Raw genomic sequence first — 144179 nt, 5'->3', positions numbered from 1 at the left:
ACCTCATCCATCATACACCAATAGAGTCATCACTGTAACATCATGACACATATTAGTTATGTGCTATGCATGCTAAATTTAAAATCTATTTTAGGCCTCATCTCCATTATCATCAAATGGGGTGATGTTGGTGTGGATTCCCCTTGTATCTTCACCATCTTTGAGAAGATTGGGGTTTACTTGAAGGTGAAGCCACAGAAGTCCTCATCTTTGCCTCTTCTTCTGATCCCCCATGTGTGCGCAATGCCGTGGACCATGAGAAACATAAGAACTCTCTCAAGGTCATCAGGAATGCCATCTGAACCACCAACCATTTGACCCTCCTGACTAAGATCATCCATAAAACTTTCACATCACAGAGGAACTCACAGTCACAGTCCATGTCATCAAAGCTACCCAGAGACAATGGTGGCCCCAATGGCAAACCACACTGTGAGGGTCATGGTGCTGTCCAGAGCATACTCCTTGCAACCTCTGATACCACCAAGAGTCTGTTCTGGATCTGACCTGCCCTTTAGAGAAAAACCTGCTAAATTTGACAACATCAAGGATGTGGTGTAGCAGGACTCCTAAAGAGCATCTTGGGTGCCACTGAGGACTAGACTGTCTCCTGTGATTTTAACAGAGTCGCCCACTTCTCCACCTTGATGCAGGGCTTGGCACTGCCCTCATGACCCTTTTGTTAAGCTTATTTGTGGGTATGAATTTGGCTACAGCAATCATGTGGTAGACCTCAAGGTCCATGTGCTTTCAAGGAGAAAGAAATCCTTGGAAAACAAGCATAACAGCCTTGAGGTAGAGAGAAATTCTCAATTGCTAAGAAGGCAAGGACTCTCTACCCCCAGCATGCTGAGAAACTAACATCCGCAACACATTGCCCATCCCAAGCCCCTGAAGAACCCTACTTTTTCATGTTCCATCAGCACAATCAGTACCATACACTGCACTCAGAGGAAAGAAATCTACATGAGTTCCCCGCTTAGAACCAGATCCAAGCTCTTTAGTATGTTAATTCTCTTTCTAAATTGAGCACTCAGATTACTTCTCTGTGCTCACCTCCATCATTCATCCAACCCAATAACCTATACTTCAGTCATACTGGCCTATTTGCTGCATTTTATCAACTGTTTTAGTGAATACTATTTCCTTGTCTTGAGTGTTCTTTCTATGATCTCTGTCCACCTGATAGATGATAGATAATCTTGAGCTAATTGATGTAACAGTGTGTCAAAAAGGAAGTCAAAAAGAGCTGTGTGGGAATGCCTTGACAATGATGAGCTAGCAGTATATTATTGCTCAGATCAGATCAGATCAGTCGCTCAGTCGTGTCCGACTCTTTGAGACCCCATGAATCGCAGCACGCCAGGCCTCCCTGTCCATCACCAACTCCCGGAGTTCACCCAGACTCACGTCCATCCAGTCAGTGATGCCATCCAGCCATCTCATCCCCTGTCGTCCCCTTCTCCTCTTGCCCCCAATCCCTCCCAGCATCAGAGTCTTTTCCAATGAGTCAATTCTTCCCATGAGGTGGCCAAAGTACTGGAGTTTCAGCTTTAGCATCATTCCTTCCAAAGAAATCCCAGGGCTGATCTCCTTCAGAATGGACTGGTTGGATCTCCTTGCAGTCCAAGGGACTCTCAAGAGTCTTCTCCAGCACCACAGTTCAAAAGCATCAATTCTTTGGTGCTCAGCCTTCTTCACAGTCCAACTCTCACATCCATACATGACCACAGGAAAACCCATAGCCTTGACTAGACAGACCTTTGTTGGCAAAGTAATGTCTCTGCTTTTGAATATGCTATCTAGGTTGGACATAACTTTCCTTCCAAGGATTAAGTGTCTTTTGATTTCATGGCTGCAGTCACCATCTTCAATGATTTTGGAGCCCAGAAAAACAAAGTCTGACAGTTTCCACTGTTTCCCCATCCATTTCTCATGAAGTGATGGGACCAGATGCCATGATCTTCGTTTTCTGAATGCTGAACTTTAAGCCAACTTTTCCACTCTTCACTTTCACCTTCATCAAGAGGCTTTTTAGTTCCTCTTCACTTTCTGCCATAAGGGTGCTGTCATCTCCATATCTGAGGTTATTGATATTTCTCCCAGCAATCTTGATTCCAGCTTGTGTTTCTTTCAGTCCAGCGTTTCTCATGATGTACTCTGCATATAAGTTAAATAAACAGGGTGACAATATACAGCCTTGAAGAACTCCTTTTCCTCTTTGGAACCAGTCTGTTGTTCCATGTCCAGTTCTAACTGTTGCTTCCTGACCTGCATACAAATTTCTCAAGAGGCAGATCAGGTGGTCCGGTATTCCCATCTCTTGAAGAACTTTCCACAGTTTATTGTGATCCACACAGTCAAAGGCTTTGGCATAGTCAATAAAGCAGAAATAGATGTTTTTCTGGAACTCTCTTGCTTTTTCCATGATCTAGCGGATGTTGGCAATTTGATCTCTGGTCCCTCAACCTTTTCTAAAACCACCTTGAACATTAGGAAGTTCACAGTTCACATATTGCTGAAGCCTGGCTTGGAGAATTTTGAGCATTACTTTACTAGCGTGTGAGATGAGTACAACTGTGCGGTAGTTTGAGCATTCTTTGGCATTGCCTTTCTTTGGGACTGGAATGAAAACTGACCTTTTCCAGTCCTGTGGCCACTGCTGAGTTTTCCAAATTTGCTGGCATATTGAGTGCAGCACTTTCACAGCATCATCTTTCAGGATTTGAAATAGCTCAACTGGAATTCCATCACCTCCACTAGCTTTGTTCGTAGTGATGCTTTCTAAGGCCCACTTGACTTCACATTCCAGGATGTCTGTCTCTAGGTCAGTGATCACACCATCGTGATTATCTGGGTCATGAAGATCTTTTTTGTACAGTTCTTCTGTGTATTCGTGTCATCTCTTCTTAATATCTTCTGCTTCTGTTAGGTCCATACCATTACTGTCCTTTATCGAGCCCATCTTTGCATGAAATATTCCTTTGGTATCTCTGATTTTCTTGAAGAGATCTCTAGTCTTTCCCATTCTGTTGTTTTCCTCTATTTCTTTACATTGATCGCTGAAGAAGGCTTTCTTATCTCTTCTTGCTATTCTTTGGAACTCTGCATTCAGATGTTTATATCTTTCCTTTACTCCTTTGCTTTTCACTTCTCTTCTTTTCACAGCTATTTGTAAGGCCTCCCCAGATAGCCATTTTGCTTTTTTGCATTTCTTTTCCATGGGGATGGTCTTGATCCCTGTCATTCATGATTGTTGGTTGTGAAATAGCTATACATATGATGTTACTGAAGAGGCATAACCCAAATATCACCTCTTCTTCATTTCCCCTATCCCCATTCCCTACCTCCTAATAAAATATCTCCCTGCTAGAATTATTTCCTCCTCTATTTAAATGATAAACCTAAGCCATCACTTGGAGTTCCTTCATTCCTAAGGTTCTAAAAAAGAAATGAAGTTTCTTCACTTCTAAGGTTTACTGAGGATTCCATTCCATCCAGCTGCTTCTCTTAGTCCTTATAAGATATTAATCCTTCCCTCTTTATTGGAGTCTTCCAGTCTAGCTACTGGATTGACCAAAAGGTTCCTTTGAGTAACATCTCATGGAAAAACCCAAAGGAACCTTTTGGCCAATCCAATACAAATGTGCACAGATGCCCCCACCCTGAATCACTTGACCTTAGTGCCCTTTTAGCTAACATCATTATTTCTAAACTTTCTCACTCAGCAATTCTGGCAGGGAATACACTGGCTGGTATGTCATCTGTTTTGTTATTAAGGTATTTCTCCACAGCCCCTTTCAGAATCCTCTATCACCCCTTCCACTCTTATCCTAGTTCCTTCAAGTTTATCTAAGCAAAAATAAATTGAAATTCCAACTGCAATTACTTTAATTTCTATTTGGCATAGGTGATCATCCAGCTCTTGAGATGCTCTCCTCCCCATCTTCATCTTTCAGGACACCAGAACACCCTTGTGTTCTCCTAGTTTTCCAAGCACATCCTTCAGACTCTCACCTGGATTTCTCCCTCTTCCTCCTGCTTCACCCTACATACATTCTTGACTCTCATCTCTTTAATAGATATTTTATTTTCACAAGTTTAACCATCATTCTTGTATGGAACAGTCTCATATGTAAGTCTTGATCTTTCTACCAAGTTCTGCTTCTGACTTCTATCTGCCTGTGGGATTCTTCCACTTATGAAGTGAAGTGAAGTGAAAGTCACTCAGCCCTGTCCAACTCTTTGAGACCCCATGGACTATACATTCCATGGAATTCTCCAGGCCAGAATACTGGAGTGGGTAGCCTTTTCCTTCTACAGGGGATCTCCCCAACCCAGGGATCAAACCCAGGTCTCCTGCCTTGCTGGCGGATTCTTTACCAGCTGAGCCACAAGGGAAGCCCAAGAATACTGGAGTGGGTAGCCTATCCCTTCTCTAGTGGATCTTCCTGACCCAGGAATCAAACTGGGGTCTCCTGCATTGCAGGTGGATTCTTTACCAACTGATCTATCTACTTATGGATACCACCAACACCTGGGATGACATCTCTACAGCTATTTTTCATTATTTCTTTTCCAAAGACACCTTTGTGTCTATGTCTTACATTTCCCTTCCAGAAGAACCACAATAGAATCATGACCAAGAGACAAAGATCTCTGCCACTTTAAAAGGCTTCCAAGAGACTCCCCTGGTGGTCCAGCAGTTAAGACTCTGTTTCCACTGCAGGGGGCATGGATTTGTTCCCTGGTCAGGGAACTAAGATCCCAAGTGCCACATGGCATGGCACCCCAAAAAATGAAATTACAGGTTTTCAAAAATGATAATTTTCTAAGTTTCTCTGGTAAACAAACTTTATAAACCAGGCTACAGAGAACTGAAGAAAAATGATGATCCATTTACATCTTAAGGTAGATAGAGTTCTATATATTAAGGCTATAGATCAAAAAAGGCTTATTTTACAAAGGAAATCCCTTCTAAGGAAGCATATAAAGAGGCTTAGATAGACTCTTTAAAAGACAAGACAGGCTTAAGAGTATTTATCTCAGAGGGATCATTTATGTAAGATATAATGCAAAAAGAGATCTTGGAAAAATAAGATGCTGTATGAATGCAAAGACTGTTTCATTCTAACTATATTAATTTAATCCATTTACTCCATGGGGATCATGCCCTAAATATTTCAAAAGATTTAGTCACCTTTCTCTGTTACAGATTTGCTTTAAATCTTTATCTCTTCAGCTGTCTACCTTTTCGTCTAGAGGCTTTTGGTACAAAATGTTTCCATTAGAAGAAATATTTGACCAACCCTTTAAACTCTTAACAAAATAACATCTATTCTGGATTGAAGGCTGATCTTTGAATAATAAATCTTCCTGCAGTTAAAAATGGATAATTAAGGTCTGTTTCAGACACTTGATTTTAGAGAAAGGAAGCTCAGTAATTAAAGTGAGAATGAAAAAAGTGAAAATGAAAACTGATCAGGAGTGAATAACAATTTTCCATTTCCATTTAAAGGAATCTCTCAGGCACTAAGTGTTATTCATGTTGACCTAGAGGCTACTCAAACTATCTGCTTTCCAAATAGTCTCAGATTTTGAATAAAGGAAATGTAAGCTATGTTATTTTGGTTCTATAAGATGATGAAAGTGAAAGTGGAGAGTGAAAAAGTTGGCTTAAAGCTCAATATTCAGAAAACGAAGATCATGGCATCCAGTCCCATCACTTCATGGGAGATAGATGGGGAAACAGTGGAAACAGTGTCAGACTTTATTTTTCTGGGCTCCAAAATCAATGCAGATGGTGATTGGAGCCATGAAATTAAAAGACGCCTACTCCTTGGAAGGAAGGTTATGACCAACCTAGATAGGATATTGAAAAGAAGAGACATTACTTTGCCAACAAAGGTCCATCTAGTCAAGGCTATGGTTTTTCCTGTGGTCACGTACGGATGTGAGAGTTGGACTGTGAAGAAGGCTGAGCACCGAGGAATTGATGCTTTTGAACTGTGGTGCTGGAGAAGGCTCTTGAGAGTCCCTTGGACTGCAAGGAGATCCAACCAGTCCATTCTGAAGGAGATCAGCCCTGGGATTTCTTTGGAAGGAATGATGCTAAAGCTGAAACTCCAGTACTTTGGCCACCTCATGGGAAGAGTTGACTCATTGGAAAAGACTCTGATGCTGGGAGGGATTGAGGGCAAGAGGAAAAGGGGACGACAGGGGATGAGATGGCTGGATGGCATCACTGACTCGATGGACGTGAGTCTGGGTGAACTCCGGGAGTTGGTGATGGACAGGGAGGCCTGGCGTGCTGCGATTCATGGGGTCGCAAAGAGTCGGACACGACTGAGTGACTGATCTGATCTGATAAGATAAACAGGAATGAAAGGCAATTCTAAAGTTTATGTCGCAGTGGAGGTTGAGAAAGAAGGAAAGAAGCAAAGACGTGTTGACCAGGAGTAACTGGACAATCCCCTCTGCCCTGTCCCTCCCCACAATGGCCTCTTTCTGGGACAATCCCAGCCGGACAAGGTCATAAACCAGTTTTAAGGCTGCTATGTCTTCAAAGCCCATCTGCCTTTCAACAGCTTCCTGCTGTAGGTCTCCAGGACAGACTGTTCTACCAGAGGACCAATGACCTCACTAACCTCAAACAAGGATTCCTTTCATCCACTCTAGGGCACAGCAGTCAAGTATGTTCAACACCATCGTGGCTTTCAGGTCAGCCCTAACAACAGGAAAGAAGAACCAAACTCCTGGGAGAGAACCCCAAAACATCTGAATCATCCTCTCCAAGAAAATCAAAATCTCACAGAAACTATCAGGAGAGAACCACAAGAGGAAAATAAGGCTCATTTCTCTTTTCAAGACTAATAACACTGACATTTCCAATGATAATCCACAGCATTCACACCAAACTAAAGTGATTAATTATCTCACTTGTCACCTTTATAAAAGTTTAAGTTCTCCTTGATATGACTGGAGAACAGCTTAGCACAAATCAAACAAACTAAAACAAAACCAGTAATTGCTCATTATCAGTTGGAGGAGTTTAATTTTTAACATAACCTCTATTCCTCAAATTCTGTTTAATGAAGAAACTAAAGTATTAAAGACATCAATCCACACAGGTAAGGCTTCAGACCTTACAAAAGATCTAAGATAATTTTAAAAAGCCTATTATTAAAGGTTCCATGTGGGACAGTAGGGGAGTCTCATGCTGCTGCTGTCGGCCCTAGGTGGGCTGGCTCTACCCAAAGCAATTTATAGATTCAACGCAATCCCTATCAAGCTACCAACAGTATTCTTCACAGAGCTAGAACAAATAATTTCACAATTTGTATGGAAATACAAAAAACCTCGAATAGCCAAAGCGATCTTGAGAAAGAAGAATGGAACTGGAGGAATCAACCTACCTGACTTCAGGCTCTACTACAAAGCCACAGTTATCAAGACAGTATGGTACTGGCACAAAGACAGAAATATAGATCAATGGAACAAAATAGAAAGCCCAGAGATAAATCCACGCACATATGGACACCTTATCTTTGACAAAGGAGGCAAGAATATACAATGGATTAAAGACAATCTCTTTAACAAGTGGTGCTGGGAAATCTGGTCAACCACTTGTAAAAGAATGAAACTAGAACACTTTCTAACACCATACACAAAAATAAACTCAAAATGGATTAAAGATCTCAACGTAAGACCAGAAACTATAAAACTCCTAGAGGAGAACATAGGCAAAACACTCTCTGACATACATCACAGCAGGATCCTCTATGACCCACCTCCCAGAATATTGGAAATAAAAGCAAAAATAAACAAATGGGACCTAATTAACCTTAAAAGCTTCTGCACATCAAAGGAAACTATTAGCAAGGTGAAAAGACAGCCTTCAGAATGGGAGAAAATAATAGCAAATGAAGCAACTGACAAACAACTAATCTCAAAAATATACAAGCAATTCCTACAGCTCAACTCCAGAAAAATAAATGACCCAATCAAAAAATGGGCCAAAGAACTAAATAGACATTTCTCCAAAGAAGACATACAGATGGCTAACAAACACATGAAAAGATGCTCAACATCACTCATTATCAGAGAAATACAAATCAAAACCACTATGAGGTACCATTTCACACCAATCAGAATGGCTGCAATCCAAAAGTCTACAAATAATAAATGCTGGAGAGGGTGTGGAGAAAAGGGAACCCTCTTACACTGTTGGTGGGAATGAAAACTAGTACAGCCACTATGGAGAATAGTGTGGAGATTCCTTAAAAAACTGGAAATAGAACTGCCTTATGATCCAGCAATCCCACTGCTGGGCATACACACTGAGGAAACCAGAAGGGAAAGAGACATGTGTACCCCAGTGTTCATTGCAGCACTGTTTATAATAGCCAGGACATGGAAGCAACCTAGATGTCCATCAGCAGATGAATGGATAAGAAAGCTGTGGTACATATACACAATGGAGTATTACTCAGCCATTAAAAAGAATACATTTGAATCAGTTCTAATGAGGTGGATGAAACTGGAGCCTATTATACACAGTGAAGTAAGCCAGAAGGAAAAACACCAATACAGTATACTAACGCATATATATCAAATTTAGAAAGATGGTAACAATAACCCGGTGTACGAGACAGCAAAAGAGACACTGATGTATAGAACAGTCTTATGGACTCTGTGGGAGAGGGAGAGGGTGGGAAGATTTGGGAGAATGATATTGAAACATGTAAAATATCATGTAAGAAACGAATGGCCAATCCAGGTTCGATGCACAATACTGGATGCTTGGGGCTGGTGCACTGGGACGACCCAGAGGGATGGTATGGGGAGGGAGGAGGGAGGAGGGTTCAGGATGGGGAACACATGTATACCTGTGGCGGATTCATTTTGATATTTGGCAAAACTAATACAATTATGTAAAGTTTAAAACTAAAATAAAATTAAAAAAAAAAAAAAACAGCATTCAGTTACATGTCTGTGTGTTCAATCTGTCTGCTTATCTTGAATACTCTTTGTTAACTGCTGTATTTATATCAGGGCTTTCCATGTGGCACCAGTGGTAAAGAACCCACCAACCAATGCAGGAGACATACAGACGTGGTTTCAATCCCTGGTTCGGGAAGATTCCCTGGAGGACGGCATGGCAACCCACTCCAGTATTCTTGCCTGGCAATCTCATGGACAGAGGAGCTTGGCAGGCTACAGTCCATAGGGTCACAAAGATCAGATATGACTGAGTGACTTAGCTCACTCATACATATTTATATTTAATTTTTTTCAGATAGTTTTGAGTGATGTACAGAGCTATAGCCGTCTTTCCAAATGACTTTTGTATAATAGAAAGATTGTGTCCAAAGCATTGGATAGTTTGTTCCACTCTTTTTCACCATGCACGCACAAACTTAATTGGATTAATATACTTGAAGTTTCTCATACATTTTTTAAACATCTGAGCATTATAAATTACTGACCAGAATAGTGTGACAAAGTATAAGGCACAATTCTTGATGTCACAGAGGGCAGGAAGGTGAGCTCAAGTTTCTGTGGGTCAGCACCAGCTGGGACCCTGGCAAGGTGACACATGGTTCTGAATGGTAGCTGCACCACTCCAGCAACTAGAGGCTGCAGGTCCTGAGAGCTGCATTGATCTTCACGCAAGCATGAGCCTTGTACATACAGACCTGGGGCACCTCCTTGTTGTGAGCAAAGTGGCAGCTTGGACACGCAGGGAGAAGCACCTTGGGGAAGTTCCTGCATAGCCACTGGGAGTGGGGACAGCTCCCCACCATGGCTGCTTACACCCAGCCCTATGAGGTCCATCACAGCTGCTGCCCCAATTGGGAATCCTGATTTATTTTCTAATCTGAACTCTCTTTTTAACTGGCAAGTTTGGTCCAAATGGAAATGCACACTTTTACTGCAGTAAAGTTCAAAATATTTCTATTGTCCTATTTTGTGTCTTCTATTTGTCCTGCTATTTTGATGCTTTTTCTCTTTCTAACTTTTTACCTTTTGATTGATTCAATTTTTAAAATGTATCTCATTTCCGTCTGAAATTTTGAAAGCTATTCACTATATTTTTATTGTATCTAACCCTTAATAAGCTCATCTTCATATGTAACTTTAAAGTTAATATTTTCACCTTCATTTAACAAGCAAAGATCTAAGGAAGTTTTATGTAAAACCACTTATTTGCCAGATATTCTTACCCCATTTACATTTTGATCTTAATATATTTTTACCTGCAAAATTAAATATTTTTGTCAGGGACTTAGCATTTTAGATTTATCCATGTTAATCTTTGCTCATCATTCCTTCCTGCATCTCAGACACACCTTTAGTTTATTTTTTATTCTTCCTAAAGTTATTTTTGAAGCTTTAATGAGGATCTGTTGGTAATAAAGCCTCCAAATTTGTTTGTTGAAAATGTCTTTATTTTGCTCTCATTCTTGAATGCAATTTTAACTAGACATATATTACCAGATGGATAAATCTTTTTTCTTTTCTTTCAGTGTTTTGAAAATATTGTTCTCCATCTTAGGACCTCAGTTGTTGATGTTGTTGATGTTCAAAAAAATCAGCTCTCTCACTAATCAGCACAGCCACCTACAGGGTGGTCTAGAGAGCTTGTTGGAAATGTAGCTCTCAGCCCCTACACTAGACCAAGTGAATCAGAATGATCAAGACCCTCCAGAGTATATTAAGTAAAATCTCTTAGAAAATGTTCAAGACAATTTATATTATTAATACTTAGATTTTTTTATTGTAATGTGTTTCTTTGACAAAAAAGATCCCCATGTTATCATATCTTTTGTTAATATGCAATAATTTATTTTAATTGTTTTTCAGTGAAGAAACAGCCAAGCTGAAAAAAAAAATCCAAGATCTTTGACTTTTAAATTAATAGTTGTATTCATAGACTCCACAGAACATCTCTTTTATGAAATTTCATCAAGTTCGGTGATTTAGTTATCTTCATAGGAAAGAATGTCAGCAGTTTGGGAATACTGGAACCAAATATCCTTGTCTGAGCCCCTTTGTGCTTCCCCTCCACTGGCAGACATGAGGACAGAAAGTTTGAGCAGAAATAAAACCAGACACAGAACCTAATGGGAGAGGAGACATATTTTTGTTTAAAATGCTGATGGATGAATGGGAAACTTAAGACTTGGGTGTTTTAAAAGCTGGTGCTTTTAAGACTAATTATCTGTAATGACAATATGTCTGTGTGCTATGTAAATAGGAACCCAGAATGAGACATCTGTCATGATGAAATGTGACACCGGGAGAAGATAAACTCTGCCTCTAATTAATAAAATGTCCAATTGAGATGCTTACACTGGGACTGGGATGGCAATAGGATCAGATTGCTGCAGGAATTTTTTATGGATGAGTTATGCAGATTCAACCTGACTAATTCATGAAAGCTCAGCGGAGGCTGTGAAAACCCATCCATCAGCCATCGCTATTATCTGCAGAGGGGCTCAGCAACCTCAGGGAGCTGAGGCCTAGACATTGATATTATTGCATTGGTTTATTTACATCAAGTAGCTCCTCCAAAAGAAAGTCCTTTATTCTCACTCTCTTCATCTAGAAACCCTTATAAAACAGGCAGAAACATTGTGACTGAGCCTTCCCCCGCCTCACTCACCTCTCTCTCCTGTAACATCTATCTCTCCCTTTCAGCTAGCTCCCTCTCACGAGCCTAAATCTGCACACATGTATCTCCCATCTCAAAACAAACAAACAAACAAAAAAGGAATTAGCCAAAAACAAAACAAAGGAAGTCCACTTTGAATTCTGCCTATCCACTTGGAGATAAGTTTCTCACTCTGTCCCTCCACACTCAGCTCACTAAAAGAGTTATACATTTCCACATCTTCCCTTTCACATTCCCCTTTCATTCTCAAACCCACTGCAGTCTGGCTTCTGTCTGGAATCAGCTGGGATACTCCTCTTGCCAAGATCACCAACAGCAACAGGCTGGCGATGTCTCAGTCCTTACCTGGCTGACTATCTCCAGGGCACCCAGCTCCATTGATGACTCACTTCCTTTCTTCTGGAGGTTCTTTAGTTCCTTGCCCTCAAGGACCCCACTTCTCTTGCTGCATCTCACTCACTCTCTGTCCCACTCACTGTTCCTCTTCATCAATACTCCCTTTAAACAGTAGTGAGCCCCAGATTTCCATTACAAGGTCCTTTCTCCTCCCTGTTAAGGCTGTGAATTCCAAAATCTGTTATGCACTATTCAAACTCTCTCCTCATCCATCCTCACATAGATGTTCTATAGACACCTCAAACTCAATGTGACCAGAAAGGCTTTATTTATTTATTGACCATGCATGTGGGATCTTAAGGAGATTCCCTAGTGGCTCAGATGATAAAGAATCCACCTGCAATGCAGGAAATGTGGGTTCAATTCCTGGGTGGGAAAGAACCCCAGGAGAAGGGAATGGCAACCTACTCCAGTATTCTTGTCTGGAGAACCCCATGAAGAGAAGAGCCTGGGGGACTACAGTCCATGGGGTTACAACTGAGAGGCTAGGCACTTAGCACTAGTGGGACCTTTGTACCCTGAACTGGGATTGAACGTGGTTCCCTGGCAGTGAGAGGGCAGAGTTCTAACCACTGAATTGTTAGGGAATCCCCAGAAAGGCTTTATTTAAAAACAAACAAACAAACAAACATCTTCCCAGTTACTCTAAACAGTAACCACACTGAGTGGGAGACTTGGGGAAGCAGGAAGACAGCAGTGGAAGCCCTGTCGCGGATTTAGGAGCCACACGCAATGGACGACCACAAGCAGCTCTGAGAGCACACGAGCTCACCTATAATGGGCAGAGCCTCAGATTCTCTCAGCCTCACCTGTCAACCAACCCTGGGCCGTTTGTTCTGCCACAATGACCAGTTCCATGTGGGCCCATGCAGTCCCGCTGTTGAGGCTGACCCCTGGAGTCTCTGGCCCCTCTTTCTATTCCTAGACCCAGATGAAGCACTACAAATACGATGCATGGAGTCTGGCTCTCTGGAAGGTGCCTGGTGACGCAAGCCAGAAGGGCAGGGCGTTAACACTCTGTGGGTGAACTCTGTTCAGTGAGAGACAACAGAAGGGAAGGTGCCAGCAGGTGAATTCCCTCTCTATACACCCTCTTATGGAAGACTCTGAAGTGTGGGTTTTTGGGTCAGCCCATCTGGGGGTGTTTCATGTGGCTAAGAAACTGGCCATCTCTTCATGAAGCAACAGTCAGCACCATGATGTCAGACCTTGTGCGACCTCCCATCTGCCTGTGACTCATTTCACTGTCTCTGTGTCTCACTCCCTGAGATTACCCTTCCCAGGATCGCATCAGCACTTAATCCTTGCCTTGGGTTCTGTATGGAAAAGAACCTGGACTAAGTCTCATTGAACAGCTTTACTCTACCTAAAGAAAACCTCAGGTCTGGCTCCTGCTGACACTTTCAGTCTCATTACCTGATGTTCCCCTACTCCCATCCCTTGGTAAACCAGGCAGAATAACTGAGGGTTTCTGAGCTGCTCCTTTTTTCACAGCATCATCTGACTGCATCTGCTCTTTCCTCTGCCTGAATAGTGCTCCCCTAGCCACTCCCTCTGTGAACTTCCAATCATGCCATGAGTCGAGTCAGATAACAGTCAGTCCAGTACTTCACATAACATCGTTAAAATGAATGAGAATATTTAGAAGCCTCTTTTGAGTACACTTGCTTTATACTGAAAGATGAAAAAGACAACAAACCACATATGACTGGATAAACACTTCTCCTATCATGGTAAAAATACTTGAAAAACAAGGAAACAAATGTGGAGAGAATCCAAAACACATTTATCTATCAGCAAATATCACTGAAAGATTCTCAACAAACATTGAAAATGTAAAGAAATAAAAAATTAAATTGTACACTACAAGAGGTTTTTTGTATAGATAAAAAACAGTAAAGATATTCCTGACATGTCAATGTATGAGACTTCTAGTCTGGTTCAAAAAAAAAAAAATACACAAATAACTCATTTTCTTATGAACAACTAAAGAAAAACATGTACTAAAGAAGATATATTCTCAACAGTAATTTCTTTAATAAAAACAATGATTTATGGAAAAATATGCTTAATGGAATAGCTACTTTAAAGGAATAAAATATATTCTGGGATAAAGTCACAGAGACATTTCCACATATGAAATTCTGCACTGCTTCATTCATAGTCAAAATGTTACAGCAAAGAAGCTGAAGCCAGAAGTGCATCAAGTGCTAGATGTCAAAAATGTAGCTACTTTCTATGAAGACAAGACCTCTAAAATAGAGTAGACTCACAGTACTTTGCAGTGATGTGGGGAATAACCATGGTCATCTTTTAAATGACAGAGTTTTAGGGAGCTATTTGCAGCAAAAGACATAAAAGACCTGTTGACTATAAAGGTATTATATTATACATCTCTACAAAACACCATGCTACAGATCTGCTGTCTTTCTCTGGGATGATGAATGGCTATCAGGATATATGCTGTTTGGAAGATATTTTCAAAGACATAAACACCCTTAATCACTCCCTTCAAGGCAGAGCTGCCATTTTGATAATTTCTATTTCAGTGATGAGTGAGAAAATAACTGGTTCTTGAAAGACACATACTCAGCAGAGGATATTTTGAAAAACAGATGTTTGAAATGATTTCACATCATTCATTACATGATGAGACAACTAAAAACAATATGTGCCACCTGTAACAATTCTCTTATGTGCTCACTTTTAAAAAGTTGAAATAAATATTTCAAACCTACTTTTGAAATCATCCACATGTGAGATTTCAGTGAACCAACATCTGTTTATAAAAATACAAAATTCAGAAACTTTTGATGACTTTGAACAAAAACCTGACTAATATCAGGGAAGATGGACACCTGGTGGGGGATTTTCAACTAAAATCTTTGCATAATCTGTGAATGGAATTGAAAAACCAGCATAACGACCTAGAAGGCACAACCAACAATGAACATCTCCAATTTGGACACATATATCTTTGTAAGGTAACTTTTTCACTAGGACCACCACTAGAAGCAACTATGGAAAGAAAATGAATTTAGAACCAGAAGTTAAAACCACGTTTTTCAAAAACAATGTAGCATATTCAATCACAGGGATATGCAGTGAAAATCGTCTAACATAACTGCTTTTTTCATCTTTGTCTTATCCTTCCAAAATTTCAATTTTTTCTTGTTTGGTAGATAAGTCATGTATATAATAAATAAATATACATGACTATTAGGCAACAATTTCTTGGATGTGACACCAAAAGCACAGGAAACAAAAGGAAAAAAAGAGATTAAACTGGACTTCACCAAACAACAAACTTTTGTGTATCAGTAGACAATATCGACGGGGTGCCCTGGTGGTTCAGTGGTTAGGGCTCAGTGCTTTCACTGTCATGGGTCCAGGTTCAATCCCTGGTAAATTTCCCAGGGTAGGCAGCACGGCCAAAAAAAGAGACTATATCAAAAGAGTGAAAAGGCAACCTATGGAATGAGAAAGAATATTTGCAAATCATATATAAGGAATGAAGAGCCAGAATAATTTTTTTAACTTCTGTAACCCAACAACAATGACAAAAACCCCCCAAAGAATGCAATTTAAAAATGGGTAAAATATGTGGATAAATATTTCTCCAAAGAAAACACACAAATGGCCAATAAACACATGAAAAGATGCTCAACAGCCCTAGTCATTAGGGAAATGTAAATCACAACCACAATGAGATGTCACTTCATATCCATTAAGATGATTATTATTAGAAAAAAACAAATAAATGGAAAATAACAGGTGTTTTTGAGAATATAGAGAAATTGGAACCCTCATACATTGCTGATGGGAATGTAAAATGGTACAACCACTGTGAAAAACAGTATGGAAGCTCCTCAGAAATTTAAATATAGAATGATCATATGACCCAGCAATCCCATTCCTAGATATATACCCAGAGAAGTTGAAAACAGGGACTTGAGCAATACCTGTACACCAATATCCATGGAAGCATTATTCACAATAGCCAAAAGGGAGAAAGAACCCAAATGTCCACTGATGGATGAATAGATAAATATGATATATACAAACAATGCAATACTATTCAGGCTTCAATTAGATATTCTGAGACATGCTACGATATGAATGAACCTTGAGTACATTATGCAAAGTGAAATAAGTCAGACACAGAAGGACAAATACTGTATGATTCCACTTATCTCAGGTACCTAGAGCAGTCAGATTTATACAGACAGAAAGAAGACGGTGGTTGTCCAGAGCTGAGGTAGGAGAGAAGGGGAAGTTACTGTTTAAGTTCAGCTTGGGAAGAGTTGGCTGAACAATAGAAATGCTCTTAAAGTCACTGAACTGTACACTTAAAATGATACCTTTTGTGCTATATGAAAATAAAAAAAGAGTCCAGGACAAAAATGTATGTATATCTGAAAAACAGATAGACATTAAGGGAAAACAATGGAGATGACTTCATCCTCAGCACAACACCTGTTCAATTAGTTCTTTTGGAAGGAAGACAGGAGAGAGAAAGAAGTCTGGCTTGGAAATAAGACATGGAGGCTTATTTCCTGTGTGTGTCTTTGAAAGAAACGACTGCTGGGCACCCTGGGCGATACCAGTCACATATTCTCCTAGTACACAGAGACTCTTCTCCATCTATCCTGCCCTTCTCCTTGCCAAATGCTGTCCCCACAGTGTTTTCAACTTCACAGCAGCTGTCAAACTTGCAAATGCTAAGTGGAACTTCTGATAACTGACAAGCACGCAGCAGTGAGTGTGGTAGGAGAAACCTGTGCCATCTTTCCTAAGCACGCAAAAGGAGCTACATTCAGGTAAAAGTCTCCCATGGAACTCATATGTAAAAGAAAATTCTATCCGTGTGCCTAACACCGCGTCACAATGACCATCAGGCTCAATGAAGTAAGTCTGCTAAACCAAGACCCAGAGCCTGGTTATGATGAAATACCACGAGCAAATTTTGCTTGCTCAGTTTTCGTCCCCCAAAGCCTATTTTTGGTACTTTCAGTTCAGTTTAGTCGTTCAGTCGTGTCTAACTCTTTGTGACTCCATGGACTACAGCATGCCAGGCTTCCTTGTCCATCACCAACTCCCGGAATTTACTCAAACTCATGTCCATTGAGTCGGTGATGCCATCCAACCATCTCATCCTCTGTCATCCCCTTCTCCCACCTTCAATTTTTCCCAGAATCAGGGTCTTTTCAAATCAGTCAGTTCTTTGCATCAGGTGGCCAAAGTATTGGAGTTTCAGTTTCAACATCAGTCCTTCCAGTGAACACTCAGGACTGATTTCCTTTAGGATGGACTGGTTGGATCTCCTTGCTGTCCAAGGGACTCTCAAGAGTCTTCTCCAACACCACAGTTCAAAAGCATCAATTCTTCGGTGCTCAGCTTTTTTTATAGTCCAACTCTCACATTCATACATGACCAATGGAAAAACCATAGCTTTGACTAGACAGACCTTTGTTTGCAAAGTAATGTCTCTGCTTTTTAACATGCTGTCTAGTTTGGTCATAACTTTTCTTTCAAGGAGCAGGTGTCTTTTAATTTCATGGCTGCAGTCACCATCTGCAGTGATTTTTGGAGCCCAAAAAAATACAGTCTGTCACTATTTCCCCATCTATTTGCTATGAAGTGATGAGACCAGATGCCATGATCTTAGTTTTCTGAATGTTGAGTTTTAAGCCATTTTTTTCACTCTCCTCTTTCACTTTCATCAAGAGGTTCTTTAGTTCTTATTCACTTTTTGCCATAAGCATGGTGTCATCTGCATATCTGAGGTTATTGGTATTTCTCCTGGAAATCTTGATTCCAGCTTGTGCTTCATCCAGTCCAGCATTTCTCATGATGTACTCTGCATATAAGTTAAATAAGCAGGGTGACAGTATACAGCCTTGATGTACTCTTTTCATGATTTGGAACCAGTCTGTTGTTTCATGTCCAGTTCTAACTGTTGCTTCTTGACCTGCATATAGATTTCTCAGGAGGCAGGTCAGGTGGTCTGGTATTCCCATCTCTTTAAGAACTTTCCACAGTTTGTTGTGATCCACATAGCCATGGTGCTGGAGCGAATCTGAGGAGATACCCCATATCTAAGGGCAGAGAAACCCCAGCAAGGAAGTAGGAGGGGAAAAATCACATTTAGAAGCACAGCCCATACTCGCCAGAGATGCTCAGAAGGTTCAAACATACCTTGTGCGCTCCAGGACCCAGAGACTCCACAGAGACTGAGACAGAACTCTGTTTGGGTGTCTCCTAGGGAGGTACGAGTCAGCAGTGGACTGTTGCAGGGGCAGGGGCTCTGGGTGCAGCAGACCTGGGCATGGCACAAGCCCTCTTGGAGGAGGTTGCCATTAACTCTACCATCGAGCTGCCAGAACTTACACAGGACTGGGAAACAGACTAAGGGAGGGCACAAAGAGACCCTTGTGGACACCAGGACCAGGAGAAAGGAGCAATGACCCCATAAGAGACTGACCCAGACTTGCCCGAGAGTGTCCAGGAGTCTCTGGCGGAGGTGTGAGTTGGCGGTGGCCTGTTGCAGGGCTGGGGGCACTAAGTGTAGCAGTGTGTGCATGGAACCTTTTGAAGGAAGTCGCTATTATCTTCATTACCTCCATCATAGTTCGGCCTCAGGTCAAATAACAGGGAGGGAACACAGCCCCCTGACCATCAACAGAAAATTGGATTAAAGATTTACTGAGCATGGCTCTGCCCATCAGAACAAGACCCAGTTTTCCCCCTCAGTCAGTCTCTCCCATCAGGAAGCTTCCATAAGCCTCTTATCCTTCTCCATCAGAGGGAAGACAGACTGAAAACCACAATCACGGGAAACTAACCAGTCTGATCACATGGACCACAGCCTTGTCTAACTCGATGAAACTATGAGCCATGCCATGTAGGGCCACCCAAGATGGACGAGTCATGGTGGAGAGTTCTGACAAAATGCGGTCCACTGGAAAAGGGAATGGCAAACCACTTCAGTACTCTTGCCTAATCCCATGAACAGTTTGGGAACTTACTTTAATGGAAATCTTTGGACCTAAATGTTACTAACAGTGTCATATACAATATGGGGTAATTCTTCTAAAAGAGAATGATATTTACAACCCTGTAATGCTTTCAGCTTAAAATATCATTCTATGCCTAGGGTAAGAGTCAAAAACAACAGTCTCCTTTTGTTAAAGATCATTCAGAAGACAGATAATATTTAGTATGTGTGATGGTAAATCTACAAAGAAAAAATATCAAAAGGCTGCTGTTAGAATCTGTGGTATCTCAGTGTTTAAACACTAAAAAACCAATAAAACATCATTCATCAAAACAGCAAGCTAATCTCCAGATATAGAAGTTAGTAGAATCTTCCTTTTTAAAAAAGGATATTATGACAGTACATTCTTATATAAATATTAATGCCTTTTATTTTACAAAAAATAAAAACTGATGTCAAGCAGCTCTCCTAGCTAGGATACAAAATTTAATTGCACAGGGAGAAAATAAAATGTCACGGGAATATGGGGTTGAAGAATCCTTGTTTTACCATTATTTTAAATTTCTCTCATTAGAAAGTAATTCCATAGGGCAGGGATTCTATCATTTTTGCTCATTTCCATATCCTCAGAACCTTTCAACAATGCCTGGCACATGGTAGGTATTTCATCATTATTGTTAAGTGGATAAATAAAAGAACAAAGTTAGGCATCCATTAATTGCATTTCAAAGGAAAATTCCCAAAATAGGCTGAAAAGTTGTTTAGTTGCAGAACTGAAACTCCATCTCACTAGAAGGACATGCTTGGACCATGACTAGTTAGTGGCAGAGTCTAAACTTAGACTAGTCTCTGCATTCCTCTCCCCTGAAATTGGTGCTAAAGTCACTTAAACTTAACGAGGGCCAAGTGCAGCCTGATCCTTTATACTGTGGTATCAAGCTCTTCGGTAGCAATTGCCCAACAGCTGAGATAGAAAATTGGAAAGTGGAGGATGGAGCCCCCAGATCTCCTCTCCCACTAGGAAGAATGGAAAAGGGAAAACTTCAACAGAAGAGGTAGCAGATCCTGAAACAGCAAGGAAGAAGAAGAGGCGGGTACAGGGAGACATCCTTATCTGATCTGGGGATTCACCACCGATTTCACAATTTGTTTCATCCACTCTGATTTAACATTCTACGGGGTCCCTCTTAGTACTAACTTTCAATATCAAAGAACTGAATACAATCCTAAGTATTTTTTTCTGTATCAAATGCATACCATATTATTGAGCCTTAAGCACATGCACTGCTATACACCAAGCCAAAAATAATGCTTCATAAAATTAGGATTTGTCTTCCAACTACAGTTTTTTTAGGAAACAGTCTAAGGCTTTCTAAAAAGACTAAGCAACTTTTACTTTGTTGCAAAAGAATCAGACACAACTGACCACACACACACACACACACACACACACACAAAAGTTTAACTTTACTGAACAGAAAAAAATAAGTTTCCAAAGTTGCTCAAAAACATGGAAGAGGGGGAAAAAACAATTCTAAAACACAATAATACTTAGATCCAGAAAAGAGGAAGAATGTGTTTTTAAATGAATTATAAAAAGCGATGATCTAGTTAGAAAGCTCTGGTAGGTGTGCATGGCAGAAAAACTATCTCCGTTCTTCTGCCATCTCTTCAGTGTTTATAGAGCTAATGTTGAGATTTATCAGCAGCAGATGGCATGCTCAGTCACTTAGTCGTGTCCAACTCTTTGTGACCCCATGGACTGTAACCCGCCAGGCTCCTCTGTCCATGGAATTTTCCAGGCAAGAATACTAGAGTGGGTTGCTATTTCCTTCTGCAGGGGATCTTCCAGACCCAGGGACTGAACCCATGTCTCCTGCAGCTCCTGGACTGTAGGCAGATTCTTTATCACTGAGTCATCTGGGATGCAAGATTTGCTAATTCAGTCATGAAAATAAGCACAGAGTTCAGGCATGAGGGAAGAATACAATGGTACTTTTCTTTTATATTGCAAGTATTTAGTCTTCACAGTAATCTTTATGGGGGTAGGGAGGGTTGTTAGTGAAAATGAGAACTGTTCCCAAGGAAACAAGGGCCTTGCAGCCTATTCGATACAAAGATGGGGTGCCATCCTCCCAACATACACTCAACAAGTGCGTTTTGTTATTTTCCTCACCAGGGGTATTTGGTTCAGATTCTCTTTCTATACAGCAGAGGCTGTGGTGCTGGCTGATCCTTCTCAAAGTCTATCTAACAAAGAATGTTAATAGGTGCTATAAGCAAAACAAAATCTGTAATTATAAAGTGTGAAAGACCCTGGCTGAAAGAAAATTAGAATGGTTTCTTTGACACCAGTTTTTCAGACTCCTTTAATGTGCTAATGTAAATAGAGAATCTCCAAGAAGGTGATCTAAAAAGAAATGTTTTCCAAAATTTGGGGCATTTTTTCACTTCAAAGTACCATGGGAAGGGGATGTACTTCCCTCTCCACCTGTGTCAGAAAAGGCAACTCAAGCCCTTCTTAGCTCTAACTCCTTAGTGGAAGGGCTTCCCTGATGGCTCAGTGGTAAAGAATCCACCTGCCAAAGCAGATAGATGCAGGTTCAATCCCTGGGTGGGGAAGATCCCCTGAAGGAAATGGCTCCACTCCATTATTCTTGCCTGGAGAATCCCATAGACAGAGAAGCCTGGAGGGCTACAGTCCATGGGGTTGCACGAGAGTCGGATGGGACTTAGCAACTAAACAAGAATCACCTTAGTGGAAATCAATTTATCATATTACTTCCCTAATCAAAATCTGTCAGCAGTTTTAAAATATTTTAGGGTATTTTAAGAGACATTACTTTGCCAACAAAGGTCTGTCTAGTCAAGGCTATGGTTTTTCCTGTGGTAATGTATGGATGTGAGAGTTGGACTGTGAAGAAGGCTGAGCGCCGCAGAATTGATGCTTTTGAACTGTGGTGTTGGAGAAGACTCTTGAGAGTCCCTTGGACTGCAAGGAGATCCAACCAATCCATTCTAAAGGAGATCAGCCCTGGGTGTTCTTTGGAAGGAATGATGCTAAAGCTGAAACTCCAGTACTTTGGCCACTTCATGTGAAGAGTTGACTCATTGGAAAAGACTCTGGTGCTGGGAGGGATTGGGGGCAGGAGGAGAAGGGGACAACAGAGGATGAAATGGCTGGATGGCATCACCGACTTGATGGACCTGAGTTTGAGTGAACTCTGGGAGTTGGTGATGGACAGGGAGGCCTGGTGTGCTGCAATTAATGGGGTCGCAAAGAGTCAGACACGACTGAGCAACTGAACTGAACTGAACTGAACTGAAGGACACAATACCAAATTCTGACTTGGGCTTGTAAAAATGGTTCCTGTCTAAATCTGCAGTTTCTTCCCTTACTTCCCTGGAATTAAGCCCCTAAAGAGTGCCTAGCTCGCTCTCTGCGCCTTCGCAGTCAAGCCTCTGAGGCAGAGCCACTGGCCCGCCTGGGAAAGGCCCCTCTGGGCTCCCTGGCCTGGGTGACGTCACTGCCTGCCCTGGGGTCTAGGTTCTTGGTGCTTGGACTTTGGTGCTTCAGCTCTCCCCACACTTCACTTGTGTCTTTCACAAGGCTTTCTGCATAGGAGGTACCCTATAAATACTTGTTGAAGAAACTGATGGATGAATGAAGAGTTTTCACGTAACAGAAGTGATACAGAGTGGGAAGGGAGGAGTTTAATGTCAACAAGATGTTACAGAATACTGGTAATCAACACCTGGTTTTCCATATGATATTTGAATCACCCAGGAACTGGCCAAACACCCAATTAAGGTATAGAGAAAATTTCACTTTTATTTTTAACTCTATTAGATATATAAACATCACACAGTATGAAATCTACACACATATTCTTCCACCCACTGGTGAGTCACTGTTTTACGATTCTACTTCTCTATTACTAGATTCTCTTTCTTGACCCTTGAAGACTAATTAGCAAGAAGCTGATTTTTTTTTTCCAGTATTATTTTTTTAGGGAAAGAAAAAAAAATATTGATTTTTAAATAAGTATCAGACCATTGTAGAGTGGTACATTTTATGAAGTCAGACATACAGATCTAAATGAGTATTCAGGGTTAAGGACTTAGGAGCTGTGATATTGCTCTATGTAAACGAGCTAATATCACCGATGATCAGTGACTCCTCACTTGGCTCAGCTCTCTCATTGCCCTCCGGCAGCCTTAGAGTGGCGGTCTCACCACGCTGCTGATACCACTGCAGAACTGCCAATGGCTTTGCCCGCTTCTCTGCTCAAGTACAAAGGACAGACCAGGCACTAAAACTTCCAATTAGTTAGAGGGAAGGAAAAAATAAAATGCACGTTAATTTTCTGAAATAATAAACTAAGACATTTTCTTCTTTCTCATCCTGTTTTGGTTTCCTTCTTCAGTTTAATATAGTCTCAGAGTCAAATTTAAGACATGTCTTTCTATTTATATGAATTGTGGTCATCAGAAGCAGGGCTGTATTCATGCCTAAAGTAATCATCTATTTATTCAGACCACCTATGGGGTATGCTTCCCTTCTCAAAACTAATACCACTACTACCTCTTTTGAAAGCCTGAAAAATTGAGAGCTAGAGTCTAAGATAAAGTTTTTCTTTCTGAAGAAGTCTGTCAGTGTGGCCTTATGTAATACAGTGCTTTATATTAAAATAATATTTGACTCATATATATTTGCCCACTCTGAAAGAACTAAATACCTAAAGGGTCAAACTGTTTTGGAAAAATAAATCTACACCCACAAATACTTTACTTCATACTTTTGTTTAACATACATAATTCATTTTTGCCTGCCTATTTAATCTTTCACAAATCTAAGCACTCCATAAGTGTTTGGCAAATTGAATAAATCAATATCCTTGACAGTGATAAGAATTAAATATTTTAAAAACAAAATAAAGCAAAATCAGAAGTTTTCCGCAAAAGATAGAATTAATGGGTAATAAACATGTCAGAAATTTTGATTCACTGTGGCTTAGAAAGATGGTTCCAGAATAATGAGGTGAATGTGTCCTGATCCTGCAATGATGCAGACAAACTGCAGGAAAAGCAGCAGGCTGGGTTTGAGTCTGCTCTGAACATACAGACAGTCCTCGAATTCGTTTGTCTGACATCATGTGAAAAGTGAAAGTGTTAGTTGTTTAGTCGTGTCCAATTCTTTGGGAACCCACAGACTGTAGCCTGCCAGGCTCCTCTGTCCACAGAAGTCTCCAGGCAAGAATGCTGGAGCGCATGGCCATTCCCTTCTCTAAGGGATCTTCCCAACCCAGGGATCAAACCCAGGTCTCCTGCATTACAGGTAGATTCTTTACCATCTGAGCCACCAGGGAAGCCCTGTCTGACATCATATCTCTAAATTGTAATAGTTACTGAACAGATCATTGATTAGGTATGGCTTTTGCTTTGTATATGTTGACTTAACACTAGTTCTCTCTATATTACCAATCCTGAGGCAAACCAAAGTATTTCTTTTTTTTTTTTTCATGTTTCAAACATTTTATTTTTTTTAAATTTTATTTTATTTTTAAACTTGACAATATTGTATTAGTTTTGCCAAATATCGAAATGAATCCACCACAGGTATACCTGTGTTCCCCATCCTGAACCCTCCTCCCTCCTCCCTCCCCATACCCTCCCTCTGGGTCGTCCCAGTGCACCAGCCCCAAGCATCCAGTATCGTGCATCGAACCTGGACTGGCGACTCGTTTCTTGAAAACACCCCTTGTGGCTCTTAAGATGATTTCCTCAAAGATGTTATGGTAGGTTGAAAAATGACTTCTTAAGAGATGTTCAAGTCCCCATGCCTAGAATTTATGAATGTTATCTTATTTAGGAACAAAAGGTCTTTGCAGATGTGATTAAGTTAAGAACTTGGAGATGGGGAGGTTATCCTGGATTATGTAGTTGGGCACTAACTGATATCACATCCCAGTAAGACTTAAATGTATCCTTAAGAGAGAGAGATTAGAGACAGACACTTGGAGAGAAAAGTAATGTAAAGATGGAGCAGAGACTGGAGTGATGCAGCCATGAGCCAAGGAATGCTGGCTCCTGCTAGAAAAGGCGAGAGAGGGTTCTTCTCTAGTCTCCAGAGGGAGCATGGCCTTGCCAACACTATGATTTCAGACCTCTAGCCTCCAGAACTTTGAGAGAATAGTAAATTTCTATTGTTTTAAGTCACCAAGTTTGCGGTCATTTGTTACAGCAGCCACAGAAACCCAGGATGTAGTTTTCTCTCGAAGAAATTCCAGACTTCTAAGAAAGGCGATAAAACAGGTTCTTAAAAGATAGTCCTTGGGGACTATCACAGAATTAGTCAGAAGGATTTTTCAAAGATATGGCTTTGTGATTCATCATGTCACTGCTGCAACCCTTGGGTGTGTGGAAGAGAAACAAGGCAGAGAGGAAATGGTATAGATTCAGCTTTCCAACCAGCATCCCCACAGCACTGTGCCTTCAATGGGCTGCAGGTCTGTTGTGAGAAACTGATCCTGCAAGGCTCTTGAGTGGTCAGAGTTCCTAAGTCACCTCCAGGCATGGGCAGCTTCAGTCTGAACTCTAAAGTGAAGTGAGATCTCATGAAGTTCCCTGTAGAACCTGCACTGTTCCATGGTGGCCACCAAGAATTTGAAGAGACTGCCATTTTAAAGTCTTGACTAGGAACTGAATGCAAGCCACTCAAGCATTAAACATGTTCTAAAGAAGTTATATTCACAGAAGCAAACTCCAGTTTCTCAAAAAAAAGTTTCTTAAAAATATTTTTGGAGGTTTTCATTCTATTTTTCTTATCAGACTTATATAATAAAAAGAAACGGTTACGTTTTTTTCCACCAAACCTCCCATGTGCTTGTCAATGAAAAACTTACCTGCCATGGTATGAAATATAAAGATGCAATAAGAGGCAGTGATTGGGTCCTTAAAGGTGTCATTGCCTCCAAAAGCAAATTATTACTAGTAAAAAGTCATCCTTCCAGGGTCAAGGTCAGCTGTCAGGTGAAAAGCTTTGAAAGTTATATTTGAAGGGAAAATATGGGACCAATTTCTCATATGATTATTCAAACTCTTTAGTGTCAAACTTGGACTGAAAACATCAAGACCTTTGACCAACTAACAGCTATTTCCCACTTTGAAAAATCTGAGGAAAGAATGAACCATAAATTTAGGGGTCTTACTAAGCAGAAAGAACTGTTATTGCTTTGAATACTGTGGGTACATTTTGAGTCTGTCTTGTGGGATGTTTAGCACAACATATGAGATGGAAAGTTGTGACTGCACATGTCATATTTTTTGAGACAAAATAGAACTGCCAAGTCCTGAGATAAAAGAACGGAAAATATAAGTACACATAATGAAGACTGTAGAAATTTGACATAATAAAGTATTATGTTGTCTGATACATTGTCTCATCAACATGTTCATTATAATGCATTCTATGTTCTATTCTATTCAGAATTTCTAGCTGTCTGTTTGTGCATTGATTTTACACCTCCCACCACAAAGCTTGGAAACACTGATGAGCATCTTCCCATACTTTAAAACCTTGCAGTATGTGGAGGAGGACATTTCTATTGCTGTAATCTCTATAGATATGCTCACATGGTTCATTTGTTCAGTTCCAAGTCTTTGGTATCTTGTCACTCCTTTTAAATATACTGAATACACTTGTCACTCCTTTTGAATATATGTCCAGCCTGAGTTCCCTTTCCCAAAAGGGATCCTTAGTATAGCTTGGATTAGATTGCAAGTTGTACCAGAAAGTTTTGAAGAAGAGGTATGTGTGAAGGAGTATGGACCATGAATCTAGAGGTGTGTCTGTATCATTCCAATACACCATTATCAAGACCAAATTACCTACCATCAGTAACTAATTCTCCATGGTGGTAAATTAGTTTGTGGTCACTTACCTCCTCCCCTCATCCCAAAGTCTCTGCTTCTATGTTTAGCATCTCCAAGTTTCTAAATAAAAGCCCAGATTAAAAGCGAGACCCCTTGCTTCGTATGATTCCTAAGCTTCACAGGAATAGACAGGATGAAGTGAAACAAATGGAAGGAGTTAGGACTGGTTCTGGTCTCTGAGGAAGTTGGTGCTGAAGTAATGCAGTAGATGATGGGTGAGAGCTCAGCTGCTGAACAGAGCAGATGAAGCAGACAGAAGGCAGCTATGGACCAAAAACTACGCAGTGGGTTAAGGGAAAGATGGCAAGCGCAGGGAACATGTAGGCTGGAGTTCGGGCAATAGAGGTAAAGTGGAGACAGTGCAGAGAATTAATGAAAAGGAAGAGAATTAAAGAAAAGAATAGAGAAATATATGAAGAAGTAATACAGTATGGCTTTCCGATTTATTGTTTATGGGAGTGAGAAGGAAAGAAAACGGAACAGAGTAATGATTTCCAGGTTTTTAGTTCCATGGATGAGGTATCTGCCAATAGCTGAGGTAGAGAATAAAGAGCAGAAGTGAGTTTGCAGGAGAAGATGAAGAATTTAGTTTGGAATATGATTGAGTGGCTGTGGGATATTCATGGAAGGATGTAGATCTGACAGTAGGGTGTATGAGTTTGATATGTGAAGGAAAGGTCTTCCCCAGTGTTCACTGAAGCATTATTTACCATAGCCAGGACATGGAAGCAACCTAAATGTTCATCAACAGATGAATGGATAAAGAAGATGTGGTACATACATACCATGGAATACTGCTGCTGCTGCTGCTGCTAAGTCGCTTCAGTCATGTCCGACTCTGTGCGACCCCAGAGACGGCCTCCTACCAGGCTCCTCTGTCCCTGGCATTCTCCAGGCAAGAACACCAGAGTGGGCTGCCATTTCCTTCTCCAATGCATGAACGTGAAAAGTGAAAGTGAAGTCACTCAGTCGTGTCCGACTCTTAGCGACCTCATGGACTGCAGCCTACCAGGCTCCTCCGTCCATGGGATCTTCCAGGCAAGAGTACTGGAGTGGGGTGCCATTGCCTTCTCTGCCATGGAATACTACTCATCCATAAAAAAGAATGAAATAATGCCATTAGCAGCAACCTGGATGGACCTAGAGATTGTCATACTGAGTGAAATAACTCGACAGAGAAAGACAAATATCATATGATATCACTTATATGTGGAATCTAAAAAACTGGTACAAATGAACTTATTTACAAAGCAGAAATGGAGTCACAGATGTAGAAAACAAACTTATAGTTACCAAGGGGAAAGGGAGGAGAGGGATAAGTTGGGATATTGAGACTGGCATACATACACACTACTAAACATAAAATAGATAACTAATAAGGACATGCTGTATAGAACAGGGAACTCGACTCAATACTCTGTAATGGCCTACACGAGAGAAGAATCTAAAACAGAGTAGATATACATATATGTTATAACTGATACACTTTAGGAGAAACAAATGCAACACTGTAAATAAAATATACTCCAATAAAAATTAATTTTAAAAAAGGCCTAGCTGAGTTGAAGGTATTTGGAGTCACCAGTCTCCGAGTGTATATTAGATCTATGAGAGCAGAAGACAGCAACCAGAGAGTATGGACATGAGACAAGAAGAAGGTCATGGGTAGAATTCTGGGGAATACCATGGAAAGGCCCACAACACAAATGATAAAGGAGGCCAGAGACATTAGAAAACCAACTAAGTGGTATGAGGGAAAACAGAATTTCAAGAAGAAGAAATTCACATTCCACAGAGAGGACTGATAAGCAGAGGACTTAAAAGAATCCTTTGAACTTAGCAACTAAGAAGTCCTTGGGAAACCAACCCAGGGCAGATTGATAGACTGTGTGGAAAGTTAGAATTTAAGATATTTGAAATAGAAAACTCCAATGATAATAAAATCCAGTGGAGAGAGGGTCATGCCTAAGGAGTAGGGTGCTAAAACAGAAAGTCGAGATCAATAGAGTTAAGGTCACAGAACATAAAACTAAATGTGTGGTTGAAATATTCCAGGATGGGTACTTCCCTGGTGGTCAAGTGGCTAAGACTCTGAGCTCCCAATGCTGGGGTCCTGGGTTCCATCCCTGGGAACTAGATAGTGCATGCCGCAAGTAAATATTCCATGTACTGCAACTGAAAAACAAAACAAAACAAAAACCCATATGCTGCACCTAAGACCTAGCACAGCCAAATAAATAAACCTATAAATAAACATAAAAAAAGAAATATACCCAGATGGCTGTTTATGTCAGTGGGAATCACTGAATGAAGTATCAAAATCTCCAGGGGATGTTGCAGATGCCTGGCCCACCTACTAATATTTAGGAGGGAGGGGGACTCCCCTGTGATCCAGTGGTTAGGACTCTGAGATTCCACTGCAGGGGCAGGGGTCCACCCCTGGTCAGCAAACTAAGATCCCACATGCCCTGCAGAATGGCCAAAAAAAAAAAAAAGAGTTGGGAGGGAGGCATAGAAGGTGGTGTGGTAACACTTTCTAAGCCTTAAAAGAGGAGAGCCACTGACTTGAGGGGATGGGTAAGATAATGGACATCAGCAAGTGGGGAGCCTGGTTGATGCTGAACAATCCCACTCCCCACCACCAGCAGCAGACCTGAAATACTGGGTGTGGGAGAACAAGTTCCCCCAGTTGGAAAGGGCTGAAAGAGATATGGTATCTTGTAGGAACGAAGGGTGAAGTGAATGCTCTATGAAGGTGTTAAAGCAAAAGAGGGGGTTCCTTAAAATTTATTATGATTCTCTAGTACTGAGTCACAAAGACTGTGGGTCAAAAAAGTGTAAAAGTCAGAGGGAAGACACTGAGCTGAAGAGTAGAGGGTACCCATGGAGGAGATGGTAGGTGGTGGGGATGAGAGGTGGAGAGCACAGAGATGGAACTGACTGACCTCAATACCCAGACTCAGGCACAGGCTGTTTGGGTGTCTGAATGGACCTGGCATTCTGGGACCTGGATGCAGTGGGAGGGATGGGCCATACTCATAGCTTCCTGGCTGGGTGTCTTTGTTTGCTCAGAGAAAATGGTTAGAAGTGAGATTTGATAATTAAGAGAATTTTGTCCTTAGGACATGATAACTAAAACTCTGCTTGCCATCTTGCTCTATAGGGACTGAGTTATAAGACACTGCAGCCACTGACCTTCAGTACATCCTGAAAGGAGTTCATGGTGAAGATCAGAATGAGATACTCCGTCCTCTGGGAAAACTGGCAGAACAGAGCTTCAGATAGCTGGATATTTTCAGGAGAATTTTTTTTTTTATGAACCTATATGCTTGCATCTCTCCATTTTTAGAAAAGCATTAAAATCATTAACAAAGATCATTGTTCCTCAGTAACTAGTAGCAACCTTCTATTGAGATCTGTATTTGGTTGCATGTACCTCCTTCACCAAAATCATATATATATATATATATATATATATATATACATATATATATACACACACACACACACACACACACACACACACACTGACCTCCTCCCTTACCCGCTGAAACAGTTCCTCAGAGTTCTCTCAGAGGCTGTCTCTCAGGCTACAGTCCTTAATCTGACATTGAGTAAACTGGACACATGGCTTTTACATTGCACATGTTTTTAAGTCAACAGATGGTTAGGTGAAGAATGCTACAGACACTAGGAGTCCATTTCAGCATTTGCACATCCTTTCTGTCCCCTCAGGGTTCCTTTTTCCCTTTGAATCACTATCACAGCTCCTGTTTTATAAAACCAACTTGCCTTTGCCAACTTGGCTTCTTTGAAGATAGATCAAGAATCCCATCTTGATGCCCCAGAAGCCAAGGAATGGTAATTGATAGGGGTGGAGAGAAGGGGAGGTCAGTGGATGCCTAAGAGGGTGGCTTACATGGGGAGGTGCCATCATTAGAGGAGGTGCTTGGTTTTTTCCTTCATTCCAATTTTTCAAAAATTTGCAACAGTACAACAAGGGTCAAGAAAGAGATCTAACTACTCTTGGTGTCCCATTTGCTCTTTCTTACCAGCCACCTTCTTCTAGAACCATCAAAAGTCTCCTCCACTATCTCCCTTCCTTCATGCACCACTTTCATATTCAGAGTATATGTGCTTGAGCAAAGCCCTGAGTTCAATGCCAAGGGAGCATATCAAAATGTTCTTCATGTAAAGGGACAATGACAGCTGAGGGCAAAGGGGAAAGAGAGCCCTGGAGATGGAGTAAGAAGGCCTGGGTGCGAGCCCTAGCTATGCCATTCAGCAAATTTTGTGAAGTTGGACAATATACCTAACCTGATCACCTATCTAATGGAGATAATAATACTTTCTTCAAAAACATTTTATGAAAATTAGACAAGATATGTCAAAGTGCCTTTGAAATGATAAGACTCCATATGATGGAATATGGTAATTAGAGCGAGAAAGGTCCCAATAGAGTGGTTTGGATATTCACAGGAGAGAGTACACCCCCACCTCATGTTACAGCTGATACTTTCCTTATGCTTTTACTATTTATAACAGACATAAATCACAGTTCCACGTAAACAGTCCCAGAATTTCTTCTCAGGTAAAGTAGGCCAACAGTCTGCTTGGTGGTATTTTGTAAGCTAAAATTGTAAGTCACAAATGTTGTTGTTGTTCAGTTGCCAAGTTGTGTCCAACTCTTTGTGACCCATGGACTGTGGCATGCCAGGAATCTCTGACCCTCACCATCTTCTGGAGTTTGCCCAAGTTCATGTCCATGGAATTGGTGATGCCATCCAGCCATCTTATCCTCTGTTGCCCTCTTCTCCTACTGTCTTCAATCCTTCCCAGCACCAGGGTATTTTCCAATGAGTTGGCTTTTTGCATCAGATGGCCAAAGTATTGGAGCTTCAGTCACAGATATTTATTTTTTATTTTTAGTAAACAGTTTAAACAGGCAAGATTCAAATAAGTAATTTTATGTATGGAATCATGGGCTAGATAAACAGAAACTTCCCATAGAGATAGGAGAATCTTGTCTATCTTTATCCTCCAAGAACTTTTGATGGTGACCATATAAATGTCATTGTGAGAGCTGAACTTTTTTTCATGTATTGCTATCTTAAAACCCTCTATACCATTCCTTCCAACCCCCAAATCTGAATACATGAATAATTTTTATTTTTGAATTGCAGCAAGTTTTCACACTTGCCAGTAAAAGCCAACTCCATTACTGTTTTATAAGCTGAACTTTTGTTTCAGTTTTTTTTATAAAGGAATGCTGATTCCAGTCCAAGAAAGGCATTTTCTCTGAATTGCTTAAGCACTCCTTATTCATACTTGTGAATCATGGGTGCAAAAATGCAGGCACAAATCTGTCAGAAAACGTGAACGTCTTTAAAAACACCTTCATGTGAGAAACCATTAACATAAGACGGTGAGGTATGAAGTAAAATGAATTGCATCGATAACAGCATAAGCAGACACTACTCTTAAAGTAACTTATGAAGGATCTGCATTTACTTAAATAAGAGAAATGACTGCTAACAGGCATTGAATATTAGCTTTATAGTATGAACAGTGGTTGCCATTATACGTATATTAATTCATTTAATCCTCACAACAACCCTATGGGTTTGAGGAACCACCATACTGTTTTCCACAGCAACTGCACCATTAAATAAAAAACAAAAAACTTCCTTTTAATGTGTTCAATTTGAATTGTTTACACAATGCAATGGTATTTTGATATTACAGCATTAACATAGTAGTGCTTGATTAAAGATCAGCACATCTTTGTCATAACACATTAAGTTAAAAAATTACCTCAGAAGATAAATATGAAATTGCCTAACTTCTAGAAGCAGACAGTAGAATGGTGGTAGCCAGAGGCTGGAGAAGGAGGAAGGTACTGGAAGATATTAGTCGTTCAAGTTAGAAAAGTTCAAGTTAGAAAAAATCAGTAAGTCCTAGACATCCACTGTATAGCCCAGTGCCTATAGTTAACCTTAGTGTACTGTATACTGAAAAATGGGCTGACAGGGTAGATTTTATGTTGCTTTCTTATCATGCATATATTAAAACAGTAATAATAAACAAAAGGAGACAGGAGGAAGTATCTGGAGGAGATTGATGTGTTTATGGCATAGGTTATGGTGCTGGTTTCACGGATGTATACTTATCTCCAAGCTCCTCAAGCTGTATATATCAAATATGTACAGCTTTTTGTGTGTCAGTCATACCTCATTATTTTTTTTAAGCAGTTTGTGGGATGATGTTTTGAGACTATGAATATCTTGTTTTCCCACAACTTTTCTCCTGATAGTTTTAGCCTCAAATGATGATTCTTGTCTGTATCAATTACAACAATAGTGATTGGAGTAAGGTGATTTTTCAGTTCTGTAATTCTCAATACGTTTCAATTTTTAATGTTCAGCAATATATCTGGCTTTCAAAAGGAAGAACTCCCTAAGGGCAAGTGGAGGCTTCTCAGTGTGCTGAAAGTATAAATCTCCTAAATCTGATGTCATTCACAGACATATCTGAATGCTCCACAAGAGAAGGAAGAACCACCTTGTGGTATTCTAGAATAAACATATATGGACAGAAGTTGTTGAGAGACTGTGGCCTTAGTCTGCTATTATAAAAGTGCAAAAGTCTGATGATCTGGCCATTAATATGGATGCTTCTGCCTCTGGAGAAGGTGATCAGAAAACATAATTTTTAAAAAAGGGATATTCATGCTGCTGCAGTTAAAAATCATACATTCGCAATCAGGCAGTTCTCTTCTAGACATCTTAATTTTGCTTTAGCCTTTTCTTCTCTGCCACATGTGGATCATATTCTAGATGAATTAAAATCTGCTGCAAATGGGTGTGGCATACACGAAGTGATTCTTGGGGGATGAACCCCTGGTATGATGTGGGAGCCCACATCATCCTCCACTTACATTGTTTTTGTTTTGATGTGTATCATCAAACAGAGCTGACTGTTTAATGTTCTTGGGCTTTCTGGTGTTGTACCTCTTGGAGAAAGATTATCACTACAGCGAACAACCTGAATTTTCAAGCCAGCTCTCTCCCCAACAATAGGTCGCTGCTCTGGAACTTCAGCACCTGAGATGATAGGAACTGCGCTCAGCACATTTCAGCTCTCCCACCTGCACTTGCCTTGCTCGGTTCTGGAATTTCTATCACAGCCCCCACAGCAGCCGTGCACACCTGACTCAGGTTATAAAAAGGCCCTCACACTCTTGAAAAGTCTAATCTTATTTCTCCTCTAACAGATGTTCTCCTGGAAGGACCAATCAAGCTGTGAAATAAAATGAATTGTCAGGAAACTAGAAGCATCTCTACCCTTCAAAAAAATAAAGCTTGCATAGTGCAACTTCCTGATTTTTTTCTAGTTATTTCATATTTTGAATATTTAAATGCCTGAAATGACTGTGGTCATTTGCTTCCTGTAGTGCAAAATCATGTTTTAAATATTTTATGTTTATATATAAATAAAAATTAAGACATATACATAATATTTTGTTACTTATATTTTGATATCTTCAACATTTGACCCATTAACTTTTTTAAAAAGGGTAATTTTTTAAAAAAGATCTAGTTAAAATGGTATAAGTATTAACATGGAGAGTTAACCTAAAGAGTGAAGATGGCCATCCCCTTATAGATAGGTATTGCTGTCACATAGTGTGGGCTTAGGAAATTGATAAACCTTAGGAAATTGTCAAAGAAATGGAAAAGCCCCCACCAGCTATATTCCCAATTCCCAGCCCTTTGTGTGCACACCATGGGTCTTCACTGAAAAAGACATGATTGACATCAGGCAAGAAGTCATGCTATGCATTTGTCAGGATTCCATTGGTGTTAACCTAACATGCTAGATTTTGAAAAAATCAACCTTATTGGCTCACAAAAGTGAAAAGTCAAGAGGCACACGTGGCAGGTTGAAGTTAGAAGTTCAAACAATATTATCTAGACTATCTCTTTCCTTCCTCAGCCCTGCTTTCCTCTGCGTGTAGCTTCACCCTCAGACAGGCTTTTCTCCAGCACCAAGAATGGTCACCACCTACTCTCCACCTACCTAGTCCTCAGAGGCAGAGATTTCAAAGTAAAAAAAAAAAAAAAACAAGCTGCTTTCACCTGGCATCTATACTGTTAGTGAAAACAAGTTTTTATACATGACAAACTATAATTTAAAAGGAAACAAAAACAGTCTGCTCATCAACTATTTGCATTTATATCTGCTAACGGGAGAAGACTTTTGAGGAGGTGGCAGTTGATGGCAGAGGAGTGCAAGAAAGGCACACTTTGCTTCATTTTACTTTTTGTCATACCACGCAGCCTGCTGGATCTTGTTCTCCAACCAGAGGCTGAACATGCATGCCGGTGGAGTCTTAACCGCCGGACTGTCAGGGAAGTTCCTAAGAAAGGTACACTTTGGATGGTGCATTATTCTCTCTACAACATTTCCCTCACCTTTCGGAGAGTTTGTGATTATTTTGTACTGAATATAGCACAGAAAAATATCTTTAGTGCAAAATTATGGGTAAACTTAGTAGTGCGTCAAAATGCAAAGATGGTGCACATGTAAAGCAAGATCCTTCCACCTCAATTCTCTTACAGGGAACAGTTTTGAATTCATCAAAAGTGTGAAGTTCACACTTGTTCTTTTGATATCCTCTGACTATGAACTGTTGTGTCAATTGATGAATGTGTTTTTGCCTGAAATGGATTTAAAATTAACTGCATTTACTGTGCTATTGGGTAAAAACACATAAGTCAGGAAAAAAAAAAGGAGTAACTGTCCAAAAAGTGGTAGAATTTTTCAAGATTTATTAACTGAGCAGACAAATTATGTGGGAGTAAGTACATATTTGAAGCATTTATGACTGAGACTTTTCCAGAGTTGATGGAAGATATAAATCCTTAGGTTCTAGAAGTACAAAGATCCTTAAGCAAGACAAATCAAGGAAATGCACACTAAGAGATTTCACAGGGAAACTGCAGAACACTGAAGACAAGCAGGAAGTTTTAAAAGCAGCTGGAGAGAGAAGACAAACTATTTACAAAAGGACAACTGTTAGGCTGACAACTGACTTCTCAACAGCAATGTCAGAATCCAGAGACAGTGGAATAACACCCTCAGAGTTCTGAGAGAAAGTAACTGCCAATCTAAAACATACACCCAACTAAAGCATACTTTAAGAACAAGAATGAAACAAGAACAGTTGAAACAAACAACAACTGAGAATGTTTTCAACCTACTCTCACTAAAAAGATACTTTTTTAAAGGGTAAACTTCAAAAAGAGAGAATGTAAGATTCAAGAAGCAATTTGAGGGATACCTGCATTTTTAAATTTACTTGTGCATTTCTTGTAAATAAATTAGTACAGTATTTGCTCTCCTTGTTATGCTATTAGTAACCTATACATACCCGTCTTTTCTTCGCCTTGTTTACTTCACATTAAAGCCTGGCAGTATTTTCTCAGCAGCATAAAAAACTAGTTTACCAGCACTTTTCAGGTTTATGATTGTGTCATGTTTGCTACTGTCTCATTGGAGATAGCAAGTTGCACAGAGGTCAGAGCCCGTGTGAGAGAAGACTACCTGAGGGTGTAGACAGAGGGAATCATGAACAATTCGAGGGTCATTGTGGCAACTTTCTCCTACCTTGTGCAACACGGACCCCATGATCTTGGCTCAGGTATCTGAGGTTCTAAGACCTTGGCACACAGCTGTATCTAATGTTTTTTTATTTCTTCATTCTAGAAGGGTGGAGCCAGCCCACAATACTGAAAACATTTCAGTCTCTACACAGTAGACTCTCACATAGTAATGCCAGAGCCAGTGAGTAGAGGGACTGTGTGTTAAATCTTCTGAAGCCCTTAAAGAACTGCAAACTGGGTCAGACCTTTGGCACACAGCTTCTCAAACCACTTGTAATTGGGAGTGGAGAGGGCAGAAAGATACATCACCTAATGTGTGTATACTAAGTCGCTCTTTGCAGTCCCAAGAACTGTAGCCCACCAGGCAATACTGGAGTGGATTGCCATTTCCTCGTCCATGGGATCTTCCTGACCCAGGGATGGACCCCGGGTCTCTTGTGTCTCCTGCACTGGCAGGAAGATTCTTTACCACTACCTGGGAAAGTCCATATCACCTAGTAATGATGTTAATTAAATAAAAGTGTTGACCTTTTGAAGATAAGACTGTACAGAGGATGGGTATGCTGGAGCTTTTATTCCCTACATTCTCTTCCCTGCCTTGTTCTATGTCAGCACAGGCAATAAGGGACACTTTGCCAGAGATTCACAAGGCAGAAGTGAAGTAGGGGCCATCTTTTTATGCTCAAAAGGTTGGGGCAGAGAACTGGGCACTCAAGCACATCATCTCACCTGGCTGATGGGGGCCAGAGTGGGGCCCACAACATTCAGCGCCCATAGGATCCTTCCTCAGCTTCTCCAACTTTCAAGCCAGGTGCATGTTCTTCCTTCTTGACAAAGGACACCATCACCTCCTACAGGATGGCCTCGTCATCAGGGGTGGAGGCTTGGAGGCAGGAAGTGACCAATATGCATCCCAGCCCTTCCCTGGGGGCTTCAGTTGAGCCTTGCAGGTTCCAGTTCACATCCATCTTCCCTTTCCGGCCCCCTGCCCCCTGCATGCCAAGCCCCAGCACCAGGTACAGAAACATCAACTTAGACTTTCTAGTCAGCTGCCACAATGATATAAGGGCAATGTATTTGTTATCTATGGCTGCACGACAAACTACCTCAAAACAAGAGAAACACTTACTGTTTCACACAGTTTGGGTAGACCGGCAATCTGTTTAGTGGGTGTTTCTGTCCCATGAGGTTGCAGTTAAAATGGCAGCAGTGGTCTGCAATCTTTTCCTCTGAAGGCCAGGTAACAAATATTGTCAATTCTGTGGGCCGCACAGTTTTTGTTGCAACTACTCAACTCTGCTTTGAAGGGGCAAAAGCAGCCATGGATAATACATGTACAAATGGTTGTGGCTGTACCCCAGGACAGCTTTATTTACAAAAATAGGTAGCAGGCTGGTTGGCGTGGGGAGTCAGTTGGCCAATCCCTGATCCAAAGGTTTAACTGTGGCAGCTTTCAGATCTCATCAACTAGCAGTGACTCTCCCCTGCCATTTCTCCTGAGTTGCTCATAATCAGATTATCTACACATGAAGAATTTTTTAAGTCGGTTAGTTCCCTACTTTTCATTCTTGCTATGAGTTTAATCTTTTCCTCTTGCTTAAAAATTCCATCAGCCTTCTACCCAGTTTCTTCACATCTTCTGACTCTGTATCATTTCCATACTAAATTCTGATTAGTTTTACTTTCCTGCTGTAAAACTCTAATGATGCACCAGAGCTAATAAATTAAGCTCAAACCATTCTAGCATTAAAGATTTCCTCTCAGTATATTATACTATAAAAAAGCTATGAACATAGAATCTTCTAAATTGAGTGCACATATGAGTGGGGTGTGAGGGTCTACTTTGCTTCATATTTCTTCCCAGGTCCCAGATACCCCTGGCTTCTCACTCATGGAGTGAGGAGAGGAGTGAATAATCCAAGTGGTAGATTTGGGAGCTGGAGCTCAGCCTCTTTCCCCCCCAGCATTCTCCTTGGTCTGCCTGCCTGCTGAAAACATGCGCTCTGGGCCTCTCTTAGCCTTGGCATAAGCTTGTTTTAGAGGCCTTGTGCCTGGGGAAGGTAAGAGAAAAGTGGAGTGCTGGGGCTATTCAGGATGGGCAAGCCCAGATCTAGCCCCAGGGTTTGGTATCAGGAATTCTATTGTTGCCACACAACTGAATCAATTTGAAGACCAAAACTAAAACATGTGGAAAGTGAGGCTTCTGAAAGCTGGAGGAATTGATTGGGATAATTTCAGTTTTGAGAGGACTATACAGCTCAGGACCTGCGGGGATTTTAAATCATTGAAAAGTTTTTTCACAGCTAATATTTGGTGCTTGGTTTTTCATGAAGTTGGTTCTTAGTTGCTTCAGCCTGTGTGAGTGAGATTAAGCCTCAGCTGCATAAAGATCTTGATCTGGTGACTTTGTATACAGGCAAGGGGCTCTCTCTATATTGCCTGAACTACAGGTACGGATCACTTCAGGTGATCTTGGTGGCCTATAACGTTACCCATATAGGTCTTAACAAGCAAACCTGGGTTGAGGTAAAATTTACTCTCTGGGCAGCTACAGATGACCTTGAACAACACATGTCCAGGAAGGTCTGTGCCCAAAGATAGGGCTTATATGGGGATTAAACCATCAAGAGAGAGCCTTGAATCTTCAAGGTAAGGTGAAGTTTATGCCTTAAGAGTCAGTTTCAGCAGCATATTTTCCTGCTTCTACTGCGGTTTTCATCCAGGTCAGCAAAGATGTTAAGTTCCTCATGAGTCACTGAGAAATAGCATGTAAGATTCTAGCTTTAAATAGTTAACATTAAGCTCAGGTAGGTAGTATCAGATTTTATTGCCCAAATTCTATTCTTTAATCAGAGCCAGAGGGATTAATCTTAAATTCATGTGACATGTCAACAGTCTTGCTGCTGCTGCTGCTGCTGAGTTGCTTTAGTCGTGTCCGACTCTGTGCAACCCCATAGATGGCAGCCCACCAGGCTCCCCCGTCCCTGGGATTCTCCAGGCAAGAACACTGGAGTGGGGTGCCATTTCCTTCTCCAGTGAGTCACCTTCAATTGTGCAAACTCAAGTTGGCTTGAATTTGTTAATTCCATAAATTCAAATGAAGGCTTTAGATTTCAGACTAAAATCATAGATTCAACCATTAAAGGCTGGTAGATTTACAACAAGAATAAATGAGTATCTGCAGTGAAAAAAAATCCATCTTCTTAGTTTACACTAGTGAAATAGCTGAAATAAACTGTTGCTGACCCAAGGCAAATAAAAAGGCTGATCATTTAAAAATACTGTGTCTAGGGAACACAACTGCATTGGTCTGCATTTGTACCTATATAATTATAGTGATTCTAAAAGTAAATGTACAGATTTCCTCATTTAGCTCTTCTTTCAAAATGTCAAATATAAATTTTAAATGTCGGCAAATATTCAGTTAAATATGTGAAGCTGGGTTTTACAGGTTTTTGTACAAATGAACAGTCACCAGTGTGCTGACTCTGCCAATGCACTTTTTCTAATTAAGCCAATGAACACACCAAGATTAAGCGAACATTTTATAAAGGAACATGTTGATCAAATTGGAAATGATACATACATATATATATATTTCCGATATTTAAAGAATACTAAAAACTGCAATACTGTCACTGGACTGTTTGACAGTGTTCTACGCAGAAGGAGACGAGTCTCATTGTTTTCTACAGAACATTAATGATCATGAAATATGGCATGCCACACAGTACTCAAGAAAAATTAGTCTTAGCTATAAAAACGATAACTACAAAAAGGATGGGAAAATCAAATTAAATCATTTCCTTTATTCCACTGCAATGTTGCTTTAAAAAGGATACAAAAGACATTGAAATCAACTGCATAAAGTAAACAAGTAGATGAAAGCATCCTTTATGATAAAGAAGCTTTACTATTTGCATATAGAAAGTTTCCAAGGCCAGAAAAAAATTGTAGAAAAAATGTTATTTTTGAAATGACTGACAATGAATACAAGAGAATTTTCAATATTTGAAATCCTCACCATTGCTTATTTAACAGATGAAGCATCAGTAATGTTAGTTCAGAGCCAATTTACAAAAGAAGCACCAAATGTTTTTAAAGTCACTTCATTATTCATCAACAATACTTACAAAACCAAGAATCTCAGAGAAAGACACCATAGATCAATGAATGTTTAAAAGTAATACCTTCAGTGATAGATTACCCATAATTTACCAAATGTCAGTGAAGAGTTTGAATGTCTTGTCCAAATAAAATGGTTCAAGATTTTGTTTTGTAAAGATTTGCCTTACATTATGGACTTTTGTGGAATTTTTTATATAATCAATGAAAAAATAAATATCAAATTTGAAATACTGCAAAACAGGTTTATCTTTTAAGCAAAAGATGATATTTCTCTTTATTCAATTAATAAATATTTTATATTTTGTATATTACTATGCATATTTTTGGCTTCCCAGGTGGCTCTATGGCAAAGAATCTGTCTGCCAAGCAGGAGATGTGAGTTCAGTCCCTGGGTCAGAATGATCTCCTGGAATAGGAAAATGGCACTCCAGTATTCTTTCCTGGGAAATCCCATGGACAGAGGAGCCTGGCAGGCTACAGTCCATGCAGTTGCAAAGAGTTAGACGTGAACGAGTGACTAGACAGCAGTAGCAACATGCCTATTTTTAATTATACAGAAAGACTAGGACAATAAGCATCTTTATTTTCACTACCTAGATTCAATAATTTATTTTGCCATAATTGCTTCTTATATGTATGTACATTTTGGCTAAAACATTTCAAAATAAAATATACATATCATGCTACTTCATCCCTGTATTCTCAAGCATAAATCTCCTAAATATATATTCCCATACATAACCACAATGTCATTATCACATCCAAAAAATACTGAAATAATTAATATCATCTAATAGTCCACATTCAAATGTTTCCAGTTGTCCCCCAGACACCTTTTATTATTGATTTTTGTTGTTGTTTTCAGTGGTCATCTAATTGTTTCACACACTGCATTTGTTTTCTGTATGACTCTTTAAATGCAAAAAAATGTTCGACACTATCTTTTAAAAAAAATTTTTTTACATTGATTTTCCACCAGACCAGTCATCTTTTAGAATTTCCATTTTCTAGATGTTTCCAAGTGTCTCCTCATTGTGTACTTTAACTTATTCCTTGCTTCCTCTCCTATAAATTGAAAATTATAAGCTTCATTTGATTCACGTTAAATACTTTTGGTAAGAATACATCCTGTGTGATGTTGGCACTTTCTATTCACTCATGTAGGAGGCCTGAGAGGTCTACTCTCTCCTCATTACTAATACAGCAATGTGGTTAAGGAGGAGCAGTCAGATGTCCCCAATGTATATGTACATTTACAGTGTAAATTGTGTGTGCTTTGTGCTCAGTTGTGTCACACTTTTTGCAACCCAATGGTCTGTAGCCCACCAGGCTCCTCTTCCAGGGGATCTTCCCAACCAGGGATCAAACCCACATCTCCTGTGTCTCCTGTATTGGCAGGCAGGTTCTTTACCACTGAGCTTTTTCCAATAGTCATGTACGGATGTGAGAGCTGGACCATAAAGAAAGCTGCGCGCCAAAGAATTGATGCTTTTGAACTGTGGTGTTGGAGAAGACTCTTGAGAGTCCCCTGGACTGCAAGGAGATCAAACCAGTCAATCCTAAAGGAAATCAGTCCTGAATATTCATTGGAAGGACTGATGCTGAAGCTGAAGCTCCAATACTTTGGCCACCTGATGCAAAGAACTGACTCACTGGAAAAGACCCTGATGCTGGGAAAGATTGAAGGCGGGAGGAGAAGGGGACGGCAGAGGATGAGATGGTTGGATGGCATCACTGACTTGATGGACACAAGTTTGAGCAAACTCTGGGAGTTGGTGATGGACAGGGAGGCCTGGCATGCTGTGATTCACGGGGTCGCAGAGTTGGACACGACTGAGTGACTGAACTGACTGACAGCACTAAGTGACTTCAGTCGTGTCCAACTCTTTGTGACCCTATGGACTGTAGCCTACCAGGCTTCTCTGTTCATGGGATTCTCCAGGCAAGAATACTGAGCCACTGGGGAAGTCCCAAATTATTAGGTCCCTCTTAGAAGAAAGGGAATCAATCTTATTACAGTGCAAGGAATTATCTTGACTTTTTCAACAAATCAAATATTTTAAAATAACCGTGTTCACTAAGGATTTTAATAGTTTCCAGCTTTGCACTATAGTCAATCTAACATGAAGAGAGATGAAAGGATACTCAGAAATACATTGCTCTCATGTGGAAGCTGTGATGATTAGATTTAAAGATCAGTTAACATTTTACAACACCAGATGGGGTGGTTTTAAGCAGATGTGGAACATGTTAGCCAGAATTTTCAAGAAAAATTAATCGAGCTTCAAAAGAACTTTGAGGACAAAGCATGATTTAATCAGTCTAATTAAAGATGTTTGGGATCCAGTTAAGACTTTCACACCCACTTGTTTGAAAAGAATCAAAGTTATGGCAGCATTTCCTCCCATCTATATAGTTGAGAATGGTTTCAGCCTGTGCACTTATTGTAAAAGTCTACAGGATGTTTTAAACTAATTTAGTAGTATAAAAATGTTAAAACATAGACATAGGAAAACATGTCACTGAATTTTAATGAAAGATTTTTTTCAAATATTTCGTTTTTTATATAACAAAAAATTTCTAAGTATTTTGATATTTATGTTATGAAACTTACATTTTGAAGCTATGCATTTATTTTTTGGTTACTTGGGTTTTTTTCTATATATTTCTGATACTCAAGACTCCCAAGAGATCTAGCATAATCTCTCCATAGCCTATTCATGACTGGTTTTTTTTCCCATTTTTTATTCTTCATTACTTATTAGAGGATGTTCTTTCACATGTTTTTAAGTTCTAGAGGCTAGATGCAGCACCCAATAAATTGTAGGATTTTTAGATAGAAGAAATGTTATCTGAGATAATCTTATCTGTATCCCATGTCATAATATAAAAAAAAATTTTGCCTTTCATTTATAAATAATGTCCAACTTATTCTTCATTGCTTCCTTCCTTTGGCAGTCCATAATTTGTCTTTGAGTATTTTCCCTACTTCAATTAAATGTTTTCCCCTCTTTCTTATCACATGAAATTATCTGTTTTAACTTATCCTAAATTATTTCTATTCTGGTGTCCTCCAATGCCTCTGTTCTTTCTCTGTCCTGTACCCTTTGAACAAAAGACTTCTAATGTTCTTGTCCATTTTTAACAGATGAAGACATCTGACTAGATCATTTTATTTTCCAGCCTAACTGCCTGAAAACTAACCTGTTAGGTACACACATTATTTGATTATAAACAACTTTTTATGTTTCCTTTATATTACCTTTAGGGCAATGTTGATTTTTTCCAAAAAATGTGCTAAAATACACGTAAGAAATTTCCACCTTACACATTTAAAAATATGGCATGCCCTATCTAAATGTACAGGTTCAGTTCAGTTCAGTTCAGTCCCTCAGTCGTGTCTGACTCTTTGCGACCCCATGGACTACAGCACACCAGGTCTCCCTATCCATCACCAACTCCTAGAGTTTACTCAAACTCATGTCCATCGAGTCGGTGATGTCATCCAACCATCTCATCCTCTGTAGTCCCCTTCTCCTCCTGCTGTCAATCTTTCCCAGTATCAGGGTCTTTTCCAACGAGTCAGTTCTTCGCATCAGGTGGCCAAAATACTGGAGTTTAAGCTTCAGCATCAGTCCTGCCAATGAATATTCAGGACTTATTCCCTTTAGGATTGACTAGTTGGATCTCCTTGCAGTCCAAGGGACTCTCAAGAGTCTTCTCAACACCACAGTTAAAAGCATCAATTCTTCGGTGCTCAGGTTTCTTTATAGTCCAACTCTAACATTCATACATGACTACCAGAAAAATCATAGCCTTGACTAGACGGAACTTTGTTGACAAAATAATATCTCTGCTTTTTAATATGCTGTCTAGGTTGTTCATAACTTTCCTTCCAAGGAGGAAGTGTCTTTTAATTTCATGGTTGTAGTCACCATCTGCAGTGATTTTGGAGCCCCCAAAAATTAAGTCTGTCACTGTTTCCACTGTTTCCCCATCTACTTGCCATGTAGTGATGGGACCAAATGCCATGATCTTAGTTTTTTGAACGCTGAGTTTTAAGTCAACTTTTTCACTCGCCTCTTTCACTTTCATCAAGAGGCTCTTCTGTTCTTCACTTTCTGCCATAAGGGTGTTTTCATCTGTATATCTGAGGTTATGGATATTTCTCCTGGCAATCTTGATTCCAGCTTGTGCTTCATTCAGCCCAGCGCTTCTCATGATGTACTCTGCATATAAGTTAAATAAGCAGGTTGACAATATACAGCCTTTACGTACTCTTTTCCCGATTTGGAACCAGTCTGTTGTTCCATGTTCAGTTCTAACTGTTGCTTCCTGATCTGCATACAGATTTCTCAAGAGGCAGTTCAGGTGGTCTGGTATTCCCATCTCTTAAAGAATTTTCCAGTTTGTGGTGATCCACACAGTCAAAGGCTTTGGCACAGTCAATAATGCAGACACAGATGTTTTTCCGGAACTCTCTTGCTTTTCAATAATTCAACAGATGTTGACAATTTGATCTTTGGTTCCTCTGCCTTTTCTAAAACCAGCTTGAACATCAGGAAGTTCACGGTTCATGTATTGTTGAAGCCTGGCTTGGAGAACTTTGAGCATTACTTTACTAGAGTGTGAGATGAGTGCAATTGTGCGGTAGTTTGAGCATTCTTTGGCATTGCCTTTCTTTGGGGTTGGAATACCTTTTCCAGTCCTGTGGCCACTGCTGAGTGTTCCAGATTTGCTGGCATACTGAGTGCAGCACTTTCACAGCATCATCTTTTAGGATTTGAAATAGCTCAACTGGAATTCCATCACCTCCACTAGCTTTGTTCGTATTGATGCTTCCTAAGGCCCACTTAACTTCGCATTCCAGGATGTCTGGCTCTAGGTTAGTGATCATGCCATCACGATTATCTGGGTCATGAAGATCTTTTTTGAATAGTTCTTCTGTGTATTCTTGCCACCTCTTCTTAGTATCTACTGCTTCTGTTAGGTCCATACCATTTCTTTCCTTTATTAAGCCCATCTTTGCATGAAATGTTCCCTTGGTATCTCTGATTTTCTTGAAGAGATCTCCAGCCTTCCCCATTGTATTGTTTTCCTCTATTTCTTTGCACTGATCTTTGAGGAAGGCTTTCTTATCTCTCCTTGCTATTCTTTGGAAGTCTGCATTCAAATGGGTATTTCTTTGCTTTTCTCCTTTGCTTTTCACTTCTCTTCTTTTCACAGCTATTTGTAAGGCCTCTTCAGACAGCCATTTTGCTTTTTTGCACTTTTTTCCCTTGGGGATCGTCTTGATCCCTGCCTCCCATACAATGTCAAGAACCTCCATCCATGATTCTTCAGGCACTCTATCAGATCTAACCCCTTGAATCAATTTCTCATTTCCACTGTATAATCGTAAGGGTTTGATTTAGGTCATACCTGAATGGTCTAGTGGTTTTCCCTACTTTCTTCAATTGAAGTCTGAATTTGGCAATAAGGAGTTCATGATCTGAGCCACAGTCAGCTCCCAGTCTTGTTTTTGCTGACCGTATAGAACTTCTCCATCTTTGGCTGCAAAGAATACAATCAATCTGATTTCGGTATTGACCATCTGTTTTAGTAGTGTTAAATACATTCACATTGTTGTCCAACAAATTTCCCGAACATTTCTATCTTCCAAAACTAAAAGTCCATACTCATTAAACAACAATTCCCATTCTTCCCTGTCTCTAGCTTCTCAGGACAATGTTGATTCTTAAATTATGTGCATAAGTATATTATATTAAATGTGAACTTTATTTTTGGATAAGGGATTTTATAAAATATTTGATAAAATACGAGGGACCTTTGGATCTTATATGTGGTAATTATTTTTATGTGTTAACTGAACTAGGCTAAGAGATGCCCAGATAGCTGGAAAAACATTGTTTCTGGATGTGTCTGTGAGAACGTTTCTACACGAAATCAGCATTTAAATCAACTGAGTAAAGAAGACTGCTTTCACTGATGTGGGTGGGCATCACAACATCTATTGAGGGACTGAATAGCATAGAAAGGCTGAGGGAGGGCGAATTTGCCCTCTGCTCAAGCTGGGACATCCATCTTCTTCTGTTCTAGGTCAGCGCTCTTGGTTCTCAGGCCTCTGGGTTTGGACTGAATACACCACCTGATTTCTCGACTTTGTAGATTATCATGGGACTTCTCAGCCTCCACAACTGGGTGAGCCAATTTCTATAATAAATCTCTTTATATATATATATATATAGTTGACTTAAAGAAGAATGCACACCAGGAGAATTGTGCCTTCAAGTTTTACTCAGGGGCTTAGTGAAGACTCTAACCTGGGAGACAGTTCTGAGGAACAACTCCCCAGAGGTAGGGGAGGAGCCAGCATATATCTGAATTGTTTAGCTGGGAAATACATATAGTCAAACACACAACTTGGTAAAAATTATTGCTGATCACAAAGAACAAATATCTCAAGTTAATAATTTCAGTGCTTTTCTGTGTATGAGGAGGGGAAAGAATGAGGTCACTGAAATTCTTCCTGAGATACATATATATAATTATTCCAAGCACAGAATGCCTCATCCTTTTTATCATCCTGAATTCCCCTCAGGGTGCAGTGTTGGTGGGTAGCGACAATGGATTGTGACTTACTCTTCTAGAAATGGATAACGAGTGACACTCTTTATTCTTTTTTGTTCTCACTATATATATGTATCCTATTAGTTCTGTTTCTCTGGAGAATCCTGACTTAATAACAGTGTCAAGGACCACTACTCTAAGCTACTTGAAAGAAGAGTGTTTTATTTATTTTGCTATTTCCAGGGCCTATGTATAGCACTATGTAATAATAGAAGCTCAACAAATGTTTATTGAAAAAAAAGAATGATATGCTAAATGAAATGGATTGGAGAGGAAAAACTCAGAAAAGAATACATATTTTATGATACTATTTAATGAACTGTCAAAAATACACAAATGAATAGACATAGAAACTAGTGGTTACCAAGGGCTGGGGGAGGGAAAACAGAGAATGGGGGATGATTGTTAATAAGTGTAAGGGTTTTTTTTTGAGTTGAATATGCTCTAAAATTATATAATTGTGATGGTTGCACAACTCCATAGATATATTTTAAAACTCTGAATTGTATACTTTAAGTAGGTGAACTTTATAATATGGAACTATCTCAGTTTAGTTCAGTTCAGTCACTCAGTCGTGTCCGACTCTTTGCGACCCCATGAACCACAGCACGTCAGGCCTCCCTGTCAATCACCAATTCCCAGAGTCCACCCAAACCCATGTCCATGGAGTCGGTGATGCCATCCAGCCATCTCTTCCTCTGTCATCCCCTTCTCTTCCTGCCTTCAATCTTTTCCAGCATCAGGGTCTTTTCAAATGAGTCAGCTCTTCGCATGAGGTGGCCAAAGTATTGGAGTTTCAGCTTCAACATCAGTCCCTCCAATGAACACCCGGGACTGATCTCCTTTAGGATGGACTGGTTGGATCTCCTTGCAGTCCAAGGGACTCTAAAGAGTTTTCTCCAACACCACAGTTCAAAAGCATCAATTCTTCAGCGCTCAGCTTTCTTTATAGTCCAACTCTCATATCCATACATGAACTATCTCAATACAGTTTTTTTTTTTTTTTAAAGAATGATGGATTGATTGAATAAATCTTAAAATTCATAGTTCCCATCCTTGACAAATCATAGGCCTTTATCAAATGTTCAGCCAATTTTGATTTTATACTTTCCTTTGAAATGCTAGGTATTTTCAGAATATCAGATATACAAATGCATTTTATATCCAAAACAAAAGTTACTATTTTATTTAACCATCAGAACAATTTTTATTCAAGACACCAACTCAGCTTTGTTATTGTTTGTTTGCTAAATCGTGTCCTACTCTTTGTAACCCCATGGACTGTGGCCTACCAGGCTCCAAATCAGCAGTATAGTGTAAATTCAAAAGAAGGGAAATACTGATATTTCTTCCTATATTGGCAACTCACATTAAGCTCAATTAAACAAGCAAATGATACCTTAGAGGTAAGGGATAACTTGTCCAAGGTGGATCCCTTGCAGGCAGAGCTTCATAGAACATATGTCAGCCAACTATATAAGGAATAAACCCTGGTCAGTATCAAGGATTGGACCCTGGCACCTGATCTCACCTGGGAAATAGCTAGTGCTTCCCTAGCTGAGCTGGCAGATTAGGGCTGCAGTCAAGGTTCTGCTTTTGGATCTTAGTTCCTTACCATGCCAGGGGAGGGGCTGATGCTACCCTATGCTTGCAGTTTAAAGCTCCATAGCCCAAGGGCCTCAGTTGGATTCCTCTCCCAGAACCTAACATCTGACCCTCAGAAGGCAGTGGACAACAGGGGAATGACAGAAATACTGTTGCAACCCATGCCCAGCTCATCACTGTTCCAGAAGGCTTGCTGCCTTTCCAGCTTGGTCCTTTGCTATATTGACATACCATTAGTATACTCTTTATTTGTCCTATATGTATTACTAAGGCTGGAAGGGGAAAAGATTTTAAATACTGTTCAATTTTTTAAATCACAGTATTGTGTTAGTTTCAGGTATATAGCAAAATGATCCAGTTATATATATATATTTTTTTCAGATTATTTTCCTTTTAAGATTATTACAAGATATTATAGCTCCCTGTGCTATACAGTAAATCCTTGTTGCTTATCTATTTTATGTATATTAGTTTGTATATTCAGTTAGTTTTTAATATTTAGTCACTTTGTTAAAGAAAAGAAAAATCCAAGATAGTCCCTTACCATATTGAGTAAATACAGATGTACTGAGTGTTACGAATGCATTTAGTATGAATGTATGTAGTGTTAAACATCACCTTGGAGTTACTGCCCAGCTAGAAGTTACCTGACAATTACTTTTCCTTTTTTTGTTTCCTTTTGGAAATAATTAAATACTTCTGTTATTAATACTTGGTTAATAAGCTGGCACTTTGACTTAATTTTTCTGCTGAATTTCACTAGCACTTAAAGTTGTATTCTCAACTCAAAAGTATTTTTATTGCTCTCCCAGAGGATACAGCCTTGAATTTAGTATAGTTTTTGTCTTCTAATCTTAAAATGTTACACAGCGGTTCATTAAAAGCAGTGGTGAATATACATAATACAGATGGTGTGAAATCTAGCTCTGTTTTTTACCTTATTTGAAAAAGGCACTTCTATCAACAATTCTCCTTGTATTTTTTAACTTTATTTGCATGACTCCTGAATTGATTCAACCTGTTTTTTTTTTTTTAAGAAGTCGTGTTCCCTGGGGTTACATTACAACAGGTCTAGATGGCCCTCCTGAGACAGAAGCTGAAGTTAGCCACACAGAAGGGGATACCTATAGAATAAGTAGATTTTCACTGACCATAAATGTCAATCAAGCTCAGACTAGCAAACCTAAAATAACCTTATGCAGATAAAACCTTTTTGGCTAGGCATAGAACTAGTGTTCCATAATTTAAGAAAAAGTATATTCATAAGTTGTACACTACAGCTTTAGAAATGATTTAAGCACTGCTACTGCTACTGCTGCTAAGTCGCTTCAGTGTGTCCGACTCTGTGCGACCCCATAGACGGCAGCCCACCAGGCTCCCCCGTCCCTGGGATTCTCCAGGCAAGAACACTGGAGTGGGTTGCCATTTCCTTCTCCAGTGCATGAAAGTGAAAAGTGAAAGTGAAGTCGCTCAGTCATGTCCAACTCCTAGCGACCCCATGGACTGCAGCCCACCAGGCCCCTCCGTCCATGGGATTTTCCAGGCAAGAGTACTGGAGTGGGTTGCCATCACCTTCTCTGATTTAAGCACACTGATCTGCAAAGTGTCCATAAAGCACTGGTGATTCTATTCTAGAAGAAATGGACTACTGTTCTCTGTGTACTGCATTCTGAGCACTTTAAAGGACAAAGTCAGCCAGTAAGATGGGCTGAGGGCACAGGTAAGGAGTTGCTGGACATCAAAGAGCCTCTCACAGTCTGTCAAGGCTCCTGGGATGACCTAGATTCGCCATGTGATGAGTCATTCCCATGCGAAATAGGTGGTTCGTGGGCTCACCTGTCACAGCAGTGAGACTGAGGGGTGCCAAAACACACTTCGAGGACAAACACCAAAGACTGTAGGGCATACTTCTATGGATCATTGCCATGATCCTCAAATCACTTATATAAAGTAGGAAACTTCATTTAAATACTTGCTAACAACGAAGACATGTTGCACTCTCTCTAACCTTCATTGGAGCTGTTTGTACCCAGGTCCCTGACATATTTTTGTAATTGCTCTTCAATCACTTTATACAATATTATCCTCTCACACTCAAGTCTCCTGGGAGTCTTCTGAATACTGTATTTCAAACTTTCCTTTGGTTCATGTCTACTTCCATATGCAATCAATTATTTTTAGGCAGAAGGTCCCTGTTCCCAGTTTAACTTGTTCAAGCTATGTCTCCAATCCAGCTTCATAGGCTCAGCTTCCCTCTTGGAATCCTCATGTTCACTACCTTCTTCTATGTTTCAGCAGATCCTCCTAACAGGCAGTATATTCCCTCTCAGAGCGTGAATCCCCTTTAACAGGCAGCCAAAAAGCCCACAGATACCAAATACCATGTAAGAAAACCTTCACATCTTCATCTCCGTTTCCCATTTAAAGGAACTCTCTTGATCACAGATAAGCATTTTTTCAAAAACACAGAAGAAAGAATGTACACGGTTATGGAGAAATAGTAAAGCAATCAACAGAGGAAATGAAAAAGCCCCTCAGAATTTATACAATGCCTTGTCTTTAGTAGTAAGTTTTTCAAAGAAGATAAATGGATAGAAATATTGTTAAAATTTTACTTTGACTATAATCTGAGTTTCTACCATTTTAAAGTACTATATACGCAAAATCTTATTGGTTGGTGACAAATATACTATGTTAATGAATCTCATAGCAAGGATTATGTTTGCATACATAAATTACTAGATTACATTTTAGCTTTAGCAGATAAATCAGTGGCTCTCACTCTTGACTACTGATTAGAATTACTTAGAGAGCTTTCTAAAAGTATACATGCCCAGTCCTACACCAGACCAATAGAATCAGGATCCCAAGGAGTGGGCTTAAACACTGACTGTTACAGTATATTATAATCTAAACTCAGGACAGAGCTTACAGATCATTTAGACCAACTTGATCATTTTATAGCTGAGAAACAAAAGCCCAGAGACCCAGAGCCCAGAGAGTCCAGGTCCCCACCAGGTCAGTCGCACTAACACTTAGGGACAGAGCCAGGCCTAGAGCCCAAAAGTCTTGTGTCCATCCAGGTTTCTTCTTTCACCTTGACTCATTCACTTCTTAATATATTCATTCAGGAAATAGTTTGAGAGCCCATTCAAGGCTAAATCTTAGATAAAAAACTTGTTGCTATTATGGAACATTGCTGAAAAGAATCCAAATGTCCTCCAATGGTGAACAGACAAACAAGGCAATGAAATAACACTCTGCAATAAAAAGAAACAAACTACTGATACAATTAACAAAGTAAATGAATTTTAAAAACATTTATGCTAAGTGAAAGAAGCCAGGTACAAAAGACCATGTATTATATGATTCAGTCGCTCAGTTGTGTCCGACTCTTTGCGACCCCATGAACAGCAGCATGCCTGGCCTCCCTGTCCATCACCAACTCCCAGAGTCCACCCAAACCCATGTCCATTGTGTCAGTGACGCCATCCAACCATCTCATCCTCTGTCGTCCCCTTCTCTCACTCTCAATCTTTCCCAGCATCAGGGTCTTTTCAAATGAGTCAGCTCTCCACATCAGGTAGCCAAACTCTTGGAGTTTCAGCTTCAACGTCAGTCCCTCCAATGAACACCTGGGACTGATCTCCTGTAGGATGGACTGGTTGGATTTCCTTGCAGTCCAAGGGACTCCCAAGAGTCTTTGTTCACCACAGTTCAAAAGCATCAATTCTTCAGCACTCAGCTTTCTTTATAGTCCAACTCTCTCATCCATACATGACCACTGGAAAAACCATAGCCTTGACTAGACGGACCTTTGTTAGCAAAATAATGTCTCTGCTTTTGAATATGCTGTCTAGGTTGGTCATAACTTTCCTTCCAAGGAGTAAGCGTCTTTTAATTTCATGGCTGCAGTCACCATCTGCAGTGAGTTTGGAGCCCCCCAAAAATAAAGTCTGACACTGTTTGCACTGTTTCCCCATCTATTTCCCATGAAGTGATGGGACCAGATGCCATGATCTTCGTTTTCTGAATGTTGAGGTTTAAGCCAGCTTTTTCACTCTCCACTTTCACTTTCATCAATAGGCTTTTTAATTCCTCTTTACTTTCTGCCATAAGGGTAGTATCATAATAGGTTCTTTAATGGTGTGTAAATTATGTCTCAATAAAACTTTAAAAAAAAACCAATCTGATGTCATTTATTGAATACTATATAAAAGGAATTTGTACTAGGATTTAAATAGTACTTCCCTCAGTGATGTGCTAGTATTTTTTTAAACCAGTTAACTGATATAAAGAATGCTTAGCACACAATTTACAATCAATAATACAATACATGACTCTTAATTGTAAACTCCAAACACTTATACTTCGGTGTGACTTGCCATTTCTTGCAAAACCCACTATCAGTTTTTAAAATTATTTCACCAACAATAGCGTCACAAATTCAAACAATAAATAAATGCTTGATATCTGGCTAATACAGCAAAGAAGCTGTGCACATTATTGACCAACAGTGTAGTTCTGACAAGAATGTTGACTGATATTTTTATTTACTTTCAGGAGAAAAGTGAAACAATGAAGATGTATGCCAGAACTTCACTTGTTCTTCACTGAGGTAAGAAGCTTCTTTGCTGAAATCAATCATGACAGTTGTCAAAGAATGAAAGAATATTTTCTCAATTATGGATGGGTGGTATTGACTATATGACAGCCACAGACATGAAACATTTTAACTTTAATCTTCATTAACATTTTTGCTATCACTTTCTTAAATCTAGAGACAACCAACAATAAATTTAAGCCCTGCTTTGTAGCATTTGACAATTTCCATGGTGTTAATACTTCCACAATGGCTGGTTTCAAGCTACCACCACATCTCTTAATGCAGAGCTGAGAAGAGATAGGCAGTATCAGACCAGTAAACAGTATTTCCACATACAGATACAACCAACATAATTTATCTTATCAGCGTAGCTAAGAGTAAAACAATTATGAAGAGATGAGTTTTGAGTTTTGTGATCTTTGTTTTTAACATAAATTAATTGTAAATTTATGTAATTTAATATATTAAATATATTTATGTAATTTAATGCAACAATTAATAGTATAAAGTATAACAATGAGCTTCCATCCACTGGTTCTAACACACAACCAACTGCCCATTTTTCCAGCAAGAAAACTGAAGCTCACAGAGATTGTCACTAACTAGCCCTGGTCACACAGGACAGTGCCACCCAGGTCGGTCTATTTCAAACCTTCTTCCTCTCCTTAAAATGTAGCTGGTTTTAGCAACTACTACAGGCATCAACCAGTAGCCATCAACACTGGGGCAAGACCCTCCACCACAGCCGGCTTCCATCAACTACCTCTAGTCACATGAAAAGACTAACTTGCTGAAGGCTCAGATGATAGTTAATAATTTTTTTAGAAATAAAATGTTTTTAAAAAAATTTTTTAATGTAATTAAGACCTACCCACATAGCAACATCCAAACACTTTCCTGTGAACAGATTTATCATTTGTTGGGTAACCACTGCTTTCCTTTCCAATGGGTGGAATGGGAACTCTGACTAGAGAAGGAGGAAGAAAAAAAAGGAGAGAGCACATCTACCTGACAGTTTTGCTAAGGGCAAGGAAGGATCCGATTTGACTGAGTCCAGATTCAGTGACCAGCAATTGCATAACAACTGGTAGGAATGATAGATCATTGTCTTTCTAACGTTTGCCATTTGATAATCCTATTCACACATTCCCGTCACTATAGTTCGTGAAAACTGTACTGAAGACTTACCTTAGAGGTCTTAGCAAAGGCCACGTGCTGTGCGTCCTCAGTCACCAACGACTCTTTGCGACCCCCTGGACTAGCCCATCAGGCTCCTCTGTTTCCTGGATCTTCCAGGCAAAAATATTGGAGTGGGTTGCCATTTCCTCCTCCAGAGGATCTTCCCAACCCAAGTCTCCTTTGTCTCCTGCATTGGCAGGCGGATTCTTTACCACTGAGCCGCCTGGGAAACCCAAAGACCACGTATTTTAACCAATTTCCAAGAAAGAAAAAGGTTTCAAGAGTAAACCATTTAGTTCTCCACAGAAATACATCCCGGCCCGGGTCTGGTTCACTCCTTCTCCTCCGTGGTACCATTTTCACATCGGCCGCCTCTGCCTTCACTGACTGCTATCTAGTGGGGCCTGGTCGTGACACGGCCACTGCTCAGCCTCTCAGCTCCCATTCCTGTCAGAGTGGGGTGAAATATTATAATGCAGTCCTGATGCCGCATAAGAAGGCTCATGAACAATGTGAATTTACACTGTGGAGTTTCAGTAAAAAAAAAAAAAAAAGTGCTTCGAAACATTTAGGCAGAGTCGGTTCCAGTCAAAAAGCGCGGCCAGGCCCAGCTCCTCAAAACCTCAAGGGCAGGCAGCACCAGACGCAGGACAGAGCGCCACGCAGCAATCTCCCGCCACCGCGAATCCCACATGCGCAGTCAGCCCCTCGGGCGACTGCTCAGCCCCACCCCTCAGAGACGCAGGGTTTCCTGAAGCCACGGAGCGTAGAGACGCTCACGCGCCGGCGGCAGACGCGCAGGCGCAGTGGGGGGCTATCGCGGAGCCCTCTCGGGTGTTTCTCGCGGTCCAGGGAAGCTGGTTTGCTAGGTGCAGTTGGGCCCGTCAGGTGCTGAAAGGCCGGGCTCGTGGATCCCCAACACCTAAGTCTCAGCAGCACGGAGGTTCAGGGTGTCACCGAAGGCGCGGGGCCGGGCGCCGCCAGCGGCGCGCTCCGCCCCGGAGCCCCCGCCCCTGCACCGGGCCAGGCCCTGACTCCAGCCCCCGTCCCGGGCGCCTCGGCCTCGCAGTTCGCGCTTCTGGTGATGCACCCCTGTGGAGGGCAGGACGAAGCCGCGGCCGAGGGCGTCCTGCGGCCGGCTCCGGCCCTGGGGGGCATCGGCGGGCCCGGCAAGCCCGTTCGGTACCTGTGCGAAGTGGCGGGGGATGGCGAGGAGGAGGCGGGGGAGGACGAGGCCGACCTGCTGGACACCTCGGACCCCCCGGGAGGAGGCGAGAGCACAGCCAGTTTGGAGGATCTGGAGGACGAGGAGACCCACTCGGGGGGCGAGGGCGGCGGCGGGGGAGCCCGGAGACGGGGCAGCGGTGGTGGCGGCGGCGGCGGCGGCCTGAGCAAGACATGCACGTACGAGGGCTGCAGCGAGACCACGAGCCAGGTGGCCAAGCAGCGCAAACCGTGGATGTGCAAGAAACACCGCAACAAGATGTACAAGGACAAGTACAAGAAGAAGAAAAGCGACCAGGCCCTGAACTGCGGTGGGGCCGCCGCGGCTGGCAGCTCAGGAAACGTCAAACTGGAGGTATGGCCTGGGGTCTGGGGGAGTGGGAGGTGAAAAAAGAGACCCAACTCCTGCCGCAGACCGCAGCTTCAGCGCCTGCCCACCGGCTCCCAAAGGGGCCGGGTTTCCGTGGCTGGACTTGTGGCTGAAAGTTAGCGAGTGCTTGCCCTCAAAAAGTTTATGCAGACGTAGGCAAGCCTGAACAGTTTTGGTACACCCTTGTAGAGATGAGTAAATCTCGATGAAAATGGTGTGACATGGTAGCAAAGCTGTAATTTCAAAGATCTGGGATATGGGCTGGAAGGGCAGGTAGTAAATTGAGCTGATTCATCACTGGAGGAGTAGGCAAAGAGCATTAGGAACCCAACTGAAATCGGTCCTTTAGAGAAGGTAATCTCTTCCTTTTTTCACTACCCTATTCTCAGTATCCTTTTCTTGAGTATACCTAATCTTAGTACCCTGTTCTCAGCACCTTTCCACTAGCTAAAGTGGAAAAAAGAGTACTTTGGTTAGTATTCTTTGTGTTATATTCTTAATCTTATCTCAGTACTCTGTTCTTATTAATAGTGCTTAGTTCTGTTCTCAGTGTCTTTCTCTCAGTTAACTTTATTTTTAATACTCCAGTTCTCAGTAAATAAGCATCTCTCTTATTCAAGAATGAAAGTAAGGGTAGTCGTTTGACCCTCTGTTTGTTCCAAAGGTACTCATTCACTTCAGAATTCTTTACAGACTGAGAAGATGATACACTTCTTTTCAGGAAGGAAATGTTTTACCTGTAACCACTTTCTTTTTCTTTCTTTCTTTTTTTAATTGTCAAGCATTTACACCTACAGTTTGAGGAAAATACATAAAAGGCAAGTAGATACCTGAATTAGAATCTCTCCATCCAATCCCTACAAAAAGAAACTTAAATTTTTTCCTATTCTGAAATAACTTGCATGATTTCTTAGGAAAGAGAATTTCTATACTCAACAAATAATAGCCATTTACTTAAAGGACACTATCAGTTTGAAGAATCAGAAGCTCTAAGTCTTTGTTGAACTGAGTGGAAAGAAAAGAACTAACGGCAACAGTCAGGATACAATAAGGGCCAACTGTAAGTGCTGCTTTCTTTAGTAGTGGAGAGGATAGATCACTGTAGGCTGAGATATTCTAGAAAGGCTTTGCAGAGAAAATGCAACTCAGTATAAGCTAGAAAGGACGGCTAATAGTTTATCAGCTCAGTTTCTTATATGCCAGGCACAGTGCTCAGCTATAAATGGAGTCTCACCCCCTTCAGCAGTGAGATAGATACTTTACTTTCCATAAGTGGAAGCTGAGGCAAAGAGAGGTTAAGTAACTTGGCCCAGATCATGCAGCCAGCAAGTACTCAAACCCAAGCAGTCTGGTTCTAGAACCTTCAGTCTTATCCACATGCTATCCTGCTTCCCTAGAATTTTGGTGGTAAAAAGAAAGAGAAGCACGTCTTAGTAAAGGAAGGAGAAGTGGGAATACAGGAGCTACTTTTCGGAAGACTAAAGTGGAGTATCTGTGTGGTAAATTCACAAAAGATAAATTTGGAAAGAGTTTGAAGCCAGTTTTTGTATGATACTGAATGCCAGGCATTGGGATTTGAATTTGGAGGCTTCAAAAGAAAGTTCCTAGTTAGGCAGTAACAAGGGCTCCTATTGTAATGGTGTGGGTTAAAGTCAAGGGCCTCTAGATGTAGAGATTTTTAGGAGATAGCTATAGAAGGACTGGTAGGTGGTGACGGGGTGTGCTGCCATAGTATGAGTAGCAAGATTAGAAATTAAGGTATTTAAAAATCAGTATTCCTTAAAAAAAATAAAAATCAGTATTTCTGACACAAATCAAGGTTAAATGAACAGATGTATATAATGTTTATTTATTTATTTTTTCTTTGTGTACACATTTAGTTTTATTATAACAAAGCAACTTGTACACTTTTAATGTTTAAAACTGAGCATCATCTTTCCTTTCCAGTGAAACAAAAAGAAAAATTTAAAAATAAACAGGAACAAAATTACAATAGAGAATGTCAATTGCAAATAAGATCCTACAGGTTCTGCTGATTCTCCCATCGAGTGGCAGGGCTCAAGTCATCATTAGGAGAGAATTTTATTTTAAAAGTGTCATCTTAAACTGCAAGGATGTCCATTAAACATCACAATTAAACATGCCAAAGAAGAAGCCATGTTGTCAAAATGCCCACTTAACCCACCCAAACATCTCAAACCCACCCTTTGCTGACCTTCTATAACCCCATTTTTTTAAGGTTTTTTTTTTTCTTTTTTTAAACAAGAGAAAGTAGACAGATACATGTTGGTAAATGCTAACTGTCCATATTCACATAGAGACACAGTGTAATCTCTGAGCCCAATATACAGAGAAAGGAGGAAAAAAGCTAGAATTCTATGCACTACTACACAGGGGCCTAGCACCCTCCAGCTTCCAGCAGAGCTAAGGGAGCAGAAGGTTTTTCTTTTTTTCCCACAGAGCATGGTGGTGTTGATTCCATAGTTTTTGTTGAGACAGGAAGGGATAAAAATGAATTTGGAACAGAAAGGGGTAGAAATTCTTGTCCCACTGAATTCTGCTCAAGGTATTTCCCCCCCCAAATAAGTTGTGAACCATGGTATAAAGGAGAAAAGAGACCTCAAAAACAGGGCGACTGACCACAAGAGGAGGAAAAAAAAAAAAAGACTGCAACTTGCTCCCAGGGACTGGAGAAAATTAAAAAAGGTTGGAATCCATCAGTGTTCCATTAGTCATCTTCTCCTTCATCTTCCTCTCCTTCCTCCCCCTCATCATCTTCTTCACCTTCATCCTCATCCCCTTCTTCATCAATGTCTTCCAATCCTTCTTCCTCTTCGTCGTCGTCGTCATCCTCTTCTCCTTCCCCTTCCTCATCATCCATGTCAGGAACCAAGTAGTACTGTAATGGATTTGGCCAAATATCATCTTTGATGACCTCTCCTAACTCATCTGCACCTGCATCAGAATGATCAGTAAACCAGGTGAAGAAGCTTTCTGGTTCCTCATGCTGTCTCTTCCTGCTGGCTTTATTCTGTGTTTGACTTGATCGTTTCGTCAAATCCTTTCCAGATTTCCATTTGATTTCAGTGGACTTTGAAGATGGATCACCACTCTCATTCAGATGAAATTCTTTGGAGAGAATTTTATTTTCGAAGTAAGGGTTTTCATCAAAATAAAAATCTATTCTGTAACCTGATTTAATGTCTTCAAATTCTGTCACTTCAACTCTTGTCAAATAATGCAGTGCCTCTTCATCCTCCTCCCCAAGCAGTGCAGACACTTGTGGATGGTTAACAAATGTTATAATGTTTAGTCCATGTATCTAAAAATGGTGCTGTGTGAGTGACACAGAAAGGAACCAGGGATGAAAGCAGTGACCTGTGGGATTGATTATTATCATAAAATGTCTAAGAACACTGTCATTTGGAAGAAGCAGTAGAGTTATTTTGCATAGTTCTGAAGTAACCAGGACTCAGGTGAGTCACAAGGGTTATGTGTTTCAGCCCAACCTAAGGAAATGCCACCTAAACGTTAGTTACTCAAAACCAAATCAGTTCAGTTCAGTCGCTCAGTCGTGTCTGACTCTGCGACCCCATGGATTGCAGCACACCAGGCCTCCCTGTCCATCACCAAATTCTGGAGTTTACCCAGACTCGTTGTCCTTTGAATCGGTGATGCCATCCAACCATCTCATCCTGTGTCGTCCCCTTCTCCTCCCGCCTTCAGTCTTTCCCAGCATCAGGGTCTTTTCCAATGAGTCAGTTCTTCGCATTAGGTGGCCAAAGTATTGGAGTTTCAGCTTTAGCATCAGTCCTTCCAATGAATATTCAGGATGGGTAGCCTCAAAAATTGGTAACTCCTTAGAACAAAAAGTGTTGAAGATTTCTATAATTCCAGCACTTGCAGAAGTTAGGACTGGATGACTGAAGGTTATTTTCACTACAAGCTTCTATGATTTTGTCTTACTAACATTCTGAATGTATTAATGCACAGTGATGTGTGTGAGGTGGTGAGAATACGGGAACTCCACGTCAATTTCAACATCCCATTTCTAGTGCACATAAGAATCAATCAGTCCCATAAGTAGTTAATCTTGTGGGGAGAGAGAAAGAAATTATTTTTGTTTTCTCTGAGTATTAGAGTCTCCTTTTTACAGGTGTGTGTGTGTGTGTGTGTATTTGTGAGGCTTAAAATGTTTAGGGGTTGAATTTTTTTTAACATTAAATTGATAAACTTCTCATAGTGAAAGAGATAAGGCGAATAGTCTAATAGATAACTCAGAAACCAGTAGAAAGAAAGTCAAAGGATTTCCCTGGTGGTGCAGTCGTTAAGACTCTGCACTTCCAATGCAGGGAGCATGGATTTGATCCCTGGCTGGGGAACTAAGATCCCACATGGCATGGCCAAAAATAAATAAAATAAAATTGGAAACGTTTTAAAAAAAAGATCAAGAGAAAAAAACAGCTTAACATCTAAATAATCTTTAGATGAAGAGCAGAATAAGAGTAAATTTATACAAGGCATGGCTTATGTGACTTTATATTTGTCAGAATTTTTGTATATAGTCAGCATTTTATAAGAGTCAGAATGTTTCAGTAAACTTAACATTTTGTTGGCCAGGAAAATTGTAAGTATTTAAGATCCTACCAGGTAACTGGGGGAACATAATTGGTAGTAAGTGCTGCTGATTTTGAGTAAGGATGCCTCAGGGTATGGTGTGATTTCAGGACTACCTGTTTTGTCTATACCGGTGGCAAGAGATTACTTACACCAGTGCTTCTCAGTCTTTTCAAAGCCAGTTTGTCATTTTTCTCCTGGTGACTTCCAAATTTTGAAATCTTTGTGTATCAATTGCTTTTCTTTAAGTAATATTTTACTGCCCACCCCATTTTTTGGTTGGTGGTGGTTGTTGTTTGTTGGGCAAAAAAAGCAGTGAAGAGTGTTTCATTAGCACTATATAAATGGCCTTTGCATTCACATACTCCATCCAAAGGCAGGCAGACAATTTGACCTGGATAGCTTTATCTGAAGACAGTGTTCCGTTTCCACTTGGCATTGTTTTGTAATGTTGAAAATCGCTCACAGCTATTAAAATAGGTCCCCTTCCTCTACCCCTGCCCCTCTGTTGATTTTTGAGAACTTCTGGAGACTGAAGATCCCAGATTGGAAATTCTGGAGGGTGAGGGAGTGAGGCGTGTTTTGTAATGTCAATACTTTGCCTAGTGACTTAAAGAGGGACTTTCCCAAAGGCTCCCAGGAACTGGGCAATAAGGAAGAGAAGCAAAGCATCATTGAAATGCCTGTAATCATGGATTATTATATCAACTCTTAATCCTATTTGCATTTTGTCTTTTATCGCAGGAAAGTGCAGACAACATACTCTCCATTGTAAAACAAAAAACGGGATCCTTTGGAGATCGACCTGCAAGACCTACCCTTTTAGAACAAGTGTTAAATCAAAAAAGACTGGTAAATATCTGTTTGTACAGTAGTTCCAAACCTGACACATTTGTTTGTTATAAATGAAACTGTTCAACTTTTGAGATTTTTAAGCTGGTTATCACAGTTATAACTGTGCCTCTGCCAGTATACATTGGAATCTCATAAAGACAAAATTACGGAGAAAATATAATTTCAGTTCAATTCAGTCGCTCAGTCGTGTCCAACTCTTTGCAACCCCATGAATTGCAGCACGCCAGGCCTTCCTGTCCATCACCAACTCCCAGAGTCCACCCAAACCCGTGTCCATCGAGTTGGTGATGCCATCCAGCCATCTCATCCTTTGTCGTCCCCTTCTCCTCCTGCCCTCAGTCTTTCCCAGCATCAGGGTCTTTTCACGTGATTCAGCTCTTCGCATGAGGTGGCCAAAGTATTGGAGTTTCAGCTTCAACATCAGTCTTTTCCAATGAACACCCAGGACTGATCTGCTTTAGGGTGGACTGGTTGGATCTCCTTGGAGTCCGTGGGACTCTCAAGAGTCTTCTCCAACACCACAGTTCAAAAGCATCAATTCTTCAGCACTCAGCCGTCTTTACAGTCCAATTCTCATATCCATACATGACTTTTAGCTACATAAAAATGAATACTGTAGTAAAAAAATGGCAGCATAAAAATAAAAATGCAAACTTGAAAATAACAGGAAAAAGAGTTGCAATAAATATATAAAAGATGATGTTTGATACGGTTGACATTTTTCTCATACAGATTGATGAAGAATTTTGCCCTCAATACATTGCAAAAAAAATATAAACGGAAAAAAGCAGAAATGCTTCCCTTATATGATATGGAAATGTATTTCATATCAGTAAAAAAATCACATAATAAACAGTTCAATAAGTGAAAATTATTTAAATGATAAAACACAGTGATGTTGAGGACTCCCATGAAAGGGACTCTCATTCTGATGGCATCTTACATTAGTACAACACTAATATAATATTTATTATAATATTAATAAAAGAAAGCAGTTGGACAGTCTGTATCAAGAGTCCTTAAAATGGTCATTCCTTCACTCAGAAATCATTTTACTGTGAAGACATACGCAGGAAATGAATCCTAAGTATAGATAAAGTTAAGCGTAAGGACATTCCCAGAAATGTATTTATCACAAATAGTAAAATAGTAATTTAAACAACTTCATTGTTCAGTAGCCTCATAACAGCTAAGTAGACTGTTGTACATTTACTTAATAAAGGTTGGGCAGTCTTTACAAGAGTTGGACACGACTGAAGTGACTTAGTGGGCATGCATGCATTGGAGAAGGAAATGGCAACCCACTCCAGTATTGCCTGGAGAATCCCAGGGACAGAGGAGCCTGGTGGGCTGCCGTCTGTGGGGTCGCACAGAGTCAGACAGGACTGAAGCGACTTAGCAGCAGCAGCAGCAGTCTTTACGAATAAATTTTAAACAAAAGCATTTAATAAATAGGAAATATACTATGCCGTAATGTTAAATTTTAAAATCAGTATTTAATGATGGTACTTCCATCTTATTTGGTTTATCTTGTTCAGTATATTCGGTTCAGTTCCTGGCATGTTGTGATTCATGGGGTCGCAAAGAGTTCAGTATATTAGGCTCAAGGTTTTTCTTCCTTATCAATTTATATAAATACTTTAATAAAAACAGTCTTATATTTGTTATGTGAGTATAACTATATTTAAAAATGGTCAATGTATAAAACTTATTAGTTCTTTTAGAGCAGTTGTATTTCTTTTCTGAACTTTTAGTAGCGTGCTAATATTAGTTTTATTATACATGTATACCTATATTTAAACACACATACCTATACACACAATCATACATCATTTTTAATTTCTTCCAAAAGACTTAGTGAGCTAGTGGGAGGAACTTGAGCTCCAGTACTTGTCAAAAATGTATATGTTTCTAAACTGGAATTTTAACTGCCATGTTTACATGGGGTATCTTTTCATTTCCTTTTTTTTTTTCCCCTTGCTGTAATCTTGGGCCAGCGCTCTTTTTGGCCCTTAGGTTTCATAAAGACTATACATGCTGGCATATCATAAAAGCATTTCCTTTGTGTGCAAAGTCACCAATAAAATCAGGCTTCCCACATGAGTTTTAGATTTTAGTATTTGATGCATGATACCAGATTTTATTATTATTAGTTTGAAGTTTAACTGCAGTACATCAAATGAAGAAATGAATTCAGTTCAGGAATTTTTTTTGTAAGTATATTATATCGGGTATAAGGATATAGCAGAGTAATTTTACAGCATGAATACAATCTCATAAGAATACTGCTATTAATAAACATATTTTCTCTTTCTCCTTTTTAAGTCATTACTAAGAAGTCCAGAAGTGGTGCAGTTTTTACAGAAACAGCAGCAGCTATTAAATCAGCAAGTTTTGGAACAAAGACAACAGCAGTTTCCAGGAACATCGGTGTGAGGAAATTTATTAAGAAGATCTACACGTTTTTTATCTTACTGTAGTAGACAGACGGACATATTTTTATACTACAGATAAATGGAGTAAGACATGCCAGCAGATGGTAAACATTTTCCTGTGAATGTATGTGTGCATTTGGAGACAAATAAGCATTGCACATTGTGCGTCTAGTCCTTTCAGATCACCATGGATTTGAGGAAATCAGCTTATCTTTCCAGGGTAGTATTTAAATACAAGGTTTTTTTTTAAAAAACTAAGTTTCTCTTCAGTCATTGTTACTGAAGGTAATACAGCAGTTGCTTTCTGTGGAAGTCATGAAGTTAATAGATATTAATCTTGGATCATCTAACCAGTGGTTCTCATCAAGGGGCAATCCATGGCAGTACAAGGGCCAGCCAGCCATCCAGTTGGAAATGGATGGGTATGTTTTGTCACGGTGACCTTGAAAACTTGCTGTTTTTTAGTGAGTGGGCCAGGAATGCTAAGTGTCTGAAATGGTCCCCCACAGTTCAGAATTATCTTACACTCGGTGCCAATAACCCTCCTCTTAAGAAACACTGAGAGCTATTTGTGTTGATAAAATGTAGTTAGGGCACCTGGAGTTGGGTTCTCATAATAACCTTTTCTTTCCGGTTAAGACTGGAGCTGTCAAGGTGGTAAGCATATTTTTTATGTGTAAAGAAAGGGATCATTATTAAATATCTGAGAGAGTAGGATGTGCACCTCTTCTCAAAGACGTGCTGGTAAAACCCAGGAGGTATTAACTAAGTACCCTGGAATGAGTGCGCCTCCTAGAGTCGGCCTCTCTGCTTCTATCAGTGTTCTCTTTTAAAGCAAACAACTTTTGTGTACTGAATTTGTGAACAGTACAAACGTATGTCCTCTTACCAGTGTCAGAACAAAACTACTTTTTTATACTCATTTCTTTTTCAAAAAGAGATCCCCAAAATAACACTCCAGCATTTTTGTCAGAAGATCGTATTATTCCTAGATAATGTTCAGAGAGTGATGGGCAATCTGGATAGATACTTTTTTCTTGTATTTTCTCCTAGTAAAACTTTTAAAAGGCAAAGCTTACCAATAAGAGTGCCAAATCAAATGTCAAGAAAGTATTTCTAGTGTTAGAATAATAAGTGCATAGGCCTGAAAGTTAAAACTGTGCAGAAAGTTGTTACAGTCTCTTGAGTTTTAAGCTATGAAATATATATCAAGTTGAAATTTAGTCATGAATGTTCTAAGATAACCTTAAGGAGAGAAGGAATCTTTTTGTTGACTTTTTTTATCTGTTTTTATACCTGCATATCTGTGCAGAAACACTTTTACCAGAATTACTCATTAAAGTCATTATCGACCTTTGAGTTGTCTGATTCACTAATTCTCTTCTTCAGTTGCTCTACACCAGATGCAGAGGAATTCATTTACATTTGTTATCCACTGTTCGCTTGTTTTCTTAATTGTGGAGCTGGGAGCTTTTTTTGAATCCCTAGAGTATAAGTTAACATCTGTAGTTAAAAAGCAGCTTATCCTTCTTCAAGTGAAACAGGATGAGGAAATTAGAAAGTAATAGGTCAGTAAAAGCTGAAGGAACTTAAAATATATTAAAAGAAAGGAACTACTTAATATATAAAAAACAATCAAGTTTTTACTTATTTGGGGTAGGTTTATTGCAGTTTGCCCCCAACTTTGTTTTACCCCTCCATGTATGTGTAACTTTTGTAATGTGGCTTCACTGTTCGTCCCACTGAGGGGTTGAGTTTATTTATCCTTTAAATCTGGAGAACTGGCCTTGTGTGTGTATCCTTGGATGGCCTCAGGGAGCAGAGACACCATCCTAGCCTGGGACCCCCTGTTTTGGACTGCTGTGTGAGAGGCAGTAGATCTTGTATTTCTTGTATCTGCCATGGTTATTCAGGTGTTCTGTGACATCCAGCCAAACCAATATCCTCAATAATATTAGTATTATCCTCAGTAATACTGTATGTAAGAGGGTTGATGAGCAGCATTGAAGATTTGGTCTGGAAACCAGGAACCAATAATGGCAATCTGCAATCAGGTGACAGTTTCACAGGGCTCCAACAGACATAGAGGAAGAACGATAAATTGCAAGCCTGAGCTCAAATTCATTTAGTGGAAGAAGTGGAGGAAGTTAGGTTGCCTTTGTGAGAGTACTCAGTAATGGGAGCTAGAGTTCTTGCTGAACAGAGAAGAAATGAGGCCAACAGGAAGTGGAGTTTACTATGACATTGCAGAGCAAGTGTAGGAAGAATCCGAGAACACGGGGTACTTCATCTAGGAAACTAGCAGTACTCATTACAATGAGTTAGCAACTGCCCCAGTCTTTATAACACTCTGTAACAGTGAGTATATCAATAACTCAAGCTTCTTTATGCCTTGGTTCTAAGACCATTCCCAGACTTCCACTTGAAGAGTGGGATTTGGAGGGATTGAATAAACAAGCCTGTAGGATTTAGTGGCAAGTAAATAACTCAGGGATGGCTCTCAACTCAGGGAGAAACCCACAGGGCTTTGCTTCAGCTCATCAACCAGCAGCTCTAGTGCACCACCAAAACTTGTTGACAAGCAATCAGAAAAGGAAAGGGAAAGAAAGAAAACGATGAAACAGATGTTTTGCATCAGAAGTAGTTAATCCAAACAAGATGGTCTTCAAAAGAGGTGTCCATCAAAGATTGTATTAATCAAAAATTGTGAGGGGACTACAGTTAGTTTTGAATAGGCAAAAACAAAAGATCATAAATAATGTTACCAAAATTATATGTAAATGTATAATTAAATGCTCATGCAAGCTCATATGCAAAATTGGAAGTGGTAAAGGAAAATTGGGTCACTGGTGTCATGGGGTAGAAGAATGGGGTGTTCAGTGGTTGGGAGATCTTTTATCAAAATAATCCTTTGAACGCTTAAATTTTTACCACGCACAGATGACTCTTTCCAAAGTGTTTTTGTTATTACAAACTGAAGTCCTATTACAAAGTGAAAACAGTAGATAGGCTATGCTTTTTCCTTGGCTTTCTAGTTCAGTTTATAGAAAGAAATATGTTTTTACTGCCAAATCTGTATTTCTGAATATGTAGCACTTATTTATTGTGAGAGTCCCCTCTGAGAGTTTCTTCCCATCCATGTGAGATCTTAGTTTCCTGATCAGGGATTGAACTCTGGCCCCCTGCATTGGGAGCATGGAGGCTTACCCAGGGAAGTCCCTGGTAGAATTTCTTTTCCTCGCATTTCTACCAGCAGTAGGAATTGCTGTTCTTTTTTTTTTTTACCTCTTGCCTTTCTGATAGCTATATTACTGTTGACTGTTGCATTTACTAGCATTTCCATGAATCCTGGTAAATTTGAGAACCTTTTCCTATGCTTATTGGCTACTTAGATTTGGCTCTTCGCTGCATTAGCTAGTCCTGTCTTTTGTCTATTTTTTTCCATTAGCCTCCTTTTTTCCTAAAATGTGCAAAAAGTCTGGTGACTGTTACGAAAATGAACCCTGTCATTTTTCTTTTTTCATGTCTAACATTGGTGTATTTACCTTTTTATGGTATCTCTTGCCCATGTGGGTTTTCAAATTTTGAATATTTGGACATATCTGACACTTCTTTTATGGCTTTTGGTTTAAAAGGTCTCAATTTGGGATCTTTGACGTGATTGTTGATTTAAAACTTCCTGTTTCTTTTTCTAGAATTAGAAAATGTAATTAGTACAGCTGTGGGCAGGTAGTCCTGATTTCCTTTGTGTAACTAATTGACATGGAAATTTTAGTATTCCTATCATCATTACCCCCTCAGTTTCTAACTTTATGTAGCTATGAAAATGAGTATTATAATCATGATTACAGATGTTGTTGAATGGTGCATGCATTAAGACTGCATTCAGATAGTCTAGCTTATGATTTAGAGATGGGCTGAACTCTCATTTGTTGAGCAGACTTGTTTCACTGTAGAAAAAAATTATTATTAAAATACTAATTAAAATGCTGCTTTTACTGAGTTTAAACTGAATATTTTCAGAACTTTTTAGTGAAAATACTTGACATGTTTAATAATTGAGTTGATCTCATCTTCTAATCAGGACATGGGCTGCTTTTCCCTGTTCTCCTTATGTTATATTGCTCCACCCTCCAAATAATCATTTGTATTATTCTAATGCAGCAAAGGTAAGCTTTTATTATTATAAACTGCAGCAAATTAAATGATACTTTCTATTCATAGCTTTACCCTAGTAATACAGAAATGCATGCAGCCTTTCTTACAATGTAGTCATTGAGCACAGATACTGATTTTCATTAGCTGTTTGTAGTTTGGGCTTAAAAGGGCCCAAGAGTATATGCAGCAGGAAAGCAAAATCAGAGAGCTAAGGAAAACAAGCATAAAAGAAGTAACAACTAGTGAGATTTTCTATCTGTTTTCCTCTCTTATAATTGCAGTCTGGGTCGTTTACTGTCTTTGGTTGGAGACCACTGTCCACTGTTAAGATTTTATAGTGGTTGCCTTTGAAAATCTAATAAGGAGCAGGGTATATTAACATCAGATATTTGCACAAAATTATATTACTGTTTATTGAGGTAATATATTAAGTAAAATACACATACTTAGGTGTACTTCACCATCATGTTGATTAGGATCATCTCTGTGGGTGGCAGGTGAGGGTTAATTGTGACAGCATTATTTTCTTTCAGAAAATGAGTCTTAGAGAAAGCCATATATTTCTAAGATCACCCAAAGTTGTCTGCCAGTATGGAAGCTCCATGTCGTACTCAAGGACCCTGTTTCCAGGCTCCTGTGATGCTTGCAGAGCTGGCCTTTCCTTTCTAAAAGACCCTTCAGGGCTCTGACACCCTGCTTTTTGTGCCAGTGAGTGGACCCTCCTGGGGTCAGGGGTCTGCCAATGTGAGAAAAGCCAAGCCTCCCTCCCTTATCCAGGTACCTTTCTTTCTTCATGCCCAAATGCTCCGTGGCCATGTTTCCTGTGTCTCTTCTTTTTCCTATTCACCCCTTTAGCACCAGCAACCATCAGAATTGCCCTTTGCTCCCTAGTCGCAGACATTCACTACCTTTAAATGGTGTATAAAGTCCATCTAAGACCTTGAACATTTCCTGCTTTGTTAGCAATTGGAAAATGACCACAGCCCCTGCCCAGGCCAGGCACTGCCTATTCTGAAGGGCAATGAGAATTATTTAAATCCTAGTGCAGAAACCTTCAAGGATTTGACTATTTCAAATCATTCACGTCACGCCAGCATTTCTGTAAACTCACCGAATGAAAACATGACTTACACTTAAACCTTACACATGGCTTACTTGGACATGGATCTTAATCTTTGACCTAAAATATCAAATGCATTTTTGAATGCTTTTTTTTTCCCCTAAGAAATAATGGCATGGTTTCATATATTTCAGACAGATTGTGTCCGAAGATTTAAAGCTGTAGTTATTTTTCCCTTCATGACTACTGTAATGTTCTGAACAAACATGAATGAAGAGAATAAAAAACATAATCGTATTTGAAAAAAAAAAAAAAAAAGACCAAAACTCACTGAGTAACTCACAGGTACCCAGTTTGGAGAGGAGGGCTGGGTGTTTTGGGGCCAGCAGAGCGCTGGGCTCTAGCCTCTTCTCCAGCCACAAGATGAAGCCTGGGATCACCGTGGTGCTCCCCACCACGTGGGTCCTCAGAGGCCAGTGCTGCCTAACTGCCTGCACTGTGCCCTCACTGGACAATGCCAGGGCTCACCTCTGGCGTTAGTAACAGGAGCCAGGAATTGAATGCTTAACCTCTAGCAACCAAACTGGCAAGCCTTCCCACAGAGCCTGAAAAAGAGGAGTATTTTGAACACAGATCTCTTAAACAGCTGTTGCACTGGCAGAGCAGATGGAGCCAGGGTAGTGTTCAGAACCAAAATAGCAGTTGTATCACAAATTACAGGTGCTTCCAAACAGGCTTGCCTGCACTTTGTGACAAGAAGCCACTCTTCCCACCTGAGGGTTCAGGACGAACCAGAGACAGAGCTGCATGAGCTTCCCGCACGTTGATGGCGACTGTGTCAGTTATCTAGCACACCACCCCGAAGCATAGTGGTTCACAATAATCACCTCCCCTGCAATAGTGTTAAGGGTTGGCTGAGCTTACTAGAAGGCTTCTGGTGGTCAGGCTCAAGGGTATCTCCTTGAGGAGGGATTCAGGTGAGGGCACAGCTGTGGTTGGTAACATTCAAGACGCTCTATCCTCAGGTCTCAGCGAACTGGGGGCCCACTCCAGGCCAAATCCAACCCACAGTTCATTTCTGTACTGCCACAGGCTAAGAATAGTTTTTACATTTTTAAAGGGTTGGAAAACCAAAAGAAAAATCATCTCATGACATGTGAAAATTACATGAAATTCACATTTCGACATCTGTAAGATTTCACTGGCACAGAGCCACCCCTGGCCACATACATAGTTTATGGCGGCTTTTGCACTGTGGTGGCAGAATTGTGTAGTTACAAGCGGAAAATTTTTACTATCTGGCCCTGGATGGAAAGTCTTCTGACCCCTACTCCTAAGTGTCTCTCTACAGACAACTTCATTAACCATCAGTGGGTTATTTTGAGAATGTTTAGTTTTTTTCTTTCTAAATGATGAGGCCAGAGAGAATCCAGCTTGTCACTTGCAAGCATTATCTCCAAATAATGTACTGCGTGCAGGTGTGAGTAATTTGGGGCTTAAGACAACCGTGAATATAATTTTCATTATATGTACTCCATCTTAACATCATCTTTCAGATTACTGGAGTAAATCTGAGGCCACAGTTAACATTTTTATCAGATGTATGCAAATAATAGAACCATCTATGATGATCATACAGAGATAAACATTCAGAAGTGTTATCTTCTTTATATGCCATGTTGACTTATTCTATGAGAATTCTTATGCTTCTTCACTCAAATTCACATTCTGAAAATAAATGCTTAGAATAGAAATGATTTTAACAGTTTTAACTGTCAAAGCTGCCTTTCCTTGCTACTACTGTACAGCTGAGTATTTGCAATCTAAGTCATAAGCATGCTTCTGTCTTCCCCACCAGCTGCAGCATGGTCACCAGACATGCAGTTGGAAGCTTGCGATTATTTTTATTTTGGGAAGAAATTAAATAATTGCTGATTTTAAAAAAGGAATCAGAAACAAATACCATTTCTGCCTTCATAATGGGAACCCCAAATGCCTTTCTAAACAAACAACAGCTGGAAAATGCTGAACACAGAATCCTTGCCTTTAAAAAGTTCCCGGCCTTGTAGAGATGAATGGACAAGAAGACATTATGGTATAGGGATTGATAGTGGATCGTTGATGAGCACAAATTACGATGGGGGCACAGAGACTGGGCACCTAAGCTGGTCTAGAAATGTCTGGGAGCCTTGCTAATGGGAACCAATGGGAAGGAAGGCAAGGTGGATCAGCCCAGAGGGTACACACCCAGGCCTGGTGGAGAGCTCATTGCTAGGCCCTCCAGCAGCCTGTCCCAGCTGATAGCACATTGACCTTTATCAGTTTACTTGTTCATCTTTCTCCACAGACTTGGAAGTTTCTTTAAGGCAGAAACTGTCATCTGTCATTGTTATCTGCAGTGCCTGCCTGGTAGTAACTGATGATCAAGAATCATCTAATAAGTGAATATGTGGAAGTTTCTAGGCTAATGAAAATATTCTGTCTCTTAGGCTAATGTTTAAAGAAAATATTTTATGTCTATACAATGGTATATTTAAAAATATGTACTAGTTTGTGGTTGAAGTGCCAATACCAAATTTTGGATGCAAGAACAGGGTCAGGAAAAATAGGAGATGCAAAGACAAGCAAGACACAATCACTGCTCTCCATAAACTTCCAGCTTAAGTAAGATGAGATGGTTGGATGGCATCATTGACTCAATGGACATGAGTGTGAGCGAGCTCCGGGAGTTGGTGATGGACAGGGATGCCTGGCGTGCTGCAGTCCACAGGGTCGCAGAGTCGGACATGACTAAGCGACTAAACTGACTGAGCCCTCCTCTGTGCACCCAGAATAGCTTGTCTTTCATCTGTTTACATTTTGAATAAAGGGCTCCATTTTTTTAAAAAAAAGAAAACTTTAATCAATAAAAGACCAAGTTTTCTCAAAATACTTACATATTCTACCCCCCCCCCTCCCCACCGCATTTAGACTGGAAGGAAATTTAATGGAGAGAACAGAAAATTTACATTTTTAGATATTTTCATATTCCTCCTGGATTCCATCTTCATTTGTCCTGAGTTGCCTTTAACACTTTTCTAACAGGTATTATATAGCAATGTACAGATATTTACAGTAATGGTTCATTCCCATATACTGTAATATCACTTAATATTTGCCAATACACAGGAAAAAAAAAGCTTCTATGCATATCCTTTCTAAAATTACTGCAAAATATCAAGGTTCTATATTTTTTTCTACTTTATATACAGTAGTGTATATGTTAATCCAAACCTAATTTATGCCTCCCCTTCCAAGGTTCTATATTTAATGCCAGTTATTCTAAGATGCTTAATTCAAAACTGTTATCTAATTTCTCTATAGGATGTTGGATTTCAAAAAATCCAATTTTCAAAACAGGATTGTATAAGATCATCTTAAGGACCCATATACAACGAATCCTTCTATGAGGTTTGTAGGGAATAATGAGCCAAAAGACATTTAGGTACAGTATTCTTTATTATAAACAATCAGATAACAGTGTAAGTGTGCATTTGAAGGATAATTGAGGCCTAGCTATAATAAAAAAGATGACTTAAATAGAAATAGTTTCTTTTTTGTTAGTTTGTTTTACATTAATTTGAACTTAACATATGCCAAGATCATGTAATTTGTCATATAGTTCGGCCATTAAATCGTTAACAAGAGCAGACAAAATTTGGAATGCATGTTCCATTTTGCTTTATTTGTTGACTACGTATACCGAATATTCAGGACATACTCAAAGTTAAGCCGGTGCTTGAAGTCTTAACAGGCAATACCTAAAAAATGTTTTTGTTGCTGTGACAGGGTATTCACTTCCTAAGAAGACAATGAAAAGGAGATTCTAAATGCTAGGTGGTTGTCCAACCTTTTCTGATTTAAACTGAGTGTAAAAAAAATATAAAGTAAATGTATTGAGAATTGACATCTTAATAGTTCCAAAGCACTGGTAGGTATTAAAATATCATCTAACTAAAAATTTTTACATCTCAAATTTTTAACAGGAGAAAAAACAAAACCCAGACTTGAACAGCACTATAAATGTTCTGAGTCTTGTCAGCAGGCCAGATGTTACTGTTCTCTATTGCCTTGTCTACGGCAACCTTAAACATGTTTGGCAATTGCTGATGCAATTAATGGCTCAGCATGTCCACTTTGCTCACGAGCCTATAAAAGAATGTGAAGACATCGTTTGGACTGTCTACCTCAAGGATTGAATGTTAAATAAGCACATTTAGAAGTCAGAAATCAAATCCTTGCATTACAATTTTTAACAATTCTTACCAGAAAAAAATGTAAAAGCCTGATCTAAAATGTGACTATGTTACAATGACTTAAGGGTTAATTTCCCATCACTTCTAAATTCTCTGAATTTCACAGTATCTTGATAAAGGCTTTTGGTGAGATAGACCTGGTAGTGATGCATACGTACCACTTTAATCATTTATTTTTTGAAGATGTCCTGGTTTCCCAAAGCTGCGTGGAAAGCCAGTGTATCTTTTCATGTCACTTATAAGCAACTAGTACCGATTAATTCTGTAAAGGTGTAAGATTACCAGAGGAGGAGTCTGACCACTGACGGATAAAGCGATGTTTGATCCCTGGAGCCCAGACCACATGTACCTCATGCTGTTTTGTGCAGCAGGACTCGTTTGAGGAAGACTTCACCACACTAATGCCTTTTCCAAGGAAAGGGGACATAGGGAATTACTGGAAAACAGGGAAGCAAGAGGAGAAAAATCCAGCTTTGAGACACAAGAAAAGCCTCATTTATCCAAGGATGTCTTCATCCATGACTTGATTGCTCAGAAGAGCAAGAAAATCAGTTTCAAAATAGAGAATTAGGAAAGCAATTACACTTTTTTCAAGCATAAGAAAGAGCGCATGTTTTGTTTTAATAGTTCTTGAAACATGAGGATGATTCTACAGATTTCCGTGTAGACTCTCAGCTCCAGAGGGCTGGGACGGTTTCTTGTGCACATTGACTCCACAGTACCTAACACTGTGCCAGGCACATACATAGTTGGTGAACCAACAAACTACAGCATTCTCTAAACACTAAACGGACCACCTAACTTTACTGTAAAATGTGATATTTTCTATTGTATATATGAAAGCTTCTAGGTAACACTAGTCATTACAAGAGGTGACGGCAGTAGCTCACGCATACATTGTTTTCATATGATCATTCCTACCTTGAATACAATTTAATGAGAAACAGCTACTATATACTAATGCTAGAAAGAGTTGAGACAGAATGTATAAATGAAGAAACCTCCTGGATCACTGAAGTACCGTCTGTTAACAAGCATAATTACCTTCTTAAATTATACATTTTAAAGAGGGTGTGAAATAATTTTCCAAGCAATGCAGTGTTTAGTGGGTCAGAAATATATATATATATATATATCAAAGTACCTAGAAATTTGGTAAATGGCCCTCTCTTTATCATCCAAGGGTAAATAACAGGTTTTGGTATTTTGTATGCATTTTTTAAAATGTCCTGTTATTCAGGACCACTGTTCGTCAGAAATGATAGGGATTATGGAATTACTCTTATTTGGGAACTTATTTCCAGGTATGAGGCTTTAGTTTTATAAGAGGCTACCACCTATGACCAGCAGGTCACTTAATCAGTAGAGACACTAAGTTAAAGAACTCACATGGATTGCAGCAACGTGTCTAGGTTTTCTCAGAGGCTTCAGTGAACGTTGAGTCATCTGTGAAGAGTTAGTATTTACCAATGTGTGAGGAACATGCGGCAAAATGTGCCCTCGCCTAGAGACTGTGAACGTGGGAATGTGAGAAGGAATAAGTAAACACAGGGTGTTTTTGTCCGATGCTCTTATTCTACTGCTGCTTCTACACACACACATGGGACTTAAACACGAGGCCAGCAAGCATGCTGTGCAGACTAAGATCTGCAGAGCTGCCTGCCCTGAGTCACCAGGAGAACTTACGTGGAACTTAATGTGATTTCCTACGTGGAAGGCAGGCATCTCTGTGGGTGATGCATGGATTAAGAAAGTGCTGGTCTTATTTTGCAGTTGGGGGATATAGCTCATTTCATGCTATTTTCATATTTATAATATCTTCCCATATTAGAGTCATTTATTCTATTTTTTCTGTACAGTGGTAAGATAATGAGGCAACCTGGCTCTCAGCTTCACAGTTTCTTTCTTTTCCAATCACAGTTTTAATTTGTTTAAAAGGTACCATTCATATCAGCACAACAGTCTACCTACAGGTATTTCAACTTCAGAAATAAAGCTTATATGACTTGTTTTACATAACTGATTTTACAAGCTTGATTTTCTTTTTTTGTCAGCATTTGAAGTGAGGTTATTTAAATGTTACAGGTTTGTTTTGTCCAAAGTGTTATTTGCCCTAGTGCTGCTAGTACCTGATTTTTGCTACGTAAACAGTTTTAGTATTTTTCTGGACTGGCCACACAATATGCCTTATGTGACACGGCAGACGGAAGCTGCCTTTGTTCTGCCAGCACCCTTCAAACACTGTCCACAGACTTGCCTCTCATTTGTTCTCTCCCACAAAAGAAGCTGCTGCTTATTAGAGCGTAGGCGCGAAAAACCTGCTTTTCTCATTGCGTTGTAGTGGCATCAGGTTAACTAGAAAGCACAAACCAAGATGGTGATACAAAATATGAAGAGTATATATTAAATGTATTTACATGTGTACTTAGAAACTTCAGTTAGTCGTGAATCTGAAATGATATAAGCCACTGCTTGCAACAGCATCTACCCTATAGAAATGTGTGGTGAGACAGGACTGTTAAGACACCGAAGAAATCGGGTTGTGTGGGGAGCCCATCTGAGTCAGAACTTTGTCCAGCCACTGCAGCGGTCCATGAAGGTGGATCTCAATCCAGCAGGGCGTGCTTGTGACATCCTGGCGATGGTACTCGGCTCCCCAGCCCTGAAAAGCAAAAACGGAGCCACGTGATTGTGCCAGATTTCCAGGCAGCCTCCAGGGGCACGAAACAGGCCTGCTGGACACAGCCCACCCACCAGGGCAGCTTCTGGGACCTGAGAACATGAACTCTGCATTCCTGCAAGTACAAGACAACCTTTTCATCAGCCAGACACCCTAAGATGAGTCCCCATCCCAGGTATCCTCCTGGGCTCGCAACTAAATCCATGGACCTAGAGAGGGCCTGGGTTCCAGCCACGTCAGAGACACTGGGAAATCATGCTGTCTTCCCCAGGGAAGGGAGCTTGAATGCATGTTCACCCCCTTAATGCTGAAGTCCGTGTTTTGCATGAAACAGAACAATGGCTGGATCTGAAAGTTGTTAAGTGAGAGCTGAAGGTGCTCTCTGTTACTCAGGGTTGATGAAGAAAGCTTGTTTCCCCTCTCCCATGCTGGCTCACTTATGGCAATTTGCCTTTGGTGACCATCCCCAGGAGAGATCACAAAAAATAAGTTTTGTTAACATCCATGACCTCACATGGTTGCAATTTTTTATTGTGGTGAGAACTTACCAATTTCTTTTACACTGATCACCTATAGTTATATTTGCTAGGAATCTTTTTTTTTAAGTCCCTGCAATATTAGTAACAGTTTATTTTGTGAATTATGTGGTTTTATGAATTTAAAGGCTACATATATGAGAAGTACATCTAGTTGATCTTAGGAAAGTCAAATTCCTATACAAGTTTATAATACAGTAAAATTATTATGTCTGAGACATTGGCCATCTCATCCCAATTTTTAAAACAGGCCTAGAAAAAAGTACGTCAAATGGTTGCTTATTATTGCCCTCTGCTGGCTCTAAAGCATCAGAATGTTTGAAAAGACTTTCAGGTATTTGTTAATTGCCTGACGGTGTAAAAATGCTTTTAAAGCTTAACAGTAAATTTGAATAAGGGCTTCCCTGGTGGCCCTTAGATGGTAAAGAATCTGCCTGCAATGCAGGGGATCTCGGTTCGATCCCTGGGTCAGGAAGATCCCTGGAGAAAGGAATGGCTACCCACTCCAGTATTCTTGCCTGGAGAATTCCATGGACAGAGGAGCCTGGGGGGCTACAGTCCAAGGGGTCACAAAGAGTCGGACACAACTGAAACGACTTAGCACGCATGCAAATTTGAATGAAACTGTTTTGTCACCATGAAAAAAATGAATTCAAGAAGTCATTTTCTAAACTGGAAACTCTATTCTTGATTCTCATTTTTTAAATACTGAAATTATAAATAAGAGTGTTGAAAAATGGGACACATTTTTCTGTAATTCTGTAAAATGGTAATTTTACAGAACTAATAAATACATTTTTCTGTAATTCTGTAAAATGGTAATTTTACAGAATTAATAAATAAATTTTTTCTTTGAAAAAATCTGGAACAAGCCATACTGATACCCCTTGAATAGATAGGTCACCATGGGAAAACTGTCACATATACTCAGTTTGACAAACAAGCTCAGATTTGGAAACACCAGAATTATTTGCAAGTGCTTTGTGAGGAATGAAACAGATGATAAGCTGAGGGCTTAGCTTCAACACGCAAATCCAGTTTTTCCTTCCCACTAAGTTAACTCCCTCCATTCTCCAACCTTCACATCAACTTTAATTAAAGAACTAATTGAGAAATTCACAAATATTCATAAGCAGAACATCTACTACTGCATGAGAATTAATCATGAGCCCCATAATGTTTTTACCCCAACCTGTTTATTCCTTTGTAAACAGCACTTAATTCATACTCCCTTGTATTAGACCCAGTCCTGTTTTGTAGCTTATTTATAAATACAATCGCCTCTGTTTGCCTGTCTGCTTTGTAAGAGTAAGGAGAGTGTCTTATTCAATTTCAGGTAAATTCACCATTTACTGAGTGACCATAGTGCTCAGCAATTTGAGGGAAGAAAAAAAAAATCTCTGTAGCATTAAGTCCTATACAACCATCATAGTCACTTTATCTTCTTTATTTAAAGAAAAATCAGGTAACTGTCTTAACTTGGATTTCCTCCAAAAGTAATATACTTAAGAATTTTCTTAAAAATGCTAAACAAGAGATGTCATACTCACGGAGGAGCTCTTCTGAAAAACAATTGAGAGTTTTCCTCCCAAAATGCTGTCTACTTGCCCTGGCTGTCCAACTGTCACATCAGTCGAAGACTGTTTAAAAATATATATATTTTTTACTTATTTATTTTCTTATTTGGCTGTACTGGGTCTTAGTTGTGGCACACAGGATATTTAGTTGACCCACGTGGGATCTAGTTCCCTGACTAGGGATCGAACGTGGGGCCCCTGCACTGAGAGCAGGGAGTCTTAGCCACTGGACTGCTCCGGAAGTCCTGTGCTCTTGGTCTCTTTCTTACACTCGGGAAGTGAGCACTCCTTACCTTGACAAAACTCATCCTGATGGTGCACATCTTGGTCAGCTCGTAGACGACTTCAAATCCGTGGTGCACAGACTGGGCGAGCAGCTGAGCGAACAGCTGGTTGTTGAAGATCTTGAGGCTGCAGCCGCTGGGGATCTTGCAGACGGTGGCTGGGTGGAAGCCGTGCTGATAGTTGCAGTTCCGGCTCTGCACGAAGATGCTGCTGTCACTCACACACTCGGCATAGACCTCTCCCCCGACGTAGTACAGGTGCACGCCTGTGAGGCAAAAACAGTCTTCCAACACCAGCACTGAATTCCACTTAGACTTAGCCCCCTTCCCATCTCATCCGCCTCTGTCACCTAAAGAGACGTGACTATCAACTGTGAGGTTAATTTTAATATCACCAATCATTGATTAGTACCACGAGTGCCCCCAAGGTTGACCTGCTTTAATTATCACCTGTATTTTCTCCATGAGTGCATTTAAAAGTATATTGCAACTCAGGTTTGCATAGCCAAGAACAAAGAAGGAGGCTGGCATGTATTAATACTGCTCCTGTCACTTGCAGCCTCATGCTTGTTCATTCTAAAAGGCAGATCTCATACTATTAGAGGCAAAATAACAACATAATGCAGAAAACATCAAATAGTCCTTCAGGACATGTAGAAGTAAAGAACTTGACACAGTAAGTACCACGGTAATGTTACTTACATGAATATACTAAATCCACTTCAGAGGACATGATAAATGAAGTCTACATTTTATTTTACTAACAATTATAAATCCTTTTCTCTTAGTACCTCAAAGAGACCTATTCCATTTTAAAGCTTATCACCTACATTTACAGGTCATAGAAATAATGCCTATTTTTACCTACAGTGAAATTCATGCCACATTTTCAGATAAAATATAAAGACTCAATCAAAATGTAGTTTATGCTATTTCATCTCATGTTCTTAGAACTAAAAGGTGAAGAGGGTCTTGAGAATGTTGTTGCTCAAAGTACATTTTAGTTGATGCTCTTCCTCCAAATTCTGGGTTTAAGACTCAACATAAATTTGTAACAAGGGACTGGAGTTAGGTGAGGTGAAGATGTTCTAGTCTAGGGAATATTAAGTACCAGAACAACTGTTCCCCAACCTTTTAGCAGAAACAAAATCTCTTATCTCCAGGTGTCAACATGGTTGTAAATACAATCTCCATGCAGTGGCAAGGGGATTGTAGAAATTATCTTGAATCTACTTATAGGGACAGATTTCAGTACTTAAAAAAAACCAAACACACACTTTTAAATAATACAACTGAAAGACTTCCAGGGCTTCTCAGACCTGCATTTAGGAAACTTGACCGACATAGCCACTCAGTTTCTTTGTCAGGATCTAAGTAGCAATGGAGGCAATTTTTGCACTATTATGTAACTACTTCCTGCCAGCTTTATGGTTTCCTTTTCCCATCTCCTTTCCCTTAATACAATTTTAGAAAAGAATGGCTTTCAGGGTCATGTATGCAAACCACAGACTCCAACACAGTCTGAAGAAACTGATTCAGGGTCACAATGATAAAGCTCTTGATACTCGGGTCAAGGTTCCCCTCTCACTGCCTCAGTCAGACCAGGTCCCCTCCTCTGCTCAGCCTTCCTTTTCTGCCTCACCTCCATGATTCTCTCTCCTGAACGCCCTGGGGTCTGATCCCCATGGCCCTGGGCCTGAGGAGTAGGCAGAAGGATGGTCCTAATTGGCTGGGACACAGTACTGGACCCACATGTGGGAGGTGTGTGTTATTAGTTGCTCAGTCGCGTCTGACTCTTTGCGACCCCATGGACTGTATGTAGCCCATCAGGCTTCTCTGTCCATGGGATTCTCCAGGCAAGAATATTGGGAGTGGGTTGCCATGCCCTCCTCCAAGGGAATCTTCTGGACCCGGGGACTAAACAAGGGTCTCCTGCATTGCAGGCATATTCTTTACCATCTGAGCCACCTGGGAAGCCCAGACTTACTTGGCTGGACCCACATATTGGGAGGTGAGACAGGGGCAAATCCAACCAGACTTCATTAAAAACTCCCAGGGGAAGGCCTGCCTCTGGGGTGGCGGGAGAGCAGGTCATCAAATTGCCAGAGCATGAGGCTGCTAAGTGTTCAGTATGTCTTTGAGTTGAATGCCCTTCAAATACATAATCCTCCTAGAGCTTACTAAGAACAGATAAGATTTTTTTGCTATCTGACTCTGGTCTTTATTTAGGGGATGATTTTCAATCCTGTTAAAAGTCTTATCTGCAACCACAGACATCCTGGCGGAGCACAGAAAGCAGAGAAGAGCCTGGATGGGGAGGCAGCAGTTCAGCATCCTGAGTGAGAAGAAGGGGCAGAGCGGATGGGATGTGCCCAGAGAAGCCCTGAGCCGGCCCTGGTCGCCGGAACAAGGAGGGATATTCAACCCCATGATGAAGAAGGCTAGAGACAGCAGCATCTAAAGAGTCAAGTAAGCAAGGGATTTTATTCGCATCCATTTGACAGGCCAGAAGCCTGGCTTTAAACCACATCTGCGAGGTGCTAAATTGCCACGGAGAACAGTGAGCAGATAAACACCCAAAGAAGGTGCCACAACTCGTGAGCCCACATGCTACAACTACTGAAGCTCTAGAGCAGGTGCCCTGCAGTAAGAGAAGCCACTTAATGAGTAGCCTGCGCATAGCAACTAGAGAGTAGCCTCTGCTTGCTGCAATTAGAGAAAGCCCAGCACAGCAATGAAGACTCGGCACAGTTTGACAAGAAAACACAAAACTAAAGTAAATAATAAATAAATAAATTATAAAAATAATATAAAAGTAAAGGTTTCCAGACCTACAGCAGGGCTTTGGGCCAGAGGATGGAGGTGGGCCTGCCCAAGACTGTGACCGCAGCTGTGCACTACACAAACCCAGGGTGTGCCTCAGACTTCCGAGATTTGTATGGTTATTACAAGACTCCTCCAGCAGATGGCAGCAGGGGCTCCTTTCAATTCACACAGAGCCGCCTCCGGGCTGGTACACAGTCAGTCCCCTCAAGCTATTACTTGAAGACATCTCTGGACAAATAGGATGAACAAGCAAGCAGATTTGGGGCTTCCCTGGTAGCTCAGCTGGTAAAGAATCCAATTGTAATGCAAGAGACCCCAGTTTGATACCTGGGTGGGGAAGATTCCTTGGAGAAGGGATAGGCTACCCACACCAGTATTCTTGGGCTTCCCTGGTTACTCAGATAGTAAAGAATCTGCCTGCAATTTCAAAAACCTGGGTTCAATCCCTGGATTGGGAAGATCCCCAGGAGGAGGTAATGGCAACCCACTCCAGTATTCTTGCCTGGAGAATCCCATGGACAGAGGAGCCTGGCTGGCTATAGTCCATGGGGTCGCAAAGAGTCCGACACGACTGAGTGACTAAGCACAGCACTGAGCCCCAGTGAACGCCCCACTGTGCATGCACACACTCAGTGATTCTGCCAAGGTGGGTGCCCCTTGGCACTACTTTCTCTCTCTCTACTCTCTCACTACCACTCTTGACTGCAGCAACCCCAGCTCGCCTGGACATACCGGGTCCCACCCCATCCTCACAGGAGCAGGAAAGCCCACTAGAAGAAATGTTGAAAATACTGAGATGCAAAGAATACAGATCAGCCACAAATCCACAACCTAGAAATAATCAGTACTAACATCTGTCATATACTTTCAGTCTTTCATGTGTACATTTTAAATAAAATTGGGATCATACTCTATAGGCTTTTTTATAACCTTTTTTCACTATTAAAATACTGACAACATTTTCTCATGATATTAAGTATTCTTCAGTATCCTGTGTAATTACTGCAACAGTATGATGTTCTGTGTTAAATATTTTTTAGGACTTGCTTTTTCAGGGATGAGAAACTTCACACACATTCAAAGGCAGAATGGAAAGGATGTTTTGAGACCAGGAAACTAAATCCACTGGGAAAGAAGGGATCCAAAAATCACCTTGAGGGACTTGCCTGGTGATCCAGTGGCTAAGACTCCACACTCCCAATCCCGGTGTCCAGGTTCAATCCCTGGTCAGGGAACTAAATCCCTCGTGCTATAACTAAAACCCAGCATAGCCCCAAAAATAATTTTTTAAACAATGAAAAAAAAAATCACCTCGAGGTACAGACCCTGCTTCTAAGGAACTGACAAACTAAACCCTTGTCTCAGGATAATTCCTTACACGAAAAAGGGAAGCATTACTAGATCTCCACAGAACAACTTGAGATGTACAAGAAAATAAAGTTTCATAAAAAAGTGAAAAACTGCTTCTCAAAGCAATTCCATGATTTGAAATCTATGATATTATGTCTGGGAAGGTCCAGGTTTGCCTCATTCAGTGCGTGCGTATGCGTGCTAGGTCATTTCAGCCTTGTCTGACTCTCTTCAATCCAACGGACTGTAGCCCACCAGGCTCCTCTGTCCATGGGATTCTCCAGGCAAGAACACTGGAGTGAGCTGCCATTTCCTTCTCCAGGGGATCTTCCTGACCCAGGGATCAAACCCACGTCTCTTAGGTCTCCTGCACTGGCAGGCGGGTTGTTGACCACTAGTGCCACCTGGGAAGCCCCGGTAAAGTTCAATACGTGGGGCTAATGCCTCAGGAACTATCAGTCACCCCTCTCTTCTCCCATGGGAGGAAGAACAGCCAGCAGCCAGGACACACGCAGCTCGTCTACAGCTGCAAAGAAGAAACATGTCCGTCCTGCCCAAGTGTTCTTTCACACCAAGAGCTGGGAGCAGGCTCCTCATGTGGGTCAGTGGCGCTGTGGGCAGTGACAGCGCAACCAGAGGTGCTCAGAACGGACACTGCTATTGATTAGGATTATATTATGTTGTGCATGTCTAAGAAATATAACCCGAACTCGATGACCTTAAGAGCACACGTATGCCCACGCAGTCCTTTCAAAACTGCGGCTTTCCTCAGTGTTTGGAAATCAGGGCCATCTTAAAAGCCACTCTAAAAAATCAGGCATGCTGTATACTCCAGTGACCCAAACTGGCTATTCCATCATTCCCCAAACCTCAGGAAATAACCTTGCCTTTATTTTGGGCAATCACAGACAGGTATGACATGTCAGCAGTTCTTCATCTTTTTCCCCAATAATGATGCTAATAATCCTCCCATGGAGCTCAGTGTAACTCAGTGTGGGACTGCTTTTCTGGAGTATTCTTGGGGGGAAAACACAAAATATCTTCTGGTTTACATTTTTAAAGTAAATGGTTGTACAATTTCAACACTGCAGTACTACGAGGGCCTTATTTCCACATCTCAGAGTTGATTATGACATATTGTGGCTGTGGCATACGACAACCATTTTCATTCCATATCAAAAGATTCAATTCCTCAAGCACTGAACCAAGAGGGGTGCTGAGACGAAAAACCAGGAGGGTCACTCCCCTCTAGCAGAAGGGAGCAACTGGGCCTGAGAGACAGAGCCATGGGTGCAAAATCTATCCCTTGTGGGACCATGGGTAAGCTACTGAACTCTTCTGAGCTTCTGCTGCCTCACCTGTAAAATGGGACGAAGAAATCCTAACTTGTAGAGTGACTACAGAGCAGTAATATGTGGAAGTGCCTGCAGGGTGCCTCTCGGATCTGGGATCTGTGGGGGTAGCTGAATCATTCAGGAGAGGTCAGGCAGTTTGCCTGGTTTTTAAGGAGGAGTATGGACAGACCTCAGGTTAGAAGGCAGTGTTCCAGGTTCTTTGAGGTCCTGCCTCTGATACTGAAGCTGCAGCCTCTGAGATTCTAGCGCTAACTTGCTAATGGCTATTTAAAGCTCTTGGCCAGAGAGGTCAAAGCAATAGATGTGTTAACTGTTGCAAGGTTACAGAGAAAGGCTTCGTGCCAACCCCTCTGCCTCACGGTGCATGGCATTAGATGGAGAACAGGATGAAAGAGCACGGTGAGTCAGCCCGTGAACCATCACCACCACAGACAAAAGCTCAAAGTACACGCACTGCTGACAGGGCGGCAGCACGGATCTCTTCAGTGGATCGCCATCTTCCATAAGTGGCAAGCAACACGCGCCAGAAGTGACCTCGAAGCCACTGATAACTACTGAGGGGAGAAATGGCCCATTGTTAACTATAACAAAAGAATCTTTATAGGTGTCTCACCCCCCACAACGCACAGGCTCATTGCGATATAATAGCCAGGGGATCCTTTTACAGTGAAAACTCAGATCTATAAACTCCAACTTAACTCCACCTTCTTGTATCACACACACAAAGCTAAAGCACTCCGCATGGCTCCCAGGCCATGTGACCCGGTCCTGTCCCCTCCTCCTCTATGACTTCCTAGCCCCCTTGCTCACTCTGTTCCACTCGCCCTGGCATTGCTGCTGTTCCTCACACTGTGCCAGGCAGGTTCCAGGGCCCTTGCACATGCTGCTCCCTTTGCTCAGAAAGGTACCCACACTGCCGAATCCCTGTTTAGCTCTCGACTCAGATGTCACTTCCTTAGCAAGCCTGCCTGCCTGCCTAGCTCCCCCATCCTCCCCCATTCTCTTCCCCTCCTTTGTTTTTCTCTAGATACTTACCATTTGACTGTGTGTGTGTGTGTGTGTGTGTGTGGATGTATGTATGTGTATGCATGCGTGTGTACTAAGTCACTTCATGTCATATCCGACTGTTTGTGACCCTGTGGACTATAACCAGCCAGACTCCTCTGTCCACGGGATTCTCCAGGCGAGAATACTGGAGTGGGTTGCCACGCCCTCCTCCAGGGGATCTTCCTGACCCACGGATCAAATGCATGTTTCTTACATCTCCAGCATTGGGTGGCAAGCTCTTTACCACTAGTGCCTCCTGGGAAGCCCCCATGTATGTGTGTGTGTGTGTGTGTGTATAATTTCTTGTTTGTCTTTCTTTAGTAGTAGATAATCCACAAAGCCAGGAGTTTTTTGTTTTGTTTTGCTTGTTTCCCATTGCTATATCCCAAGTGGCAGAATTGCTTGGCCCAGAGTGGATGCTCAATAAATATTTGTGAGATGAATGTGTATCTCTGAAGTTTGAGCATCTCCCGTAACTAACTCCGCAGTTAACGGAATTAGTTAGTTAACTAACAAGCTAACTTGCTCCCTAACCTTGGGATGCGTTTGGCTGCAAACTTACTCAGGCTGGTGCTCCAGAAAGCCATGCAGCTAAGAACCAGGGAAGCCACAGGAGCCCCTGAGAGAGGTCCCCCTGACCTCACATAAGACCAATCACTCTTGCTTTGGAAATATTCCATGCCATGCTTTATGGCATGTCTTGTAGCCACCCTCCACCCCGCCTTTTTTTCCCCCAGTTCAGTTCAGTTGCTCCATCGTGTCCGACTCTTTGCGACCCCATGAATTGCCACGGCACGCCAGTCCTCCCTGTCCATCATCAACTCCCGGAGTTCACTCAAACTCATGTCCATCGAGTCGATGATGCCCCCCAAACCCCACACATCAAGGCAATTCCAAAGCAGCTTTCTGAGAAAACTGTGCCTTTGCCTTGGGTACCCTGTTGAGGCTGGGGTGTCCCTCCATCCAGGTGAGTGCTTCCTAGGCTCTCTGGATCTTGCTCTGATGTTTTTTTAACCCTGTAGATTATCTCTCAGTTAGTAACATGACACCAGCCCTCCACGTCTATCCATCCACATCAGCAGCACCTTGAACAAACTGCTTTCAGAAAGCTTCCCAGAAGGTATTCAACACTCTCTGCATATTTTAATTCTATTTTTAGATCAAGTGGCTTAAGTAGAAGTCTCTCTTGCGGACCAATCTGCAAAGCCCTGCAGCAAATGGCTCTACAGCAGCACATTTTAACATTCTATCTTTAGATCACCTGACGATTCTTATAAAAATCATTCCAAAGTAAAACCATCCTGAGAAATTTAAGAAGTCAAAAGTATCACTTCCTGTGAGGACTGACTATGTTTTCCCCTTGGGATAGAAGTTACAGATTAAGTTTCCGTTTTCTGAACTCTCTGGGAGCCTAGGGGAAAATTTTAACCACAGTCATAATCACAGTGCTAATTCTGAGGGATGACATACTTGTACTCATCTCCTCGACCCACTCTCAGCTTCTGACTTTCTCTTTTTGATTTATCATTTCTCTATAAAGGCTTCTCGTAAGCCACCACAGAGCCACTATGGGAAGATACAGGATAAAATAAAGTAACTGTCACCATTAAGGGTTAACATCAGTGAACAAATTCGGCCTGCCTCTAATCGACGGTCTGTAGGTTGACAACAGGAGACGTTTGGGAGATAGTTAGGAAAAACACAGATTGCATCACACATGAAATAATGGTCTTCCCTGGAAACTTGAAAGAAAAGTCTTGTGGCTACTTCCCAAGGTGGTAAGTGCTGGACGGGGAGAGAAAAGATCAAATGGCCCTGAAGCCTCTTTACACCTGTGATTTCAGTGGACAACCAGGCATCATTCAGATTGCCAACTCTTCGGATAGGAAAGAAAATATGAGGGCTTCCCTGGTGGCTTCCTTCCTGACAATGCAGGAGGCACAGGTTCCATCCTTAGTCTGGGAAGATTCCACACGCCAAGGAGCAACTAAGCCTGTGCTCCACAACTACTCAGCCTGTGCTCTAGAGCCTGGGAGCCACAACTACTGAAGCCCTCGCAACCTAGAGCCCGTGCTCCATAACCAGAGACCTGTGGACCGAAACTAGCGAGCAGCCCCTGTTCGCCACAGCTAGAGAAAAGCGCGTGCAGCAAAGGAGACTCAGCACAGTCAAAACTAAACAGAAATAACTAAAGATCCTCAACCAGGCCTCAGGCTAGGCTGAGACAATCACACCGATGAGGTGGGTTCCAAAGGTGTCATTTCCAGACCCGAGTGAGGCCTGTGCTGGTTCAGCTGTTGTAAAAGTGCCTGGACACAAGAAAACCCCAATCCCCTACCAAAGGCTTCCAAACAAACAAGTCATCGAATTTTTAATGAGCTCCCTTTTCAGTCTCTAAAAGTAACTTTACCTGATACAGATTCCTCCTCTTCAGAAGTCATCCTATTTAGCATTTGAGGCAACTCAAAAATAATTCTTGCTACATCTCTTCAATCAGTTCATCCTGTCTTTGTATTTCTCGTCTTGTTCATCTTCCTAACACCCACCCTACGCCATCCCCCAGAAGATGCTGTGTCTACCTCAGAGGTGGAGACACTAAAAGACCCCAAAAGCTCTCACGCTCTCCCCAACAGAATCCCCAGCAGTCTCCCAGCTCCCAGCCCTGGGAACATCCCACTGGGCCACGCAGCCAATCCGTGGCTCGTTTCTGTTGCCGTGTTTGTTAGCTCAGAAGAACATATGCAGTGGATTACACATTTGCCTTTACCCTTTCCTATGTGTCTTCTGGTATTTTCTATCGTTGAGTTTCTGTTTACATTAGAAAGAAGTCCGAGACAGAATCTGTTCCTGTTATTTGAAGGATCTGTGAATCCATCGATCAGCACGCTTCGGGAGGAAGCCTGGAATGTCTCCCCGACGCGGTTGTTCAGTTCGTAGTAGGCGACAGAGCACCAGTGCTGCGGCTCCTCGTAGCAAACGGGCCGAAACTCTGAAACAGAAGTGAATCAGACAGGACATCACCACCACCGTGCCCAGGGCCTCCCAGCCCACGGCTCCACCAGGAAACCGAGGTGACCGCTGTCCCCCAAAGGCTGGCTGTGAGAGCCACTGGACTGCTGTGCGTTGTTTTCAAACTTGCCTCTTTCACGGAAGCTGCCTGCAGGCTGCTCACCTGGTCCACGTACCTGGGAACAGGGGCCAATGTCCTGATGACTCTCCCAAGGCTGGAATCTTTGTAAATAAGTTTATTATTTTTGAGGGGCCAGGCGACGTTGGTATGATTGGATCTGTGTAAACTTCATCCCCCTACCCAAAGGAAACACGGCTAAAAGGAAGTTAGAAGGTCATGTCACCTTTACAGCTGAGAGACAGCATTTTACTGCCAAACTGAATTCCTATAGCAAAGAGTATCCTTTTCTAAAGAACTAAAGATGAAAAATAATTGTTCAGATATGATAAAAAAATCAAAGCAAAAATACTGCATATGATTTAAAATTGTTAAGAAAGAAAAAAAATTCCATATAGACTCACATTCTTCTTTGTGTATATATGGGATTATTATTTCATGCCATAAATATACTTTAAAGGGAGAGATCTAATTCATTAGGAAATTGATGAATGTTATGTTTCCACCCCAAATTTTTCAAAGTAAGTTGCCAGTAAATTCAGAAACCCAATTTCAGAGTTCTTTCTTTCTTTGCCACTCACGTTCTTTTTCTGCCTTTCTATTGATTATAGTATCTTTCTTTTCTTTGGTATCCTAGTAATTCTTGTATCTAGAGTGTGTTCTTATAAGCACTAAAATATAAACTTACAAAACAGATAAATTAGGGGGTTGTTATTTGGTTTCCAAATGGACCTTCACTTATGAAAGAATTCCCCCTGAGATATGTTGAATAGTAAAGTCCTTTAGACCCTCCCTTCTTGGTGTGGTTCCTGGGACCACAGCCCCTGCAGCAACCTAGGAACTTCTTAGGAATGCAGATTCTTAGAAGCCACTCCAGATGCAGGGAATCAAAATTTGCATTTATAAAAGATCGCCACACGGTCTGTGTGAACCTTAAAGCTGAGCAACATTTACCTAGCTTATTACAAGGACACAAACTGGAAGGAAATCCACCACAAACCTTTGTTGTTGTTGTTGTTCAGTCGCTCAGTTGTGTAGGTGGATTCTTTACTGTCTGAGCCACCAGGGAAGCCCATGAATCCTGGAGTGGGTAGCCTACCCCTTCTCTAGGGGATCTTCCCGACCCAGGAATCAAACTGGGGTCTCCTGCATCACAGGTAGATTCTTTGTGCTGGACGCACAAAAGAGAAGGCGACTGATCTCAGAGTGGTTGACAAGACACAGTGTGCCAGATGTGACAGTAGATACACATGGAAAATAGCAGCTGTGCTATTGAAGGGCAAAAGGAGTGACTGACGGTGTAACTCAGTGTGATAGATATGACAGTAGATACACATGGAAAATAGCAGCTGTGCTGCTGAAGGGCAAAAGGAAAGACTGATGGTGTGAGTCAGAAGGGAAGAGGAGGGACAAAGCCCTTATCTTCCCACGTTTTATAAGTTTTCTGAGGACGGGAATAATTTCAATTAACATTTTAATTCTCCTTTCTGAACCCTAAGGCAATGCTTGCACACAATAAGAGCTTGACAAATAACTGTCAAATAGTGGGTTGGCCAAAAAGTTTGTTGGGGTTTTTCTGTAACATCTTAAGGAAAAACCTGAACTAACTTTTTGGCCAACCCAATGACTATGGGAAGACATGAGAGGCAGGTTGCAGCATCTGGCACCAAATGCATTTGTGCACACCCTTAAAAGGGCTTCTCAGGTGGCGCAGTGGTGAAGAATCCGCCTGACAGTGCAAGAGACATGGGTTCAATCCCCGTGTCGAGAAGGTCCCTTGAAGAAGGAAATGGCAACCCACTCCAGGATTCTTGCCTGGGAAATCCCATGGGCAGAGGAGCCTGGTGGGCTACAGTCCACAGGGTCACAAAGAGTCGGACGCAGCTGAGCAACCAAATAACAACACCCTTAGGAACTTGTGAGCTGGGGGTATTCTTTATCTCACTCTCACAAGGTATGTAAATCTCTCCTTCATTACCTGACTTAGATCCACCTTTCGAAGGAAAGGACTCCCTTGGATTGCTGAGAAAGGCAGTCAGAGAAGAGACCTACCACTGATTCCACTACAATGCCTGCCCTCAGGCCACGTCTTCCTGGTTAAGTATTTTATAATCTTACTTCTAATTCCTTAAATTAAAAAAGAAAAATCCCTGGAAATTCCAAAGGATGATGTTCAAATCCATCTAGTTTCTCAGAGCTCCTGCACCCCAGGCAAGGCTTGCAGATAAAAAGAGCTCAAAATATCTGTTAAATAAATGAGCATAGGAAGACCTGAATGAGGTGGATGACAGCAGCCAGCACCAAATGCATTCATGCATGTCTGCAGGAACTTGTCAGCTCCTGATATTCCTTATTTTACTAGAAGAAACTGATAACTCATACCAAGTGAAGCAAGTCAGAGAAAGACAAATATCATATGATATTGCTTATATGTGGCATCTAAAAAAAGGCTCCAAAGGAACTCATCTATAGAACAGAAATAGAGTCACATATGTAAAAAATAAACCTATGGAAAAAAACTTATGGTTATTGGGGGCAGAGAGGGGAGGGATTAATGGGAAGATTGGGATTGATACATACATACATACACACTACTAGATAGCATATTGAAAAGCAGAGACATTACTTTGCCAACAAAGGTCCGTCTAGTCAAGGCTATGGTTTTTCCTGTGGTCATGTATGGATGTGAGAGTTGGACTGTGAAGGAGGCTGAGTGCTGAAGAATTGATGCTTTTGAACTGTGGTGTTGGAGAAGACTCTTGAGAGTCCCTTGGACTGCAAGGAGATCCAACCAGTCCATTCTGAAGGAGATCAGCCCTGGGATTTCTTTGGAAGGAATGATGCTAAAGCTGAAACTCCAGTACTTTGGCCACCTCATGCGAAGAGTTGACTCATTGGAAAAGACTCTGATGCTGGGAGGGATTGGGGGCAGGAGGAGAAGGGGACGACAGAGGATGAGATGGCTGGATGGCATCACTGACTGGATGGACGTGAGTCTGAGTGAACTCTGGGAGTTGGTGATGGACAGGGAGGCCTGGCGTGCTGCAATTCATGGGGTCGCAAAGAGTCGGACATGACTGAGCGACTGAACTGACTGACTGACTATATATAAAATAGCTAATTAATAAGGACCTACTGTATAGCACAAGGAACTCTACTCAATACACTATAATGACCTATATGGGGAAAGAATCTAAAAAAGAGTGGAATATGTATATGTGTAAGGGATTCACTTTGCAATACACTTGAAATTAACCAACACTGTAAATCAACTACACCCCAATAAAATTTTTTTAAAAAGAAAAAAAACATAACTGCTCCAAAATGGATTGAGTCCTGATCAAGAGGGTGGGCAGGGTCCAAGGGCCCCCTAGAGCCTGTGGTTTGAACTGCAAGTGACAAATGATGCTCACGATGGCCCCGCCCACACAACCGCGTTGGATCGCATCCCAGGAGACCGCGGCCGGCACTGACCTGAGTGCTGGAAGGGGCTCTCCGGCTCGGAGGGGCTGCCCGGGGAGTGGGGGTAGCCGGCCGTGCACGGGGACGGCGGGAACGGGGCCCCGGGCGACGGCGGGAAGGTGGGGCACGGAGGCTGCTGGAAGGAGTCGGGGTAGGTGGCGTTGTGCGGCATGAGAGGCTCGCTGTGCAGGGACGCGCTGCGGAACTTGGCCAGGAGGCTGAGCTGCGGGTTGTACTCGCTGTGTCGGGGTACCAGCACGGGCGGCAGCACTGGGGGAGGAAGAACCCACGCGTTAGATCCTCCGCTCGGCGCCCCCAAATACAGAGTGGACGCGGGCTGCTGCTGTCTGTCCACTCGGGCCACAACCTGTTCATCATTCTGTGTGCTCCTCCTAGCACTGTCCAAGATGGTCCCATCTCTTCTCCAAAAGGGAGCTTGGCAATCAAGCTAAAGCAATGGTTTCACTCCTCGCAGCCAATTTAGGAAAAGTTTAGAGGAGAATCCTCCTGATGTCAGTAGTCTAAGAACTGCCTATTCATTCCCACAGCAGAAATGACTAGAGCTGCCAGCCCTGTTACCTGACCTTGTGGGGATCTAATCGTTCACCTCTTCCTCTGATTCTGCCATTAAAGTGTTTTTTCTTTCTTTCTTTCTTTTAATCAAAATCCGTTTCTATTGCTCATGATGAAACCCAAGTCATGCCCTGGATATTTTTATTCAGATATTAATATCTCAGGAACTGTGTTGAATTATTTAGATGACTAGCCTAAATTTTTTAGGCTCCGTGGTGCTGGTTAAGTAAAAATATTCTACTTGTCTTTACCAGAAAGATTTAAAGGTAACTAAAAATTATAAAGTAAAAGATAAACAGTGAATAATAATAAAAGTGAAGAAGTAGAAGATGAAGCAGTAATAAGAACTTACCTGTTCATTTTAGTAAGTTTCCCTCTGGGTTCCCTACTTTAAAAAGAACATGAGTGTTTTTGCTCCTGACTCAACACAAAAACAAGGACAGATGCAATTCTCAAAGGCAAGCATTGTCCAGACATCCCTAGTGCCCACTAGCTTCTGAAGTGTCCCCAGGCTTGGCAGAAAGAAGTTATTCCATGGAGTGTTGTTGAGGGGTGAGCTGGGACCAACCTAAGTTGCAGAAGGAGAAGCAGGGGAAACAGACAGAGGAAGTGATCAAAGAAACAACAGGGGAAAATGTCTCAGAGCCTGAAGAAGGATCTATGTCATCAGATTGAAAACAGCCACAGAGGATACAGCCCAATGAGTGAAAAAAAGATCCATCATAGTCATACCATCTTGAATTTCAAACATCTAAGGACAAACTGAAAAGCTCCCAGAGGATCACCTCAAAGTCACCACAAGGACATGAGAAACTGATTTATGACATCCCGTCATCAATGCTGGACAGCAGACTGGATTTCTCTGCCGGTCCAGTGGTTAACAATCTGCCTGCCGATGCAGGGGACATGGGTTCGATCCTTGAGCCAGCAACTAGATCCCACATGATGTGAACAACTAAGACCATGTGCCAAGGCTCCTGAAGCCCCAGCTCTAGAACCCATGCTCTGCAACAAGAGAAGCCTCTGCAATAAGAAGCCTTGCACTGCAATGAAGATCTGGTTCAACTAAAACATAAAATAAGTAATTTTTTAAAAGGCAATGGACTAATAATCTTCTAAAGGGAAATAATTTGAACCCCCAAATCCCACACTGGAAATATACAATAGCAAAAAACAACAATGTTATATTAACTTAAATAATAATATAATATAAACCAAAATATAGATTGAGAAAAGGAAGAAACTATAAAGGTGATATAAATTAACTAAATCTTCACCTTTTATGTTAGAGTCAATGAAATTAGCTAAAAGTGATAAATTTGGAAATAGATGTATAAGCATATTATTTAGAATTATCTATTTTTTTAGTAATAATGGAGAGAGCTAGCAGAAGAACCAAGCAAGAATGATTAAAAGAAATTGTTCCTGGAGATAGCTGAGGTAGCACTTGTTTCAAATCACTCTATGGATTTCCATCACATGCAAGTATCTATAAAAACTCTCATAAAAAGTAAATATTTTGGAGTAAACAGACAATAAGAACAGTATGGTAATAATCATATCCATCACAAATTTCACCATTTACCCACTATCATACATTTATCTCTTCTTGAAAGTGAAGTCGTTCAGTCGTGTCCAACTCTTTGCGGCCCTGTGGACTGTAGCCCACCAGGCTTCTCCATCCATGGGACTGTCCAGGCAAGAATACTGGAGTGGGTTGCCATTTCCTTCTCCAGGGGATCTTCCTGACCCAGGGATCAAACCTGGGTCTCCTGCATTGGAGGCAGATGCTTTAACCTCTGAGCCACCATGCAAAATATCTCTTCTTAACAAGCAATAATTTTCAGTTGTACAGATAGAATATAAACTCCAAGAGGCAGATGAACAGTTTAAAGCTAAACCACCACAAATGAGGGTGGCAGGGAAACAGTGATTTCTTCCTCCTTTAAAAGCCAGTATTTGCATATATTGCCTTATGAGATTATAGAACAATCCTCAATATCATGACGCAAAAATGACACAGACGATAAGCCATTCAATCTCCTTTTACTTATTCCATGAATATCAGATCAGATCAGTCGCTCAGTCGTGTCCGACTCTTTGCAACCCCATGAATCGCAGCACGCCAGGCCTCCCTGTCCATCACCAACTCCCGGAGTTCACTCAGACTCACGTCCATCCAGTCAGTGATGCCATCCAGCCATCTCATCCTCTGTCGTCCCCTTCTCCTCCTGCCCCCAATCCCTCCCAGCATCAGAGTATTTTCCAATGAGTCAACTCTTCACATGAGGTGGCCAAAGTACTGGAGTTTCAGCTTTAGCATCATTCCTTCCAAAGAAATCCCAGGGCTGATCTCCTTCAGAATGGACTGGTTGGATCTCCTTGCAGTCCAAGGGACTCTCAAGAGTCTTCTCTAACACCACAGTTCAAAAGCATCAATTCTTCGGTGCTCAGCCTTCTTCACAGTCCAACTCCCACATCCATACATGACCACAGGAAAAACCATAGCCTTGACTAGACAGACCTTTGTTGGCAAAGTAATGTCTCTGCTTTTGAATATGCTATCTAGGTTGGTCATAATCTTCCTTCCAAGGAGTAAGCGTCTTTTAATTTCATGGCTGCAGTCACCATCTGCAGTGATTTTGGAGCCCAGAAAAATAAAATCTGACACTGTTTCCACTGTTTCCCCATCTATTTCCCATGAAGTGATGGGACGGATGCAATTATCTTCGTTTTCTGAATGTTGAGCTTTAAGCCAACTTTTTCACTCTCCTCTTTCAGTTTCATCAAGAGGCTTTTGAGTTCCTCTTCACTTTCTGCCATAAGGGTGGTGTCATCTGCATATCTGAGGTTACTGATATTTCTCCTGGCAATCTTGATTCCAGTTTGTGTTTCTTCCAGTCCAGCGTTTCTCATGATGTACTCTGCATATAAGTTAAATAAACAGGGTGACAATATACAGCCTTGACGTACTCCTTTTCCTCTTTGGAACCAGTCTGTTGTTCCATGTCCAGTTCTAACTGTTGCTTCCTGACCTGCATACAGGTTTCTCAAGAGGCAGATCAGGTGGTCTGGTATTCCCATCTCTTGCAGAATTTTCCACAGTTTATTGTGATCCACACAGTCAAAGGCTTTGGCATAGTCAATAAAGCAGAAATAGATATTTTTCTGGAACTCTCTTGCTTTTTCTATGATCCAGTGGATGTTGGCAATTTGATCTCTGGTTCCTCTGCCTTTTCTAAAACCAGCTTGAACATCAGGAAGTTCACAGTTCACATACTGGTGAGCCTGGCTTGGAGAATTTTGAGCATTACTTTACTAGCGTGTGAGATGAATATAGAGGAATAAAAAGATGTCTTGCCTCATGAATACTCTGAAAGTGAGGGGCTGACACACTAAATGACATAGGGCTTATTTTTCAATGATGCTTCTTGAGCACAGTGTTAACAATGATCAAATAAACACTCACTTTTCTTTTTTGGATGAAGAATTTGAATACTCTCTGTGACTTCAGTTCTAATATACCTACAGGGTATCCTTAACATTGATAAACAGAATTCCTCATATCTGAAAGCAGAGACCTTCATTCCTCCATGGCCTGCAGATCTGATGCACCAAAAGAGAAGATGAATTTGTCTTTATTGAGATAAACATCTTGATAATGTATTTCTATCATCTGAGTAAAACTAAAGGCAGTGGAGATTTGTAAGGAAAGCTGATAGTATCATCAGAGTTGTAATTCAGCCTGACAAGATCCGTTAACCTTAGGATTGCACTGATCATATTTGTAAATACTTTCACTCAAAGCACAGCTGTCTTAGCCCCTGTGGACTACTAGAACATCTAGACCATAGACTGGGAAGCTTATATACAACAGAAATTTCTTTCTCACAGTCCCAGAGGCTGGACAGTCCAAGAAGGGGGTGCAGCCTGGTCAGGTTCTGGGCAGAGCCTCTACAGAAGGGCTGTAGGCTGCCTTCTCTCTGTGTCCTCATACAGGAAGGGACAAGGGTTCTCTCTGGGGACCCGTTTATAAGGACACTAATCCCACTCATGGGGGTCTGGCTTCATGATCTAGCCATCTAAAGGCACTGCCTCTTAATATGATATCATCCTTGGGCATGAGGTTCTCAATATATGAATTTGGGGGGACACAGATATTTAATCTAGAGCAATAGCTATTCTTAATCACTCAGTTCTATTTCTGTGTGACAACTGCTGCTTGCAAATAAGACCTAGTGAGCTTACAGACATTGGTCTCAACATGTGCTCAGTCGCATCTGATTCTTTGTGACTCCATGGACTGTAGCCTGCCAGGCTCCTCTGTCCATGGGATGTCCCAGGTGAGAATGCTGGAATGGGTCACCATTTCCTCCTCCAGAGGATCTTCTCAACCCAGGGATCGAACCTGAGTCTCTGGCATCTCCTCCACTAGCAGGTGGATTCTTTACCACTGAACCACCTGGGAAGCCCCTCAACACAATGCTACCTTTTAAATACCACACCATCTAAGCATGACCTGGGGGCAGATCACGGAAGGAGTTAACTGTCTTATAAGGGACTGCAGAGCAAAGCTGAAAAAAGCTTTTGTATCTTTTTCAGAAGTCATGTGCTTTTGATAAAGTGTAGGAATTTAACACAGAGGAGAAATTATACTGAAATCACTTCCGGCTGCATGAAGAAAAATTGTTATGAGCCCCAAAAACATTTTTGCACGGCTTCTACGAGACACAAGCCACACAAAGTGAGGTCTGAGGACTGGTGAGACTTTACCAGCTGTTGGGTGCCAGTCCATCCAGATACAAGTATTCAAACTGAAAGTTTGTGTTTAGAAACTTAATAGCCACTTGACAGAGTAATTTTATATCTGTTGAAATGAATAGTAAGAAAAAAATTGAGGTTGTATTTTTTAAAATCAAGCTTTCATTTTTAAGTCTTTTAAAAATTTCATCTGCCCAGTAATTTATTTGTATTGTAAAAATATTGATATTTGACGGATTGGAAGCTTTTTTAAAACTGGTGCTTCACTGCAGATAGTTTGAAAAGCACTAAAATAGATTATTTTAATAGTTTGTGAGAAGGAAAAAAAAAATCTAGAATGCAGCCTTCAAGGTTCCAAGCATGGGTGGTCAAAAGATGAGAGATTTCAAAGGCAAAACTTCAGTTGTTTTATGGTAATTAGGGACCCAGCACACTTGCTGAACATTAGCATCTTTCATTGTTCTCCAAATATTGACTTTAAGCCCGGACAGAAAGCTAGATATAAAATTTGTCTTTTTATTAAAAAAATCAAAGTTAGGAATAAAAAAAGACAGCTTAAACATCACCTTAAAATTAATACCATATTTAGCCATCTTTCATCTTGGAAACTCAAACCTAAAATACCAAGATATGAAACCTGCCATATGTAAAAACATTCATTCTATTATTCCTGAAAGAACCTCACATAATATGAAAAATGAAAACATCAAATAATCCTCTAAAATCAGGGTTTCGAGTGTTCAAAAGGAATGCCTGATACATCTTACAAACACATCTAATAACTACATTACTGAGGAAGAGAAAAATGATTTCCTGATGAACATTTTTCATGGGATATATTCTGAATGCTTACTATAACTCAAACTTAGAAACAAAAAAGAAGTCGTTTCTGTCATAAACTCCTTAATGACATGTTTTTAAAGTAGATGAAGAAAGCCCAGAGAGAAGCAAGAAAGAGAAGAAAGCAAAGAGGTATATGATGTAGGGGAAAACACACTGGATTCACCAGGAAGGTGGGCCTTTCTCATCATGGTCTCATAATGTATCCTGAGTGACATGACTGTGAGAAGCGTCCACGCTGAGGCGGGTAACATCCTTGACATCAGTGTAACAGCATGATGGCAAGATTCAGGAGCCTGAAAGGTCACCTCACTAAGATTGCTCTAGGCTGGGCAGGACTTAACAGGGATGGCTACAAGGTTAACTGAATCCAGGAGGGAGCCAGGCAGCAGGCTGGACTCCCCCACCACCTGTGTTCCTAGACAGAGCCGCCTCCTGATGGACATGGGCTGCTTCCCAGAGCGCATGAGCCGGCCCCTCCAGGAACGGGGAGAGGAAGCTCCCTCAAAAATTGCATCCCTGTAGCTGCAGAACCCTCCACTCAAAGAGAAAAGCAGTCCAACTGTTACACCAGTGTGAAGGAACAAAGATGAACACCGGACTTAACACACACGTGCGTGCCTGAAACGTTTTAGGATTAATACTTTCCTATATTTAAAGTCATATTTAAGAAGAGCTGCCAATCTCCCCTCACACCCATTGTTTTCAGTCTTGGAAGGGTTTCCAGTAACTCTGCCATCATCTGCTTAGTTTAGAGGACACCTCTGCTTACTTTAGCGTGGGGAGAGTGCAGCTGGTTTAGTTCAGTACAGCTGAGTTCAAGGGGAGGAAACGGGGAGAAAGATTTCTTTTTTAAACAGTTGATCACGTCAAGGCCATATTTAGACCTTTCAAGAACTGGACGATGACTCGAAAATACATCAAAATAAAATGCCGTTTTCCAAAATCACACAAAGCTTACATCTATACTGAAATGAAAGATCTTCTGTCTAGGTTATTCCGACTACAAAATTTTGGATCGGCCTCTCCAAACTGAACCTCCCTCGTTCTGTCTCTCTTGCAGTGGTGGTAGGGGGTTCCTCCTCCTGACGGTGGCCCATGGCTCTCCACTAACCGGGATGCGCCCTCTTACCTGTCACGGTTAAACCATGAAGGAAACCCACCTGGCGTCTCCACGCGGCGGTAGTGGTAGGGGTTGATGCACACCTCTTTCTGCTTGGAGCCGAATGGGAACTCGCAGCACTCCAGCGGCTTCAGCTCGTGGTGGGACTGCAGGTCCGGCCAGCGCCACACCCGGCAGTAGATGACGTGGGGCAGCCCCTTGCGGTGGGACACTTGAAGCCGCCCGTCCAGGGAGCGGGGTATGGTCACGCACTTGCTGGGCTGCCCCGGGCAGCTGAGCGCCCTCTCCAGCTCATCCATGGCTCCTTTCTTCTTCTTTAACTTCTTCACTAGAGAGTCCACTGCCTTCTCCGCCCACTTTTCCTCTTCATCTCCTTGCTTCCAGCCGAGCAGTCTCTTCACTGCCGGGCTGGTGAAGGAGAAGAGGGAGCTGATGGGGGTGCTGGAGTGCATAAGAGGGGGGAACTGCAGGCGTCCGGTGCACACAGGAGCTGGACCCACAGCCCTTCACTGCCTGCAGGGACCGAGCAAAGTGACCAAGGACGCCCCTTGGGAGGTCATAGGTCCCAAGTCCCCAGGGACGTCATAGGTCTTCCCTTTCTTCTGGAAGTGACTATGACCAATGCAGGCTGGGAAGCAGTTGACTTTCTCCAAAGCCCTGAGGTGGGCAGGACAACTCTGGGGGGAGGAAAAAAAAAAAAAAGACTTCAGTGAATTTCACTGGGATAATTTTCAGAAAAGGGTAAAGGTTGGGTGTAAGAGAGAAAATATTTTTCAGATGTTCTATACTTGAAAACACTTAGGATTTCCCTGGTGCTCCAGTGATTAAGAATCCACCTGTCAATGCAGGAGACATGGGTTCAATCCCTGCCCTGGGAAGATCCCACATGCCACAGGGCAAATCAGCCACAGGCCAAATCATGCACCACAGCTACTGAACCCATATGATAGCCCGAGAGCCACAGCTACAGAGCCTGTGAACTGCAACTACTGAAGCCCGAGTGCCCTAGAACCCACGCTCCACGGCAAAAGAAGCCTTCACAGTGAGGAAGCCTGCACGCCACAAAGAGTAGCTTGGGCTCGATGCAATTAAGAAAGCCCGTGTGCAGCAACAAAGCCCCAGGACAGCCAGAAATTAATTAATTAAAAATAATAAAGGCAGATACCAAAAAAAAAAAAAAAAAGAAAACTCTTATTAGTCATCTTGACTCTTCCTTCTGTTTTATGCCCTATTCCAAGTCTTGGTAATTCTGCCTTCAAAACGTCTTTCAAGTTTGGGAGGTTTCTCTCCATTTCTGCCAACATCTAAGCCTTGCCCCACCTGACCTCTCCCTTTGATCACTGCAACACTTCTGAAGGAGCTCCTCTCTTCCAATTCTAATCCATGGATAGAGGAGCCTGGCAGACTACAGTCCACCGGGTCGTAAAGAGCTGGACACAGCGGAGGGATTAACACAGTAATCTCACCACTCGTTTATGCTTCCAAACTACTTTATAGGATAGTGGTTCTCAAAATGTGACCCAAGGGCCCCTGGGAGTCCCAGAGTCCCCTTTAGGGGACTGTGAGAGCCTCTCTTTTCCAACTAAGACATCTGGGTGCCCTAAACTTTCCCCCATGTACTTGAACCCAAACAACAGATCACAACAGATTGTTTGCAGGAGCAGTTATGAGAATCCAAGTGTCATAGTCAACCAGGCATTAAGGAGACTTGCAAAAATACAAAACAATAACACTCTTCACTATTGGGGGGTAAAAGCTGATTTTTAAAAAATAAAAATGTTTATGTTATTCATAATATATAATGAGTTTATCATTGTCTTTAATAAGTCAGTAAACGTTCTAAGCTTTTCAGTCTTAATTCCTAAAATGGGGCAAAAAAAAAAAAAATGAGCCACATCAACAAAGGTTCTTTGGAGTTCTCAATAATTCTTAAAAGTAGAAAGGGGTCATAAGACCAGAACGTTCTAGAAGTTACACACAGTCACACACACAACACGCATACCATCACTTTTGTTATTCTCCCTTAAAATCAGCTGAACTTTTCTTTGCCTTCTCATCCCAAGGAGACATTCCTCCCCAGTTTTTCAACAGTCCCATTTAAATTTCCTGAGGTAGCTCTGCATTTTCTCTTCTGTGAAAAAATAGCTGGCTTAAACAAAACCCTCTGCTTCTTCCAGATTTTAGAAACCAGCTCCCTTGTTTCCCTTGTAAAATGGTTGCTGGTAGGATTTTGGAGAAAGCTGACTCATTTTAGCATCTTGGAATCAATCTAGTTCATCATCTCCAACAACTGCGCGTTTAATACGCATGAGACGTACTTTTCCCCTTTGCCTCCCTGGAGTTGCACCTTTCTGGGTTCAATTACATACACGTCTTTGGACAGAGGTGCTGTCACAACGCCTGCTCTTATGATGATCATCAGGCAGCTCTGTGAAGAAGGGTTATTGGTGGCTCAGACAGTAAAGAACCGGCCTGCCAATGCAGGAGACACGGGTTCAATCCCTGGGTCAGGAAGATCCCCTGGAGAAGGAAATGGCAACTCGCTCCAGTGTTCTTGCCTGGGAAATCCCATGGACAAATGAGCCTGGTGGGCTATTGTTCATGGGGTCTCAAAAGAGTAGGACATGACTTAGCAACTAAACAACAATAACAGAGCTGTGTGAAGAGGATGGTGGTCTGATTACACAAAAATGGGTGACATTCAATAAACATGAAGCAACACGTACTTCGCTTTATTCCTTGTGTAGACTTTAGTTAGCCCTGTATACAGAGAGAGGGTAAACTATGGTGAAAGGAGAGTTAAAGACTCCATAGCTGTTCTTTTTCTCCTGGCAGTTTGACTTACACTCAGTTTTATTTGGAAAGGTTGATTTTGTGGCTTAACAATCATGAATTTATAAAGTATAGTTAAGTCACTGTGTTCAAGCTCTGTTTACTTAATTGAGACAGGCTGCCTTAAAGCAATCGTTGAAGAGGATGAAGGGCTCTGAGGAGGAGAAGCAACATGACACAGAATAACCTGAACCTCAAAAGAGCTCTGAATTCTGCTTAGTTTTACACAGAATTTTTTATTAGTAAATCGTGGCATAACTCTTGAAGCTTAGGCCATCAGTAGAAAACAGCTGCTTATAAAGATGTTCAGTAGAGTTAAACTAAAAGACCCTTTAGAAAAACTTTTGCTCTAGGAAACAAATCACAGTTCTGCAAACCCAGGTTTGCTGCTATTGTTTTAACTGCTCCAATCTACTAATGGCCTGGGAAATCAATTTATTGGAACAAATTGCGTTTGTGGAAAAAAAAAAAAACAGACCCTATTTCAGTGCAGCTAAGAAACAATAGGTATTATTTCATGTAAAAGCTTCATTTGGAGGTACGTGTTCCGTGTGTATGTGTGTGTGTGTGTGTGTGTGTGTGTGTGTGCATGTGCGCCAAGTATCGAAGGTCACTTTGCAAAATTTGTTATTGTGGGTTACAGTAGAAAAATGTTTGAAAAGCATTACTCCTAAATGATACATTTCCTCAAGCCATGTCTGTGTGAGCTGTACCCTGATGAGTGACTTTCGGGGTCCACTGTCCCTCCTTGTCCCCTGGGGAAATTCCAACTAGTCAAGAATCTAGGGTCTGAGAACCCTGGTTCTGCAGTCTGATTTCACTGCCACATTTCAAATCTTTATGAGTCTCACCATGGCTCCAAAACTATGGTTTTATTGGCACAAGACACAGCTCCTGTTCCATCACACAGAGCCCTTGCCTTAGCGGGGAGGCCCCAAAGAATCAACTTTAGAATCTCTGAGTAACAAACGCCAAATTCATAATAGTGACCTCTGGATAGGGAAGGAAAAGAATACAAAATACCAAAAGGTTATAGTTAAGGAATTAAATTTAATATCTTGCAAAAACCTGTAAGGGAAAAGAATCTGGAAAAGAATATATAAAAATAGTTGTTGTTTAGTCACTAAGCTGGGTCTGACTCTGTGACCCCATGGATTGTAGCCTGCCAGGCTCTTCTGGCCATGGTGTTTCCCAGGCAAGAATACTGGCGTGGGCAGCCATTTCCTTCTCCAGGAGATCTTCCAGACATAGGGATCGAACCTTCGTCTCCTGAACTGGCAGGTGGATTCTTTACTGCTGAGCCATTGGGGAAGCCCATATGTACATGTATGTATGTATGTGTGTGTGTATACACACACACACACACACACACACGTACATATACACTGCTGCTGCTGCTGCTGCTGCTAAGTCACTTCAGTCATATCCGACTCTGTGCGACCACAAAGACAGCAGCCCACCAGGCTCCCCCGTCCCTGGGATTCTCCAGGCAAGAACACTATAAGCTGCCATCTCCTTCTCTGATACATATACACATATATGTGTATAACCGAATCACTCTGCTATATACCTGAAACTAACACAACATTGTGAATCAAACTTTAATAAAAATTTTTAATAAAAACAAATTAAATTGAAAATACATAAATTTAGGTTCTGTTTAATGGCACCCCACTCAGTACTCTTGCCTGGAAAATCCCATGGATGGAGGAGCCTGGTGGCCTACTGTCCATGGGGTCGCTATGAGTTGGACACGACCGAGCGACTTCACTTTCACTTTTCACTTTCATGCAGTGGAGAAGGAAAGGACAACCCACTCCAGTGTTCTTGCCTGGAGAATCCCGGGGACGGGGGAGCCTGGTGGGCTGCCATCTATGGGGTCGCACAGAGTCAGACACGACTGAAGCGACTTAGCAGCAGCAGCAGCAGGTTCTGTTTAAGAAAAGTTAAGGTCTAATAAAGCTGATTGGTGGGTCCAAAGATGTTTAAAATATGATTCTCTACACTTGTTTGATGTATATATTTTTAATAGGAAAACTAAGTGCAAAAAAACATATTAAACTTGGACTCTCAGTAACACTAAGGCTTCAGGTTCCTGTCAATGCTAATAGTTCCCATTTGTCCAGGGGTGCAGTTTAGGGTTCCTAAAGGTTATCCCATTCTCATTCCTGTAATACTGTAGCCACTAGTAGAACAAAGGGTCCTCACTTATCTCCAGCTGGTCATCACTGACACCCACCGTGCAGGCCACCCCCACCCTGCCCAAGTCTGTCCAATAGCATCAATCTGACTCAAAACGGCTTTCTTCTGTCAGATAATTTAGGTTCGCATAGACTATATGCTCTAACCAAGAGCAAGCTCTAACCTCCTGAAAATACCACTGGTCAGACACATAATAATCTTAGTAATTAACACATAGCATCCCGGGGAGTCATTAAAAAACTGTCACACAAATAGGAGCCGGGGGGTGGGGGGCGTTACTAAAGCTTGTCTGTACTCCATTCCTATAAAGTACAAAGAAGAATGAAACAGAATAAACTATGAAGATGAATGTACACGCAGGACTGATACACAAAAACAACCAGATGACATCTACAAAATATAACAAGAGCTACAGAAGAGAGGCAATAAGTGGCGTAGGAGGAAGAACCCTTGGCCCAACTCAGGGGGTTCTGGAAGGTTCCAAAGAAGATCTCTGAGCTGCACGAGGAAGGTTTTAAGTCACAGTTAAAAGATAACCTAGCTAGGCAGGTGAGGACAACTTTATAATAAGCTTTTTGTGGTTAAACTCTCACTTCTGTAAGGAAAGTGTAACCCTGCCATGGACCGACTGTGTGATCCTGAACTAGTCTTGCATTCTCTCCAGGGCCCCTCATTTCCTCATCTGTGGATCAAGAAGGGCTCAGCCTCATGGGGAGGGTCTGGGCGCTGGGTCCATGATCCCATGGCTGTGGTGTCACAAGCGATTACACAACCACCACACGTAATCCCCCACATGGCTTGTTTTTCTCCCACTTTAAAGTGAAACCGAACGATTTGTTTGTGCTAAAGGAATGGAAACACCACATTTCCACGACACGTTTCCAATAGCGTGAAGAATATACTTCTTTGTCCACTGCACTTGCTTTTACTGAGTGAAACAAGCCTTCCTCGATGCTAATGGCCACTTGCCTCTACACCTCTCTTCTGCCAAGCAATGAAGTATTTTGTGGCCATTATGCCAAGATATTACTACAACGTTCATTTCAAATAGTATTTTGCACCTTTAAATATTTGTTCAAATTCTGTTTCAGGGGAGCATAAGTATGAGTGCAAAGGGGAAACAGTACTTTTCTCTCAGCTGTTGGTGCTATGCTGCTACCACTGGGGAGTCTGAAAGTAAAGCTTTTCACCCATGAAGATATATCACATGGACCGGGGCAAAACAACTTCTCTCCATGGCTGTCAAACCGGTCCTTTTTATGACAAATGTCATCTACCAATTATAGCACAGTGCCCACTTTTCTCTCCAGCTTTCTGTTTCTTTCCAGCATTATTTTTATCAGCCCCAGGGAATAAGAGTGAAAACATACGCGTGGTGTGATTGGGTCTACCACCATTTTTGGCGCCTGCATCCGGGGGTTCATGGGGCCAGACATCCACAAACGCCATCTGTTGACCATTAGAGCTTTCCTTCTGTGGGTGGAAGGAAAAAAGCAGCAGGGCCATGCCTTCTCCGGTTCACTCGTGGTCCACTTCACGCACTCACAGCACAAAAACAGTACTGTACTCTCTTTTTCTGGCAACTGAGTTTTACAATAAACCCGAACTGAGTGAGCAAAACAACTTCTCATTTTCAAGTTTTTTAAATAAACAGAACCACTTAAAAGGAAACAGCACTATGGACAGCCAATAAACACAGGAAAAGATGCTCAATATCACTAATTATTAGAGAAATGCAAATCAGAACTACAATGAGGTATCAACTCACACCAGTCAGAATGGACATCATCAAAAAATCTACAAAGGCTGGAGAGGATGTGGAGGAAAGGGAACTAACTCTCCTACACTGTTGGTAGGAATTAAACAGATCCAGCCATTATGGAGAACAGAATGTAGATTTCTTAAAAAAAAAAAACAAAAACTAGGAATATATCTACCATATGACCCAGAAATTCCACTACTGGGAACATACCCTGAGGAAGCCACAATTCTAAAAGACCTATGTACCCGCAATGTTCACTGCAGCACTCTTTACAGTAGCCAGGACACAGAAGCAACCTAGATGTATATCTATAGATAAATGGATAAGAAAGATGTGGTGTGATTCACAAAAATAAACTCAAAATAGATTAAAGATCTAAACGTAAGACCAGAAACTATAAAACTCCTAGAGGAGAACATAGGCAAAACACTCTCCGACATACATCACAGCAGGATCCTCTATGACCCACCTCCCAGAATATTGGAAATAAAAGCAAAAATAAACAAATGGGACCTAATTAACCTTAAAAGCTTCTGCACATCAAAGGCAACTATTAGCAAGGTGAAAAGACAGCCTTCAGAATGGGAGAAAATAATAGCAAATGAAGCAACCGACAAACAACTAATCTCAAAAATATACAAGCAACTCCTACAGCTCAACTCCAGAAAAATAAATGACCCAATCAAAAAATGGGCCAAAGAACTAAATAGACATTTCTCGAAAGAAGACATACAGATGGCTAACAAACACATGAAAAGATGCTCAACATCACTCATTATCAGAGAAATGCAAATCAAAACCACTATGAGGTACCACTTCACACCAATCAGAATGGCTGCGATCCAAAAGTCTACAAATAATAAATGCTGGAGAGGGTGTAGAGAAAAGGGAACCCTCTTACACTGTTGGTGGGAATGCAAACTAGTACAGCCACTATGGAGAACAGTGTGGAGATTCCTTAAAAAACTGGAAATAGAACTGCCTTATGATCCAGCAATCCCACTGCTGGGCATACACACTGAGGAAACCAGAAGGGAAAGAGACACGTGTACCCCAATGTTCATTGCAGCACTGTTTATAATAGCCAGCACATGGAAGCAACCTAGATGTCCATCAGCAGATGAATGGATAAGAAAGCTGTGGTACATATACACAATGGAGTTTTACTCAGCCATTAAAAAGAATACATTTGAATCAGTTCTAATGAGGTGGATGAAACTGGAGCCTATTATACAGAGTGAAGTAAGCCAGAAGGAAAAACATAAATACAGTATACTAACGCATATATATGGAATTTAGAAAGATGGTAACAATAACCCGGTGTACGAGACAGCAAAAGAGACACTGATGTATAGAACAGTCTTATGGACTCTGTGGGAGAGGGAGAGGGTAGGAAGATTTGGGAGAATGGCATTGAAACATGTAAAATATCATGTAAGAAACGAGTTGCCAGTCCAGGTTCGATGCACGATACTGGATGCTTGGGGCTAGTGCACTGGGACGACCCAGAGGGATGGTATGGGGAGGGAGGAGGGAGGAGGGTTCAGGATGGGGAACACGTGTATACCTGTGGCGGATTCATTTTGATATTTGGCAAAACTAATACAATTATGTAAAATTTAAAAATAAAATAAAATTAGAAAAAAAAAAAGAAAGATGTGGTGTGTGGAATAATGAGTAATGGAATATTACTCAGCCATAAAAAGAATCAATTTGAGTCACCTCTAGTGAGGTGGATGAACCTAGAGCCTGTTATACAGAGTGAAGTAAGTCAGAAAGAGAAAAACAAATTTCATATATTAACGCATACATACAAAATCTAGAAAAACGGTACTGATGAACCTATTTGAGGGAAGGAATGGAGACGTAGATGTAGGAAACAGACCTGTGGACACAGCGGGGGAAGGAGAGAGTGGGATGAATGGACAAAGTAGCATCAATATAGACCCACTACCCACGTGTGAAACAGACAGCCGGTGAGAAGCTGCTCTGTAACACAGGCAGCGCACTGGTGCTCCCAGATGACAGAGGGGTGGAGTCAGGGAAGGAGAGGAAGGCTTAAGAGAGGGAGGGAACAGCTTTCCCTGGCAGCTAAGATGGTAAAGAGTTAGCCTGCAGTGCAGGAGACCTGGGTTCAATTCCTGGGTCGGGAAGATCCCCTGGAGAAGGGAATGGCAACCCACTCCAGTATTCCTGCCTGGAGAATTCCATGGACAGAGGAGCCTGGCGGGTTAAGACCAAGGGGTCACAACATGAATGAGCAACTAACATTTCACATGGCTGACTGCGTTGTTGTACAGCAGAAATCAACACAACGTTGTAAAGCAAATGTTCTCCAATTAAAAAATAAATTTAAAAAAAGGGGGTGGGAATAAAGCAGAACTAACCATGTGTACTCACCATGATTTAACTGTACATTATTCCACACTCAGATCTAATTTGGCTGGATAAAAGTGTGGGAGAAATGAGACTTTAAGTTGTTAGTTTAAACTGAACTTCTGTTACCAGTTACTCAATCTTATTTCCACTTACTTGGCCTCACTGGAAGATCCAACTGGTGAATTCAATCCTGAAGAAGATAAAATTCAAAAATTACTGCTTAAGGTGGATACCTTGGTTGTCTGCTCTGGAGCATATGGAACCACTGAACAGTCCCTCAAGGGCACTGCTTCTTGGTCAACCCAGACAAGAAAAGTCTCCATCACCAACCAGGCTCTGCAAGGGCCACTCTGGAAACATCCAGGACAGAACACTGTTATTTCATTATTTGTTTTGTTTTTTAATTTCTCAACCTCATTAATTTTTAGGGGTTTTGAAGAAGCCTCATTTTATTTTCTAAAAATTGAGGTATAATTGCTTTACAATTGTTGTGTCCATTTCTGCTGTACAATGAAGTGAGTCAGCTAAATGTATGCATATATCCCCTCCCTCTTGGACCTCCCTCCCATCCCCACCATCCTACCCATCCAGGTCATCACAGAGTACTGAGTAACCTTGTCAATTCTGATCCTCTGATCCATAGCCAGCATGAAGTACAGCTTGGTATCCCCTCCATAGAACAGTTTACTATAGAAATTTAGAATCTGAACACACTTTCCAAAAGAACATTTAACCCCCTTAAAGGAACAGACTTTTTCTTGACTACTTCTCTATCACTCTTTCGTATATCAGTAATTAATATGGCTTTGAAAGGTAAAAAGAGACCCCAAAGAACATCTATCTAGAAAATAGTTGGCTGTTATTATTACTATTATCACATATATATCATGTCATATTATTGAAGAGAAACCAGACTTAAAACACACACATACACAAATACACAGACGTATTCAGATCAGTCCTCACTTAAACTAGCCTGTCATCCCTACATGCTCCAAATGAATGGCAGTCACAGGTTTGTCTTGTAAGGTATAAGTAACTACCTCATACACATACCAGTTTAATATCATTGGATAAACATGCCAGTTGGTGGATAAATATGCAAACGGTGTCATGATTTCACACTCTGGTAAAGAGGTTTTTCTAACAACATTCAAAGACTTCCTACACGTCTATGAGAGGGAAGTTTCCATTCACCAGTCCCTTAGTGAGCATCCTGAGCCACGGGTAGAATACCTCCTGCCCAGAGTGTCAAGGGAAGTTGACAGACATGCATCGTTGTAACAAGGGCTCCCATGGTGGGATTTCAGGGCACCTCTGAAGGGCATCCCTGGTGTCTCTGCAGTAAAGAACCTGCCTGCCAATGCAGGAGATAAGGGTTTGATCTCTAGGTCGGGAAGATCCCCTGGAAAAGGAAATGGCAACCCACTCCAGTATTCTTGCGGGGAAATCCCATGGACAGAGGAGCCTGATGGGCTACAGTCCACGGGGTTGGAAAGAGTCAGTCATGATTTAGTGACTAAACAATAACAATAATGGACCTCTGAGGAGCCTCCAGGTGGCTCAGTGGTAAACAACTCACCTACCAATGCAGGAGACACGGGTTCGATCCCTGGGTCGGGAAGATCCCCTGGAGAAGAAAATAGCAACCCACTCCAGTATTTTTGCCTGGGAAGTTTGATGAATGGAGAAGCCTGGTAGGCTACAGTCCATGGGGTCTCAAAAGAATCAGACGTGACTGAGTGACTAAGCAATAACAACAATGGGTCTCAACTATCGGCTCTTACTGGGAGATATATGGATTTTTCAAGGCAATCAATCCATAGGTAATTTTCTTCAAAGTCTTAAAAGAACTTGTGACCACCAAAAGATTTTATTAAAAAAAAAAAACAGACCCATTGAATTAGAAGAAAGAGGAGAAGGAGAAAGTATGAGAGAGAAGGGGAAAAAGCTGAAGAGACTAAATAGCTGACTATTCAAACTAAATTAGGTGGTGGTGGCAGAGGCATGGGGGACAGTCTTTAAAAAGACTAAAGGAAGAGGATTCTAAGAAGATGGCAGAGTATGAAGCACCAAGAAACTGTCTCCCCACCCAGACAACTATTACACTAGCAGAATCTGTCTCGTAATTATTTCGGAACTCTGGTCAATTCAAGGCTTGCAACTGCAGGTGAAGTCAGTCAAAAGCTATGGTTTTTCCAGTAGTCCTGTATGGATGCAAGAGTTGGACTATAAAGAAGGCTGAGCCCTGAAGAACTGATGCTTTCAAACTGTGGTGCTGGAGAAGACTCTAGAGTCCTTTGGACAGAAAGGAGACCAAACCAGTTAATACTAAAGAAAATCAACACTGAATAGTTACTGGAAAGGACTAACGCTGAAAATGAAGCTCCAGTACTTTGGCCACGAGATGCAAAGAACCAGCTCATTGGAAAAGACCCTGAAGCTGGGAAAGATTGAGGGCAAGAGGAGAAGGGGATGACAGAGGATGAGATGGTTGGATGGCATCATTGACTCAATGGACATGAGTTTGAGCAAACTCCAGGAGATAGTGAAGGACAGGGAAGCCTGGCGTGCTGCAGTCCATGGGGTCCCAAGAGTCGGACAGACTGAGTGACTGAACAACAACAACTCACAGGACCAAATAGGGTTGCAACAAAGTAGACTTTGTGTTATTCAGAGCCTAGTCTTAATTTAGACCCAATTCTAACATGCTTTACTGTTATGTATTAGAATGCTTTGACTAAAATTTCATATAGGCACAATGTATATTGCATATTACTGAGAGTGCAATTCTTTATTTCCTCTCTTCTATATTTGTAACTTTTGGTGTGTTTATAAAACATTCCACATTCTTAAGTAAAATAGAATCCAGGTCAACTATTTCAACGTGGATGATTTATTACTTACAAATTGAAGATCCTTAGAAATCTATTTTTACTTAACTGTTTATAAACTGGTGAATAACTATTGCCCTTTAAAAAAAGTCAAACTTTCTGTACCTTAGCAACCTCAAAAAGAATAAACAAGACCTTACACAACACCAGGCATCTTAAAGGGGCCCTTACTCCAGGCAGTTCTGATCTACGAAAATTTGGGTTTGATGCAAATATAAATTTGGGAGATTCCTTTTCTTACAAGACGAATCATACTAAATGTAAAATTATGATGCAATGGACAAAAATCTGATTCACATACAGCTTTTTCAGGAAAAATATCCTTTCAGTCAATAAATACTTACCAAGTTGTCTATGTTGCAGTTCCTTGAATGAACTGTTAAACTTTACTTTTGTAAGTATATCTGATAGTAACAATCTAGACACCTTAGTAAAATTAAGAGATCTCACATTACATTGCTACTTTTAAAATGCAAGTCTAACTTTAAAAATGTATTCTGGCCATCTCATCATCGGAACACTTTGGTTAGGCACTAAAGAACACCATTGTTAGCAAACTGCAGAACAAATCAAATTAGCTTTGGGGAGGCTTTATCTTCTAAATACTTCGCCCATCAAAACACCAAACATCTTTAAAACTTCAAGAATTTTACAACTGTGCCAGCTTTTTGGGTAAGCAATATGGTATTATTTTACTGATGCAGTTAATAAACCACTTTTAAAAAATGTTCCCAGTGTATCCTTCAGAAAACTCTGTTATTCTATCAGATGATATCCATGTAGAATAGCTTAGTTCAAACTCAGAAAACAGATATTTCCTTTTTTCTAAATAGATGTTTTGAAATTGTTTTTGTAGGTAAGGAAGTATATTTCTACCTTCTCATTGTTATAAAGTCACCCCAGGACACCCCGGATCTCATTCATTTTTTAACCCTGATGAGTGTTTAGGAATAGAAATCCAAAACATGCATCCTCTTTTTCTCCCTCCCTCCCTCCCTCTTTTATTGTTTCTCAATAAACGCAGTTTGGCCCAAATATAGGGGATGCGGTGCGGTGAAACAGCAGGAACAATGCATGACAGCCACACCACGCACAGCACAGAGACATGGTTCTCCAAAACTTTCCCTATTTTTCATTCAGAAGGTTTCATATGTCAACACACAAGTAACGTGCAAGGAGCTTAATCGAAAAAAGATTTTTAAGTTCATTTCCAAAACTCCAGCCTGTAATTACGGTAAACACACAAGTCACCTTCCCCTTTTCCTCTTCCCACTCTGTTCCTCCGAGAAACGCAAATCGACACAATGAATGGCCCTTTGCCCTGTAGGACCAAAAGCAACTTACTACCCTCCCTTGTGCTTAGGTGCATTGCTAGAAGTAGGGATTATTTCCCAAAAGCCCTCTAAAATATATGCTGTGAAGCCATCCTGAAATAATTCTCAACATTTTCTTTCTCTCTTCCTTCCTTCCTTCCTATGAGGTACAGGTGACTTACGATACTATATTAGTTTCAGGTGTGCAATAATGATCCAATATTTTTATAGATTATACACCATACAAAGTTGTTATAATACCACTGACTACATTCCCTGTGCTGTACATTATATCCATGTGATTTATTTATTTTATGAATGGTAGGTAGTTTGTACATTTTCATTCATTCTTTCAATCAGTCAACACATCTTTATTGAGTCTCTACTGTGTGATGGGTGCTGTGCTGTGCTAAAACCATAATACAGCTTCCCAGATTTAAAGTCTTCTTTACCTAAGGAATTAAAAGAATCTAAGTCAGGAAACCATCCCATTAAACTATTTCAAAATATTTAGAGTCTTAAAAATACAAGGAGGGGAAGGGGATATTTTTGGCTTTGCCAAATGGTTTATGGGAAGGTTTTGCTTTATTTTTGTTTTAAACATAGGTGACAAAAGAGTGATTTTATCATAGAGAGTCTAAAGCTCTGGGTCAGCCCAGAAGCAGTCTATTTGCTTCAGTGAACCAGGGCCAGGGAGACCCACCATCTGTAACTGGCACCCCTGGGGCAGTTTCCCTATTGCAAGACCTGTGGATGGACCGTGAGGCGTGAACTTGAACTGCTCCAACCTGTTACATTTTCCTCCAGGTGGAATCTCTGAAAAGGTAGCTATGATGTAACTGAGGAAACGACACCACTTCCATGGCGGTGGTGTAACAATGTTAGGAGTCCTAACAGTTCTGCGTTGTCAATTTCTCCTTCCACTCCATCGGGCATCTGTAAACTGCTACTGCCCCACCTTGCAAGCAAGGGCTTCTTTAAGTCTACAGCTTGGATCCTCGCCAATGAGGAAGAATTCCAGAAATTAAAAACAAAACAAAAAATGGAATCTGTGCTGCAGTCAAAGTGAGCTCACCCACTGTAACGAGCCCTGTTCATTTTCAAGCTAGAAAAACTCACACCCAGAAGAATGAGAAGGTGCAAAGCAGTGCTGGGAAAGATTCTGTCAATGATGATGACAGTATCACTGCAATGTACACAACATGGCATTATTGGGTGATTAGGCTTAACTGGACCACTGACTTGAAAGATTAAACTGGAGGAAGTTTACCTCCTGTTGGGGTCACCTAGTCCAGACAGACATAAGGAAGGTGCCTTACAGGATGACAGGGGATGGCCCATTAACCAAGAGGATAGCTGTGAATAATGAAATCAATCACTGTGCAGAGCAAAAATTCTCCGTTTGTAGATTCAGTCACTGAATCTAGACTAATAAGTAGATTTTTATGTGCCAAGGGGTCATGAAACACAGCAGGAGCCAAGGGAAAGTGCCCCGACGAAAAGAGGCACTCCCCTGGCAAGTGTAAAAACAGCAGGAAAGACATTCTCAACCTTACAAGTGATGACAAGACCCACAAACTAGCTAAACTAGGTTCTTAATAGAAGCCTTAGATGTCAGGTTGGTTCTACAAAAGGACACATTTTGACATAATCAACCGAAACTTCTCATCAAACAGCCTGCTTTATTCTCATCAAACAGCCTGCTTTTATTTCACTGAGCCTCTGAGCTTTAAACTGATATCAAAACTACCGATAAAAATTCATCTTTTTCAAATGAAGCGTGTCATAGTATATCAAGGACAACGTATCTGTTTTCTCAGTCAGTTAAACTGTTACTTAGCAGATAATATCTCAGGGATGCTGAACCTTAAAATAATCAAGCACTGAGACCACAACTGAGAGAGATTACTGTTTGCATACTTGAGCAGCAAAGCAAATAGAGGAACAGCAAGATGTACTTTCAAGCAAAGAATATGTGAAGCATTTGCCAAGCAAGATCTCAAAAAGAATACAGAACAACTCAGTGTAGTTCAGTCTTCTAGAAGTTCTGGCACTTTATTTGGCTAGAAATTTTTAGTCATAAGATTAGAACATAAGTCAAAATTCTTAACATGTTCTCACTTGTTCATTAAGTTAATAGACTTCTTGTTGAAAACCTAATTTTGTTTGAAATACCAAGTGTTGATAAGAATGTGATTAACACGTTAACTGGCTGTACCCTAATACAAAATAAAAAGTTAAAAAAGAAACGTGATTAACAAAAATTGATAGGAATAGGCTGATCAGCACTTTGGGAACAATTTGCTATCATCTTGTGAAGCTGAAAGTTGCATATCTTTAGACCTAGCAACTCCACAACCTGGTATATGTCCTAGACTAGTTTTCAAACCTCAGATAGAAATGGTTAATAAAATCAGTTCACTGGATTTCTATCAGGATTCTAAAAAAATATACTGGATTTTTATCAGAACCATTGCTCAGAGTATGCTATGCTATGCTAAGTCGCTTCAGTCGTGTCCGACTCTGTGCGACCCCATAGACGGCAGCCCACCAGGCTCCCCCGTCCCCGGGATTCTCCAGGCAAGAACACTGGAGTGGGTTGCCATTTCCTCCTCCAATGCATGAAAGTGAAAAGTGAAAGTGAAGTCACTGAGTCGTGTCCGACTCAGCGACCCCATGGACTGCAGCCTACCAGGCTCCTCCATCCATGGGATTTTCCAGGCAAGAGTACTGGAGTGGGGTGCCATTGCCTTCTCCGTTGCTCAGAGTAGGGAAAAATATTATATCTAGAAGTTTGAAGTGATAGTTAGGTACACAAATACACAGAGAGAAGTAAGAGAGAGACAGAGCTATTTGTATTTCCTATTGAGTTATAGTGAAAACCATTTGGGAGGCACCACTCTAAGTAACGGCCTTTCCAGGTGGTGCTAGTGGTAAAGAATCTACCTGCCAATGCAGGAGACATGAGATGCAGGTTCGATCCCTGGGTCAGGAAGATCCCCTGGAGGAGGGCATGGCAACCCACTCCAGTATTCTTGCCTGGAGAATCCCAGGGACAGGGAAGGCTGGCAGGCTACAGTCTGTGGGGTTGCAAAGAGTTGGAAACGACTGAAGCGATGTAGCACACACGCAGCACGCACGTCCTAAGTGACACTATTGCATATACTGTAACATTTATAGTAGCACTATTCAGGATAGCACCAATCTGGAAACAACCCATCCATCAGCTAGGGAATGAACAGATAAACAATGGAATAATCTCACAGTGAAATATCATATAGTCATCAAAATATACTAACTATACTGACAAAGATTAATCTTCCATGTTAAATGGAAAAACAAATTAGACCCTAAAAGACTACACGGAGGGTTAAACCATTTTTATAAAGTTGAAAAACAAATGAACAAAATTAAATATCATGGAGATACACACATGTTGTCGATCTGTATTTTAAACATCAAAGCAGTGAAAACACAACACTCACGATACTCATACTTGAGGCAGCGGACCAGCACAAGGATTTCCCGTCTGCTCTGCCTTGCCCTGCCCTGTGTCTCCTCCTCCCTTCTCTCTTCCTTCCTTTTGATTTTAATTAAGATAGGGCATTTTGATTTTAAAAACACTTTACGTTCATGAAAAAGAAAAACAAAAACAAACAACAACCTAAAAACACACACAAAGAAATTTCCTAAAAAGAAAACCCCAAAAACCCTTGCTCAATCACAGAGAAATGCTGATCACTTGCAAACATTTTTAAGAATTTAAAAATCTTTGTTCTAAATATATTTTAAAATAGGATTAGTTCACAAGATATGTCTTATATTTTGCCTATTTCAATGAATGAAATATTGTAAGTATTTTCATGTTGGTAAATATTTTGTTTTTAAAGTTTTGTGATAGAGTAATACTAAGCTTTCAATTTTAATTCTAAGTTGCATGTTTATTTCACTTACAATACTTTCTTGTTCCATAGTTTGAAGTAAAAGAGGAAAAAAACAGATTTTGAGCACTCCTTGTACAGATTTTTACAGCTGGTTGTCAACAGTTTCAGAGTAATTGCTAAAACGAAAGCAAAATAAACCCAGAGGCATTTTATTTCTAGTCATACATAAACAAGTCAAGGCACTTTACAGCTCTAATTACATAAGTTCCTCATTAAGCTATTATTCTTACAAAAGTTAAAACATGGACAAGGTTAAATTTCATTTGGTCATCAACTACAATTTCCAAATCCTCATGCCCTTCCTGGTATAACTACTATTACCCCTTTGGGCTTATTTTTTAATATTTTCCTCTGCATGTGCACATATAGACAGATCCTCACAAAAAAAAATACAGTATTCGTTTTAATTTTTAAAAACATTTAATCATTCTGCAATTTAAGGGTCTTTTCTATGTTGTTGTTCTTGTTTAGTCACTAAGGCGTGTTTGACTCTGCGACCCCATGGACTGCAGCCTGCTGGTCTCCTCTGTCCATGGAATTTCCCAGACAAGAATATTGGAGTGGGTTGCCATCACCCTCTCCAGGGGCTGTTCCCTACCCAGGGACCGAAGCCACGTCTCCTGCATTGGCAGGTGGACTCTTTACCTTTGAACCACCAGGGAAGCCCATTTTCTATGTGAGCATTATGTAAATCTACTTCATTCTTTTAAACTGCTGCATACAGTATTCCATATTACGACAAAGCCTTTTCCTGTTTAGGTTCAACTTCCCATTCAAAAAAATCTACGACAGTGTGGGAAATCTAAAATATATTCATGTTTATCTGCTCAAAAACTGGCATCAACTTAAAGAATGCGGTGTATCTTGAGAGGACGTGAAGTGTTGTCTCACTGTGGTTTGATTGGCATTTCCCTAACAATTAATGATGCTGAGCATCTTTTCACATGCTTGATGGCCATCTATATATCTTCTCTGGGGAAAAGACTGCTCACGGCCTTTGCCCATTTTTTTTTAAATTTAATTTTATTTTTTAACTTTACAATATTGTATTGGTTTTGCCATATATCGAAAGGAATCCACCACAGGTATACGTGTGTTCCCCATCCTGAACCCTCCTCCCTCCTCCCCACCATACCATCCCTCTGGGTCGTCCCAGTGCACCAGCCCCAAGCATCCAGTATCGTGCATCGAACCTGGACTGGCGACTCGTTTCATACATGATATTATACATATTTCAATGCCATTCTCCCAAATCATCCCACCCTCTCCCTCTCCCACAGAGTCCAAAAGACTGTTCTATACATCAGTGTCTCTTTTGCTGTCTCATATACAGGGTTATTGTTACCATCTTTCTAAATTCCATATATATGCATTAGTATACTGTACTGGTGTTTTTCTTTCTGGCTTACTTCACTCTGTATAATAGGCTCCAGTTTCATCCACCTCATTAGAACTGATTCAAATGTATTCTTTTTAATGGCTGAGTAACACTCCATTGTGTATATGTACCATAGCTTTCTTATCCATTCATCTGCTGATGGACATCTAGGTTGCTTCCATGTCCTGGCTATTATAAACAGTGCTGCAATGAACATTGGGGTACACGTTGTCTCTTTCAATTCTGGTTTCCTTGGTGTGTATGCCCAGCAGTGGGATTGCTGGATCATAAGGCAGTTCTATTTCCAGTTTTTTAAGGAATCTCCACACTATTCTCCATAGTGGCTGTACTAGTTTGCATTCCCACCAACAGTGTAAGAGGGTTCCCTTTTCTCCACACCCTCTCCAGCACTTATTGCTTGTAGACTTTTGCCCATTTTAAAACTGCACTGTGAGTCTTTTTGTGTAGCCCTGTAAGAATTCTTTATATAACCTGGATATACAGATATCAAGATTACATGATATGCAAATATTTCTCCCTTTATGTATATTGTCTTCTTACTTTCATGATAATGCTCTTTGACGCACAGTTTTTTATTTTGATGACATCCCCTTCATTTACTTTTTCTTTTATTACTTGTGCTTCTGGTGTCCTATCTAAGAACTTGTTGCCAAATTCAAGGTCATAATTATTTACCCTTACATTTTTTTCCTAAGAGTTTTGTGGTGTTAGCTTTTTAATTTGGGTCTTTGATCATTTTCAGTTAATTCTGTGTAGTGTGGGACAGGAGTCTAACTTCATTCTTTTGCATGTGTATACCCAGTTATCTCAGCACCATTTGTTGAAGAGATTATTCTTTCCCCATGGAGTGGTCTGTTAACACCGTTGTCAAAAACTCAGCCAGCCATAAATCCACAGACGGTTGGTTTTATTTCAGGGCTTTCAATTTCTATTCCATTGTTCTAACTATCCTTATGCTAATACCACACTATTTTGATTTCTGTAGCTTTGTAATAAGTTTGAAACTGGGAAGTGTGAGTCCTCCAACTTTGCTGACCTCTTTCAAGATTGTTTTGTATATTATTGATTTTTATTGTTTATTGTCTCACTTCTCCCACCATGACGCAGGCTATACTAGGATGTGGATTTTTGTCCATTTTGTTCCCAACTGTACCCCTACTCCTAGAATGGGGCTTAGCATGTAGCAGGTGCTAGATGCTGCTGCTAAGTCTCTTCAGTTGTATCTGACTCCCTGCTACCCCATGGACTGTAGCCCACCAGGGCTCCTTTGTCCGTGGGATTCTCCAGGCAAGGATACTGGAGTGGGTTGCCATGCCCTTCTCCAGGGGATCTTCCCCACCCAGGAATCGAACCCAGGTTTTCTTCAATGCAGGCAGATTCTTTGCCACTGAGCCACCAGGGAAGCCCATCGCAGGTGCTTAATATGTGCTAAATGGATGACTGCGGTCTTGAGAAGACAGAATCATCCACAGCTCAGAGAAAATGCTGGGGGTGTGAGGAGAGAGGAAGAAAATATGGTTGAACAAGCCCTGTCAGACTTGAGACGGCAGGAAGGTGGGTGGTTGAAGCTTGGGATGCAGTGACGAGGAACCCCTTCAAAACCATACTGCCAGGGCTCGCAAGGAGCTGCAGCCATCGTGGTGCATGTGTCAGTCTTTGGTAATTCAAATGTACTAAAGCTAAAAATCATTTTGTTACTATCACATTAACATTTTATATTTTTCAAAAACAAGACATCAGATAAGATGAAGTAGAATAACCATGAATTGCTCTCTCTGAACTGAGAGGAAAAAGAGCTTTTGCATCTTATCTCAGCTGTCTCCATAGCTTTTAGTGTACATAAATAATTATTTTTGATAAGTTAATGTAATTTTACAATCATATCGGAAAACATACACCGCAATGCAAAAGGACCGTATTGACCTTTAAAAAAAATTCTGAACAAAATCTTTAGTAAACACATTTATCACATTTAGTTAAATTAAATAAGTGGGCAGTGACATCAGCAAGTCTGAACACTATTGTGACTAATGGGACAGAAGCCAGTGAAGAAAAAGCAGAGCTGGAATATGTGGTGCAGTTTAAGATAAACGCTTTGGCAATTTTCTTTGATGCTCATTGCTTCCTTTTGCTGTGTAAAATTTTTTAAATGTAAATAATTAAGGAAGTATGAAGAGCCACCACTACTGTTGAATATATATTATGTAAATTGCCACTGAATAATTGCATCTTTCCTACCTAACAGCAAATACTGCTGCTATGAGATGAAGCAACATACTGCCATTCTAAAAAATTAAGCCATACGGCCCCATCTGTTTCCAGGTTCCAAGACAGCACACCTACCAGTTAATAAAGAACCTATTAACCAGAGGATGCAAACATGCCTCTTATTTAACTTTTTCAAAATCAACAAGGTGTTGTTGATATAATTTGGCAGTGTATCTGATTTATGAAGGGAGTGAGATACACACCTCTTTATCTGTTAATGATTTAAAACAATATGTGAAGTATATAAACTGTCACTAAAATGGCACAGCTCTGGGATTTGCCAGGTGCTAATTGCTCTATTCAAAGCCTCAGAGAAAGTGTACAATTGCCCTGGGCAGTCATCCCAGGTTTAATTATGTTCCGGGAGCTTTATTCCCTGGACAGAGGTAACAGTCTGGAGAGAGCTTTGCGTCCACTTGGTCTTCAATTTAGCGACTAAAAGACCACAGGCAATTCACTGCCTCATTTGCAAAACCCACTCCAGGAGGCAATACTGTTGTTCATCCCTCAAATTCAGCCCACGTGACTTCCCTGAGAGAATTCTCTTCTCAGTTGCTTGTGCACATTAGTATTTTCACTTGGGATTGTAATGTATTTGTTCATCTGTCTCTCTATTAAAGAAGTCTTTTAAGGACAGCAACTATCTTCTTGTTCTCTGTAGTTCCAATCCCTTGCATAAAATCTGCATTGAATACACACTTTATTAGTATTTGTGTTAAACGACTGTGTCACCTAGTGCTGGCACCTGGGAAATAGTAGCTGCTTAATAAATATTAATTACTGGAAATTTTTTTTTTTTTGGAAATTTTGTTTACTAAAAATTCCATTTGTTTTCCTCTTTTTATCACATCCTGCTGTTAGAACTCAACTCAGGCTCTTACTACCCTAGACTAGTAGTTCTCAAGGAGGGGGTGGGGGAATTTTGCCACCACAGGACATCTGGAAATATCTGGAGGCATTTCTGGTTGTCATGACCAGACAGGAGGGAGCAGGTGCCACGGGCATCTAGTAGGTAGAGGCCAAGGGTGATCTAAACATCCTATAAGCAGAGGACGGCACCCCATAAACAAAGAATTATTCAAGCCCAAAAGGCAGTAGAGAGAAGGCCGAGAAATGCTGACCTAGACTTTCATTTCTTGACATTGACTCCTGATCATTCTACTCTATTCCTACCCCTTTCTCTCCTCTGTTCTTCCAAAAATATCCCTTTTTTTTCTAATTGAAGTATAACTGAAATATAACATTATATTAGTTTGGGGAGAGCAATATAATGATTTTGTATTTGTCCATATTGCAAAATAATCAACACAGTAAGTCTAGTTACCATATAGTCATATAATTTTTTTCATGCGATGAAAACTTGAACTCTCTTAGCAACTTGCAAATATGTAGTAAAATATAGTATGATCATGTGTCACCATGCCATACATCACATCTCATGACATTTAGTTTATAACTTATACCTTTGACCTCCTTCACCTATTTTGCCCCTCACCCCACTTCTGGCAACCATCAATCTGTTCTCTGTATCTATGAGCTTGCCTTTTTGTTTTGGGTTTGTTTGTTTTTTCCTTTGATTCCTCATATAAGTAAGACTAAAACTATTGTCCTTATCCTGTTCAAAAGGTCTTACATATTTAAAAAATCTTTATTTTTCAATTAAGAGTTTTGCTGGATTTTCAATAACTTGGTTTAAAATAATTGTCAACATATAATTATGTCAAAAGCAGAACCAGAACCAAGTTTTTGAAATTCTTATTTCTAATGCACCTACTTGACAGCTCTCTTGCTTCAGATGAAAGCTTTTGAGAACACTGAGGGGGAAAAAAACAGACTTAGGGGGTGGCAGCTAGTTTTTCTTCAGTGATCCAAATTTCTAGAGCTACAAAGACCAAATGGCCCTTCAAATTTCATTTGCAGGACAAATGCTGTGTCACTGAATGTCAATCACACCTCAGACTGTTATCTCGCATACTTGCCAGAAACTAATTATGATTCATTTGAAGTTAAGATCTAAGACTAGTGGGTTTTAGAAACAAAGAATTTTTTTAAATATCTGATCTCTGTTACTTCTATGACTGTATGTTGTGAAACTCCACAGAATTTTAAATATGAAAAGTATATACACAATAGGGAGAAGTTACATATATGTAGTTCTTTAGACTCTTTCCATTAAAAATCATGTTCCATGAAAATCATATATATCTGATTAGGAATTCATATCCAGAATATATAAAGAACACAACAATAAAAAACCAAACAACTTAATTCAAAGTGGGAAAAGCACTCAAATATTTTCTTTCTCCAAAGAAAATATAGAAGTGGCCAATAAGGTGCTACTTAATGAGCACCACGATAAGATGCTCAACATCATTCGTCATTAAGGAAACTCAAATCTAAACCACAATGAGATAGCACTTCATACCCTTTAGGATAGACATTACCAACAAAACAGAAACTAACAGGCATTAGCAAGAATGTGAAAAAAATAGAAACTTCGTGCACTGTTGATGGGAATGGAAAATGGCTCAGCTGCTACGGAAAACAGTTGGCAGCTCCTCAAAAATTAAACGTAGAGTTACCATATGAGCCAGTAATTGCAATCCAGGTACATACACAAAGGAACTGAAAACAGGTACTGAGACACGTATTGGTACTCAAACTATTGCTTGTAGCAGCATTATTAACAGTATTCAAAAGGTGGAAAGAACCTAAGTGTCCATCAACAGATGAATGGACAAACTGTGGTGTGTGTGTGTGTGTGTGTGTGTGTGTGTATGATGGAATATTCGACCTTTAAAAGGAAGGGAATTCTGACATACACGACAACATGAATGAAACTTACAGATGTTATGCTAATGAAATGAGCCAGGCACAAAAAGTAAATTTTGTGATTCCACTTACACGAGGTAAATAAAATAGGCAAGCTCGCAGAAGTTACAAGGACTACGAGGAAGGGGAAAGGGGAGTTTCTGTTTAATGGGAAGAGTACTAAATAAACTCCAGTTTGGAAGGATGGCAAAGTCCTGGAGATGGAGAGTGGTGGTGACGGCACAATGTAGACGCACTTAACGCCACTAAACTGCATACTTAGAAATGGTCAGAATGGTCAATTTTATGTATATTTTATCAGAAGAAAAATCTTACTCAAAATGTTATGATAGTTTGCTTCATCACTACCTTCAAGGGATTTTACAAATAAAGTCCAAAATTAGACGGTTTCTTAAAACTCTAATTTTGAGATGAAAAATAATGTGCCATTGGTATGTAGAAGCCTTGAAAGAAACTAGGGTTCCTGGTAACATAAAATGCTGGAAAATATTCATATACAGCCCAGGCCCAACTGTGGAGGTTCCTCACCTTTCAATAGCCACACTCACTGCAGGACAGCTGTAGTTTTGTGCAGTCCTGGCATTCTGCCTGCCTTTCAGATCCTTTCTTCCACTTAATGCTGAATCATATAAACATATCAATTTTCTCTGACAGTGGCAGTTGGGCCCGGGGAGAGGAAAGTACTGTTTTAAAAATAACATTTCCTTCTATGCTAAGAATAAGAGGAAAATATGGAACTATCTCTAGAGAGATTATTTTTTAAAACGAGATCTACCTTCTCAAAACCAACCAAGGGCAAGTTTACTTACCACTAATTTATACTGTGTGTGTGTGTGCTAAGTCACTTCCATCGTGTCTGACTCTCAGACCCTATGGATTGCAGTCCACCAGACTCCTCTGTCCATGAGATTCTCCAAGCAAGAAAGCTGGAGTGGGTTCCCATGCCCTCTTCCAAGGGATCTTCCTGACTCAAGGATTGAACTCATGTCTCTTATGTCTCCTGCATTGGCAGGTGGGTTCTTTATAGCTAGCGACACCTGGGACTCCCTTAATTGGTATTACTGAGCTTTATTTTCTTGGAATCAGTTATTCTCATAGTGAAAACCATAAAACTTCTTCACTCATAATAAATTATACAAGCATTCACAGATTCAACAACTGTAAGCATTTTGAAAGAAAGCAGAAATATGAATTCCTTTTCATGCACTATCATGTCTGATGTGTAAAGTTGTATTAAAACCTACTAATATTCCAGAAACTCTATGACTTCAAATCTATTGGGAGGTTCACACGATTTGAAATTCATTCTTCCATAAATTGACTTTATAATCCTTCCTGGAATAGAACTATAATAGAATCTACTGCATGGGAAGACTATTGGGTTAAACAAATTTATCTTATACTACACACCTAAGTGGGCTTCCCTGGTGGTTCAATGGTAAAGTATCTACCTGTCAGTGCAGGTGACGTGGGTTTGATCCCTGGGTTGGGAAGATCCCCTGGCAAAGGAAATGGCTACCCAATCCAGCATTCTTGCCTGGAGAACACCGTGGACAGAGGACCCTGGTGGACTATAGTCCTTGGGGTCGCAAAAGAGTCTGACGTGACTTAGCGACTAAACCACAACAAACACCACACCTAAGAATAAGAATATTTGAAGTTAACTTAAATATATGTATTTTTAATCATCATCGGGTATAGTGTGGCTCAGAGGAAGTGACATAATGATTGCTTGAGCCTCATCTGATAAAAGCCCACAAATATGTCAAAACCTAATAATGCATAAAGCATACAAACAATCTTACTTTAAAACAGAACTCCAACAGTAGCTTGGTTTCTTTTGATATTAATACTGAATTTCACACAAAACAAAGGTCCTAACAAAAAGTGCTGTATCTCGCTTAAACCAAGATGTTGGTTATACCAGGCAGCCTTGTAGTCATGATGGAAAGTACTAAGGTAAGCTGATGTCATTTGAACCTAAGCTTAATAAGCCTTTGAGAAGTCTTGATCTATGTTCACTTAAATCCCTGAGACACAGCTCTCTTGGTATTCCAAGTCTGGTTTTTCAGCTAGAATGTCAATGTTGGTTAGACATCATTTCCTAAATTTCAGTCTCAGAATTATTTTGGAATTAGAATTGTTGGAGATTTAGAATTATATACTTTTTAAAGGGACAAGATACATTTTTATTGATGCTCATTGTCATTTCCTTTGGAGATGGAATTATTATTCCATGACCTATTTGGTGTTTTATTGATGCCAAATAAAATAAAAGGGAAGTGGAACAGGCATTAGAGCATCAAAGAGGCGTGACAATGAGTAAAAGAAAACCTCATTCACAATGGAGTCAGGAAGTCTGAGCAGCTTACTTTATACATACCAGCAAGCAGCTTAGTTTATATATCCCAGCAGGAAGAAGGAAGATTTTCTCTTTGGCCAGCAACAAACCAACCAATGAGAAACTGCTGTAACTCAGCCAATGAGAAGTTGCCACAACCCCAAACTCTTGCTCTCCTCCAATGAACTTTCATTCAAAACAGCCCCTCCCAACTTCCTCATTTCCTCAATAAAAGAATGCTCCTCTCTTTTGGTCTCCAGACTTGCCTACAATTTTCTATAGTTTGTTTGTCCTTAATTGCAATTCTTCTGCTATTCCTGAACAAACTTGATTTTTCTGGCTAAGTTACTTACTACCTTTTTGTTTTAAAGGTTAAGAGAAGGAATCTAAAGAACATACCTAATGGCTAGGTCACTTTTAAGGTAGAGTTAGAATGCTATCCATTTTTTAGGTAGTATTCTGAACATTAAGAGCAAGATCAAACACTTTTAAGAGCAAGCAATTCTCAACATTTATAAGAGAATGTCAACACTACTTTGGGAAGATGATGGCATAAGTTTCTAGCATTCCAACCTATATCCTTTACACTGTCCACATATAGTTGGAAATAAAGTACACCATCCCACAAGTGTGATACCTTATTATTCAAGTTTGGAAGGGCCCACAATTTAACCAGTGGTTCCACGAACAAGAGGCTACATGATGTAAGCAATTGAAAACACAGGAATTAGTGGGAGAACGCTTGAATCTGAATGCTAGCTCCACTGCTAGCTAACTGAGACCTTTAAATAATTAACCACTTTGATCTCATTTTTCTCCTCTGTAAAACTGAAACAGTAGGCCTTACCTTTCATACTAACAGGATGTGTGAACAAAAGCAATTTGAAAACTGCAAACTATAGAAGGACACTCTTTTTATTATTACATTAACAGTTATACTTATGCTAATTTTTTCTGCATACCTCATTATAGAAATAAAAGGTGTCCAAAAGATGGGGGGAAAGGAAAGAAAAACAATCTAAGAAATGGATCTGAGACAAAGAAATGGAAAAAAGTAGAAAGGAAGATAAATGTTCACATTAAAAAAAACACTATCTCTACTATCTCATATCAGGATTTCATTAGAAATTAAAGGTATGGCATTTGGACTTCCTTGGTAATCCAGTGGTTAAGACTTTGTGCTCCCAATGAAGAGGGCCCAGGTTTGATCCCCTGATCAGGGAACTAGATCCCACATGCTGCAACTAAAGATCTCATATGCAGCGACTAAGACCCAACACAGCCCCCCTCCCCCCAAAATTATGACATCATTTCCTTCCTAATCAGCTTCAACTGCTACTATTCACCCAGCAAAGTTGGTGTCTAGAAATTCTTGAGCCCATAATATATACTTTTTATATAATTCCAGGATCAGACGGAGAGGGAAGGTTAGAAGACAGACGGACGCTGACAGAGACGGAGTGAAATCTGCACAAAATCTGACTATCCAGTAATTGCTTTTGTACAAAACATAACTGAGAAGCAGCAACAAGCGAAAAAGAGGCCTGCCTGCCAAAACACATGTGTTATCAAGCCTGCACAAAAAAAGATCATGCAGGACCTATTCGCTACTATTCTCGACCCGGTTTAAATGAGCATGTTTCTAGGAGTCGCAAGCTTACAGCGAATCAGAACTGCAAATGGATAAGAGGAGGTGCTACCAGCAGGTAGGACAGCAAAGTGACATCAAAGCTGGCAGCATGACCCCGAGGAAGGGGACCAAAGCAAACAAGCAAACAATCGAAAACTAAAACAACAAAAAACAAAGCAAAAAAATGTATCAAGAAACAGACATCAGATCTCTAAAAGCCCAAGAGTTTGAGGTCAGTGTGTCTGGGAACGACCAGCCCCTCCCTCTGAGCTGCAGAGCTGCTTACGTGCAGTTTCCAAGGGGGGTTCCTCAGGATTCTGGAGACTGGAAGGAGCCTCGGACACAGCAACAAGGGGGGAGGGGGAGTGGTAGGAGCTAGACACCAGGGGAGGGAGGGGGGCATGCACGATTCTCTGTCCCCCGCCCCGCCCCGGGTGGACACCACCTTCCACCAGAGCAGGCCTGCTTCACTCGCCTTTACTTCCTGAGGCTTCCATGATGAAAGGGCCTGCTGACTCAAAAACGAGTTTTAAAAAAATTAATACATGACTACCACTAACTCTCTGGTGTCTCAGAAGGTAAAGAATCTGCCTGCAATGCAAGAGACCTAGGTTTGATCTCTGGGTTGGGAAGATCCTCTGGAGAAGGAAATGGCAACCAGCTCCGGTATTCGGTATTCTTGCCTGGAGAATCCCACGGACAGAGGAGCCTGGCAGGCTACAGTCCTCGGGGTCGCAAAGAGTTGGACACGACTGAACCACTTTCACACACACACACACTGCTAATTCCAGAATCCCCCAGAGCAGTACATCCAAATGCAGAAATGGGATCTATTCCAGGTGCTGGAGAGAGGAAGTGACAAGCAGAACACAGACGATTTTCAGGGCAGTGAGACTGTTCAGTAGGGTAGGACAGTGGTGGAGGCAGGTCATTACACTTTTGTCTAAACACATAAAATGCACAACACTAAGCGTGAACCCGGATGTAAACTGTGGTCTTGCGGTGATAATGTACCCACTCCAGTGCAGGATATCAGCAGCGTGGAGGCTGTGCAAGCAGATATATATGGTAAATCTCTGCAATTTTCACTCAGTTTTGCTGTGAACCTAAAACTGCTCCTGGGCTTCCTTGATAGCTCAGTTGGTAAAGAATCTGCCTGCAGTGCAGGTGACCCTGGTTTGATTGCTGGGTTGGGAAGATCCCCTGGAGAAGGAAATGGCAACTCACTCCAGTATTCTTGCCTGGGAAATCCCATGGACAGAGGAGCTTGGCGGGCTACAGTCCATGGCATCACAAGAGTCGGACATGAGTTAGCGACTAAATCTAAAACTGCTCTAAAAATAAAGTTAATGTTTAAAAAAAGAGAGAGAGAGAATTAGACCCTCTTATGTCACTTAACGGAGAAGGCAATGGCAGCCCACTCCAGTACACTTGCCCGGAAAATCCCATGGACGGAGGAGCCTGGTGGGCTGCAGTCCATGGGGAGGCTAAGAGTCGGACACAACTGAGCGACTTCAGTTTCACTTTTATGCACTGGAGAAGAAAATGGCAACCCACTCCAGTGTTCTTGCCTGGAGAATCCCAGGGACGGGGGAGCCTGGTGGGCTGCCGTCTATGGGGTCGCACAGAGTCAGACACGACTGAAGCGACTTAGCAGCAGCAGCAGCAGCAGCAGGTCTCTTAAAGCCCTGTTCTTCTCCCTGCTGGGAGCACCACTCTCTAACCACTAGTCTATACTAGGAACCAGGAGCCACCCTTGACCCTGAACAGTCCTACAGAAATTCTATCCCTTCGTCTTCCTGAATCCACAGGTCACCAGATCCTGAGCTGGGCCCTGCCACGCCCTACTGAGTATGTCCCGTCCTAGACATCCTCAGTGAGTCCGAATCACTCCAGGCAGCTGTCATGGACTGTGCCTCCCCGCCCCCAGCAACCCACCCCCGTGACAGCCTCCTCCCCGTGGGGCTCTCATGGGATGTCCTTCCCAGTCCTGAGTGACACCCTGCTGTGAGTCTGCAGCCAAATGGCCAGGAACTGTTTACAGCAGTGGGGATTAAAACTGCTTTGTTTGTGCTTTAAAATTTCTTGTTCAGTCGCTCAGTCGTGCCCGACTCTGCAACCCCGTGGACTGCAGCACGGCTGAAGGACAGGCTTCCCTGTCCTTCACTATCTCCTCCTGAAGTCTGCTGAAACTCATGTCCATTGAGTCGGTGATGCCATCCAATCACCTCATCCTCTGTTGACCTCTTCTCCTCCTGCCCTCAATCTTTCCCAACATCAGTCTTTTTCAGTGAGTTGGCTCTTAAAAAGAGTTTTATCCAAATTTCTCCTCTCAGTAAGTATTTACTTATTTTATATAAAAACATAACAGTAAATATTACTGTGGAGTGGGGTATGATTTGATGCTTTTGGCACTGTTTCAAATCAGGCTCGTCACAATCTGGCCTCCCCAACTATATGTTCCAGCCTCAACAATCCTCGTGCCCTTTGCCCTTGACTCCCTTCCCTCTCCCCAGGAGGCCTGTATGCAGCTGCCTTCTGCTCACTAAAAACCGAGCTGGAAGATTTCCTGGAAACCATCCCTGAGGCCTGGGCACTAACATGGATCAGCCTCCACAGCGCCCCTGGGCTTCCCCATCACCTGACACTGACCTTCACTCCTGACACCTTATATGTTGCTTGTTTTCCCCAGAGATGCCAAGCTCCTTCTAAAGGGCACAGGCTGTGGTCTGGACAGCTTCACACCAGGTCTGTACTACAATAAATGTTGCATGAGTGAAGGTAAATTCTAGTTTTATCACTAATAGTAACTATTTTATTATTAGGCCGTATACTATTAGTCTAACTGCTGAAAGTGAAAGTGAAGTCGCTCAGTGTCTGACTCTGTGACCCCATGGACTGTAGCCTACCAGGCTCCTCCGTCCATGGGATTTTCCAGGCAAGAGTATTGCAGTGGGTTGCCATTGCCTTCTCCAACTGCTTTGTTGATGTGATACAATAAATTCTTCCAAAAGGCAGAGTTATAGAATGCACTCCCTCCTTCCTGTTCTGGTTAATCATCTGTCTACTTAAGGTGACATTACAGAGAACATCAACCTGTACTTGAATACTCACAAAGTGTTCAGTGTCTGTGAAGATCATTTCAAGTGTTTTTAATAATGATGCGTGGGAAATTTAAAACGTTTTATTGATGTGTGCGTATTGTGGGAGGTTGAGTTTCCTGGCCACAGGCTGCCTGAAGGATGAGATTAAAAACCAATAGAGGAGAATCACTAATGAGGTGTGTTATGCATTGAAGTTTGGGGAAAGGCAGATTTTTAATGGCCCAAGGCAATCATGGTGTATCAACCAACTCACCAGCTTCACCGGGTCCTAATGTGGGCTAATTCACATGCACCATGCCTCTACAACTGGTCTTCACCTTCCTTCAAACCCCTTTGAGTATGCGATTCACCTGTTCAAACACTTAAGTACTTCTCTTTTGACCAAAGGTTAAAATGGAATCGTTCTCTTGTGCCTGGAGATTAAAATCCAAACGCTTTCTTCCTTTACTCTACAAAGCACCAATCTATCTTAGGGGAAAAGAAAAGGACAAGGTCAAAGGAAGAACTGAATTCATCAAATAGTGATGAGGAACCAGACATGGTGCCAGGCGCTGAGTATCTCAAAATAAAAACGTGGTACCTTTCCTCTAGACATTACAGTATTCAGAGGGAGACAGAAATCTAAACACATTGTCATCAGACAGGTGACAGGCGCATTATTATAACTGTTACTAAAAGGGCTGAGGAAGGTTTCCTATAGGAGGGGCCATGCAAACTCCCTCTTGAGACAGCAGAGGATAACGGGGGAAATCAGAGTGGTAAAGTGTCCTTTTCCTGAAAGACACAGGGGTGCAATTCCAGGCCCAGGGATGCCCTCAGCATCCTTAGATTTTCACAGGGACTTGCTGACAGCATCACTACTCCCATGATGCCTTCTGTTTCATCTCTGCTTACGGTCCTCTGTTGCTGTTCAGTTGCTCAGTCATGTCCGACCCTTTGTGACCCCATGGACTGCAGCATGCCAGGTTTCCCTGTTCTTCACCGTCTCCCGGAGCTTGCTGAAACTTATGTCCATGGAGTCGGTGATGCCATCCAACCATCTCGTCCTCTGTCGTCCCCTTCTCCTTCTGCCTTCAATCTTTCCCAGCAGCAGGGTCTTTTCCAATAAGTCAGTTCTTCACATCAGGTGGCCAAAATATGGGAGTTTCAGCTTCATCATCAGTCCTTCCAATGAATATTCAGGACTGATTTCCTTTAGGATGGACTGGTTGGATCTCCTTGCAGTCCAAGGGACTCTCAAGAGTCTTCTCCAACACTACACAGTTCAAAAGCATCAATTCTTTGGCACTCAGCCTTCTTTATTTATATGGGGCTTTGGACTGTAAGGACCATACTGTGGTCCTAATTATCCTTGTCAAGAATGACTCAAAATTCACACACAGTTACAATGGAATTTTAGCCAGAAAAAGAGGCGAGAAATCAGAATACAAAAATCAGATGACAATTTTTGGTATAAAAGGTCTTGGGTAAACATTTTGATATTTGCTTTCCTGACCTCTCTCTCTCTTCATTAGGCTAAGAAGTCCTGGAGACCAGAGTTTTACTTTGTTATGTTACTGTATGTGGTCACCTTTTTATATGGTCCCGAGGGCCTGGTTTGGGGCCTCACAGGCAGTATAGGTACAAGAGACATAGAGAAAATAACACTCAGTGAAAGACCAAATGTGTCAGTCCCACTTTCCAGAGCAACTTTTACAGCCACAAATCACATTTTAAGAAGACCCCAAAACATAATCAATACAGTATTTAAAAACATTTTTTAAATGACTGTTTGCAGTCAATGTAGTTCAATTATCACACAAAGAAGGTAACACTCCTTTGAAATAACACCCAGGCACCAATCTGTCACTGTTTGCAAGCATCCAACACCTAACAACTGCCTTGGGAAACACAAAATAAATAATAAATCCTAAGGAAAGCATATATGTACACAAGGGTTTGTCTTTGACAAACATCACATTCAACTTTTGCTCCTAAAAATGAAATCCAACTACTCCTAGGAAATAGAAATGGATTCTTCCCTGGTAATTCAGCTGGGAAAGAATCCGCTTGCAATGCAGAAGACCCCAGTCTGATTCCTGGGTCAGGAAGATCCCCTGGAGAAGGGAAAAGGTACCCACTCCAGTATTCTGGCCTGGAGAATTCCATGGACTATGTAGTCCACGGGGTCACAAAGAGTTGGACACGACTAAGCGACTTGCACTTCACTTCACTAGGAGATAGGGCAAGAATGATATAAAGGTGTCAACAAGGGAAAGAAAAGCATTTGGGGCAGCATATCTTTTTAACGTAACACATTTTCTCATTTTTCACACTCACTGGCTTCTAATAATCACTCATATCATTAATAATAATCACTCATGTCTTTAACCCCTGGCGGTCCCACTTTACAAACAAGTCATATTCATTTCTGTGTGGTCATCGGAAAATTGGAATTCCTTTCCCCAGAGAAACGATGTCCTGAGAGATGATAAATTCGCTGGCCAACCCACCAAGAGGCTCTCCACTCCTGGTACGATTCAGTTCAGTCGCTCAGTTGTGTCCAACTCTTTGCGACCCCATGGACTACAGCATGCCAGGCTTCCCTGTCCATCACCAACTCCACAGCTTGGTAAAACTCATGTCCATCAAGTCGGTGATGCCATCCAACCATCTCATCCTCTGTTGTCCCCTTCTCCTCCTGTCTTCAATCTTGCCCAGCATCAGGGTCTTTTCCAATGAGCCAGTTTTTCGCATCAGGTGGCCAAACGATTGGAGTTTCAGCTTCAGCATCAGTCCTTCCAATGAATATTCACCTGTACTCCTGGTATAGGTGGCCTCTAATATTGCTAAAACTAACCCAAATAGGTGATGTCCACCTTTGGCATCTGCCGACCTGCTTTCTGCTGCACCCTCTCAAGCTCTGCTGCTGCTGCTGCTAAGTCGCTTCAGTCGTGTCTGACTCTGTGCGACCCCATAGACGGCAGCCCAACAGGCTCCACCATCCCTGGGATTCTCCAGGCAAGAATACTGGAGTGGGTTGCCATTTCCTTCTCCAATGCATGAAAGTGAAAAGTGGAAGTGAAGTCGCTCAGTCGTGTCCGACTCTTAGCGACCCCATGGACTGCAGCCTACCAGGCTCCTCCATCCATGGGATTTTCCAGGCAAGAGTACTGGAGTGGGGTGCCATTGCCTTCTCTGCTCTCAAGCTCAGGTGCCTCCAATCCTTGCACCTGTCCTAATGCACCAGCTTTTAAATGACCTACTCTTCCTACAGAACTCCAATTCTGTCAAGTGTGAGTCTTAGTAAATAAAAAGGTAAGATGAATGAATGGATTTATAATGAAGTGTGATTAACAGGAGATATTAAATATTCTACCAAGAGATGGAGAATTCTGATGGAATATGTCATCTTTATCCGAGTTGTTTTCTGAAATGTGGTACTACCAAGTCAATTAAATTAGATACAAGTATTCAGAAAGCAGGGCTTCCCTGGTGGCTCAGCAGTGAAGAATCTGCCAGCCAGCCAGCCAATACAGGAGACATGGGTTCGATCCCTGGGTCAGGAAGATCCCCTGAAGAAGGAAATGGCAACCCACTCCAGTATTCTTGCCTGGGAAAACCTATGGACAGAAGAGCCTGGCGGGCTATAGTCCATGGGGTCATAAAGAGTTGGACATGACTTAGCAACTAAACAACTCAGAAAGCAACTTGTACCACTTTAGATGAACTCTACTATCCATCACCCTCTCCTTAAGAAAAAAAATCTGCAAATCTGCTCTAAACCTTCCAAAGCCCATAAGTGCTTAGGACAAAGTCCTTCCAGGCTTTTGATAAACTGCCTCAAATACCTATTTCACAATGGACTGTAGTTTCTAAAAACAAACACACACACACACACATTAACTAGAGCAAATCTACAATCGATCAGCTTCCAAGCAGTTTAACAGATTAAAAAATGAAAAATATTAGGCTACACGGAAGAAGATATCTCATGGGTTAAGAAGGGTTTATGAAGGCAGGAGCCCCACTGCCCACCCGGCTGGGGAGGTGCTCTCAGAATCGATCAGGTGAAGCCGTTGCTCCTTCAGAGTGTTGACACCTCCACCACTTCCAAACCTTCTCATTTGCTTCAGGACGAATCCCCAAGGCCATCAACACATCTGGGTGGCCCCTAGAGCACATGTGAACTCTTATCTGTCTAGTGCGAAGGAAAGTAGATGGCCATCCCCGATAATCCCAGTGTTTGTAAACAGAGACAGCTTTGTACAACTGCAGCCCTAAACCCACTGTGTGATTGAAGAATACATGTTTCCTATGTACAGTTCCTCAAAGGCAACGTGACAAAGGGGGAAAAAGGAAGTCATCGGATATGAAATATTAAATTTCCCTAAGAGAAATTTATATATAAAAATAATCCCCACCAGTGATATCAGATAATCAGAAGGGAGAGAGAGAACGATTTTGATAGTATTTACCCCCACCAAAAAAGAAAATAAAAGCTGTCTTTTTGGAAAAATCAGGACTTTGGAGAACTCCTTTACACTGATTTCATGGATTAAAGTTTTGTCTTTGAATTAAAAATGGTTTAGGGAATGAAGCACGAGAACCGACAGCTCTTTGGTGGTTAGGACTTCTGACATGATACAGCTCTGCACATCCACATTTATCATCTGTATCTTAATATTCATGCATTTTTCACTTTAAATTTTGCATTTAAACTTTATTTCAGGTCTCTTGAGTTTAGAAAACTGGTTTTGAGTTCATTAGACTTCCCAATTAAAACTGTATAATCAACTATATTATACAGGCATGATATTTATATACAAATTGTATTTTTTACATTATGTTAACTCTATTAATTCGAACCACTAAACAGAACGTGATGCATGTTAAGACGGGGTTTAGTATCTTTTGGTAACGTAATGAGTAATAGACAGAAAGGGGATTCAGGTCTTCTGACAAGCCTGATGAGACCCCTTCTACATCCAACCTGATCAAAACAGAAGCTCATCTCAGCAGCAGTCAGCTTCTTTTGTGAGCAGAGTTTGAAACATATACACTAAAAACAGTTTTTCTGTGGCTACTGCTGGTGGGGGAAGGGGGTCGGCATATTGTGTTAGCAATTTTCTGTGGAATCGAATTAGGGTTTCATTGTGGTAGCCGTATCACATTAAAAATCTGGGTTTTTCTTTGCTAAATGGTTTCCATTGTGTGTGTAGTGAATCTGATATGGAAAATTGCTAATGCAATAAGAGTATCATAGAAGCTTTCCTGACTCTAACACTCAACCACAATTTTCAGGAGAAAGAGGCTCCACTGGCCAGGGGTAGGGGGTGGGGTCACTTTCCACAGTCTCTCCACAGGTCCTCAGTCCTCAGCCCCAGCTCAACACTGGCTTCGTAAAGATGGACCGTTAACACCTATCATTTAGAGGAAACTCCTTTACAGATTTTATTTCAGACCATGGGTTCAGTGAAAGACGTGCCATTGAATTAATATTTATTGACAAAGCACTAGACAGGGCACTGTAGTTGGCATGAAACAAATGGAAAAGATAGATAAAACAAGGTCCCTTCCTTCGTAAAGTTTTGACAGGACTGTCTGAGGAGAAGAATGAAATTAGCAAATGAGGAATTCACCAAGAGGCAAGATACAAGGGTGCAAAATGCCAAGGGCCATTAGGTGTCAAAGGAAGACGCACCTGGACAGGACTGTAAAAGATGAGGAAGGTGCTGGCAGGTCTGTAGATCTGGCGAGAGGTGAGGAGGCAGAGGGAGGCGATCTAGGCCTTGGCGTGAGGACACGTGCAGAGGAGCGGAAAGCCAGGGCAATGAGCAGGGGAAATCACAATTCTTTATTTTAACTGCAGCATAAAATATGGAAGAAGTGAGAAGATAAGCCTGGAAATTGGTCTGGGGTCAGCTCAATGCCGACACAGAGAGCAGTGGGTGCTGTTCAGGTGGTTTGGGGTGGCAAGTGTCAGGCTGTGGGCCACTGGCAAGAACACTCAGCTTCTATGGGTCTGATGGTTTCTAACACTAACAAACATCTTGAAATCTTAACTCTAGTTAGCCCACGTTTCTTGAGAGACATAATTTTATAGGACTATTTTTAAAGGTTAGTTTATATCCAAAAGATATTTATTTTTTTCTTGTTGTTATACCCCTACTCTTGTCATGGACAGTTCACTAGGTCAATGTTCTAACGTGCTCATACCATTAAATTCACTCACAAATTTACTGTTTGCTTTTTTCCCCCTTTTAGAATAACTTTTCAACTCACTGGCAACAGTAACCAAGGAAATATAAATCCAACAGCCTAGAATTACAACTATTTGAAGAGACTCATGCTTTCGATGTACTGTTACATTTATAGTTTCATTCCAGACTATTTCCCGCTTCTGAATTTCTCACTAAATGTTAGATGTGATGAGCAGAAAATCTGCACTATGCCTCGTTAGAGCTTTAAAATTCAAGGTAGTATGTTTTCCAAATTTAAGAAAAAACACTTCTTCATTTTCATAACTTTTAGCTTTCCTTATATCAGAGTACATTTTGTGTATAAGTATTATTTCCAACATACTTAAGCCAAACATGATGAAATTGCTGTTTCATTTATTGCAGAGGGGATGTCAGATATAAACTAGTTAGTTGCCTAAGTGCTATGGTGACCACTTATTAAATACCAACTCTTCAAATACAGCAAAGGAAAATTGTACTCTCTTTAAGAAGAATGAAACTGTTTGTAAAATTGAAATTGACTTTTAATCTTTATGAAATAATTTCTGGACAGAGTTTTTTCCTCCAACTGACCACATGATTAGAAAGGATAAACAAATTTACCAGTTGTTTATTACTTCTAGAATCCTTAGCAATGTTTCATTAACAACAAAAACCTTTCTGTCTCATCCCATGCATGGTCTTGGGCAATCAGAGAGTAGTAGTTGACATTTGTGAATATTTTCTGATTACTCATTAAATGGAAATATATCAAAAAAGAAGAAAATTTTAAAAGAAGCAAAGTCAAATAGCTCATGCTGACTTTAACAAATAACAAAGATGTGAGAATTACAAAGTATTTAGAGGTTTAGCCTAAAATTTGTTTGTATCTTTGATTTTTAGCAAACGCTGTACTGATAAAAATGAGTTTGCTCAGATCAAGAGTATGTTGGCATTTTCTTAAACATAGCTTGAAACCACAGAGCCCAAGCAAAAAACAGCTCTGACAAAGATGGCCAGTCAAGCATAAAAATGGGAGTTGGTTGTGTCAGAATAGATTAACAGGCTGAAGGCTGTCCGCTAAAGACAGTTGTCTTGCCATCAATGAAGGCGATCATTGTCACTAAAAGTTACTTTTCTGATATGTTATTTGCAACTTCTATCATAATATATTTTAAACACTCCTTATTTATAAATGATTACATCATTTTCTTATCTGCAGCGTCCTTCTTGGATAACCACAAACTTGAAAGCGGTCCAAAATCTTGCTCATGGTTTCCTACAAACATAGGGGCACTTACTAATTGAACTGTCATCTGGAGTTAGAAGAATGTGTTTGGGTTTTACTTTTACTTCCTTTTTAAATATAGATCACTATTTCTACAATGTAAACATTCAATGGCATTCCCTCACAGCGACAGGAATCCCAAGGCAGAAGATACGCTGTAGGATTAATTTATCACCCACCCAGAAGGATGCCTCAAATGTCTGGCTCAGTTATGGCCAAGGAGCTAGCATTATTAAGTGCCTTATGAATTTACAGCTATCCTCTATATTCCTGTTCAGCAACGCTTCCAAAAGATCATCCGAGAAATCTGGCAAGCCACTGAAAATGGTACTTGTAAACTGGATCCGTTCAAAGCCATCCACAGTGACCTGTGGGTGTGTATCCGACTGTGAATTACTGGGTAAAGAATTTACGTGCAATTTCATTCCCAAACTCGATTTTACCTCATTTGTAGCTTATTTCTCACGAGTACCCAGTTCCCGCCCAGAAACAAGTCAACGGAGTATTTCTAAACCATCATTTCCAATTTCCACTGTCAAGGGTGGGAGGAGGAAGGAATAGTAACGGGAAGACTTGTCAGCGATTAGCCATCCATAAAAACGCACTCCCCTGCTTCCCATCACAATGCTGGCGTCACTTCGTCTCCTGTATCTGTTCCCCACCTCGCCCCCCTCCCCTCTGCGGAGACTTGGCACCGAATGGCAGGCGAAGGAAAAAGACAAACACCCCGGCTCCCAACACAATCCAAGCGTTAGCCTAGAGACACTTGAACAACATTCCTAACTTTTTTTTTTCCCCTTGCTCATTTCGCGCGCCTCAAAGGTAAGCAGAGTAAAAACGGTATGAGACAGGAGGCCGAGGAGGCCAGCTGAGTCACATTCGCTGCCCTGCATGCACCCCGATTTCTCCAGTGTCCTCCCCAAGCCCTCCGGCCACGGCAAACGGTTACTCAGCTGCGAGTCTGGGTCTCCACGGAGCCTGTCCCCGGGCCGGGGGCGGGAAGGGGTGGAGGGGACGGACGGCTAGCGCGCACCTCTGCCCGCTCCCCGGGCCACAGCCCCGCACGCCGGCGGGCCGAGCCTTCGCTGACAGGTCCCAGGTGCCGGCGGCCCGCGCGGCCGTCTCCCCGGAGCCGTCCCCTCCCGCCCCACCTCAGACAGGCCCCACCAAGGAGACACAGGGACGGGGAGCACAAAGAGCCCCGGCCACACGCCAGACCCTTCCCTGTGGAAGAAAAACTTCGCTGCACACGCGTCCAGACACTCACACGCCCGGCGCGCGCCGGGGAGGGCATCTCTTACCTGTCCCCGCGCAGCTACTCATCGCCCCCCCTCACCGACCCACCCACGGAGGTCTGGCCGCCCCCCGCCCCTTGGTGGGTCCCCCGGCCGCCCGCTCGGAGCAGCTGCACTCACTGCCTGGCTGCGCGCGCCCAGCGCCTGCAGGGCCCGGCGGCGGCGGCGGCGGCGGGGACCGAGACAGCGGCTGCAGCAGCGGCGGCGGCGGCGGCCCCAGCCGGCGTCAGTCAGACTGGAGCCGCGAAGCCTCATCGCCCGTATTAGTGCGCCGACCTGGAAAGCCGCCAGGAGCCCTGCTCGCGGGTCCGCCCCCGCCCGCCGCCGCCGCGCGCCCAGAGCCGCTTGGGGAGCCCGCGAGGAGGGGGAGCGCGGCCCGCCCCGCGGCCACGTGCGCGGAAGCCCGCGGCGGGGGCGCCTCGGGGACGTCCCGGCGCGGGGTCTCCCGGGCCCCCGGGCGGCGTCCTCGTCCTCCCGTGGGACCCGACTCCCCTTGTCCGCGGCTCGGCCCCCTCGGCTGGGCGGCGGGGGCACCTCGCGTCTCTCTCCCCGAGACGTCCTGCCTCCCCACCTGGAGCCCGAGGCCGGAGTACCGTTTCCAGAACTCGAGGTGTGGGACCGACAAATCGGTTTGGAAACCGCCACCCCCAACAAGTGGCTCTTCCCGAAGTGTTTCTGGGCCCCGAGGGTGGCTGTTCCTTGCTGTTTGTCTCTTACTTGCTTTGCAAGAGTAAAGGGGGTCATTACCCCCAACCGACAGCGCCAGAGTAACTGGTTTGCCCCTGCATAAGCGGATGAAAATCGACTCACTCAGAGTGGTGAGTGGTGGTTAAAACTAGGTATGTAATTTTGTGGGTTGTCGTTTCCTTACCCGTATTTATTTGCTTAACAGCCTAGCCTATAATATATACTGTTATCTAATCTAATAAAGGTACAACCTTATGGGCACTGAGCAACGTTAATGGGTTAATGGACAACCTTCCTTGCTCACGGCCTGGCTATCTCCCTGGATAGCCTGCCTTTGGAGGTCGCTGTGGGCCCCTCAGAGAAGGCAATGGCACCCCACTCCAGCACTCTTGCCTGGAAAATCCCATGGACGGAGGAGCCTGGTGGGCCGCAGTCCATGGGGTCGCACAGAGTCGGACACGACTGAAGCGACTTAGCAGTAGCAGCAGCAGTGGGCCCCTCGAACCCGCTCAGAATATGTGTAAGAAATGCCACTAGCTTACTGATGGCCTTTGACCCCCATCAGCCAGCGGTTCTTCATAGAGAAGGCATTTACTACAGGGATGAAAAAATACTAGAAAGGAGAATAAAGCCACAAGGGACAGTATTCAGTTTGCTCCTGTATGTAGGAAAATCGGTCCTCCACAAGGTCCTGATACCCCTGAAACACAAGGCCGTGAATTGAACTGCCTTTTCTTGTCCTCAAAGCACTGCACTTTCTTCCTGTGGCAGATGCCATGTTTGCATTATCACACTGTTGTCCGCTGAGCAACGACCCTGTGTAAAACAGCATTTGTGTTAGCACTTGAATCATCTTTATACACCTGTGCTCCAGGCTAGGTGTTAAGTTTGAGATCGCTCTGGGTGTGAAAGTCCAGGGAACCTTTGGACTGCTACCAATGGCACCTCCTGGGCATTTTACTGCAGGTAAACTAATTAGATCCTCAGAATTGATACCCTGTAGCTTATTTGTTTTTTTAATGTTGTTAAGAAATGACCCAGCCACTGTTTTCTTCCCTTAGGTGCATTAGACAAGGCAGAGGACTCAACGCAGAGCAAGAAGCCATAACCTCTGCAGTGCTGGCTTGGGCTTCCAGCACAGTCTTTATAGGTTCTCCGAGTTCTCTGGGCTCTTGGCAGGACTTGCTTCTGCAGATTCTTTGAGTATGTGGAGTCTGTGTTTTCTGTACATTCTCGTTTACATGCCAAGAAATTTTGGCATCCAGAAGTTAGCCTGTCACTTATTCCATGCCTATCATGTATCCCCTAAACCTAGGAGAGCAGGTTAATAATCCTTTAGACCCCCTGAACAATCAGATCTGGGGGAGAAAATGCTAACTCTGGGAAGGAAGGCTCAGAGTTGACACCCCATTTTTCAGAAGCTGAATATTCTTGCAACAGGAAATCTAAACACTATTTCTCTCCTTTTGATTTTTTGTTTGGCTGCAATTGTATTGCTGGTTAGAGCAGGTGACACAGGAGACACGGATTCGATCCCTGGTTTGGGAAGATCCCCTGGAGGAGAGCATGGCAGCCCACTTCAGTGTTCTTGCCTGGAAAATTCCACAGACAGAGGAGCTTGACGGGCTACAGTCCATGGGATCACAAGGAGTTGGACAGGACTGGGTGAGCATGCACACGCATTACAGCTTCCACCAAAAAACTACACTACAGGTCATGGGTTGTGATTTGGTAGAAATGCCAGTAAGATTTTGGTTCAAAACCTGAAAACCATGGCAAAATGAAACCCCCCTCCCTTTTCTGAATTACAAGAACTTGGCAGAACGTGAGCTTCTGCAGCCCATAAACTGGTGGTAGGGTAGCCCCCTCACCCGTGAGAAGGTTCATTCTTTTCACTTGTCATATGCCCAGCACAGTGCAAGGTCGTGACCAAGTCTGCAGTAAACCATAGATGCAAAGATCCTGCTTTGTACATCTGTTGTACCAATGCCTGCCTCTGGTCTTCTTTTTGAAAATCTAAAATAATTGTGTGTTTGTGTGTGTGTTGAGGGGTGAAGTTAGAGGCGATTCATGGTCGTTTTGGGGAAGCGGTGGGCACGTTGAAGGACTTGGAGAGAGAGTCATATAGTTCACAAAACTTACCTTTATAGTAAGGATAAGGTTTATTCTTATTTTTATGTAGAAGTTAATTATTTGATGGTATATTTTACATACACTCCAAACCAGTTATAATGACTTTTTCATTTAAATATCATCCACTTATTTCAGTATCATTTTTGTGGGTTGTGGTGCTTGATTTTGTGGCATCTGATCCCTCCAGAACTCTATGGGGTCCCATTCTTTTTGAATAGCAGGAGTTTAAGATGAAGATAAATTTAGTTTTGATTTGGGAACTTTGTGAATATGTTCTGAAATAGAAGGCAGTATCCTAAGGCATCACAGAGTTATGGTTGAGTTTTGCTATTAAGCACGGGTGTCTTAACCAACTGAAATTTATTTCTCACAGCAGTTCTAGAAGTCCAAGATCAGGGTGTTGGCAGATTCGGTGTGTGGTGAGAACCCTTTTTCCTTGTTTGCACATGGTTGTCTTTGCGTTATAGCCTCATGTGCCCAAGAGAGCAAGCTCTCCTCTCTTTCTCTTTTGTAAGGACACTGACTCTGTCATGGGGGCTTCCATGTGACCTCAGGTTCCCTCATGACCTTATCTAAACCTAATCATCCCCAAAGGCCCCACCTCCTAATACCATCCCTTTAACCAAACGCTTCAAGTCAAGTTTTTGCCTTTAACTCAAATTGATGAGGAAAAGTTTCTCCCTTTCTATTTTAAAGGACAGGCTGAGCCCACTAGACCAGCAAGTTGCCTGGCTGGAAGATGCAAGTTTCTCCCTGGTGTTTATCAACAGGTTGACTTTTTGCCATGCTCTGTGACATTTTCTTTTTTATAAGGGCTTGATAAAGTTTATCACATACACACTGCTCTTTATTTTTAATTTATAGATGACTTCTGATGGAATGAATCCTAGGAGAAATAGAAGAGATATTCAAAACTCTTTAAATGAGACTAAAAGAACATCTCTGAAAGCATTTTCTGTACAAATATAATGTTTCATGTTCATACAGAATTTAAGATTAATAAAGGATCTTAATCGTGTCTGTGCTTCTATCATACTGCATATTGTTTGGTAAGCCTTAGTCTACTTTTGAGACCTCTATTGAAAATAGTTAAGCATAGAAGAAAACAGATTCATTACTTTTGGCTTTCCTCTTTAAGAGAGAAGTTTGGGTGGAGGGAAAAAAAAGTCATATTACCTTAGAATAAAGGTCATAAACAAACAATAAAATATGAGATATTATTCTGCATCTATTATTGTTTAGTCACTAAGTCGTGTCTGGATCTTTGCGACCCCATGGACTGTAGCGCACCAGGCTCCTCTGTCCATAGGTTTTCCCAGGCAAGAATACTGGAGTGGGTTGCCATTTCCTTTTTGAGGGGATCTTCTCCACCCAGGGATAGAATCTGCATCTCCTGCATTGGTAGGTGCATTCTTCACTGCTGAGCCATTCTGCATTTACCAAGTACAAAAATATTCTTTTTGATGTGTGCATATGTATTATTTTACATTTCCATAAAACTTTTCTTTTTAAAGCTTAGGCTTGCATTATTTCATTTAATTCAGAAGTAACCCTATAGGGAGGCAGCTCGTGTACTATCTCTGTCTTATCACTTCATAGATAAGAAAACTGTGATGCACACAGCTTTCATCACTGGAAAAATGTCTCATGATTCACCTGAACAGTATCCATCCACATCTGTTGTCTATCCAGAGGGAAGAATGATGTGCAAGAAACCATATTTTTAATGAAATTTCAATTTCTGACATATATTTCCTATAAGAAATGTAAATAAGTTTCAGTTTTTTGGAAGTATGTTTTCTGAAATGGTCATTTAAAAACATTGAATGTGATGTAATTGCAGCTAAAACTCAGCTGTTGTGCACTGATTTAATCATCTGCAATGGTGAACGCACAGGTATTTGAGAAATTTAAAAAACTGTATGGGACTTCACTAAAAAGGCTATGGTTTTTCCAGTGGTCATGTATGGATGTGAGAGTTGGACTGTGTAGAAGTCTGAGCACCAAAGAATTGATGCTTTTGAACTGTGGTGTTGGAGAAGACTCTTGAGAGTTCCTTGGACTGCAAGGAGATCCAACCAGTCCATTCTGAAGGAGATAAGCCCTGGGATTTCTTTGGAAGGAATGATGCTAAAGCTGAAACTCCAGTACTTTGGCCACTTTATGTGAAGAGTGACTCATTGGAAAAGACTGATGCTGGGAGGGATTGGGGGCAGGAGGAGAAGGGGACGACAGAGGATGAGACGGCTGGATGGCATCACTGACTCGATGGACATGAGTCTGAGTGAACTCTGGGAGTTGGT

General features: G+C 41.3%; 3 protein-coding genes and 1 long non-coding RNA gene across 8 annotated transcripts; 2 read left to right on the top strand and 2 right to left on the bottom strand.

The window, feature by feature from the left end:
- Positions 1–55603: 55603 nt before the first annotated feature.
- On the top strand, positions 55604–69834 carry RFXAP (regulatory factor X associated protein). Its single transcript, XM_027557397.1, has 3 exons — positions 55604–56397; positions 61774–61881; positions 64210–69834. The coding sequence occupies exons 1-3, from the start codon at positions 55903–55905 to the stop codon at positions 64318–64320; spliced, it is 714 nt and encodes a 237-aa protein (XP_027413198.1). The 5' UTR covers positions 55604–55902; the 3' UTR covers positions 64321–69834.
- LOC113902065 (protein SET-like) lies at positions 58627–61468 on the bottom strand. The gene is made up of 2 exons (XM_027557048.1): positions 61424–61468; positions 58627–59734 (listed from the first exon to the last, which is right to left on the bottom strand). Exons 1-2 carry the CDS (start codon positions 61466–61468, stop codon positions 59141–59143), a joined length of 639 nt encoding a protein of 212 aa, XP_027412849.1. The 3' UTR covers positions 58627–59140.
- A 3182-nt stretch (positions 69835–73016) lies between the features above and the next one.
- Positions 73017–139420, bottom strand: SMAD9 (SMAD family member 9). Of its 3 annotated transcripts, none has more exons than XM_027557394.1 (6): positions 139177–139420; positions 99414–100050; positions 92089–92346; positions 88255–88476; positions 78919–79175; positions 73017–76494 (listed from the first exon to the last, which is right to left on the bottom strand). In XM_027557394.1, exons 2-6 carry the CDS (start codon positions 99823–99825, stop codon positions 76351–76353), a joined length of 1293 nt encoding a protein of 430 aa, XP_027413195.1. In that variant the 5' UTR covers positions 99826–100050; positions 139177–139420; the 3' UTR covers positions 73017–76350. The 3 variants fall into 3 exon arrangements, with proteins under 3 accessions (XP_027413195.1, XP_027413196.1, XP_027413197.1); XM_027557395.1 differs by lacking the exon at positions 139177–139420 and adding an exon at positions 108782–108961; XM_027557396.1 differs by lacking the exon at positions 88255–88476 and having other exon boundaries at positions 139177–139359.
- A 32-nt stretch (positions 139421–139452) lies between these two features.
- LOC113902302 lies at positions 139453–143853 on the top strand. Of its 3 annotated transcripts, XR_003513749.1 has the most exons (7): positions 139453–139895; positions 140618–140709; positions 140805–140946; positions 141253–142295; positions 142573–142646; positions 142741–142925; positions 143476–143853. It is a non-coding gene; the product is annotated as an uncharacterized LOC113902302 (long non-coding RNA). The 3 variants fall into 3 exon arrangements; XR_003513751.1 differs by lacking the exon at positions 143476–143853 and having other exon boundaries at positions 142578–142646; positions 142741–142894; XR_003513750.1 differs by lacking the exon at positions 143476–143853 and having other exon boundaries at positions 140515–140709; positions 142741–142894.
- The last annotated feature ends 326 nt before the right edge of the window (positions 143854–144179 follow it).

Source organism: Bos indicus x Bos taurus, chromosome 12, assembly GCF_003369695.1.
Source record: "Bos indicus x Bos taurus breed Angus x Brahman F1 hybrid chromosome 12, Bos_hybrid_MaternalHap_v2.0, whole genome shotgun sequence".
Lineage (NCBI taxonomy): Eukaryota > Metazoa > Chordata > Mammalia > Artiodactyla > Bovidae > Bos > Bos indicus x Bos taurus.
Note: the sequence above shows the minus strand (reverse complement) of the source record. Positions and strands in the feature narration are given on the sequence as shown.

Coding starts and splice junctions, on each gene's coding strand:
- RFXAP (XM_027557397.1), top strand. CDS start 55,903: ATGCACCCCTGTGGAGGGCAGGACGAAGCCGCGGCCGAGGGCGTCCTG. Junction 56,398..61,773: donor CAGGAAACGTCAAACTGGAG/GTATGGCCTGGG, acceptor CTTTTATCGCAG/GAAAGTGCAGACAACATACT. Junction 61,882..64,209: donor TGTTAAATCAAAAAAGACTG/GTAAATATCTGT, acceptor CTCCTTTTTAAG/TCATTACTAAGAAGTCCAGA.
- LOC113902065 (XM_027557048.1), bottom strand. CDS start 61,468: ATGCCAAGTGGAAACGGAACACTGTCTTCAGATAAAGCTATCCAG. Junction 59,735..61,423: donor CTTCAGATAAAGCTATCCAG/GTCAAATTGTCT, acceptor CACCATTTTTAG/ATACATGGACTAAACATTAT.
- SMAD9 (XM_027557394.1), bottom strand. CDS start 99,825: ATGCACTCCAGCACCCCCATCAGCTCCCTCTTCTCCTTCACCAGCCCG. Junction 92,347..99,413: donor CCGCCGCGTGGAGACGCCAG/GTGGGTTTCCTT, acceptor TTCCTCCCCCAG/TGCTGCCGCCCGTGCTGGTA. Junction 76,495..78,918: donor TCAGGATGAGTTTTGTCAAG/GTAAGGAGTGCT, acceptor TTTGCTTTTCAG/GGCTGGGGAGCCGAGTACCA.